The sequence below is a fragment of the Triticum aestivum genome, chromosome 2B, assembly GCF_018294505.1.
Source record: "Triticum aestivum cultivar Chinese Spring chromosome 2B, IWGSC CS RefSeq v2.1, whole genome shotgun sequence".
NCBI lineage: Eukaryota > Viridiplantae > Streptophyta > Magnoliopsida > Poales > Poaceae > Triticum > Triticum aestivum.
In genome coordinates, this window is record NC_057798.1 from 12,555,285 (window position 1) to 12,699,463 (window position 144,179).

The 144,179-nt window shown below is 43.0% G+C and overlaps 3 protein-coding genes, 2 long non-coding RNA genes and 3 pseudogenes across 7 annotated transcripts; 5 read left to right on the top strand and 3 right to left on the bottom strand.

Annotated features, from left to right (window-relative positions):
* Nucleotides 1–29,324: 29,324 nt before the first annotated feature.
* LOC123039944 (desmethyl-deoxy-podophyllotoxin synthase-like) lies at nucleotides 29,325–32,070 on the bottom strand (annotated as a pseudogene).
* A 7,777-nt stretch (nucleotides 32,071–39,847) lies between these two features.
* On the top strand, nucleotides 39,848–41,647 carry LOC123039945 (bisdemethoxycurcumin synthase). Its single transcript, XM_044462920.1, has 3 exons — nucleotides 39,848–39,899; nucleotides 40,085–40,311; nucleotides 40,405–41,647. Exons 2-3 carry the CDS (start codon nucleotides 40,119–40,121, stop codon nucleotides 41,412–41,414), a joined length of 1,203 nt encoding a protein of 400 aa, XP_044318855.1. The 5' UTR covers nucleotides 39,848–39,899; nucleotides 40,085–40,118; the 3' UTR covers nucleotides 41,415–41,647.
* A 9,611-nt stretch (nucleotides 41,648–51,258) lies between these two features.
* On the top strand, nucleotides 51,259–52,786 carry LOC123039946 (probable carboxylesterase 5). The gene has a single exon (XM_044462922.1). The coding sequence runs from the start codon at nucleotides 51,347–51,349 to the stop codon at nucleotides 52,688–52,690; it is 1,344 nt and encodes a 447-aa protein (XP_044318857.1). The 5' UTR covers nucleotides 51,259–51,346; the 3' UTR covers nucleotides 52,691–52,786.
* An 8,198-nt stretch (nucleotides 52,787–60,984) lies between these two features.
* LOC123043113 (wax ester synthase/diacylglycerol acyltransferase 11-like) lies at nucleotides 60,985–73,119 on the top strand. 2 transcript variants are annotated; one of them, XM_044465461.1, is made up of 7 exons: nucleotides 60,985–61,278; nucleotides 61,351–61,953; nucleotides 62,076–62,142; nucleotides 62,438–62,505; nucleotides 62,673–62,888; nucleotides 63,023–63,160; nucleotides 72,696–73,119. In XM_044465461.1, the coding sequence occupies exons 1-7, from the start codon at nucleotides 61,009–61,011 to the stop codon at nucleotides 72,861–72,863; spliced, it is 1,530 nt and encodes a 509-aa protein (XP_044321396.1). In that variant the 5' UTR covers nucleotides 60,985–61,008; the 3' UTR covers nucleotides 72,864–73,119. The 2 variants fall into 2 exon arrangements, with proteins under 2 accessions (XP_044321396.1, XP_044321397.1); XM_044465462.1 differs by lacking the exon at nucleotides 63,023–63,160.
* Nucleotides 73,120–80,154: 7,035 nt separating this feature from the next.
* LOC123043114 (uncharacterized) lies at nucleotides 80,155–82,271 on the top strand. The gene is made up of 2 exons (XR_006419026.1): nucleotides 80,155–81,481; nucleotides 82,024–82,271. It is a non-coding gene; the product is annotated as an uncharacterized lncRNA (long non-coding RNA).
* Nucleotides 82,272–124,919: 42,648 nt separating this feature from the next.
* LOC123047796 (uncharacterized) lies at nucleotides 124,920–125,007 on the bottom strand (annotated as a pseudogene).
* A 2,223-nt stretch (nucleotides 125,008–127,230) lies between these two features.
* LOC123038736 (translation initiation factor IF-2-like) lies at nucleotides 127,231–127,881 on the bottom strand (annotated as a pseudogene).
* A 792-nt stretch (nucleotides 127,882–128,673) lies between these two features.
* Nucleotides 128,674–134,831, top strand: LOC123039947 (uncharacterized). 2 transcript variants are annotated; one of them, XR_006418019.1, is made up of 7 exons: nucleotides 128,674–130,362; nucleotides 130,432–131,358; nucleotides 132,409–132,531; nucleotides 132,970–133,127; nucleotides 133,518–133,720; nucleotides 133,860–133,981; nucleotides 134,499–134,831. It is a non-coding gene; the product is annotated as an uncharacterized lncRNA (long non-coding RNA). The 2 variants fall into 2 exon arrangements; XR_006418020.1 differs by adding an exon at nucleotides 131,686–131,804 and having other exon boundaries at nucleotides 128,677–130,550.
* The last annotated feature ends 9,348 nt before the right edge of the window (nucleotides 134,832–144,179 follow it).

Sequence of the window (144,179 nt, forward strand, 5' to 3'; positions counted from 1 at the left end):
TTTGGAGTAGTTTGTCATTTACTCACGTACTTCACGTGTATCCTATGAGTAAATGGTTGAATGAATTGAATATCATAAATCTGAATTTATATATGTTTCATATGCTTATAACAGGGGGAGTAGTGACTTCACACATAATAAGTATAGGTGATAAATTATTGAAAGTTAGCAGACGCAGTATTGGTCACTTGAACAATTCATGAAAGAATATTGAAGGAAGAGAGATTTCACATATAAATATACTATCTTGGACATCTTTTGTAATTGTGAGAACTCATTAAAATATGACATGCTAAAAATTTGATGTTGGACAAGGAAGACAACTTAATGGGTTATGTTTTCCTATATCCTAATAGACGTTATATTGTCTTGGATCATCCAACATGTTGAGCTTGTCTTTCCCTCTCATGCTAACCAAATTCTTTGCACCAAGTAGAAATACTACTTGTGCTTCCAAACATCCCTTAAACCTAGTTTTGCCATGAGAGTCCACCATACCTACCTATGGATTGACTAAGATCCTTCAAGTAACTTGTCATCGGTGCAAGCCATAGAAATTGCTCCTTAAATACGTATGATCTATTAGTGCAAAGAAAATAAGCTTTATACGAACTTGCGATATGGAAGAAATAAAAGCAACGGAATAAAGGTCCTTATCACAAGCGGCAATATAAGGTGATGTTCTTTTGCATTAAGATTTTGTGCATCCAACCATAAAAGCGCATGACAACCTCTGCTTCCCTCTACGAAGGGCCTATCTTTTACTTTTACCCTCTACCCTTATACAAGAGTCATGGTGATTTCCACCTTTCCTTTTTACACTTTTTCCTTTGGCAAGCACTTTGTGTTGGAGCGACCCGGATATATATATATATATATATATATATATATATATATATATATATATATATCCACTTGGATGTAGGTTTCATAAAGTATTATTGTTGACATTACCCTTGAGGTAAAAGGTTCGGAGGCGAAACTATAAGCCCCTATCTTTCTCTGTAATCCGATTAAAACCCATAAATATCACATGAGGGTTAGCAATTGTGAAAGATTAAATGATAGTTGAGTATGTGGAGTTTGTTGAATCAAAGCTCTTACATAGACCCTTCCTAAAAATAAGATGAATTGCAATTTTTTGATGACTAAGAGCATGGTTTGTTAGTTTTCAAGATAGTTTATGATCTATACTTTAACATGTCAATGGCTTGTCACTTGATCATGAGAAGTTTTATGAGTTCAGCTATTGTTATGATATATAATGATGCTAGAAAAAGTGGTTGAAACTATCATTGATCAAACATATGCACTTGCAAGCATTCACACTTCATAAATTATTTCTTTTTATCATTTACCTACTCGGGGACGAGCAGGAATTAAGCTTGGGGATGCTGATACGTCTCCAACGTATCTATAATTTATGAAGTATTCATGCCATGTTTATAATATTTTTACATGATTTTGGTATGATTTGATTAGAACTAACCCGGACTGACACTGTTTTCAGCAGAACTACCGTGGTGTTGTTTTTGTGCAGAAATAGAAGTCCTCCGAATGTGCTGGAAATCAACAGAGAATATTTTTGGAAAATATAAAAATACTGGAACAAAAATCTACCGGAGGGAGTCCCGAGGGCACCACAAGGGTGGAGGGCGCCACCCCCCCCAGGGCGCACCCCCCTGCCTCGTGGACTCCCTATGGCCCCCTTGACGTGAAACCAACGCCAACCCCTCCTATAAATCCAGAAAACCCTAGAACAGAAGGGAGATTGGAAGTTCCGACGCCGCAAGCCTCTATAGCCATGAGAAATCAATCTAGGCCCTCTCTGGCACCCTGTCGGAGGGGGACATCATCACCGGAGGCCATGGGGGAGGATCTCGGAGGGACCATCATCGCCATGGAGGCCAAGGACCAGAGGGAGAACCTCTCCCCATCTAGGGGGCATGGAGGAGGAAGCACAAGGGGGAGAACCTCTCCTCCTCTCTCTCGGTGGCGCCAGAGTGCCATCGGGAGGGGAATCATCACCGCGGTGATCATCTTCATCATCATCACCATCCTCATCTCTTTTACACGGTCCACTCTCCCGCACCCTGCTGTAATCCCTGCTTGAACATGGTGCTTTATGCCACATATTATGATCCAATGATGTGTTGTCATCCTATGATGTTTTTTGAGTATATATCCTTTGTCTTTGGGTTGATTGATGATCTAGATTGGTATGAGTTGTATGTTTTATTTTGGTGTTGTCCTATTGTGCCCTCTGAGTCGTGGAAGCGTGAGGGATTCGCTTATAGTGGGTTGCTTGAGTGACAGAAGCATAAACCCGAGTAAGGGGGTTGTTGCGTATGGGATAAAGGGGACTTGATATGTTAATGTTGTGGTTGGGTTTTACCTTAATGATCTTTAGTAGTTGCGGATGCTTGCTAGAGTTCCAATCATAAGTGCATATTGAAAGGATCGATATGGTTGACTAGAGGGGGGGTGAATAGGCAACTAACAATTTTAACCTTTTCTTTACCAATTTAAACTTTTCAACAAAATAGGTTGTCTAGATATGCAACTATGTGAGCAACCTATATGATGCAATAACAACTAGCACATAAGCAAGCAAGGGATACAACACAAGTAGGCTTGCAAAAGTAAAGGCATGAAATAACCAAGAGTGGAGCCGGTGGAGACGAGGATGTGTTACCGAAGTTCCTTCCTTTTAAGGGGAAGTACGTCTCCGTTAGAGCGGTGTGGAGGCACAATGCTCCCCAAGAAGCCACTAGGGCCACCGTATTCTCCTCACGCCCTCACACAATGCGAGATGTCATGATTCCACTATTGGTGCCCTTGGAGGCGGCGACCGAACCTTTACAAGCATGGTTGGGGCAATCTCCACAACAATTGGAGGCTCCCAACAACACCACGAAGCTTCACCACAATGAAGTATGGCTTCGAGGTGACCTCAACCTTCTAGGGTGCTCAAACACCCAAGAGTAACAAGATCCGCTAGGGATAAGTGGGGGGAATCGAATATCTCTTGGTGGAAGTGTAGATCGGGCCCTTGTCGCCCAATCCCGAGCAAATCAACAAGTTTGATTGGCTAGGGAGAGAGATCGGGTGAAAATGGAGCTTGGAGCATCAATGGAGTTTAGGGTTAGAAGAGGTGAGTCTTCTTGGAGAAGAAGACCCCCCTTTTATAGTGGGGAACAATTCCAACCATTGCCCACCACTCAGCTCGCGACCCACGGAACTACCGCTCCACAGGCGCGGTACTACCGCACTAGCGTGCGGTACTACCGTGGTGGACCGCGGTACTACCGTGAGCACGGCAAAGACCTGACCATGCAAAAAGGAGCACGGACAGGGTGCGGTAGATCCACAGGAGCGGTACTACCGCGGCCCCATGCGGTACTTCCGCAAGGCAGACACGGGCCAGGCCTGATAGGCACAGATGTAAAAAAAATTACATCCGTGACTACCTCCGCTGAGAAAATGTCGTGCACAAATCCGACACAGAACTACCGCGACCGAGGTTGTGGTACTACCGTGGAGGGTGTGGATGTAAAAATTACATCCGCCCCTACCTCCGCTCCTGCTCCGGAACCTGGCCTAGTGCCATGGTACTACCGCGCCATAGCATGGTGCTACCTCGTGGAGCGCGGATGTAAAAAATTACATCCGCGCCTACCACCCTAGAGAGCGGTGCCAGACCATAGCTCGCGGTACTACCGCTCGGACGAGCGGTACTACCGTGGGAGCCTATGGTACTACCGTGCCGGAGCCCGGTACTACCGCTGGCTCCTGCGGTAGTACCGCTCAAAAGAGCAGTACTACCGCTAGCCTGAGAAGAGCAAGACCGAGGCCTTCATTTCACAGAGACACGGTGAGACGAATGAACACTCCAGGGAGCTCAAGGAAAGGCGGTGCAAAAGGGAATGTGTACGTGAGATTCCACCCAAACCTTTCCAAAGCGGTCCCCCTCTTAATAGTACGGCTCTCCTACGACTCAACTCCACCGAACCGAACCGTAGACAAACGCCGTCTTCATTAATCTTCGAGGGGCATCAAATCGTCTTGTGTTTAGTCGTGATGAATCTGAAAAGCTCAATACACACGATTAGTCTGCAAAGGCATTGTCATCAATCACCAAAACTACTTAGGGGCAAAAGTGCCCTTACAATCTCCCCCTTTTTGGTGGATTGATGACAATACGGGATTTGCACACAGGAGATGAATATAGCACAAGCAAACCCCACATCTCTAAAATATAGAGGAGCTCCCCCTAGATTCGTGATAAAGAGTAAGGTGCTTTGGACTGCACGGCACGAATACTAGGATCACCACTCCCCCTATATTTTAGAAACAAGGCATATCTTGCAATGGAAAGGCTGACACTAAGCAAGATAGTAGACATGAGCATAACATGAATAGCATGATAAAGCAAGGTACGGTAGAGTGCATATGTCTTACACCATATGATAAACATAGTCTCACAAGCACAACCAACTCAAAGCAAGCAAGTTCAACGACGGAAAGCAAGGCAAACGATGAAACACACGACACTCACGCAAATCCTACACTCTCTCCCCCTTTGGCATCGAGACACCAAAAAGGCAGAGAGGTCACCTACAACAACGGTGGTGGCTCCAGCAGAAAAGGATTCCTCGTCTTCAGACTCTGCAGTAGGAACGGACTCCTCCTCTGAATCGGTCCACTTGTAGCCCTGCTTCTGCATCCAGGCAGTCTCTGGGGTGATGTGCTTCTCAGAACCGCTGGCCACATCCTCCCCGCAAGCCCTCAAGATACTGATGTCACAACGGTGACTCTCCTTCTGAGCAACATGGGCCTTGTACTGACCCCAAACCTGCATGCAGAACAGCCTCTTCATCTTGTTCTTCAGCTTCTGTGACCAAGAGGGCTCATCAGAGGGAGGCAAGAAAGCAGAACGGTCAGCAGCAGCTTCATCCCTCTCAAGTTCCTCCTCATCCACAGCCTGCCTGGTAGCCTCAGTAGAAGTGGTGGTGTTAGCCCAATGAGGCTTTATGCTGAGCCTGACGGACTCATGACGAATCCACCCTGGAGCTTCAAACTCATCCTGGGGAAACAGCTTCTCTCAAGTCATGGAGATCAAGTGGAACAGGTAAGGCCCGTAGATGGGGACCTTACGGTTGAACACGGCGAACTGAAGCTCACACCACATGATATGTGAGACATCAAGTGGTTGAGTCTGAGCCTTACGGGCCTCCTCACAGATAAGCATCATGTCAACGAGGTAAGCATGTACCTGGCCCATGTCCCCAATGCGTGGGAAGAGGGTGTGCCGAAAGAGCCGATGCATGATGTCAAGGAAGGGATTAAGCACCCACACAGTCTTCTTGTTGGAAAGAGACTTCGGAAGAAGGAATGGCATGAGCTTGTTCTTGTTGGCAGAGTCAGAGTTGGCATGAGGGCGAACTCCAACTGGCGTGTCGAGCCCTTCATCTGGAACGTTAAGCAACTCCATGAACTCCTTCCAAGTAGCAGACAGACGGCGACCATTAGTCATCCAAGTCATGGTCCTTGCAACATAGTGATTGTCCTACCTCATGTGATGCATGTCAATGTAGTGAACGTCAACATAGTGATCCTGCTTGGCCTTGATCACATCCATGTATATCAGATTCTGCTTCTTGTTCCAGAAAAGTTCATTGCCTCGCGTGCTGCCCCGGGGATTCACATAGGGATTGAGCTTTCTTCGAATGACAAACTCGGCCTGGGGCATCACATCCATGCCCATGACGGGCTCCTTCTGTTTGTTGGCGAAGGTCTTGGTCTAGCATTGGGGAGCAGCAGAGGACCCCTCAGGAACATCATCTAGGTTGCGCAGATGCTTTGACCCTGTGTCTCGGCTGGGATTCGAGCGATGAGCAAAACCGGAGCCACCACCTAGACACAAAGACAGAAAGACACGCACGGGAACAAAACGGATCAAAACCAAACGCAGAGAAACACAAAAACATGCCATTTGGACGACACAAATGAGCGCAGGATGAATCTACGGTGGTACCGGGCAAGGTTGCGGAAGTAATAAATTACATCCGCTCCAGCCGCGGTAGTACCGTGCAAGGATAGCACGGTAGTATCGCGCTTGGGGCGGATGTAATTTTTTACTTCTGAACGCCAAGCGGTAGTACCGCACCGAGGTGCGGAATTACCGCTGAGCGCCAGATCCAAGTGAGGCTGCGGTAGTACCGCTCCAGGAGGAGCGGTAGTACCGCACGGTTTGAAAACCGCCACAGAGGACGCGGGTCTGGATCTGAAACCTCCGCACGACAACTATGGTACCACCGGTGATCAAACGGAACTAATTTGACAATCCAAAGAGCATGGGACAACACTACCACTCTACAACGAATCCCATTTGCACAGATTTAGCCAAAAATCTCACGAACACCACATGCATCTCCCCAAAACCTAGAAGCACAAGGAAGGACAAAAGGAAGAGGCACTTGGGAAAAAACCTGGGTCCATGGCAAGAGGGCGAGGTGGGGAACGATCCCACCGGTCAGAATCCGTAGAGAGCGGCCGGAGACGGAGATCTGGCAAAGGCCTCCGGCGCCGTTCTTGGTCAGGAGAGAGAGAGAGAGACGGGTGGGGAATAGAGATGAATGGGTATGGGGGAGTTAGAACTCCCCCTGTCCCGCTGTTAACCCCCACCCGCTTGCGGGGGCGCAGAAGTACCGCGGGTCATCGCGGTAGTACCGCCGGGGCGGAAGTACCGCACGCTGGGCGGTAGTACTGCTCGTCCAGCGGCAGTAAAAAATTACTGCCGCGGAGGTAGCGGTAGTACCGTGCCCCTGGAAGGCCACGCACAAGACGCAGAGCCACCAACTCCTGCGGTAGTACCGTGGCTCACCATGGTAGTACCGTAAATCCAAGAAAGTGAAGAACACACAAGAGAAAAGAGAGAAAAGGCAAAACAAACTACTCCGGAAGAGACACCAAACAACTAAGAGACGAACACACACGACGAATGAGACCAACCACACGACACAACTTCTCCGTGAGGAGAGCGGTGGCCGGAGCCACCTATGTTTGAGTCAATTGGTATGGCACCGCGAAGAATTATCCTTGGGCCCATGACCAAAACTCGTCTTTGAAGCACAAGTACCATCAAAAAAATGGCTAATGTGAAAGAGTTGATCGTTTTATGCATAATGGGGGGAGGGAGAGTTCATTGAGAGAACAACACTCCCCCTATGTCCATGCCTACATCTAAACCAGACAACAAGTTGAGTGAGGTGGGCGTGCAAGGGTTCAAGTCACATTGCTCGAATCAATGATATTTAGCTCATGCCTTAACTCGCGAAATCTTGCTTCATCCAAGGGCTTCGTCAAGATATCTGCAAGGTTATCATGAGTGTTGACATACTTGAGCTCGATCTCCCCTCGCCTAATGTGATCCCGGATGAAATGATACCGAATCTCAATATGCTTCGTCTTGAAGTGTTGCACCGGGTTGAGAGAAATCTTGATGGCACTTTCATTGTCACACCAAAGAGGCACTTTGTCACAAATGACACCGTGTTCCTTTAAAGTTTGCCTCATCCATAAGAGTTGTGCACAACAACTACCGGCCGCCACATATTCTGCTTCGGTGGACGAGAGAGACACACAACTTTGCTTCTTGGAAGACCAACTCACCAAAGAGCACCCAAGAATCTGGCACCCTCCGGAAGTGGACTTCCTATCCACTTTGTCTCCCGCCTAGTCGGAATTCGTAAATCCTTCAAGCTTGAAGTTTTCTCCTCTTGGGTACCATAAGCCAAAGTTTGGGGTATGAGCCAAATATCGAAAGATTCGCTTGACTGCCACATAGTGACTTTCCTTCGGTGCGGCTTGAAACCGTGCACACAATCCCACACTCAACATGATATCCGGTCTAGATGCACAAAGGTAAAGCAAAGAGCCAATCATGGAGCGATATACCTTTTGATCCACCGCTTTACCATTGGGATCAATGTCAAGTTGGCACTTGGTGGGCATTGGTGTAGTAGCCGGCTTGACATCACTTAGCTTGAATCTTTTTAGCATGTCTTGAGTGTATTTGGCTTGGTTGATGAAAGTACCTTCTCTTCGTTGTTTGATATCAAAACCAAGGAAGAACTTCAACTCTCCCATCGAAGACATCTTGAACTCGGAGGTCATGAGAGCGGCAAATTCCTCATTGAAAGCTTTGTTAGGGGAACCAAAGATAATATGATCAACATATAGTTGGCATACAAACAACTCCCCTTTGACCTTCTTAGTAAAAAGAGTGGGATCGATTTGCCCCACCTCAAATCCACGATCTTGTAACAACTCGGTAAGGTGGTCATACCACGCATGTGGGGCTTGTTTAAGGCCATAGAGTGCCTTATCGAGTTGATACACATGATCCGGGAAGTAGGGATCCTCGAACCCGGGGGGTTGCTTGACATAGACCAACTCATTAATAGGACCATTAAGAAAAGCACTTTTGACATCCATTTGTTGCAACTTAAAGTTGTGATGGGAAGCATAAGCAATCAACAAACGTATGGATTCAAGACGAGCAACGGGAGCAAAGGTTTCACCGTAGTCGATACCCTCGACTTGGGAGTAGCCTTGTGCTACCAATCTTGCCTTGTTGCGAACAATGTTCCCATGAGCATCTTGCTTATTCTTGAAAATCCACTTGGTTCCAATGACGTTGTGGTTCCCCGATGGCCTTGGCACCAATCTCCACACCTTGTTGTACTCGAAGTTGTTGAGTTCTTCATGCATGGCATTGAGCCAATCCGAGTCTTCGAGCGCCTCATAGACCTTTTGGGGTTCAACACAAGAGACAAATGCATGATGTTGACAATAGTTTGCTAATTGTCTATGAGTGCTTACCCCCTTTCTTAGGCTTCCAACCACGTTTTCCATGAGATGGCCTTGGGTGGTGAGCTTGGAAGCAATCTTCGCGGCACGACGCTCTAATCCCTCCTCGGGTGTGGAAGGAGGAGGGTTAACTTGATTATCTTGAGCGTCGTCTTGAGCTTGTTCTTGATCTTGAGCTTGCTCATGATCTTGAACTTGCTCGAGGGGAAGAACTTGACCTTGGGCATCATTTAGAGGTTCACCACCATCTTGAGGTTGATCTTGCCCTTGGTCTTGTTCACGAGGTTGAGGGCCTTCACTTTGTTCTCCGGAAGCATGTGGGTCTTGGGGAGGTGATGGCTCCACTTGAGTGGAGCATTGTCCTTCTCCTTCGGCCACAAGGGGTTCCTAAATGGGTAGAATATGACCAATACCCATTCTTCTTATGGCTTGGGGAGGAATTTCATCGCCTACATCACAAGTACCACTTTGCTCCACTTGGGAGCCGTTATTTTCGTCAAACTCCACGTTACACGTCTCCTCAATGAGTCCGGTGGACTTGTTGAGAACACGGTAAGCATGAGAGTTTGTAGCATAACCAACAAATATGCCCTCATGAGCTCTAGCCTCAAATTTAGACAAATGAACACCTTTCTTGAGAATGAAACACTTACAACCAAATACCCGGAAGTACGTGAGGTTGGGCTTGCTGCCAGTGAGTATCTCATAAGGAGTCTTGTTCAAGCCTTTGCGGAGATAGAGCCGATTGGATGCATGACATGCGGTGTTGATGGCTTCGGCCCAAAAGTTGTATGGAGACTTGAACTCCGCCTTCATGGTCCTTGCCGCATCCATCAACGTCTAGTTCTTCCTCTCCGCTACACCATTCTGTTGAGGGGTATATGGTGCAGCATATTGATGCTTGATCCCCTCATCACTAAGAAACTCGTCCAAGGTGTAGTTCTTGAACTCGGTGCCGTTGTCACTTCTTATTGTCAAGATCTTTGCATTATGTTGACGTTGAGCTTCATTTGCAAAGTCGATGATGGTTTGTTGAGTCTCACTCTTCCTCTTGAAGAAGTATACCCAAGTGTATATTGAATAGTCATCCACAATCACCAAGCAATACTTTCTACCTCCAAGACTATCAAATGATGGAGGCCCGAAGAGATCCATGTGAAGGAGCTCCAAGGGTGTCTTCGAGTAGATAATGGTCGTGGGAGGGTGAGCCTTCTCATGAAGCTTTCCTTCAATACAAGCACTGCAAGCACGATCTTTGGCAAAACTAACATTTGTTAGACCACGAACATGGTCCCCCTTGAGAAGACTTTGCAAAGATCTCATATTGACGTGGGCCAAACGGCGATGCCAAAGCCATCCCACGTCAACTTTAGCCATTAGGCATGCCGCGGTCTTAGTGGGTCGCTTCGAAAAGTTAATCACATAGAGACCATTCTCGACATGCCCAACAAAGGCTACTTTAAGAGTCTTGCTCCACAAGAGGGCCACGGTATCAATGTCAAAGAAAATAGCAAAACCCATGAGTGCAAGTTGGCAAACGGAAAGCAAATTGTATGCAAGGGACTCAACAAGCATGACTTTCTCGATCGTTAGATCATGAGAAATGACAACCTTGCCAAGACCCAATACCTTAGAATGTGAGGCATCACCCCACTCAACATTGGTGGGCATAGATGGAATCTTTTTCACGTCCACCACCAAGTCCTTGCTTCCGGTCATATGATTTGTTGCTCCACTATCGAGCAACCATGATCCCCCACCGGAAGCAAACACCTACAAGAGATCAATGCTTGGTTTTAGGTACCCATTTAGTAATGGGTCCTTTGATGTTAGTAACAAGGGTCTTAGTAACCCAAATAGACCATTCAATGTACTCATAAGGAGAACCAACGAATTTAGCATAAACATGTCCATCACTAGCACGGCACAACACATATGACGGGTTAAAGTCGCCGGCTTTGTTGGAGGAAATGCTTTTGCCCTTTTGGACGTCAACTCCCTTCACTTTTTCCTTCTTCTCCTTAGGAGCACCCTCTCCCTCTTTCACAAAAGTTTGCTTGAGAGGAGGAGGACGTTTGGTCCTGTCGTTCTTCTTCTTGCTCTTGGACTTGGGTGCAAACCCAATTCCTTCCTTGGCCACAACTTCCTTTTGATTGCTCAAATGTTCATGAGGTTCTTCTCACCTTGAATGCATGTCACAAGGCCTTTCTCGAGTTGATCCTTCAATTTGGCATTCTCCTCCACAAGATGCACATGCTCACAAAATGGGTTAGTAGCACATGCATTATCAATTAATACCATATGAGGGAAGGTGGCCTTTTCCTTGGTTAGCTTAACTTGGAGTTGAGCATGAGACTCCTTGAGGTTAGCGTGAGCACCCTTCAAGACCTTGTGGGCCTTGTCAAGTATCTCAAACTCCTCTTTGAGTCTAGCATGATCAACCCCAAGTTTATCCTTCTCGGACGTTAGCACACGAGACACGACAAGAGCATGCTCAAGATCTTTCTTTAGCTTAGCATGGTCATCGTTGTATGACTCCTCAAAAGTCAAACGATGCACACGCTCTTCCTCAAGAGCATTAGAGAGATCCGATATCTCATCGGCATAGTCACGACTATGACCTTCCATCTTAGAGATGGTTTCTTCGTGAGCCTCGATCATGCCATTGGCCTCACCAAGTTGTTCCAAGAGAGCAACAAAATGCTTCTTGGACTTGCCCTTGAGCTTACTCATAAAAGACTCAAATTCATTCACTTCCTCATTAGACCCATCATGTTCATCAATGCAATCCTCCAAGGAGGGATTAGTAATGATGGTGGTTTTGATGTTGGGGGGTTACCTTGTTTGAAGCTTTAGCCGTGAGGCACTTGGCGGTGATGTTCTCGTTGGGTGAATCAAAGAGAGACACCAGTGGAGTAGTAGCAATGGCAACGGACGCCATGGCCATCGCTTCTCCATTTTCATCATCGTCGTCATCCTCTTGGTATTCTTCTTGAACCACCAACCCACGAGTGGGAGTCTTCTTGGTGAAGTTGTTCTTGTTGGGGAAGGACTTGGCTTTGTCCTTTCGGATGAACTTGCCACCATTGTCTTCCTGCTTCTCGTAAGGACAATCCGCAACGAAATGGCTCACATTGCCACAGTTGAAGCAAGTTCTAACTCGTTGCTTGCCCTTGACGCCGCTTGAGTTGTTCTTGTTGAAGTTGGGTCTTGTATTCTTCTTGCTCCAAAATTGTCTTGAAGCAAGGGCCATGTGCTCATGATAATCATATTTGGTGTCTTCGGGGTTGCTCTCCTCATCTTCCACTTCTTCCTCTTCTTCCATAATAACCTTGGCCTTCAAAGCAAGGTTGTGCTTCTTTGCCCTTTGAGAACAGAGCACTGCATTGTCGGCGGTCTTGTCCAAGATGCTCATTGCAACGAACTCATCCAACACTTGACTTGAGGTCATGGAGTGGAAGTATGGTCTTTGACGGATGACGGAGGACATGGCCTTGTTGTAGGGCATCATGGCCTTGAGGAACTTGCGCTTGATCCCATTGTCATGCGTGTCCTTGCTTCCATGATCTCGGAGTGAGACCGCGAGTTTGGTCACTCTTCGAAAGAGCTCACGAGGTTCTTCATCTTCTTTCATTGCAAACTCATCGGCTTCGTCTTGCACCACTTCATAGTTGGAGCGTTGAATGCTAGCACTTCCTCGATAGAGAGACACAACACATTTCCATGCGTCTCTAGCCACGACATGAGGTCGAAGATGAGGAATATTTCGGGAAGGATTGCATCTTGGATGATGAATAGAGCACTCTCATTGAATTGATTATCCACGGCTTCTCGAGGGGTGAAGTTGCTTGGGTCATGAGGATAGAAACCTTCTTCAATGATTCTCCAAAGGTTAGTATTCACATGTTTTAAATGACGCTTGAAGCGATAAACCCAAGAATCAAAATCTTCATTTTTCTCATACTTAGGAGGAGGACCGGCATGATTCAAATGAGTAGAGGGAATCGGTCCTCCATAAATTGGGGGTTCCACATGGGCAAAGATGCCGGTGCCATTTTTACCACTAGACATAGGAGCTTTCTCACTAGTAGCTTCCCCCTTGTCGGGGTTAGCATCCGTCACCGTGTTGGCAGGATCACCCACTTTCACGGGCGCGGTGGAAAGTTTAAGCCCTTCTAAGAAATCCTTAAACATGTCCTTGACCTCGGTCGTCATGGAGGTTTTCAATGTGTCCAACGCCACATTGAATTCCTCACGTGAGATCGAGTTACCCCCATCTCCCGTAGATGATATCGGATTCGCACCGGAGTGCTCTCCCACATCATCTACGACGTCAACCATACTCTTCGGACGGTAAAGTCCTTAAAAAGAGACGAGGCTCTGATACCAATTGAAAGGATCGATATGGTTGACTAGAGGGGGGGGTGAATAGGAACAATTTTTAAGATTTTCTTTACCAATTTAAACTTTGCAACAAAATAGGTTGTCTATATATGCAACTATGTGAGCAACCTATATGATGCAATAACAACTAGCACATAAGCAAGCAAGGGATACAACACAAGTAGGCTTTCAAAAGTAAAGGCACGAAATAACCAAGAGTGGAGCCGGTGGAGACGAGGATGTGTTACCGAAGTTCCTTCCTTTTAAGGGGAAGTACGTCTCTATTAGAGCGGTATGGAGGCACAATGCTCCCCAAGAAGCCACTAGGGCCACTGTATTCTCCGCATGCCCTCACACAATGCGAGATGCCGTGATTCCACTATTGGTGCCCTTGGAGGCGGCGACCGAACCTTTACAAGCAAGGTTGGGGCAATCTCCACAATAATTGGAGGCCCCCAACAACACCATGAAGCTTCACCACAATGGAGTATGGCTTTGAGGTGACCTCAACCGTCTAGGGTGCTCAAACACCCAAGAGTAACAAGATCCGCTAGGGATAAGTGGGGGGAATCGAATATCTCTTTGTGGAAGTGTAGATCGGGCCCTTGTCACCCAATCCCGAGAAAATCAACAAGTTTGATTGGCTAGGGAGAGAGATCGGGCGAAAATGGAGCTTGGAGCATCAATGGAGTTTAGGGTTAGAAGAGGTGAGTCTTCTTGGAGAAGAAGACCCCCCTTTTATAGTGGGGAACAATTCCAACCGTTGCCCACCACTCAGCCCGCGACCCACGGAACTACCGCTCCACAGGCGCGGTACTACCGCACTGGCATGCGGTACTACCGTGAGCATGGCAGAGACCTGACCACGCAAAAAGGAGCACGGACAGGGTGCGGTAGATCCGCAGGAGAGGTACTACCGCGGCCCCATGCGGTACTTCCGCGAGGCAGACACGGGCCAGGCCTGATAGGCACAGATGTAAAAAAGTACATCCGTGACTACCTCCGCTGAGAAAATGTCGTGCACAAATCCGACACGGAACTACCGCGACCGAGGTTGCGGTACTACCGTGGAGGGTGCGGATGTAAAAAATTACATCCACCCCTACCTCCGCTCCTGCTCCGGAACTTGGCCTGGTGCCACGGTACTACCGCGTCATAGCACGGTACTACCGCGTGGAGTGCGGATATAAAAAATTACATCTGCGCCTAGCACAGCTAGAGAGCGGTACCAGACCATAGCTCGCGGTACTACCGCTCGGACCAGCGGTACTACCGTGGGAGCCTACGGTACTACCGTGCCGGAGCCCGGTACTACCGCTGGCTCCTGCGGTAGTACCGCTCAAAAGAGCAGTACTACCGCTAGCCTGAGAAGAGCAAGACCGAGGCCTTCATTTCGCAGAGACACGGTGAGACGGAGGAACACTCCAAGGAGCTCAAGGAAAGGCGGTGCAAAAGGGAATGTGTACGTGAGATTCCACCCAAACCTTTCCAAAGCGGACCCCCTCTTAATAGTACGGCTCTCCTACGACTCAACTCCACCGAACCGAGCCGTAGACAAATGCCGTCTTCATTAATCTTCGAGAGGCATCAAATCGTCTTGTGTTTAGTCGTGATGAATCTGAAAAGCTCAATACACACGATTAGTCCGCAAAGGCATTGTCATCAATTACCAAAACTACTTAGGGGAATAAGTGCCCTTACACATATGATCCAAGAAGAGAAAGTATGTTAGCTTATGCCTCTCCCTCATATGAAATTGCAATAGTGATTATCGGTCTTGTTAACAATTGCCTAGGATAATTCCGCACGCCGACCCAGCATTATTCCACACTCGCTATTTGTAATATTTAGTAATATATTCTAATTTTATGATAACATCACCTACTTTTATATTTTAGATCTTCGATATCATGCAAAGTTATCCTCTTCACACCCACAACGTAGTTTTATTTCTCGTTTCTAGTTGGAAGCAAACGTTCGGTGTACGTAGAGTCGTATGAGTGGCAGATAGGACTTGAGAGAATATTGATCTTACCTTTAGCTCCTTATGGGTTCGACTCTCCATACTTATCACTTCTACCTTTGGAATTGCTATGATGATTCCTTGCACTTGGGGATTACCAGCTATCTTCAGTTTCCTCAGTCTTAGCAATCTTCAGTTTCATCACTATTGATTTCTTCAGCTTTGCTATTGTCAGTTCACTAAGTTTGAGTGTCAGTTTGGTCAGACTTATTTGGTCATTGCTATCTATGTATGTCAGCAGAATGTCATACTATTTTACTATTTATCATTTCCAAATATGCTAATATATGAAAGCTATGTTGTCTCGGTCATATAACTATTATCAGTTAGCTAGATATATAAGCAAATATTGGCTTCACATAATATAGGAAAGTAAAACAGCCTCATCATTCAACCTTCTTAAGTACTTAACTTATCATAGTAGGTCTTAACATAAAAGTCATTACATCATAGATAAAACAACCTAGTTCTTAAACCATAACAGTAGCTCATACTATCTTGATTCAGGTTCTGAAACCACATAACACATTCCCAAAATATACACCTAACATGCAGGACATTTCAAGGCCAGCTATATATATAGGCCTAATAATTACTTAACCAACACAGCAAGCACTTTAGTCATCCATGATTGCCATGATCCTCTCTAGGATATCTTTGATGCCATGCCCAGCATTGAGCAGATCAGCAATCATATACTCTAGCTTCTTCTTCTCTTGCCTAAGTAGATCCCTCTCCCCCTTCACCTTCATGGACTTCCTCATGTTCTGAATGATAGCTGCTTGGCTTTGAAGAATACACATTTGCTCCTTCGCAAGCTTCAGCTTCTCCATCTTTATCTCAATCTTTGCCTGATCCTCAAGTTGTTTCTTCATTTCATTTAGATCATTGATTGCCTAACTGGTATAGTCCATGTCATGAGACATCTTGCCATCTTGATAGTCAAAAAGCTTGGATACATCTTCCACCAACTAGTTGTAGCTGTCTGACAGGAAGTCAATTTCCTTCTTTAGCTTGCCCACCTCTTTCTCATGAGCTTGTTTGTCCTTCACCCTACACAAGTTCTGCTCATGGTATATGTTGCAAATCCTTGCTAGGAACCTTTGTAGGATCTCTAGCCAAGGGGCATCCACCCACTCCACCACCCCACAGTTCACATCTTCATCCTACAGAAGCAATTTTTGAAAAGTAAGCACAAAGCACCTTACTTACTAACTTAATACAGTTAATTGAAGTCATAAACTTAATTCAGTTAAGTGAAACCCTATGTTTATATCAATGCTCTCTAGATTCAGCTAACAAAAGCAATTTTTCAAAAGCAAGCACAAAGCACCTTACACTCAAATTCATTTAACAACACTCAAATGAATTCAGCTTACTGGATTCAGTGCAGGAAACATAAATTTAGTTAACAGTTAACTCAGTTAACAGATATATTCAGTTAACAGTTAACAGGTGTTCTCAGTTTCAGTCAACTGTTTATTGAATTCAGTTAATTCAAGATCTAATTTCATATATATGCTTCCATATGTAAGGCACTTGTCAGTTTGAGTTCAAAACACACCACACATCTCTGCACAACTGAGAACACGTTCACATTGCACATTCTGTTCTACTAGCAAAACAAGTAAGAGTTGAAGATTAAATACCTGCTGCACAGGACAACCGAGGAATCGCCTCCCAGTCAAAGCACCTTCGAAATCTACCATCATGTTTGGCCCCTGATGATGCATCATGCACTTCAGTTCAGATTCAGTGAAAGAACCACAAAAATATGGATCCACCACACTGTCGGGGGTTTCCTGCAAACATTTTAACCAAAAGAAACTTGGAATCAAACATTTAAACAAAAGAAACTTGGAATCTCGAATTTGGATGACCTAACTCTAACCCTAACTCTATTCCACCGTGATGTACTTACAAAGAGCTGAGGATCCATTCAAACCATGCAGATGTCCTCGTCTGAGCTCTCCTCGTCATTCCACAAAGGCATCCTCAAGTTCTACAGGCAGCAATGCCGGCGGCGGCGACGACGATATGCTTAAAGCAGGAGGGAGAGGGAGAGGATGAGGATGAGTGAGCCAAGAGGGAGAGAGTGACTGAGCTCTCACAGTGGGCCACCTTATTTGACCACCGACAGCCGACAAGCAACCGCACCGTTAACGGGTGTTAACGCACGGCCGTCCACGGGGGCACTGATTCGTGGGCCCAACCGGTCAGTTCGGTGCTTAGAGTGGGCGCAGCGAGCGGTTATCCGACATGGTAGTTTTTTGCCACGTGTTAGTAAAAAAGTGGGTTTTTGGCACAAATTTGTAAAGTGGTAGTTTATGGGCACGTTTCCGCGAAATGTGGTAGTTTTTGGTTAAATACTAAATTACACGGCCACGCTGATCATAATACTAATGCCAACCCTGACTTAACTTTGCCATGCATCCAACGTACACGGTACATCCACTAACTCATCTATGCTTGGATTATTCCAACAATCCTTTCCATCCATATCGTCGTTCTTGATTGCAGTCCAACCTGTACTAGTGTACTAGTGTTGACATTGCTAGGTCTGACGGTGGGAGCGTGTGTGGCCGGGAAGTCGCGGCCGTAGCGCAGGAAGTCGGGGTGCACCAGCGTGTGGAGCCGGTTGTTGTTACCGGCGTCCAACACCGAGTCCCTCTTTCTCTAATGTTCATGGATAGTTGTCGAGCACTTTAACGATAGTCATAAGTGTCACTTTGATCAATAAATTACATCGATTTGTTTCATCACAATAATCCTTTGCACCATACGACCATCGATTAGCTGCAGGGCAACATTTGCACCATCCGACCAAGCACAACATAATTTCTCGTGGCATGGGGAAAAAAAGGTGCACCATGCATGATTAAGCTTGCCATGGATGGGGATCAATGGTGATCCTACTTCAACCCGAAATGTTTTTTTCTACAGCATTTTTACAAGCATCTGCCAGAAATGGTGATTCCACGTATATATCAAACAAGCATCAATTTTTTTAGGGGTAAACAAGCATCAACTGAAAATGGTGATTTCACATATGTATCAAACTTTGACAAAAAAAAAACAATTCGGTTTTCGGTTTTTCGGGGTTTCTGCAAGCATCTACACTAGTAATTGCATGGTTACTTGAAGGAAGCCCACGTACATGACTCTTGAAGAGAGTTGACCATACTACTAATTCATCAACTTGTTGCCATCCACCTTACCAACTCTGTGAAGCCCTATAAATTCATAAATAAATGAGTGAATGCATGGCACATAATGTTAATATTTGAAGGGGCAAAGTACTAATTTTTCCACAGTTGCAACAACGTTCTGATCGATGCAACATAAACAACATATTATGCGAGATTTCATGGTTTACCTCCAGTCAGCTAGAGTGTGTAGTGCATGGACGGAGGTGCATGATGAAGGCACATGCTCAAACTAGCCAGAATGGTCTGTGCTATGGTCGACCCGATTTAAAATCATGCGCTTCTCTGAGCGAAATCTGAAAACAAACTGAGCCCGCATGAAGTGTCGTCGATCAAAGTCGGTTGTGAGCGTGAGCATGAAAGCCATTTATAAAAAACACTGCTAGATAATTTGGGCCAGCAAAAACCATATTCCATAGGAAATCAAACGTCCATCCCAATCTCTTTTTAAAGTTTATTTGTTTTTCCCGTGATGCAATCAAACAAACTCAAATCTTGTGGGGTCTGAATGGCCATGTCATTAATTCTGTGTTTTTCATATTCTTGTGTTTTAATAATCATGCGAATCAAAGAGGAAGAATCCAATTCGGCACTTCCAAGCATATGCTCTTGCGCGCCAAAAATCTTTTTTGCAAATGTAATTTTTTTAAGGAAAAGTAGACTTGTTCACTGTCACATCCAAATGCTACCTGCCATTTTTTAGGGACAAAGCGTAAGTGTTTTGACCTGTGCAAAAAAAAAAGTCGAACGCCAAATGTTACACTTCATTTTCTTTTCACGGACGAAGCACTGATACCCTGTTTTGTATGAAAATAACCAGCACGCTTGTTACACTGTGGTGATTTTGGTTTTCTTTTGATTTTGATTTCGTTTTTTTAACTTAAAGTTCATCCGACAGCATATACTACGCGGAGCCAAAACAGTCATCCCATCAAATATACCCTTACTATCTGAACGGAATCTAGCCCTTTACTATTTATAGGTGGGTCTAGTGCAAAAGGTCACTTTGGAGGACGGGTGCATTGGAGCCCTATATTTTGAATAGTGCCAAAATGCTATTTTTGAAGTTTCAAAAAATTATGAAAATAAATTAACAGGTTTATATGGATGTATATTACACATGTGCAAATTTTGATGCTGAAATAAGTAACCATGTGAGCCACACAAAGATGACATCGTGATTTTGGAAAGATGAATAGTGCATGTATTATTCACTATTTGGAAATCACCATTTTGTCATCTTTGTATAGCTCATATGTTTACTTATTTCATCACCAAACTTTACACATATGTAATATACATCCATATGATCACGTAGAATTCTTTTCGGAATTTTTTGAAAATTTAGAAGTGATCTTTAAAGTATTTAAAATAGGGTCCTCCAATACACCCATGTTCCAAAAATCCACTCTCGGTCTTGTGCTATTACTGGCTCAAACACGTGATAAAATCAATCCTCAAAAATAACATGCACTGAGGATATAAGAAAATCATTGCGTGGAAACACATATATATCCTATTCAGTGTGTACCACTCAGGGGACGAACCACTGTGGTGATTTTGGTTTTCTTTTGTTTCCCCTGTGGATTTTGGCCTTTTAAGTCTTTGTTTACCTTTTTACGTGTATATGTTTTATTTAGTTAGTTAATTAATATTGTTTCAAATTTATGGATATTTGAGAATATGATTTTTATTTATTTTAATAATTTGAAAACATTTTAAAATCATTATTATTTTGTTTATTTTGTCAACACAATTAAAATGCATGAACAAGTTTTCTTCAATTCAGAAATATATTTTAAATACATGAACGTGTAATAAATTAGGGTACTTTTTTTTAACTGGACTACCTTTTTACAAATTTCGCTAATCAGTTTTAAATTCTGCAATGTTCATTAAATTGTCAAAAATATACGTCAAATTCATTAATTTGTTTTTACTATTCTGATTTTTTTTATATGCTACCCCTTGCCGGTTAAGAAAAAAATTCTGAAGACCGGTTTTTATTTAGGGGTCGACTGGAAACCGGTTACCCAATCAACTAGCCCTCCCAGGCCAGTTCTTTTCGGTCATTTCTGAAGAATCACGGTTTGAAGAATGAAAATCGCAAAAGAACTCATCTGTGCCCCAAGAATCGTCTAGAATTATGAGAGAATCATAGTGTAACTGAGAATCATCAGAAGTTGGCGATTCTGGCAATTTTGATGTGTCCCTCAAAAGAAAATTGTTCGTTAGGTATACCCCTATTAAACAACATATTTACGATGAATACGCCACTTGGGCCTGAGGAGAGAAGCCCAAAAACGAGCTGAAAATAGCGAACAACCTCACACACGCATCCTGTGTGCTCGAGTTGTCCCCGACAGGAACCGCTCGCTTCAGCCAGGGTTTGTGCTGCCGGTCGGCGACTCCGGCCCGGCATCTTCAGATCCACCGCCAGCAGGAGCCCCACGCCGCCACCCTGTCCCGTCCGTCGTCGCCATCCCAGTTCCTGGCCGCCTCGTCTCCTACGCCCGGCTGCACGATCTCCTCCGCCCCGGCCATCTGATCTCCTTCCGCGCCGGTAGGGTTGCGCCCGGTCTCCTCCACTTTCTCATGCCTCTCCGTCTCCTACGTCCTCTCTGTCTCATCCTCCCACTTCTTCTCTCTGTATACTTTCTTTCTCTGTTTAGGAAATATGTGTTGTAAAAAATAATGCGTACTTGTTTTCCACTGTAAATTGTATGTTGATTTGTATGGTGCAAGTTGACTTAGTATGAATTTTGTATGGTTGATGGCATATAGTGAAAATTTTGTATGTTGGAAGTTCACTTAGTATTAATATAAATGTTGTAATTACAAAGCTTATATACACTTTATGATATTTGCAACTCGCTTTCATGGGCATATGGGACGTGAAACTATCTAAAATAACCTAGTGTGAGCTATACAATACTCAGTTTCAGTTTAGGGGCATTACAGATATTTTAGCACATAACTCATACAACAATCACTGGCTAGGATCACAGAAAAGAACTGGACGGTTGATTCTCTGGGCAGGTAATTATGTGGACAGTTTCCAGAATCAGATTCTCGAGAATCATGAGTCGGAAAGAACTGGCCCTAAGTCGACCGGCTCACTACATTTTTTTTTGAGAAACCGACCAGCTCACTACGTGTTGAGGTGCATGTCTCCTCAAATGTTCCCTTCGGTGGTGCATGGGATAGTCCTATTTGTCCTGTAGGTCACTGAATAGTGACCTAGCACTTACTCCCTCTTAGCCCGGTCCTATGGATTGGCCGGCCCATTCCAGAACATTCCCTGAACTGTTCTTTACTTTTTCCTTTGTTTGTTTGAGGGTTTCCCGCTACATTTCTTCTATTTCCTTTTTGTTTCCCCTTATCCCTTTTAATTATCTTTTCTCTTTTTAAATTTGCAAAAAAATCATGAAAAAAATTAATTCATTGAAATTTTATGAAAATCATGATATTTTCCATATACTGAAATAATTTTATAAAGTTATGCACATTTTTTGAAATCATGCACATTTTCCAAAATTGCTAACCTTGTTTCACATATTCGAGACTATTTCCAGAAACCATGAATATTTATTGATTTCATGGACTTATTGAAAAGAATTCCTGGACATTTTTTCATAAAGCTTACAAAGTTTCTCACATATAATTTTTTTTCAAACTTGTGAATATTTTTAAACTCGACCATTGTTCAAATTCAGAAACAATTTCTGATTCACAAACTTGTGAATATTTTTAAACCCGACCATTGTTCAAACTCGACCATTATTCAAGTATCTCACCTATAAGAAAAATGTATCAAAAAATATGATCATGTCTTTAAAGAATGTTAATCGAGTATTTTAAATATGATACTCAAGCGGTAAAAAAATCTCGGATAATAATAAAATATGTAAGAAAAAATATTCATCATGTATTAAAAATCATGTATTTGCAAAAAATTAATCAATATATAAAAATGTTGAATGTGTATAGAAAAAATCTTTTTCAGGTACACAAAAAATGTAGAAAATAAGAATACAATTTGTATGAAAACATGTTGATCATGTATTCATAAAGTGTTAAACATATTTCATTTTTTAAACGTGTACAAAAAATATTCCTGATGTTAACTAAAAGTGTGCTATGTGTATGCAGAAATTTAGACACCAAAAAATACATATTTAAAAATGTTAATCATGTGTTTTCAAAATCTTAAGTGTGTTTGCCAACAATTACTGATGTATTCAAGAAATTTATAAAATGTCGATTAAAAACATATTTTTAATAAAATTAGAAAAAAATCTTTTATTTGAAAAGAATATTGAATGTGTACACAGAAATGTTTCTTTTATTTAAGTAAAATATAAATGTGTGTAAAAAGATGTTCCTATTCTATATGAAAAGCGATAGAAAAACCAACGAAACCATAAAGCAAATAAAAGAACAAAGAAAACCCAATGAAACCTGGAAAATAGACGGACGAAACGAATTGAAAAAGAATTGAAGAAACCAGGAAAGAAAGAAAAAATTCGAAGTATAACAAAGAGAATAAGGGAAACCAAATATATACAAAGAAAGAATATCTCGCAAAAAAACGAAAGAAACTAATGGAAACCAAGAAAACAAACAAAGAAAGCGAAGAAATCCGAAAAAATGAAAAAAAAACCTAAAAAGTGAGCATAGAAAACAATTGATAAAGCATAGAAAAAAGGAAAAAAAAGGACGAAAAATAAAAGAAAAGGATAAATAAATGAAAAAAGGGGGGAAGGAAACAAGAGAGAACCGTCAACAGCCGACCTCAGCCAACCTCGAAAAAAATATACATTCCTTTTAAAAATAGTAGAAAGGTTTGAGAATTGTTTGTGTAATGTTAAAAAACGTACGGCAGATTTTAAAGAAAATGTGTACAATGTCAACAAGTACATATTCCGTCAATTGAAAATTCATTCCTGGTAATTTAAAAAATGCTTAACAATGTCTTAAAATTTTTCCCATAGGATGCAATTTTTTTGTTTCGAAAAAAATGTTTATAACATTTTCATCAAACATTCAAGTGTTACCAAAAATTATCAATGAAAATCAGAAAAAAATCTTATTACCAATAAAAATGTGCAACTTGTATTTGTAAAATGTTATTATTTGTAAAGAAAGTGTTCGAAACATGTTTTTGAAAACAATGTACTTCTTGTGTTTGAAGAATTGCAAAGTGTATCAGATATTCGTTTGGCATGTGCTCTTAGAATGAAAATTGTATACCGTGAAAAATGTAGACATGAGTTGGAAAACAGATAAAAATCACATAGAAACAAAAAAATAAAAGCATGAAAAGAACTTTTTCTCAAAGAAAACAAACAAAGAAAGAAAAAACAAATATAATGAAAAAAGGAGAACAATGGAAAACCAAAGTAAGAAATGAAGGAAAAAATCCGAACATGAAGAAAACAAATAAAATCAACGAAAATACAAGAAGAACGAAGAAAATCGACCGATCGAACGTACAATGACTACTACTAATGACTGCGACTACCACGCTAAATGGGCTAGCCCGCTCATTTTGTCGCGTGTTGGTGATTTCTATTAAGAATCAATATGGGCCACACATAGCTATCACGCCGTTTTGCTCTCTTTTCAACACGTAGGTCGTTTAATAGGGGCTCCCTAGGGCATGGAGTAGGAGGACTTGGTTTAGTGATACTTATGTCGTCTGACCTATCTACTGCTTCACACGCCGTTTACTGCCTTGTTGGTATGCTGCACCTGCATGAGTTCCTATCGACCGACCGATGTATCCTTCGGTCTTGGGAAGTCTCTATGTGTTTGTTTGGGTTTTTTCATCATTCTTTTTTTTCTTTTTCCTTTTTTCCTTTAACTTTTTTTCTTTACTTAATATTTTTTCAAAAATTCAAGGAGTTTTCAAATTTATCAGAAATTTCAAATGCATGGTTTTTGAAAATATATCAAATCCACAAGCATTTTCAAATCTGTGAATAATAGTATAGTCCATCAAATTCCTAATTTAAAAAATCCATGAATGTTTTGTCAATTCGAGAACTTTTTTGATGTTTTTTTTGCCTATTTAAAATTCCTAAACTTTTTAGAAAAATTGACAGTCAACATCCATGGTCAACATGCGCGACTCATGCGTGAGTGAGCAAGCTAGGACAAGCAAGTATGGCAGCATGCGTGACCGAGCACGATGGGTCACGGTACAACTAGGTTGCGCGTTGGCGCTAGTTGGTAGACCAGCGCCATGACAAGTAGCATTTCCTAGATCACGCCTACTGCTCCCGTAGATTGCAAAATGAAGAAGAAACGGAGCGCACCCTGGTCGCGTGGGGCAACCACAGCGCTGCTAACCACTGCATCATCTTCCAGTTACTGGTTAGTAACAGGATTACAACCTACTAGAGGTGAGCTGAGCCGGTTTTCTTTGATTTTTCTTTGATTTTCATATTCGTTTTCTTTTACTTCTTTTTTCTTCCCCCTTTTCTTCATTTATTTGGATTTTTTATTTTTTCTTTTTTTCCATTCTACATTCTTTTATACAAGATTAACATTTTTTAAATAGTTGCTCAACATTTTCAAAAAACTTCTTCAACATTTTTATATACATGATCAACAATTTTTCAAATACTCAGTCAACTTTTTGTCAAATACTTGTTCAATATTTTATCAAATACCTTTTACAATTTTTTCAAATAGTTCTTCAAAAAAATTTCAAATACCCACTCAACATTTTTGCAAATACTTGTTCAATATTTTTCAAATAGTTGTTCAATATTTTTTTTTAAAACTGGCTCAAAATTGTGAATACCTAATTTACATTTTTCAAATACTGGTTTAACATTTTAAATAATTATTTCAGAATTTTTCTAATTCTTGTTCAACATTTTGTTAAATACTTGTTCAACATTTCTAAAACTCATTCATAGTTTCAAATATTCATTCAAAAAATTTCAAATACTCATTCAACATTTTTCAAATGTGTTTTTTGAAGAGTGTTTTTCCTAATATGTATATATGTAGAATGTTATAAACAAAGTAAAAAAAACCAGGCTGTTGTATCCCACGAGCGTGGGCCCGCCCAAGTGGTGTTTGGCTTCAGCGAGTGGTCACCCCTGTCTCGCTGAATGCGAGGAATAGTCGTGCCCTACTGGGCCGGCACAGCAACTTGCTGAAGAAAAGCAAAAAAAACTTTGACACTCAAACTCATGACGTGACCACCAACAGGCTATCGCTGTTACCACTAGACCCAGCTACCTTCCTTGTCCATTTACTAGAAAAATAGATCTATTTGACCCTTCTTACAGTACTACACAAATATACACTGTATATATGGTATTAATTATCTGAAAATAATTTGACAAAAAAATAAAAACAGTTCAAAAACATGAAAAGGTTCGTCATAACCGAAAGAAGTTTGTCGATTGTGAGAAAAAGTTCACAATTTTTTAAAATGTTAATTGGATTTGAAAAAAAGTTCTTCAAATTTGAAGAAATGTTCATCGAATTTGCCAAAAAGTTCATTGTTTTGAAAAAGGTTCATGAAATATAAATAGTTCGTTGAATTTGAAAAAAATCATCCAAGAAAAAGTTCATCGAATTTGTAAAGAAATCAATGAATTTGAATGCAGTTCATCCCATTTGAAAAAAGTTCAAAAAAGTGAAAACAATTCATCATTTAAAAATAAAAAGAACAAATTCGATGAACAAACATTTAAAAAGGAAAATAAATTAAAAACAAATAAATAAACTGGAATAAAACCACCCCGAAGACCAGCGAGCCTGAAAAAACCGGCTAGGAAGCGTCCCAAAAGCAAAGGATTCCCACGATTGTAGATACGAACAAAAATAAAAAAGCATGTTAGAAAGCACAAGACGTTTGATAGCCTAGAGGTAACTCTGTTGGCGTCACTGCAGTTGTCGCGAGTTCGAACGCACATTTGCGAAATGACCTATAAGGCTATAACGGCCACCTGTAGCGCTAAATAGGAAGCGCCTCTGTTACTTCTATTTCTGTAATCTCGTGAACCCTCCCCCCCCCCCCCCCCCCCCCCCCCTCTCTCTCTTTCCTCGATCTAAATAAAATAGGCCGGCCCAAATGGACACGAAGGAACCCTCTCCTAGTTTTTGGAAGCTCCCAGAAGTTTCCCAACCGTTTATTTTTCTGTTTTTATTTTTGTTTTCTCTGTACAGGTTTTCGTTTCGTTTTCTCTGCCGGTTTTTGTTTTGTTTTTTCTGTACCGGTTTCATTTTCTTTTTCTTTACTTTTCTTCAAAATGCATAATATTTTTAAAACTTGATGCACTATTTTCCAAATCAATGACCTTTTTGTCAAATTCGATTTACTTGTATATCAAATTTGATGAACTTTTTTTAGATACGATGAAGTTTTTAAAAAATCCTATGATTTTTTTTCAAAATGTAAGTACCTCCTTCAAACTTTTTTGAGTTGGTTACTGTCTTGTTGAAAAACGTTTTCCTGGCAATCTCCGCTTATTAGGGTGGCCTCTAACAGGTCGGAAGAGTACTAAAAATCTGGCTCATAGATAATTTGTTTTCTTATTCGTGAATTTTTTTGAAGTTGGTGAGCAATTTTTGCGAAATCCCTCAATATTTGTTTGAATCTGTGTGAAGTCAACGCTTGGCCGGTCAACTGGTCAACTGTGATCTGTCAACTTATCAACCTTCGGCCCACAAATGGGGCAGTGTGACCGCCAGGAACTGTTTGGGCGCTTAAGGTGTATAAAAAAGTTTCATGTGTATATGAAAATTGTACATTGTATGAAAAAAGTATACATTAACCTATAAAAAATGTTTCATATGTATACAATTAATCTAGACGGCTAAGAATCTGGCAGACCCCTTTACAAAAGGGCTATCACAGATGGTGCTAGAAAATACATCGAGGGAGATGGATATGAGACCCACATAAGTTGCCTAACCTAACATATGTGATCGGGGATCCATTAATTATGATATGGGAAAACAATCCAGTGGTCAATTGAGGAGAGTATCCTTGCTAACCCACTACGTTGGAGATGCAATAGTCTCGTAATCTATAAGGTGGGTTGACTTTTGTCTTAATATGTTCCAAAACTTGTGTAAGCAAGATGCTATCATACAGATCATTCTTTGGAGTAACACACGGACCTATATTAGTCCGACTGCTAGTCATAGTCATGATATTGGGTAATCTCTAGGGAGCTCATGAACAGGTCAGGAGTATGACTAATAATTAAGGTCCACCCATGGGTTTAGACTTCGGCAACCACGTACAAGTTAACAATTGGCAAAACTTCTGCAGGCTAAACCGACAATTCAAAAAATAGTTCATTGTTCAGTTATGAAGAAGTAATCCAGTTGCTCTAGGTGGAAGTTCAACTTAGCAGTCTCCACTGAAAATTTTGATATATCAAAACATTGTTTGGAATAGATAACAAAATAACGTGTCTCGAGATCTTGCGGGGAATTGTTGGATTATAGATGGGATTTGGCCCATATAAGACAATAATCCCTGGTTAATCTGCAAGGCCCATTTAGGTGCACTTCAAGAGGTGTGAAGTTTATTACCATACTGCTAGTATAGTAAGAGTGAGACCCCTTTATAAGGGATGCTCTACCACAAGCTATTGGGAACTTGGGAAGCGAGGTCGTACACGTGCGCTCCTCCTCCATCGCCGCCTGCCTAACCTCGACGTGTGCTCATGCCGCGGTTTGCGGGAATGAGCTGAGCCGAGCCTTATTTTTGCCGGTCAGGATGGTTAATTAATTGTGAATTAATTAACGAGTCGCTAACAGAAGTGCCACTGTCCGAGACATTGGCATGTGGGCTGTTCACGGACTCAGTCGTGCGCCTAAGCGAAGGCCCATGTACCCAATGGCCTACCTAAGGAGGCGCTAGCTTGTGGAGTGAACTCTAACACACTAACTAGTAACTCCCTCCTTGCACAACCCTAACCGTCATCTACTATTCCTCTCACTATGCTACTTCGGCCGATGCCATCCCGACTACCAGGTGCATGGTTGGTCGAGAGAGCAGGTGCCTCCAGAACCTCATAGTTCGAGATCCTGCCAGGGAGAATAGAGATAAGGTTTTTGTGGAGCATCTCGGTGTGGCTGCTCCCGATCCGTCCCCGTTTCCGTCCTCCTCTACTTCGACTACTTCCCTTGCATGGACCCCATGGCCGACGATGCCTCTGCCCAGAAGAAGTCCACAGACGACGCCGAACCTGCTGCTGTAGCCGCCACATTGGCATGGCCAGCCGGATGGTATTATTCGTTCAACCCCAGTTTGCTTGTTCATGTGCTAGATGTATACGTTGTGTTCATAGATCTTTTAATTACATGTGTTGTTTGTGCTTACACGATTAGATATCCGTATGAATTGCATAATGTGATTGCCATGTTTATTATCTACTTGTGGATTAGATTAATCGAAAAGGTGTTAATATTTCCTGCACATATGTTATTAATCTATGTTACTACCTCCTTCATATGTGTGGTAACATAACGAATTTCATTTATTATTTTATAGAGTCATTTTACATCGAGAAACGCTATGTGATGTGTGTAACATATTATGTTGCTCTATTTGCCTCTCTCCTCATAAATTATGTGCATTCTGCATATGTGGCATGCATGTTACTACTTAAATTACTCACACTATGAGCAGGCTACTTCATCATGTTCCCTACTATTTTTTTGTGAATCAGGTTATAGCAAAGCATATAAATCGATGGTTCGGATATGTTAACTCTGGATAATGTATATACTCATACGCGTAGTACATAATAAGTAGATAAATATGTTGGTACATAGCCATGAAACTGAACCTTACACGCATAGCACAGATTATTGTATACCCACCCATCTATAGTATTTGCATGGATACTGATCCGACTAAAATTCACTGACTTAAATCACCTGACTTGGTGGACCACAGCAAGCTAGATCACTTGTTAGCCACCCAAGGTAATACTAATAAGATGACTTAAGATAGAAAATCTTGGTCCACCAATAAACATGTTTGATGAGCTCGCTTCTTGGCTGCCATGTGTAGGACACTAGTGTTGCTGTGGACGGCGAGTTGCTGCCTGTAGACACAGGTTGGAGCTGCGATGCACAGTTAACCCAAATACCTCGCCCATGTCCAGCGTCTCCGGGCTTGCCCCACCCGGAATCGCCCAGTCAAATTGGTACAGGAGATTGGCTAGCACGAGCTCAAGCGTCGTTGTCGCCATCAGGGCTCCGGGGCACTGCCTACGGCCAAACCCAAACGGGATGAACTCCATCTGCGCCCCGGGCTGTACTCCACGTTCATGGCGTCGCTTCTCTCGAACCTCTCGGGCCTGAACTCCGCGGCGTCCTCCCCCCAGTGCCTCGGGTCCCTCCCCACTGCGAATAAGTTTATCATCACATGGATGTCTTTGGGTATGTTGTAGCCCATTACCTGGCACCTATCTCGGGCTGCCCTGCGCATCACCGCGGCGGGCGGGTGTAGCCTTAGTGTTTCCTTGATCACCATTCGAAGGTAGTGCAGATTGCCGAGGTCTGCGCTCGTTACCGTGGATAGCCCTTGTGCTAGACCCTGTCGAACTTCGTGTTTCGCCCTTGTCATCAACTCTGGGTTGCGGATTAATTCTGCCATGGCCCATTCTAGCGTGGTGGCAGTGGTGTCAGTTGCAGCTGCAAATATATCCTGGAACCATGTCGCAAATGCATGCACAGGTATATTATTGTGTGCGTGAGCGTCCAAATACACAAAGGGAGCTATATATATATATATATGAAAAATAATGACTTACGAAGATGACTGCGCCTATAATGTCAGACGTGAGTGGGAAACGGAGGGTGTCTTCCTTCTGCAGCCTAAGGAGCACGTCTAGCAGGTCCTCGTTGTCTCGAGTGCCGGCGCTTGCGGAGGCACTTTCTTTCATCTCCTTGCGCCCCAACGATGATGTCCCTCAGGATTTGCTGTGCCCGGGCGTGGCTCCTCCTCAGGTCGCGCGCGGCGCCGCTCAACCACCGTACCAACCGCGATGACGGGAAAAGGTGAACGAGGCTGAACCCTCCCACAAGCACCATCATCCTATCGAGCTCATGGAGGTACTTTTCTTGCTGCTGGCACTTGCCACCGAACACTGCCCTCGCGATGATATTGTTCGTAAGCTTGGCCATCTCCCGGCTGAGGTTGATGGTGGCGGCCGGCGAGGTAGAAGACGCACCGAAAATGGAATCGACGAGGTGCGCGATCTCGTCTTACTTGATGGAGTCCATTCGCCGCACTTGCCTCGCGCTGAGCACCTCGACGATGCACACCTTGCGCATCTGCCGCCAGTGCTCGCCATAGGGCGCAAAGACAAGCGCTTTGCCGCCGCAGCTTACGAGGTCACGCGTGGGCGCGCTCGGACGGGTGGCGAAGACGAGGTCCTTCGTCTTCAGCACCTCCATAGCCGCCTCAGGCGTAGAGACAACGAGGGTGGGCACCTCGCCGAGCCGGAGCAGCATCAGCGGGCCGTACCGGCGCGATAGGCGGAGCAATGCGTGGTGGGGCAGCGTGCCGATGAGGTGATGAAGGCTGCCGATGACTGGAAGGTTCCATGGATCTGGAGGAAGCTTTGATCTGTTTTCCTTAGCGACGAAAGGCAGGCAGAGAACCAACGAGATTAGAATCGTGCCTACAGCGGCTAGACCGAAGCCGTAGGAAAGTTGATCCATCTACAAGTTGTTACCCTAAAATCCGTGATTACTTTAGATTGTGTGCTAATGGGCAGTTATTCTGAATTCTTGGTCGAGCATATGGTCCTATATACGCCCGCGCAATAATCCTAAGACAAGCAAACCAAAACGTACGGACCAACCTATAGGGAGTACGTACTTAAAATAAAAAAAACTATCGGCAACACGTGTACTAATCTAATTAATTAGCACTAATAGTGTCTGTGCCTTGCAAATAGAAAAATAACACATACGTTATAGAATTTTATTTACGAACAATCTACGATTGGATGGTTAATTGGCAGGACAGTGATATCCACGTCCCATGACGGTTCAAGTCCTAGATTTGGCACCCATGCTTGCATTTTCATGGAATTATTTTAGGCCTTCCGGCGATGTGCGTTTAGTGAAAGAAGATGTTCCTGTCAACTATGAAGGCATCTGTGACGACTTCGTAAGTCTCAAGATGATGTGCCGGCTCAATCTCTCGAAGGTGTCCATAGGGTAAGATGTGCATGCGTGTGTTCAAAAGGATGAATGCATATATGTATATATGAGTGTTTACGCCTATACAGTGTTTAACAAGGAAATATTTAACTGCTGCGACACAAGAAATGGATGAAAGATGCGTGTGCCCAAGAGTTCTATTTAACAAACACATGGATGTGTGTTGACAAATGCAGTCGTTTTTTTTTCATCATGTTCCCTCCTGAGTCACTCTTACGTTTTTCTTCTCCGTATGTTGGATTTTGTCATAGGATCGATCACATCAAATAATCGTAAACACACACCATCAAAAAGTTTTAGCCAAGGGTACACCTATCTCGTATCCTAAAATTTATCTTTATTTCTTCTCTATTTTCTTGATACAAACTCACACGCCTAGCTGTATATATATATATAGGATAAATATTTTCTTACCACCCAACCGTAGTTACCCCCATGTGAGTTATGTATGTTGTATGTAGTACGCGTCAAAACTGAGAGTATACATCCTCAAAGTTAGGCATGTGCTTATCAGAAATTTACCTTTTCAAATCAGAGATGTCAACATCTCTCTCTGGAGCTCTCCCTGGTTTACCTCTTGGGAAATGATTTATAATCACCTCATTGTTCAAGCAAGTGATTTTGTATATCCCGCTCTTGTTAAAAATCTTTGGCTTCCAGGTCAGAAAATGTGGAATACTAACCTCATAGATACTCTGTTTGATCCAAAATAGCAAACAATCTTAAACAGGTACCAATCATTCAGGAGGAAGGTGAAGACCTATTATGCTGGAGGCCTACTCCAACAGGGAAATTCACTACAAAAAGTGCATCCAAAACTTGTCTGCAGGCCATGCAAGAAGAAGGAGAGCCAAGGCCCAGAACTTTATCCAACAACACAAAAGAACTCTTAAAACAAGTTTGGAAGGAAAGAGAAATAGCTCCAAGGATACAAACTTTTGCATGGAGGCTAATTAGGAAAGCTTTACCTACAGGAAAAAGAGCACGTGAGTATTCAAAACACATTAGTATGCTTTGTGATAGATGTGGTTTAGAGGAGGATGATTTGCACATCTTTTTTGACTGTGCTTTTGCTAGAGCAGCTTGGTTTGCAAAACCATGGTATATAATATCTGACATGTTGAGCGAGAACTCAGATTCTTTAGTTAACATCATCTTAAATTTAGCTAATTCTAATCATCCACACGCCACTTTAAGAAATATTTTCACCTTTATGTGGTGCCTTTGGAAATTTCGAAATGAAAAACTTTTTCAGAAGAAAGATGCCTGTCCAACACATGTCTTTTCTGCTGCTCAAGCTATAAAAATAGTATGTCTTTGGAACAAAATATAATTGTACAGGAAACAGTAGCTTCTGGAGGAGAAAGAAAATACAAACAGGGAGAAAGAAAGCACACCCAAGGAAGTACAATTGACAACACTGAGCTCTCAACACCAATTAAAGTCTTTACAGATGCGGCGTGGAATGAATAGGAGCAAGCAAACACAACAGGAACAGGGAAAGCAGGTCTAGGGATTTTCATGCAGGTACAATATGGACAATCAACATGGCATGTCAAGACTGCAGCAACAGCCATGAAGGCTCAATCGGCAATTCATGCTGAAGCTCTAGATATCAAATTAGCAACTATAATTTTAAACAGGTTGGGAATACAGGAAGCAACCATTTTAATAGATAATCTCACATTGGCCAAGGTGGCGACAGCAAAGGGAGCCTAACTCGCAGCCCGGACATTCGATTATCAAAGGTCTTCTAACAGATTCTTGTGCCCTCACAGCCTCTAGTAATGTTTAGGTTTTTCATGTCAGTAGAAATCAAAACACTGAGGCTCACGAAGCAGCTAGCCTATTCACAGGAATTTCGTCCAAATCAAAAGGCTATAATTAAATGTAGTGCAGTTGAATATCAGCAATGGCATCATTCCCTGGAACAAATTATTGGAGATGTATTACAGCAGGGGTATGCCATTAATCATGTAAATTGCTGTTATTTTGAATGAATGGCCCCTTGAGCGCCCCTGTGTTGTTAAAAAAAACTGAGAGTATGTAGTACCAGTAGTATGTACTCCCTCCGTTTCTAAATATTTGTGTTTTTAGAGATTTCAATTAGACTACCACATACGGATGTATATAGACATATTTTAGAGTGTGGATTTACTCCGTATGTTGTCACTTGTTGAAATCTTTACAAAACAAATATTTAGGAACAGAGAGAGTAGTATATAAGAGCATTTAAAACCGCAATACCCAACTTTTGGCCCCCAAACGGACAGTGACCGGACAACACATAGAAAGTTAACTCTACAGTCGCAAACACCGTTTCCAAATTACCAAATTACCAAATGCACTATATTAAGGTAGTATGTGTTAGTTTCTGACCTTGAGTGGTGAAGACGAGCGACAGGTAGCGGCCTTGGATATCGCCGCCGAGATGTCACGGTGCTTGGCCGAGAACAACTAGTTGACGAGCGCTCCTTAGGAAGCCTCACAACGATCAACGTCACTTATCGCGCTCTCAGTCGCCCGCCACGTGTTACGCTCTGGGCGTTTCCTCCGGATATTATTTATTTTTATTTTTTCGCATGCGTTTTCTGCTTTTTAAATGTTTTTTCTGGCTTTTTTATGTTTCGGTTTTTCACCGGTCTTTCTTAGTTTTTGGATACATTTTTTAGAATTGCGCGAAAAAACATGTTTTTTTTCTTTTATTTTGCAAGAGTCACGGTTTTACTTCCATGAGAGACATGGTTTTGCTTTCTCGAGAGTCACGGCCCTGCCTGTCGGAAACGGAAAAAAACCCCATTTTCTATTTTTTTTCTTCCGCAAGAGGCACGGTTGTGCTTTCGCGAGAAGCACGGCCGTGTCTCTCGGAAACGAAAAAAACTTGTTTCTGATTTTATTCCTTCCGCGAGAGACGCCATTTTGCTTCCGCGAGAGGCACGGCCGTGCCTCTCGGAAACGGAAAAAGAAATGCGTTTTCTGTTTTTTTTTTCTTTCGCGAGAGGCACGATTTTGCTTCCGTGAGAGGCATGATTACGCTTTGCGATTGGCATGGCCGTGCCTCCTCGGAAACGGAAAAACGCGTTCTCTTTTTTTGCTTCCGCGAGAGGCACAATTTTTTTCGTGAAAAAAAAGTTCGTCAAAACCTATCAACATGGGATCTAGTTTTGAAGATCTCGATGCGAATAATCCAACCGTGAAAACGGTTCGAGATTGGAAAGCACGATTTAAGAGATAAAACGTTTTGAACAAACGGATCTACGAAAAAAGGGAAAACTCCCAGATTGCGACAAGTGGCGCCTATCCAGCACGCCACTTGTCGCAACCCGGAAAGTTAGGAGTGATCTTTGCAATGAATACTTTCTCAATTAGTGATTTGTTGCTTGGCCGGGTTGCGGCCGACGAGGACGAGATTAAGCCCCTTGCATGCTAGTTCCATTGGCCGTGGACCGGCCCATGCCGGATGATGGGCCGGGGATGACGACCGGTCTGCCATAGCGGCGTCGTAGGTCCTTGGGCCGGCATAGGCAGAGGGTGAGGTTGTAAAGGAGCGGAAAGCCAAAGCGGTTACGTGGAGGGCGCCAAGAACCTACGTGGAGTGTGTGTGTTTTGATCAGATCTGGATTGTGTGTGTCCTCAACTCCTTTGTCTCAAAGGGAAACCTGCCTTATACTCAGATGGAAGGTACCACAACCATTTATTAGGTAACCACATGGCATATGTGGTAAGCTATAACAAAAACATATCAAACCCATTTATTAAATCTGTTGATATATAACTAATAACTCCCACCAATAAAGGAGACCTATTAACTTGATGGCTTTCTCAAACGGCATTAATTAAAATTTCTGGTACAACTGGAACTTTATTAAGGTCTTCAATTTTCTTACGGGAGAACAATTGGGTACTTAGATATTAAATCCTGGCCGTTTTGGTAGTTTTGCATCGCTCCCGTTTCTTTTTGAGCAGTGCTAGGCGTACGATGACTTCCTGTACGATGCGGTACGACACTGCTCGGTCACCCTCCGATCAAATCTATGCATCAACGGGAATCGTTGGGTCACTTGGTCGGACGTGAAATCGTCCATTTGAAGTCGTATGCAGAGCAATTTCGTTTCTTTTTCTGGCATGAGCCCATAACCGGGAGTCTAGATGCTTAACAAACGCATACGATATCTAGTGTTAGCGCTAGACGCTTGTACATGCTAACTTGCTTAGGATTTTAAATGCCCATGCATTGGAGATGACCTTACCAGCATACCTTCTGCAAGCCCAATGTTATTGCCCATGAACTGGCTAGTATGACAAAAATTGTGAACCCGAATGTATGGTTAGCTTACCACCCCTATTAACATGATATTTTTAAATGATTTAATTTGGTAAGAACATTGATTTATCAAGGAAACATTTTTTAATTGGTGTCAGTAAGAGGTTGTGTAGTGTGGCGGTTTTTAGGAAAAACTGATAGAGAAAAAAATATTGGAGGAAAAAAAATAAAAACAGAGAGGGAGAGCAGAACGTTGTAAGGCTGGACTTGGGATAAACGGATGACATAACCTTACATCTTCTTTTAAGCAGTAGACAAAAGTCTAGCCCAGTTTATTTCAGTGCGCCGTGCATCCCCCATGTACAGTCCTATGTGGCTACTATGCTCCAAAACATCGAGTCATTGGTCGTTATTTCTTGGAAACCACCATAGATAATTCGAATTTACATAGACCAGGTTCGGCCTCATGTCAGTCAAGCTGTTTTAACATATACGTCTGGGTTCATATTGAATAAAGTCATCAATTCAAGAGGAGAATTCTGTTCCTATGAAGCCGAAGATGGCGACATCACACCAGTAAGGAGAGTCACATGTTATATCTGGACTTACTATAAATTATGTTCCATGTTATGTTGTTGTACTTTGGAAGCATGTTTTGCCCGTCTGTGGTGCATTGATCTATATATACAGAATTATCGTGTGAGACGCTTGCGCATTTAGGCCATGTACTGTCCAGGATGCTTATGCACTGATTGTTGAAGACTGAGAGTATTGTTGTATCTCAAAGGATGAAGGGAGGCAAGGCGATGGGCCCGGATTGTATCCCTATTGAGATGTGAAAAGGTCTCGGGGACATAGCGATAGTATGGCTAACCAAGCTTTTCAACCTCATTTTTCGGGCAAACAAGATGCCAGAAGAATGAAGACGGAATATATTAGTACCAATCTTCAAGAACAAGGGGGATGTTCAGAGTTGTACTAATTACCATGGAATTAAGCTGATGAGCCATACAATGAAGCTATGGGAGAGAGTCATTGAGCACCGCTTAAGAAGAATGACAAGCGTGACCAAAAACCAGTTTGGTTTCATGCCTGGGAGGTCGACCATGAAAGCCATTTTCTTGGTACGACAGCTTATGGAGAGATATAGGGAGCAAAGGAAGGACTTGCATATGGTGTTCATTGACTTGGAGAAGGCCTATGATAAGATACCGCGAAATGTCATGTGGTGGGCCTTGGAGAAACACAAAGTCCCAGCAAAGTACATTACCCTCATCAAGGACATGTACGATAATGTTGTGACAAGTGTTCGAACAAGTGATGTCGATATTGATGACTTCCCGACTAAGATAGGACTGCATCAGGGGTCAGCTTTGAGCCCTTATCTTTTTGCATTGGTGATGGATGAGGCCACAAGGGATATACAAGGAGATATCCCATGGTGTATGCTCTTTGCGGATGATGTGGTGCTAGTTGACGATAGTCAGGCGGGGGTAAATAGGAAGTTAGAGTATGTGATGTGCGGTTTCAGTACTACTAGGTGTGAGGAGGAGGAGGTTAGCCTTGATGGTCAGGTGGTACCTCAGAAGGACACCTTTCGGTATTTGGGGTCAATGCTGCAGGAGGATGGGGGTATTGATGAAGATGTGAACCATCGGATCAAAGCCGGATGGATGAAGTGGCGCCAAGCTTCTGGCATTCTCTGTGACAAGAGAGTGCCACAAAAGCTAAAAGGCAAGTTCTACAGGACGGCGGTTCGACCCGCAATGTTGTATGGCGCTGAGTGTTGGCCGACTAAAAGGCGACACGTTCAACAGTTAGGTGTGGCGGAGACGCATATGTTGAGATGGATGTGTGGCCACACGAGGAAGGATCGAGTCCGGAATGATGATATACGAGATAGAGTTGGGGTAGCACCAATTGAAGAGAAACTTGTCCAACATCGTCTGAGATGGTTTGGGCATATCCAGCGCAGGGCTCCAGAAGCTCCAGTGCATAGCGGCTGGCTAAAGCGTGCGGAGAATGTCAAGAGAGGGCGGGGTAGACCGAATTTGACATGGGAGGAGTCCGTTAAGAGAGACCTGAAGGATTGGGGTATCACCGAAGAGCTAGCTATGGATAGGGGTGCATGGAAGCTTGCTATCCATGTGTCAGAGCAATGAGTTGATTGCGAGATCTTATGGGTTTCACCTCTAGCCTACTCCAACTTGTTTGGGACTAAAGGCTTTGTTGTTGTTGTTGTTGTAATGGTGAGTGCCTCACATATGTGCTGAACCGAAAGCATGCTGGAGATGGCCGATGCTTATTCTAGAGCCGCCAGAGATGGTCGCACCACATCTGGTCGCTGCCACAACGCGTGGCATGCCTGCGACGAGGGCGAAGATGTCCATTGCATGAGATGGCAAGCGGAGATGGCCGCTGCCTCTGCTACCTATTCCTGGCTCACTCCGGTGGGTATCTGGGGGCTGTCCGACGTCGTGGTTCAGACGGGCTTCTTGCTGGCAAGGGGAAGCTGGAGAGCGAGAAAAAGGGAGATGGAGCCGACGGCAGAAAGATAGAGAGGGAGAAGGCGATAAGAGAGAGGGAGAGTGAGGAAGAGGCCACGAGCCGTTCGATCTAGGAGCGGTGGATTCCGCAAATTGATGCGACATCATCGATCCACGCCAGTCACTCCAAACCAATCTTGATGAAGTAGGAGATCACATATTTCTTGGCTTTGCTGAGGGCCTTTCAGAAATAAATCGGCAAACTCCACCGATGGTGAAGGAGGTGTGTCGACCCGTCAGTGTTATCAACATGAGCATCAAGGAGATGTGGGCCGACTCCACCGATGGTGGCCACGCATAGGATGCCAAGGAATCGACGTGAGAATGCCCATCGCCTGAGCATGACGATGACCTGTTGGTGCAGCTGCAAAAGATGTAAGGCAGCTGTGGGAAACAAGTAGGGATAAGGTGAAGTCTTTTTATATACAGGCACAATTGTGGAGGTGCTTAGACTTCACGGGAGCCTTCGAGAGATTTAGGGAATCACGTAGAAATTGTGGCAAAAACCGAGTCCGTGCACGATCGGATCAAATGAAGATGTGTCAACAAAAGAGAGAAACACAAAACCCGAGAGCACTACATATACACATAAACAATGCAACAACCAGATCGCTGGACACAAAAACCATTAACAAACCATCATGTAAAACTATAAATGAACCGAACGTAAAAGGGAACATCTGTCAATCTGTTAGAAATCAAGTAGACACTAAAATTCCTAGGGAGGGGCTATCTTAGCCGGTATACTTATTAAAGGTGGTGTCCATCTGAATGAATAAACATGTTCGATCTAGATGTAAATCGCCCAGGGGGGGAAATGGGAAAAAAGCTGAAGCTAATTTGAGCTCTAATTATTTTTGTTCCACGCATCTCAGATGTTATCTCAGTGTGAGAATTTGCACAAACCTGGAAGGCTCTCTTGTCTTCGATGTGTAAAAATTCTATCTATATTTTTGTTTCTAAAAAAACTCTTCATATATGAAAATAATGTAAATAGGTATTTATTGTATGCACAATTTTTTTTTTTGGTGTTTGCATTTTTCTCCAAACACTGTTGATTCAGAGCGCTGTGCGCACCCATCACATTCAGTTATTGTTCTCCCGCGATTACTGTTCACATAAAATTACCACTTATGATCAATTATTATGGGCACAATTACTTTTCATGAGTATTGTTTACTTGAGGTCACGGGTCAAAGCTACCATGTGTCAACCAGAAATGAGTTGTCCCATAACCCTGCAAATGCATAGCATGGGAGCTAGCTCCGCCGCTTTAATTGTTTCTATATATATATAATACTTGCCCCCTTCTTCTTCTTCATCGGTCCACCCATCTTACAGACCAAAGAATTCCTCCCTCTCCTCCATCTCACGCAGAAGTGAGTACTCGCTCCTCGTTTGTTCTTGCCTGGATCGTTTTAATCTTTTTCTTTGCTTTCTCAAATGATGACAACCTGTATTAGATTTATTATTTGCCGTGCATGACTACTGACTCCGAACAATGCTCATGCTTTTTTTCCGGCAAAGTCATAACAATGCTCATACATGGTGTATTTTCTCCCAGGAAATTCTATTTCTAGCTAGGCTCCTGGACGACCATGGGAAGCACCACCCTACCATCGGTGGGTGAGATCCGGCGTTTGCAGCGCGCGGAGGGGCCTGCAGCCATCCTCGCCGTCGGCACGGCAAACCCGCCCAACTGCGTTTCCCAGGAGGAGTACCCCGACTACTACTTCCGCATCACCAAGAGCCAACACCTCACAGACCTCAAACAAAAACTCAAGTCCTTCTGTAAGCAGAAGGGAAATTATATATAGATGCAAATATTGGGTTCACTTCATACCTGACGATGATGTGGACAAACTTGTTTTCTACGATGATCAGGCCAGATGACCTCAACGGAGAAGCGCTACTTCCACCACACGGAAGAGCTTCTGGAAGACCACCCCAATTTCTTCTGCCGCGGCATACCGTCCCTAGACGCCCGGCTGGAAATCGCTGCTGCTGCTGCCCCGGAGCTGGCGGCGTCAGCAGCAGCCAAGGCCATAGCGAAGTGGGGCCGTCAGGCCACCGACATCACCCACCTCGTCGTCGGCACCAACTCTGGTGCGCAAGCCCCGGCCGTCGACCTCCGCCTGGCCTCTCTACTCGGCCTGCGCGCGTCCGTCTGCAGGACGATGCTCAACCTCAACGGCTGCTCCGCCGGTGCCGCCTCGCTCCGTCTCGCCAAGGACCTGGCCGAGAACAACCGCGGCGCGCGCGTGCTGGTGGCCTGCGTCGAGCTCACCGTCGTCGCCTTCCACGGGCCCGAGGAGGCGTACCCACACAAGCTCATCAGCCAGGCTGTCTTTGGCGACGGTGCGGGCGCGGTCATTGTCGGAGCTGACGCCGTGCACCCCATCGAGCGCCCGCTCTTCGAGATGGTGTCGGCCTCACAGACCACGATACCAGCAACCGACGGCGTGCTCACCATGCAGCTCACGGAAGCCGGCCTCGACGGCCACATCTTCACCAAGGAGCTAATTCCTCTAGCAGCGCAGCACATCGAGCAGTGTCTCATGGACGCGTTCCAGCAGCTTGGAATAATGAACGGGGGCACGAACTGGAACGATCTCTTCTTTGTGGTGCACCCTGGCATCCGTGGAATAATGGACCACATCCAACGGGCTCTCCGGCTAGATCCTGGGAAGCTGGCCGCTAGCCGGACTGTGCTGAGTGAGTACGGGAACATGCTTGGTGCCACACTGATCTTCGTGCTCGACGAGCAACGGCGGCAGATGGAGGAGGACGGAGAGACGGGTGAGTGGGGTGTGATGATGGGATTTGGACCAGGGTTCACAGTTGAGACCATGCTGCTACATGCGGTGGCCAGAAACCTGCACAACAAAAATTGACACTCCATCAATTAATAAGCTACTTCTGTCATACTATATACTTCCAAACTAAAATAAGCAAGTTGAATTGTAAACACTCACATCATAAGACCACGCGCAAGGGAAGATCAGAAAAACTTCCCCACATGCATCCTAGCTACTACTACGGGATACTTACCCCACATGTCTCATATACTAGCATGTGATATTATATATACTACTTTATAATTATAAGTATGTTCACATATTATATAAATCATATGTCAAAGTGAGTTAGAAGAAAAAACTTGCAAGTTGGCCCTTTGTTTTTATTATATTTGTGAAATAAGTATATATTTGTACGTAAAAACAAGCATTTTAAAAAATATGATGCATACTACCTAAACATTCGTATATACTACATATGACGCACAAATACTCTCTGCTACTTGTGAACTGCGTTGGGTTTTTCCCCGAAAAAAGGGAGATGCGGTATAGTGGAGATCAGTATTTCCCTCAGTGGGAACCAAGGTTATCGAACAAATAGGAGAACTAAGCAAATTCTCTTCGATAACACCTACACAGCAAATATTTGCACCAAACGCGAGCAAGAGAGTTGTCAATCCCCTTGAACTCGTTATGTGCAAGGATTAATTCCGATAGTGATAAATAGATAAATTATAAAACAAAATAAAAGTAAATAAATTACAACAAAGTATTTTTGCTTTTACCAATCTGATAAAAGAAGACACGGGGGCCATAACTTTTAGTACAGGTTTCTCTCTCGAACACACAACATACGGTGGGTAAACAGATTATTGTTGGACAATTGATAAAAACACACATAGTAATAACGTTATTCATGGCAATGATCATGTATATAGGCATTATATTATGTCTGAGACAAGTAGACCGACTCCTGCCTGCATCCACTACTATTACTCCACCAGTCGACTGTTATCCAACATGCATCTATGGTATTAAACTCATGACAAACAAAATAACAGTTTAAGTAAGATGACATGATGTAGACAAAGTAAACCCAATCAATATGAATAAACCCCGTCGGTTTATTCTTAATGGCTACAATACAAATACGCGCCTCGCTACCCCTTTTGTCACGAGGTGAAGACACCGCAAGGTTGAACCCATCACAAATCATCACTCCCACTAAAGATTAATCAATCTAGGTGGCCAAACCAACCGGATAGATAGGTGAGAAATACAAAACTATAACAATCAAGCATAATAAAATTCAGAAAAAAACTCAATTACTTTCAATGAATAATCTGATCATAAACCAACAATTTATCCGATCCCAACATACACACCGCAAAATAAGATTATATCGGATAGAACTCCAAGAAGATCAAAGAACATGGAATTGAAGATCAAAACAGAGAAGAAGACATCTAGTTACTAGCTATGAACCCGTATGTCTGTGGTGAACTACTCACACATCATCGGAAGGTAGTAAGAATGATGTAGAAGCCCTCCGTGATTGATTCCCTCTCCAGCAAAATACCGGAAAAAGGCCTTCAGATGGGACCGCAGAAGAAAAGAAGTTTGCGGCAGCGGAAAAAGTGTTTCCGGTGTTTCCTTGTTGGTTTTGGAAGTATTTACGAATTTATAGAGGTGGAATTAGGTCAAACAGAGATATGTGGGAGTCACGAGCTCAGGGTGCGCGTCCGGTGAGGTCGTGGCTCTCCGTAAGTCTTCCGGCCTCCTCCCAAACCTTTTAGGGTCTTTTCAAAAAATAATTTTATAATGGTATCTACGGAATCTAAAATAGTAGTTTGAATATAGTCGAGTCTCCAATTGATACCATTGGTAGAGATTTTGACACTGCCATCTGCGTATATGATGATAAGATTAGGCGGAGATTAATGTTGGTCGCCCCAAAAGGGCGGCGGATGATAGTAGACATTAAAAATTAGTCGGCATAATGATATCTTGGCAATGGTCCGTGCCGATCGATCATCATACAACCAAAAGGAAGGTAGATGCTATTACAAATGCACGGTGTTGTAGTTGTTTGTACTAAGTTCTAATTACTCCTGCTTCGAAAGAGTTTGACGCCATGATGACGTGAGTACATGGATGTAGCAAGCTAGATAGTAGTTCAGTTAGTCAATCGTGCTGCCACACCTTCGATAGCCACCGGACACGTTCAGTTTCAGGCCTTCAGCATCTCCTCCACCGTCGTCGAAATCCTGGCCGGCGCTAGAATCCTGTGCAGAGGCAGATCACGGAGTTCAAATACCAGACAGACATCTGAAAACACGGCATCCACCCAGGGGAACGCTTTGGCAAGAAGTCGTCTCGCATCCTGACGAGGGTCAAAATATCGAAAACATGAGTTGTATCAACCTGCAATTTTATTCACTCTCCCCCAGTAAAAGCTTGTATGGAAACTGTACATAAAAAAGGTACTGGTAGGATTTGTTCAACCTATTTGGTTGCTGGACTACTAGTAGGATTTGTGTTGCATGAGACTCATTTTCCTACGTTTTTTTTGCCCTTGGGGCAGCCATGTGCGGCAGTTATTATGATCAGATGATGAACTGTTATTTATATATTAAACAAATGGCTCTGTTCTTTTTTCCGAAAAATAAATGTATATTACTCCCTTCGCCTGAAAAAGTTTGTCCCAAGTTTGTCTCTCAAATGGATGTATCTAGCACTAATTTTATGCTAGATACACCCGTTTGAGGGAGGGAGTAGTATCTACTGAATCTAAACTAACAGTGTGAATATAGTCGAGTCGCCAATTGATAACATTGGTTGAGATTTTGACACTACCAATTGATAACATCAAAATTAATTGGCATAATGATATCTTGTCAATGCTCCGTACCTATCGATCATCAAACAACCAAAAGGACGGCAGATGATATTAAAAAGGAACGGTGTTGCAGTTGTTTGTTCTAAGTTGTAACAGCTCCAGCTTCGACAGACTTTGACACCATGATGACCTGAGTTCATCGAAGTGGCGAGCTAGATAGTGGTTGAGTTAGTCGGTCATGCTGCCACAGGAGTACACGACAATCCACATGCACATGCACACAAGGACCTACGCTGCTAGCTTGATAGACTCCTGCCCCGTCCGCTCTCAGTACTTGATAGTCTACCTCCGCCGTCGTCAAAATCCTGGCCGGCGCTAGACCCCTTGGTCATCTATCACACTTGAAGCAACGGATCTGGTTTGGCAACTACATGTTCGTGTCTTTATAAGAAATGATATGATATCTACTATTCTTGTAACCATAAAAGGACGGCAGATGATACTACATGTCATAATTAATATCCCTGATATCCCTGAATGCTTGGGCTCAGCTACCGGCGTTCATTCCAATTATTGTAGATTTGTGTTGACAGACACAATGATGTGATTTATTAATTGAGTAAAATACACTGGAGGTCCTAAAGTATTTCAAGTGTATCAAGTAGGTCCTAAAAGTTTGAAATCGTTCACGCGGGTCCTATATATTTATTTTAGCCATGACTATTAGGACCTACTTGATACACTTGGAATACTTTTACGACCCATGATATACTACTTACAAACATTTAGGACCCGTGGTGAATGATATCAAACTTTTAGAACCTACTTCACACGCTTGGAATACTTTTAGGACCCGCGGTAAATTACTTACAAATATTTAGGACCCGCATCGAATGATTTCAAACATTTATGACCTACTTGCCACACTCGGAAGGCTTTTAGGACTCTTACTCTATTGATTCTTATTTATTTTTTGTTACTAGACAGTGGACGGTGCGCCCCATCAGTGTGGCCGAGTAGCGAGTAGTGTCTCATTTTCGCTGTCAGTTCCTTGTATTTGTGTCAAACTTTGACATAAATATAACAAATAAAATTTAATTTATATGTAAAAATATATATTATGGGAATCAGCTTTTGAATACCTCTCCAATGATATACTTTCTTGTAGCATATATAAATCATAGTTTGTTATATAGGTGGTCAAAATTTGACCAAAATATGAGGTGGCTAATAAACTTGGATGCAGGACGTCGATAATTTTTTGTCTCCGTTCAATACAGTAAAAGCTTCGCCCTGCATGGCAGCTGTTGTTTTTTACTATTAACTAGTATAGTGGCCCGCTCGATGCGCGTGCTACGATTTAAAAAATGTAATTTACATAGTCAATATATTAGGTCTCTATGTTAAGAATATGTTCTCTTTTGCCTAAAGAAAAATTGGGGCCAAATCTGGTGACATTTACAAAATGATTCTTTTTCGTCAGCATAACTTCGTCTTAGATATATTCGCTTCTCCGGTTGTAATTTGAATATATATGTTTCACATGAATCATGTACGTACATGTTATGCATATTAAGTATATTTCTTCATTATTGAATCCATTGCGCAATTAATGTTTATTTATTTTTTTGGTCTCTCTAGCATGTTGTTGTATTTTCAGATTTTTTTTTCTTCAAGCACATAATAAGTTTTTGTTATTGTTTTTGTAGGCATAGGTAAATTTCATAGGAAGTATGTAGAATTACACATTTACTTATTAATTATCGATGTGTGTACAATTAATATTGCAAATTTTGTATATAGAGAAATAAAAAATTATGTTTATTGATATGCATTTCAATAATCCATCTGGCCTTAACCTCTACACAACGAGATCTTATGGTAAAACAATTGTTCTAGCAGAAATACAATCAGGGGCACTAAAGTTGTTAAGTTTGTATGGCTCCATCAGATTTTTACTTGTTTTGTCAGTGTTTGAATGCTCATCTTAATTCTTATCTCAAGATATGCCATTTAGATTATTTTTGTGGAAACACATATATGGATTTGTGTTGTATCGGTAACTCATGAGCTTTTCATATTGGCGCACTAGAGAATTTGTGATGGTTGTTTCTATATGCTGTCATCCAAAAGCATTGTAGAATCTCATTCTAGAATACAGAGGTGCCAACAGGTAGACATATTATAATAGAATTTCAGTTTTAAATGAATTTCCAATGTCTTTCAAAGCATTATGAATCTCATAGGATATTTTGAACTATATGAAGATGCCAGCATGTACAGGTATTAGGAAACACTCACATGTTGGCATTCTGAAAGATCATACTATATTCCGATAAGTCTAAACCGTTGAACTTAAGCAAAATATAAGTTGCATATTGTCATTGTTTCAGCATACATGTGCGGAGAGGAACCTAAATCGTAAAAGCAAGAAATATCTGATGACGGTGTCCCGTTCTTTCCACCATCTAATAAGGAAACATAAGGGTCCAAAGACACACATCTAAGGCACTCCATGGATGGAAAAATTGAACTGGCCTCAACATGAGCATAGACAGAAAGCAACAAAGCTGATTAATTGTTCCTATGGAAGGCTAACCACGCTAGCTTGATGATTGATTTACCGCCGGCCGAAAACGCACATATACATAGAACTCAGGCCTGACTCGTATATTAACTCTGCCTACTATAGCACGTCCGTATGTACGTATTAGGAAGCTGACTAATTAATTGCTGGCCGAAAATACATATGGATATGAAACAGCTTGGTCTAGCTAGATGATTGATTGGCCGCCGATCAAAAACAGACATGCACGTAGACATGTCTCACACATGAATTAACTCTTTCATCCTTAGCACATATGTACACGTATGTACGTACTTGTACGCTATAGTTAGCAAGCTAATTGATTTCCTGCCAGCCGGAAGCACACACATGCGAAACTTGATTTCCCTCATGGGATTTCTTCCCGCTCAGAGCATGTTTCGTAGGCAGCTGTCCTTGTACATAATACGTCCGACCAGATGTGCAAGCAATAGACAGAGCTATGATAAGGGTACGGCAATTGATGGGAATACATGTCAGTACCACCGGCAAAGGAAAAACGGAGGCGTGCGCGGCACAGGAAGAGAACTTGATGGTAGATTTCTTTTTGGGAAAGATTGGACAAAGAAAATCTAGGAGAAACTAATGTAGGGCGTATGAGGTTGATGTGTAGTGGACTCTAATTTATTATATATAAAATAAACTAATCTGGGTTTGATGTATCGACGTGGGGTAAGAGAGTTTGAGTTTTTTGAGAGAGACCAGATGAGACATGTTAGCATGTAAAAAAAAAAACTAATGTATGGCACGACTCATGGTAGATTAGGACAATGTTATATATATTACGTATATCATTTTTTATGGAATATGTTACACATATCTAACGGTTATATAATTATAATATTAGAAAAGCCACCGGATCCAGGGCTTGTATTTTCTAATGAACATATAATTTTCTATACTAATCTCTTGCTTCTAAGTAACCCATCAAAAAAAAGTAACCCATCAGTTACTTTTCATATATAAATAGATGTGAGAATATTATTATTAATTAATTTGGATTTTTTTCAAGTTCAGTAAGGTAAAGAAGGGAGCTCTTGTTGACACCTTGTTGTCATATCTATGCAACTTTTTAATTACCTATACTTACACTCATAAGATTCTCTAGAAATTCTAGTGTTAATCCCGCCGTTTATATGATGGGACCGAGTTATAACAATGCAGATCCACCAATATAATCCTTGCAATCTAGGAAAAAAAGAACATGCATAAAAAGCCAACCCAGGGTGCATGCATTCCATCATCATGGTCCTAATAAGTGGGAAAAACCCTTTGCATCACTGAAAATGGTACCAACTTTTACCTAAATATACGAAACCTTCCATCCATCGTACTATATACCCCCCCCCCTCCACACACAATTTCAGTGTGGGCCCGCTGCCACGCTAAGCCCAATTAAACATTGGAACCTTACCCTGTAAGCCTCCTTCCCACGTACTAACTCTTTGTGGATGTAGCAAAACTCTTGCATCATGTGTCCTTTTTTGTGAGTACGTCAATGGCGTACCATATTTTTATAAAAGGCAGAAGACAATTACAAGAAGCTACAACATGCTGCGAACAACAAGTATAGGAACAACACCACATCCAAGCTAATCCGAAGAAAAGCCGCTACACACATTACAAAACAACGCAAAGGAGCTTGTCAGACCCGAGCATCAAAGCCGCGTCTCGACCAACACCGGCCAATACGAAGAGCAACAACTTCGACCAAACTTCCCTTGTAGACGCACCAACCACCCTTGATGCCGAAAAGGAGATGGCAGGTGGGTAGTGGGACTCCGTAAGTTCCGGGAAAGCCACCGTCTTGGACTCACTGACATTGGTATAGATAGCGCCCAAGATCCTCTACTCGGACCAGCGGCACACACCGAAGAACCACATGACCGAACCTCCAGGCCAACTCTCCTTCCATGATGCTCCCAATGGAGGAACGACACCAAGACGCCACCATCACAGGTCCAAGACCTAGGATTTCGCCGGTGACTACAAACCAAAGAAGGAGGGGAGATGCCGACACACCATAGCGACGCCTCCAAGCAGGGGAACGACATCCACAGGCACCGTCATAGCCAGCACCGACCGAAGATGGGCGGGATTTTCATCCGTCGCCCACCTCCCACCCCTTGCAAGGAAAGAGGCCACATGTCTGTGACGGGTAACATCGCTGCCGCCACAGCACCTCGACATCGTGACTAATTTTGCAGAACACCGATGCCCTGCATGGCCAAGTACACGCACTCCATGAACCACCGCCTGCACGACTGATGAAGATCCAATCCAGCAAGGCAGCACCCAACACCAACACAGCCAGAGGCCATCGGAACCGCAGCAGTAACTGCACACGCCCACTCCTGGCGGCAGCCATGCCACGACTGCGGCTCAGGAACCCACGAACAGGGAGCATTTCCACCACATCGACCTCCCCGCAGAGGGCCGCAGGCCCGGCCACCCTGCTCAGATCCGACCTGCGCCAAGCACTCCATCCCACGGCGCCACCACTGGCGCCGGTGACCGCAGGAGGCAAGCCGCGCACCCTGTCCACCACAGCATGTCCCGGCCGCCACTTTCGCAGCCATCCGGCAGAGATCTGTTGCCTCCAACGTCCACCAGGCGCACCTAGGGGGACCGCTGTGCAACACCTCCACCTCACCACGCCGTCGGCCATGCTCCGCCTCATCGTGCGCTGCCCACGACCGCACCGGTAAGATCCACCACGCCGCCCGCTATGCCACTCCCCCGTGCGAAGGAGGCCCGTTGGGGCACGCCGAACTCGCCCGCCTAGGTGCCGCCACCACCGCCGGCGCCGGCGGCAGCAGCGGCCAGCGAGCGCAAGGAGCGGCACTCGCGGGGCTAGGTTTTGGTCTCCGGAGCCGCCCGCGCGAGCCGCTCGAGAGGGAGGGAGTGGAAAAGCTTCCACTGTCGCTCCTGGAAAAAGACTTTCGCCCAATAGTTGCCAAACTCCAACCAAGGGTCGAACCTTGGCAGGGGAGATGGTTGTCCAAGGCCGCGTGAGTGATTTTTATGAATTCCTCCCTCATTAGCCTCTTGATGTACCTCATGGGATTCTATACTCTACACGAATCCCTTCATAAGGAGGTCACCAAGCTCCTCTCCAGATTCTTTTTGGGCTGGAGAGAATAATAAACAAAAGTACCACATGGTGAAGTGGTCTGAGATCTGTAAGCCCAAGGACCAAGGGGGCCTTGGGGTCATCTCATCCAAGCGGATGAACATAGCCCTCCTTTCCGAATGGCTCTGGCGTATCCAGACCTGCGAGGGAGGCTTGTGGTTGGAGATTATTCGCTCAAAATAGCTTCGCGGGCAACCGTTGGCCTTCGCCTCTCGCTCTGGAGGCTCCCAATTCTGGCAAACGGTGGTCCGGTTGATGCCGATCTTGCGTATTGGGACCTCCATTAAAGTGTGCTCCGTATTCGGTACCCTGTTTTGGCTGGATAGGTAGGCTGGGAATCGGCCCTTTGCGGAGCGTTTTCACGCCTTATTCTCGATTTGTGCCCACCCACAGCTCTCTGTGGCCGCTGCTCTAACCGACTTGGGCGCCATTGCCTTCCTCCGTACCTTTGGGGCGACGGAACGCGAGCAATGGGAAGAATTGCTCTCGTGTATCGCCCTTCACCCCCCCTCCCTTGAGCCCGATGTGCTCTCGTGGCACCTAGAACCTAGTGGCCGGTTCTCAACTAGGTCCCTTTACCAGGCGATTGTCCCTTCGCCGGGACCAGTAGAGCTAGCGGTTCTTTGGGAAATCAAACTCCCATTGAAGATCCGCATATTTCTTTGGCAATGGGTACGACGGCGCCTACCTTCGGGTACGGAGGTCCAGAAATGTAACGGACCTGGGAACGTTCTGTGCCCCATCTGTTTGGTCCCGGAAAACTGCAAACACATCTTCTTTCGATGGCCGGTGGCTCAATTCCTTTGGAGTTGTTTCCGGGAGGTGGTTGGTGGCAACTGGTGCCACGACAACCTCCCGGACCTGTTTGAGGAGGTCCTTAGACTACCCGGTCCCAGGCGCCCACCCATCTGGGTGGCGCTGGGTACCCTCGCTTGGATGTTATGGTGTTGGCCCAATAAACTTGTCATCGAACGTGTGATTCCATGCCGTGTGACTGATGCAATCTACAAAATGTGTGGCTTCTTACAGCTTTGGAGACCGCTTAGCAGTCAGCGGGACCGAGACGTCATCAACAACTTCATTGCAGGTCTCCGTTCCTCGGCCTCGGCTTTTGCTCCACCGCCACCACCTCCGCCTCCTCCTCCCGAGCCGGATTAGCCTTTTTTAGCTTTATTTGGGGCTTGTCTTGTTGTGCCCCCAACACGGCTTTTTGACTTGATTGCACTATGTACTAACTTGTTGGATGCTTGGTTCGTTGCTTTATAATATAAAGCGGGGGAAACCCTTTTTCTTAAAGCGTCCAATGCGCCCTTGCAGCACGTGTCAATTGTGGGAATTAAACCGGCTGCCTGACCACTGAGCATCAAGGCTCTCTCTGCACCAAATAGAGCTGCAGGCTTCGCACCAAAGTAATCGACACAACACTGCTGGCAAGCTGAATCAAGCACAATATGCAGGAAAGCAAGAGTTCTCCGGTACTTAGCAAGAAGGATGACGGCGAGGAGGGCATCACCGTCGACCTGTATCCATTCATACGGGAATACAAGGGCGGCCGTGTGGAGCGCTTACTGCACAGCCCATTCGTGGCAGCGTCCAAGGACCCGGCAGCAAACCGTGGAGTTGCGACCAGGGACGTGGTCGTCGACGAGAGCACCGGCGTGTTCGCACGCCTGTTCCTTCCCTCCATTGCAGCCGCCGCTACGGGGATCGGCGGCGAGAGGCTTCCCGTCCTCATGTACGTCCACGGCGGATCCTTCTGCACGGGGAGCGCGTTCTCTCGCACTTACCACAGCTACACCAGGTCTCTGGCGGCCAGCGCCGGGGCGCTCGTCGTGTCCGTGGAGTACCGTCTCGCGCCGGAGCATCCTGTGCCTGCAGCCTATGAAGATGCATGGGCGGCGCTCCAGTGGGTGGTGTCCCTCTCTGATCCGTGGCTGTCAGACTACGCAGACCTCGGGCGCACGTTCCTCGTTGGCGACAGTGCCGGCGGGAATGTTGTCTACAACACGGCGGTGCGTGCGGCCAGTGGCGGTGGCAGCCACATCCACATCGAAGGGCTGGTCATCGTGCACCCATACTTCTGGGGGGTCGAGCGGCTGTCCAGCTCCGAGGCAGTCTGGGACGGCATCGCCATGTTTGCTCCCGAGGACGTCGACAGGCTCTGGCCGTTCATTACGGCCGGCCGGCTGGGAAACGACGATCCCTTGGTCAACCCCGTCGACGAGGAGATCGCCTCGCTGACATGCCGGCGTGTGCTGGTGGCCGTGGCCGAGAAGGACACCTTGCGTGACCGCGGGCGTCGGCTGGCAGCTCGCATGCGCGACTGCTGCTCATGGGCCGATGATGAAAACGCGGTGACATTGATAGAATCAAAGGGAGAAGACCATGGCTTCCACCTGTACAACCCACTGCGTGCGACCAGCAAGATCCTCATGGAGAGCATCGTACGGTTCATCAACCAGCGCACAGCCTTGCCGCTGCCAAAACTTCACGAGCTGCATGCATGCCAAGGTAAGACGAAGGCATCGTCTCCGGGTGACATGGACACAGCCGTCCAGCCTGTTCTAGGCGTGCCAACCAGGCCGTATATAGACGTACATGGCTATGGGACGTCCATGAGAGTCACAGATGTGACACGTAGTAGTTGCTTACGCATTGGAAATGGAAGAAAAGCATCCAAAACAAGTTTTGGGTTGTTTTTGGGGCATGTTATCAGGCCAAACATCACCAACATGAGGTTCTCGTCATCAGCAACAACAGCTCCTGAGACTTGTCTTTTTCACACCTTCATCTAGTGGATGATGATAATCTACATGCATCCAGGCCAGGTGAGATAAAATGGTAGTGCATGCTCCATTATAAGTAATGACACCCTATTTTACCAGCTGCTTGTTCGGGTCAAAAGAAATGACTTTTGGGTGTTTTCTTTCTTATACATGAATGGTGTATTTAAGGTCTTTAGTTATGTACTAACTATTGGTGTATCATGTATTGTCATATATCAAGTTTATACAAAATTTATACACAAGTCGATCGACAACCTACTGTCATCCCCCTTCTCGCCAGCACCCTTAGTCCGACGCCATGAGCGCATGTGTAACTATCACCAGCACCCTTGCACGTAATCTGTGGATGTGCAGCAACTGCACGTGATGCTTTTGAAAAAAGAAATGCACTACCGGAAAAACACACATTGTTGCCTAGTGGTTGAACATAAGACAAGTGTTATTTCTCTGGTAATTGGGTTAGCCCAGTGCAAGCCGAGTACAACGCAAAAAAAAAAACCCGACTACTGCAGGGCCCTCGGCATAGCTCAGAATAAGCTTACTACCGCTCAGAAAACCCTGCCAAGTAACTACAGGACACATACCATAGTTGCTTACATATTGGTGGGCAGGAGAGAAGAGCACCCAAGACTACATAGCTAGAGGAAAGAGATGGCGCACTCGATAATCCACTTCTGAGCCAGGCTCACCTGCACCCATGTTGAGGAAAAAAAATCAAAACAAATACTAGAAAAATACAAAATAATCCAAAAATTTTGCATGCGATATAATTTGATGCGTGAGGGTCGCTCCTATTTTCAAAGCATTTGGACATCTGAGCAGCTCTCGGCAAAAAACAAATTCAGAGTCTGTAAAAAAGTTCACTGTTCATTCACTATTCTGACCTGATTTGTCTTCTTTGTTGAGAGCTTTTGAGATGTCCAAATTATCTGAAAATTGGAGCGAACTTCATGCAACAAATTTTCTACCATATTAACAGAAATTGGAATTTTTTGAAAATTTTAAATTTTTTGTGATTTTTTCTGACCGGGTGCAGATGGGTCTGGGCACCGAAACGCTGCACTCGTTGTACTAGCTATTGTATTGAAGTGATACAGAGATTTACAATATATGGCGAGGCCCCACAACAGCTCCCATCATTGTAGGCGTGCAGGCCATGACCAAGAGAGGGGCGCCAGAGATCCTAGAAACTAGGGAGAATGGTACAACACAGTTACTTACAATCTGAATACTTGTACAACACATTAACAACCCCCCGCAGTCATGTCAAAAAACCCGCAGTCGGAACTCCTCCTGGATAGACGTTCAGCTCTTGTATGAATTTATTGACATAAAACTATATCATGACATGTTACATTAATATTTCAAAAGCGTGCATGCGCCTACTTAGGCAGGACATGTTACATAGTATTGCAAAAGCGTTGTATATTTCTTATTGTCTAAGGAAAGATAACTATGAGGTTTAGATTAAGTTAATTGTGAAAATCAACGGACCATTATATGGTTTTCCATCAGTGTGGTCATATTAGCCCCTTTTAAACAATAAGATAGCATTTTCGTGCAAAATGAGCAAGCTTAAGTGTAAATGATCAATACGCATGTCGAGTACCTAAACAACATCGTTTTCCATATTACCTGACCTTGCGCACAGTTATTTTTAAAGCAGCAATATATTTGAGAATGATCTCAACTACAGCATTTTTTTTATATTATCTAACTAGCAACATAATCATATAACAATACCATACCCATATATATAGCAACTTCAACGTCACATGCGGCTGTTGGGAGAGAGGACTCAAGCTATCGCTCAAAGAACAACAAAAATTAAAGAAGTCATGACATGATCAAGTAAACGTACCAATGATGGTTAGAGCATGTCATGTCGTCGTCCTCGTTGTACTTACTAGCAGGTGCACTTTGACGGATTGATGACAAGTAAGGTGTAGAGTACAGCTCGCTTATTTATTGTATTGATTGTTAGCCTCAAAGTTCTCACCAAAGGTGTGCAAATTGAGAGACAAGACATCTAACCTGTAAGAGCCTATAATTTAGTAATGGGTGCAGTACTTATTTTAACCTACCAAAATGTCTAATAATCAACAATAAAATTTCAAACTATCTAAGTTACAATCTTGAAGTATCAAAACTGGTCAAGCTGAAAACACAATCAGGTGCGGAATCATCCAATATTTTGTTGAATATGTATTGGGCATGTATTTTTTAATGTATATGACAATTTTATTTGAACCTTCCCCACATTGATGAACATCGTACTGTTGAGTTTAAAGAAGTTTTCAAAAAAATTACAGGGCACTTCCATTTTTGATCAAATTTTGACCAAAGATGGTCTTGAATATGTATTTGTCTTGTAGTTTTAAATCTATTTAGAAAATTGTTAAACTTTATTTTTGATGATAATAAAGGGGGAGAGTATGTATCATACTTGTATTTTTTTAATCCGTGTGGCAAACAAGTTTAAACTTTCCCATAATGATCACCATAGTAGTGTTGATTTTGTAGAATATTTTCAATAAAATTACACACTCTCATTGTTAACCAAATTTTCATGAAAAAAGGGTTGAATATGTATTTTTTAATCTATATTCAAAAAGGGTTTCAACTTTCAAAGAATGATCAACATGGTAGTTTTTAGATTTGTATGTACACTTCTTGGGGGTCAAATTTTAACAAAAAAGGGGGTTGAATATGTATTTCTCTTGTATTTAATCCGTTTGGCAATGAGGTTTGAAACTTTTCCATACTGGTCATCATGGTAATATTGAATTTACCAAAGTTTTCTAAATTGTAATGTACACTTTCACTTTTGGTCCAATTTTGAACAAAAAATGGGTGAATTTTTATATTGCATGAACTTTATGATCTAACTAGCGGTGTGACCCACGTAGTTGTGTGCATAGATTCTAAAGATGTATTACTCCTAATATAGAGATTGTCTCAGATACTCCACTTGGAACATTGTTTCTGATATATACACGCTTTTTCCTGTCGAAAACAATACTATGAAAACAAACCATTAATGGAATATTCCTTGATGTCCAAGCTAAAGCGTTACCATATTTATAGTCATTGTAGATATGTTCAATTGTACACATTTTATCGATGGCTTTGATAATTCATTGTCTCTATGTAATAAAAAACCAAAGGAGTAACATGTTGAGATGAACCTTTTCAGATCCTTCTACATAATTCAAAGAATTAAAATCTAACCATTTTCTCATATACATTTTTTTCTCTCCTTATTCACTTCCATAACATTGGTCATATTGCAGTTACTTGGATTTTCTACTGTAATGTGTTGCATTTACGCCCATCATATCACGTACACCATATTTTCGAAGCAATATATTCATATATCAATGCATGATCCTCAAAAAGAAACTAGAAGCTCTCTTTCGCATTACTCTCATAAAAGCATGTCTTTTCCAATCAACATATAGTTTTCATCTAGTAATTAAGTATAAGTAACACGATTTACCGTATATTTGATACCATTATTTGAAATGAATAATGGTGTCCATGATGGCTGTCGCTTGTACTTTTTATATTTTTATACACCTGGCAACGTGGTGGTCCAATATGTTGTTACGTATGCGTTAGCATGTTACGTAAAAACTTTAAATCTTAGCCATTAATTTTCTAATCAGCTGGTGCATATATACCAAATGTGGACGAACGTGATGGCTGTTTGTCTTTCATTTTAATTATATAATAGATTTTAGAAAAAAGTTCAAACTTTCCTAGAATGTTCACCATGGTAGTGTTACTTTTACAAAAAGAAATCCCTTATTTCTGGACACTTTTATATTATGACGTGGTGGCTATAAATGGGCGGTCAACTAAAAACATGCTCAAATAACGAAAAAACGGTTTGAGGAGAGGTCAAAGTTGAAACTTGACTGGTTTTGATAGTTTAGAGTCGTAACAAACTAGATTGTTAGACATTTTTGACAGTTCAGGGTTGAAACATGGACTTCTTTTTTTAGTAATAGGCCACACTGATGGCGGCTACATCGATATTGTAACAAAATAAATCATAGTGTTGGTCACCGTAAAAATTAAAGAGTAGAGTATTCAGTCATAAATATAGAAGTAAAGAGACTGAAATCGCTGTCGGTTGCCCAGCTACGAAGCTTCAAACTGATTTCATGGCCATTAATCATGATATTTAGTATCAACTGCCGTCCTTTTGGACCAAAATAATATATCATATCACTGTCTTATAAAGGCATGAACAAGTAGTTGCTAGATAATATCCGTTGTTTTCAATTGGATAGATATCCAAGGTCTCACGTACGTATGCGGTTGTACAAAGTAATAGGCTCTTGTAGACCACCTTCACGTATACCTAATAAAAGCACGAACATGTAGTTGCTAAATCCCATCCGTTGCTTTCAATTGGGTCCAATATCAATTAAGAAGCTTTTGTATGTGGCCCATTGTCCGTGAGCAGAGGATGCCGAAGCATGTGTTGCCGTCGACGCTGTGGCGGCATCAGCAGCTAACTGACTGAATCGCTAGCTAGCTACTTCGACGTACTCACCTCATCATGGCGTCAAACACATGCCTGAAGTCGAACCAGCTTCCTGTTAGAACAACAAATTGTACTATTCCTTTGTACTCCCACCTGCCGTCCTTTTGGCTTTCGGATGATCGGTACCAGGTATTGAAAATATACTATTACGGAAACTAAATTTGATGGGCCGTGTCCTCTGTTGTCCTTCTGTGGACCTCCCATTGATTAATCTCCTTCTAATCTGATCATTGGATTCTTGAAGTGGCAATGTCAAGCTCTCATCATGTGAGTACTCAGTCGGTGATTCCCTCTACTAGTGGTATTTTATCCCAAAGAATAACACAACGTACTGTGCATCAGGAGCGTCTACAGATATAAGGGGCCCTGGGGCGAGATCAAAATTGAGACTCTTAATTTTGTAAAATTCATATGACATGTCACCTTCATAGTGTATAGTTGATCAAACCCAATAACATCCCCCATTCAATACATAATCAAGAATAATTAGGATTTCCAAAAAAAGAAAAAAATGCAGGGGGCCACTTAGTTTTGCACGAGAGAAAGAAGCGAGGAATCCTCTTTTCGACTTTGACTCCCCCAGTGTAGTCGTTGCTTTTCTTTCTAGTACTTCCATAGTAGCTGCCTCAGTCCCAGCCACAGGAATTCTCAATTGAAATGGATAGGAGCGATCACATGGATGCATATCCCCATGATGACGCGGCAGTGGCAGCCTCCTTTCTGGTGTTAATCAGCTTCCCACCCTTGCACAACTTGCATCCCATGGCAGCACAGTTGAGCTGCAGGGCTGTGCTGGAGTGGTGGTGCAATGACACGGTGGAGCGGCAGAGCACTCCGGTCATAAAGCAGTAGCAAGAGGACGAAGAAGAAGTGGGTGAGGCGAGCGTAATAGGCCTCCCCCACTCCGATTATTTAGGGGAATGGGAGTGTCAGACCAGGGCAGGCAATCCCGGCCGCGTGCGCGTGATATTCATGCGTATGGGAGCACGGGGAGGGAGCAGGCAACCGTAGGATGAAGTAGGAGCACAGATGGGAGCACGGGGAGGGAGCAGGCAAGCCGGATCCCCCCACGACGACGTCCATAGTGCACAGGGATCAAGGGGACTCGCGTTATGTGCGGCCGGGAGACGAGGCACACACTTATGGGGCGTGGCATATGTGGACCCAAACAACAGTCCCGCGCGCCATGTTGACCGTCAGGTCATGTCTGACACGTCCCGTTGGACCAGATGACGAGACCGGCCCGATTAGGCGGAGAGGTAGAATTTGTAAGTACTGAGCGGGAATTCGACTCGCAGGGGCCAGTTGCACGTGAAAGTTTTGGTGGCATAGTTTGGATATCTTCATCGACAATTCAAGACCGAGGTGGTGCATGCCACCTCGGAGGCAGTCTTGCAGGGAGGTCAGTTGCAGGCGGATGATGTTAGGGTATAGCTTCAAAGAACAAGTTTTCAAGCTCAGCAAGACTGAAAGATGGTGTGTAGTTTGGTGTTGGCCGAGCTATAACCCAGGTAGAAGACCAGTTCAGGGCCTACTGACGGTGTCATGGCCAATGGGTAACTCACCATGTCGGTGCTTGGCACCGTGGACCGAACTGAGGACCCCTAGGTCGGTTCTTGGCCCAGTGGGTCAAACAGAGGACTCCTAGGTTGGTGCTATCCTGGGCCTCTTAGGGTGGCCCATGATGCTCTATACATAGGATTTCGATAGGCTTGATGTACAAGACAAGAATACCAAAACCGTGGAGGACTCTACTTCCACCGATGTAGCCGACTAGGATCTACAACACTAGGGCCACCGGTATGCTATATAAGTTGGGGTCCATGCTAGTCGATTGAGACAATACAATCCCTTGGTTTATAATTGTACTTTGTACACCCAAATCACAATATACATGAGTAGAAGTAGGGTATTATCCCTTCTCGAGGGCCCGAAAAAATCGGCATCCTGTTTCCCTCAGACCTAATCGCTCCATCAGGATACCCTACCAAAGAGTCTATCGAATTTAGCTCCGACAAACGGCATGAATGTTGCATGGGAAACTATGCAAACCAAATTAGAGCATCCAAATTACAGACGATGTAGCCTTGTTAATATGCACCATTTTGACCTCCCTCACCTATGAACATGTCCAACTCCAATGGTGGATTCCAATAAAACCTTGTCCAACTCCACCTTGTCCAACTCCAGTGCCTACCAGCGTTGCCGTGTTGCAATTTAGGGCCTAATAGCAGCAATGTCCGCTCACTCACCGAAAATTTGACAAAAAAGTGGCAGCTATGTTGTATCGGCAGAATACACGAGTTGCGATAGAAAGCACAGCAAAGATCATGCGGTACACTTGAGGCGCCGAGCATTCCTAGTATGGAATCTCCCTGGGATACAGTGAGCAGCAGGGCTGAGTTAAGGCGCCAGTTAAGATGGGTTGAAAGATTTTTTCTTTTTTGGAGGGAAAAGGATTTCACTTCAATAACACCATTTGGATCTCTGTTAATCAGGTCTTGAGGTTGATTCTTGAAAACCATCAAAATCTGGGCTATTTCTGTCCCCAGATCAGTGCAAGGAGAGGTCGTCGGCCTTCTTAGTGCATCTGGCAAGATTACTTCAGAAATCGCTGACAATTACCTTGGGCTGAATCCTAGTCTTGCTGCAAATGACTTGTTGGCATTTGATCCGTGGGGTAACCTCAAGATCTCTGATGATGGGAGGGGGCTTCCTCGCGCCTACCAAGAAAAGGGACTCCGGTGACTATTGCTGCGACCAGCCCGATGTCAACGCTCGGCGCTTGATGGTCTCCTCGGGCTCCAGCGGCGCCAGCCCTGAAGACCAAGAAAGCTTCATTGGACATAGCCTGTGAGCAGTAGTATTAACTTTCCTTGCCTCGCCTCTATGTAGTGGGGCTTATGTAATAAAAGTTATTTTCTTTTGTTCCTAGCTTTGGTTTGGTTATTTTGTACTGCTCCTCTCAGTGAGCTGATGTATGAATGACTGTTTTGGTTTCATTCTAGCAATGGAGCCGGGGAGGAGCCTCCCGTTATTCTAAGAAAAGGATTTCACTTGTAACAAGGCTATGAAGACAAGTTCACTGTTTCATTTCGGAAAATTCAGTGGTAGTTTTTTTTTCCTTTTGTGACTGAAAATAAACAAGTAGTGTTTTTTCCTTGGGACTGGAAAATTCAGATTGGTTTGAAGAAAAAACCAGAAATAGTTGCAGAATTCTTGGGGCCTTTATCATTCGTAGGATTTGTAAAATCTAGGAATAGGAAAAATATAGGAATGGAGTGGCATGACATCTTGAATACTACAATATTAGTATGGTGGTTTGATAATGGGTAGGAAAAATGTAGAATTCTTTACATGAGGTTGGAGTGTATGAATTTTTTTCCTATGGAAAGTAGTACAAAAATGAATCCTACGAAAAACTCCTATGAATTGTAATCCTACAAATCAAATATGTTACATAGGAAAAATAGTCCGAACGATTGGAATCCTTCAAAATTCATTTAGGAATTGGGTGTGACTAGGTCTCAGTCGACTAAGATTTAGCCAAGTCTCGGTCAAGTGACATAACATGCAAGAGAGAAAATAAAAAACTGAAATGAAATTATTGCGCAGATCTTAATGTAAGATCTCACGGATATTGCATCAACTGAGACTTAGCAAGACTGATAGGAATTGTGCAAATATCTTTTGCGGTCCTATATATAACACCAAGGGAACAAAGAGCCTTCACGCATACGATCGAATAGCTAGCGTTCATAGGGTAGTAGTAATGGACCCTGGCAGTGGTGGTCCTTGGGCATCAGCTCAAAGAAACCGACTGCTCCCGATCCGCTTGTCAAGAGAACCTGCCAACACTGAGTGGACGCCGCCCGCCGGTTCTCCGGCGGAGGAGCCGGTGAGCCCTACAGCAAGAGCCATGGAAGATATAGGTATTTATATCGTCGTCACGATCGGCCTCGACACGCCGATAAACCTGACCGCCTTCCAAGCCGGCATTGAAGCTATGCTTGCCCGATGCCCGCGCTATGGATGCATTCAAGTACGCGCTCTTGTGACTACAACTGCTTAACCACAACAAGTACATGTATGTACGTATGACACTGGCATGCAGGTGGCGGATGGGTCCAACAATGGCGAGGCGCGATGGGCGCGCACTACTGTGAACGTCCAAGATCACATGATCGTGCCGAGGCTGGACCACGCGACCGACCCAGACAAGGCCGTGGAGGACTACATCGCCTCGCTGTCCACGCTCCCCATGGACCGCTCCCGCCCGCCATGGGAGTTCCACTTCCTCGACTTCCCGACCTCCGAGGCGGCCTCCACGGTGGCGATCCGCGTGCACCACGCCTACGGTGATGGTATGTCCACTATGGCGCTTCTCATGATGTCCACGCGCAGCGCCGCCGCCGACACGAAAAGCCATCCAGCCGCGCCTCCGCATCGTCGTCCTACGCGCACGAGCGCCATATATGCCCCGCAACGCCCCCCACTTTCCGCGGGCGTCCTGGCGTTCGTCGCATGGGTCTGGTCGTATCTTGTGCTCGCGTGGAACACTGCGGCAGATATTGCCTACTTCGCCGCCACGATTATGTTCTTGAGTGACCCGCGCACTCTCTTCAAGCGTGCCGACGACGGGTTCCACGCCAAGCGCTTTGCCCACCGGAGTCTTAGCCTCGATGACGTCAAGTTCCTCAAGAACTCCATGAACTGTGTACGTATAAGCTAGTTTTGTTCACAAAATTCTTTTAAGATCCTTCAACGGAGGGTGCTACTCGTATCTTTTTTTTCCCCACAGCCCGTTAACTTTCTTTCTATTTTTCCCCGGAACCACAGACTGTCAATGATGTGTTGGTTGCACTGACTTCTGCTGCTCTATCACGATATTACTTCCGCAAGTCCGGTAAGTGCGTGAATGGTATCAAGTGTTTAATGCTACAATCTTTTTTTCACCAATACGCCTGGGAGCGTATCAGGAAGGGTGAAAGTACAAGGTGTGAGAGCCTTCGATGGACGCAAGTCAGAGCCTTCGATATAGCCTAGTTTACATTACATCAAGCAGCGCTTGGAGTCCTCTTGCGCCGGCCTTGGCCCAGGCGCGCACGTCGTCTTGGATCGCTGCGTTTAATGCTACAAGCAATTACCGATATTTATTTTTACTACTACGACACTTCCTTCCTTAATTACTTCAATGACAGGTGACACTAGGAAAATCTGTGTGCGATCACTCCTTCCTGTCAACACAAGACCAGCCACTAGCCTACAGGTAAGATGAACTTTCTCAGAAAATATATGGAACGGATGCTAAATGTCATGCATCATCGATTTCACTAACATATACGTATCTCTGCACGAGGTCAGATGATGTCACCATCATATTTTGTAGATTATCAGTATTTTAATTTAATTTGCTGATTTTACCACTATGAACAGACTTATGTTAATGTGATAGAATCTGATAAGAGGAACGAGGTGACATGGGGAAATAAATTGGGCTACATCATTCTTCCATTTTATCTAGCCAGACACGATGATCCACTTGCATACATTCACAAAGCAAAGAAGGTTCTGGATAGGAAAAAGAGGTCCTTAGAAGTGATATTCACATATAAGATTGCTGAGATCTTCATGAATGTTTTTGGTGCCAAGGTATGCTTTGCTGCCCTTTGCTCTATCTATCTAAATTAGATTACACAAACATGAACCTAGCAAAGTAACAGTTCATAATTCTACATCTTCATTTTAATGTTCCAAATTGAATTTCATAGTCATCATTGAACCAGGTAGGAACTTCTATCTTCCGGTGTCTCTTTGCACGTACAACAATTGTTTTCTCAAACATGGTTGGACCAACCGAACAAGTAGAATTATGTGGACACCCAGTGGCTTTCATTGCACCTAGTGTCTATGGGATTCCAGAGGTAGGCAACCCATGATCTTGCATACTTACAAATTTTCCATAAGGTACTCAATTTTGATAAGAATGCAACTGATTCCTTTTGTTAAACACAATCATCCACTGGTACACTGATAACACAAAGATATATTGATAGATGCTCACCGTTGAAACCTTCAAAGGGGTGTATTGTTTTAATTTTGTGTAGACTGTGAACTCTACTATGATGACCCTTCTTCAGTGACATTTTTTTATTAATAGCAAAAATGGCACAATGAATCAAAGATATAAATGACCACCAGTCCAAAACCTACCTCGTGGAATATTTGAGTGCCCTTGACTACTGATACATAGGTGTAACTAGTTAGTGTATAGTTTATTAAGAACATTTGCTGAACTTGAAAGTGTAATGCAAGATCTTGCTGCACACGAACAGACTAATGTAGTTCAACCGATAATATGATTTACGATTGATATGTGTGCACAAAGTAGCTTTCTTGTATCGGATTACTAGAAAGACATGTTGCTTCAGTCAAATACACCACAAAAACCATATATAAATCCCCTACTGTAAACTGGCCCATATGTGAGAAATTGTTAGCTGCGGAAGCCCCCCCCCCCCCCCCCCCCCCCCCGGACACAGACACAGACACAAAAAAGACCGTTCCCTATATAACATGCGCGAAAGGTTAGATTCAGAAGCTTTTGCCGAATAGCAAGTTTCCTTAAAAGTAGAAATTATTTATCTTTGATTTGTTTCATTCAATCCATGTTGAACCGGGTTCCACTATCAGAGGTAAGGGGGCATCGAACAAAAGAACACAAAAATCAACTTGGTGCAAAAGGAGCAAAAACAAAAATCATCTTGGTGCAAAAGGAGCAAAAACAAAAACCAGGGTGGTTCAAACAGCTCAACAATATTTATCTTTGATTAAAAACAAGATGTGGAAGGTTGTCCACTAACCAAAACGGTAGAAACAAGACATAACCAAAAATCTCTACAAAAAAATCTGCTGAGACCAATGATTCTAGGGAGAACACTCAGTGAGTGATTGTACTGATTAAAATCATCAAGAGTAGATACCAAAATATGACATTGAAGAGGAAACCCACAGACCGCAATGGTAGAAACAAAGACATAACCCAAAATCAGTACAAAAAAATCAGCTGATACCAATGAGGCTAAGGACAACACTGAGTAAGTGATTGTACTGAGTAAAATCATTCCAAGATTAGATACCAAGATATGGCATTAAAGAGGAAAATTTCAAAGCGGCTAAAAACATGAGACAAGAGAGGCAAGCTACCCTCAGCATATTTTTATAGGAGCGAGATACACGGTCGAAATATTAGCTCCCTGCGGGTATTGAAGCCGGCAGCCCTGGAACACAAGACAATGTCCCTACCACTAAGATAGTGCTCAGTTCTGTGCAAAATGGGAAAAACAATGGACATTGTGCGCAGGTAGCATAGTCGGCATTTCATCGAAGTTCGCTCTTAGAAAACTGCAAGAGGTTTGCTCGGGTCAGCCCTTGGTACGGCCCACCTCCCATGGCCTAATTATTGCCCACCGTGTACCGCCCGTGTGGCACATAGCACCCACTCACTGCACTTCTCATTTGGAAACTTTTCCTCTTCACTCCCCTCGCCACTACTGCCGCTCACTCCATTCTCTTCATATCGACGGTGTGAACCCCATCCATTACGTCCTCGGCGTGGGGGGGGGGGGGTCATGGTAGCATCTGAGGCCATTGGGCCAAACAGGAAGGCAGTTTGGAAAATATGGAGTGGGGTGAGAGATAGAGGAGTTCTTGTGGTACACTAGTAGAAAACAGGGCATTAGTCCCGGTTCTACAACTGGGACTAAGCAATCGGGACTAAAGGCCCCCACTTTTGTTCCATGTTGCGTTACGAACCGGGACTAAAGGAGCTCCACGTGGCCGCTATGGGGCGCCCAGACAGGAGGACCTTTAGTCCCGGTTGGTAACACCGACCAGGACTAAAAGGCAGCCACGCGTGAGCATCCTGCCAAGCGCAAGAGTTTTTGTTTTTTTAATGAGGGGTTTAGTGTTTTGGAGGGTTTAGGGTTTCATATTGTATTTCCCTCTTTTCTTTTTGTGATTACCATTCAATTCTTTTACATTTGGAGTATCCATTTTTATTTTATTTTTTCCATTCAACTCAACGCTAGCTACTACATATAGCAATGAAGGAACCATTACACAAATCATCATGAATATAGAGACAAATGACCTCTCTTTCTCCGTGCTTGGTCAAACAACAAGTTTTCGTATATCTATTCGACGCTACTATGTATAGTACACGTACATGCATATATACAATGTAACATCTCTTATGATCCCTAATATCTAATTACCAACATTCACTACCCATTCTAGATGGTATTCTCCGGTTTCAGCTATGATCTCTTCAAGGAAGAATCCTACCAAATCCTCTTGAATTGCTCGTATGTGAGCCTTTGGTAGGAGTTCGTCCCGCTTCCATTCGATCTAATTTAAAGAAAGGGATCAATATATATTTGTGATTATTGTTTACGTACATCAAGTTTTTCAAAAAATCTGCCCGTCTCAGAGGTCATCTGGCGAATGAACTCGCAAACATAGTATCCACATAAGTTATTCCCAGATCCCTGCCTCGAGCACTTTATGAGAATAGAGTTCAATCAAAAATAATCAAGCACTTCACCGTACATCCATTGTCGGTTCATCTGCATGTAATTAAGTATATCAAAAACCATTACATAACATCGTGAATAGAGAAATGACTAAATTAATACAAGTTCATCATCATATTAAAACCAAAGTACAGTAGTGATCAAATGTTATTACTGCAAAAATAAATACATAAACTTTATACATAGTTCTCATAAAACAACATACAACTATGTAAAACATTTGAATGCAACAATAAATATGATCAAAGTTACAACTAAGGTAGCAATTAATCCAACAGCATAATGATACCAAGCCTCTTTATCGATGGCATATTTTCTAATCTTTCTAATCTTCAAGCATATTGCATCTATCTAGATCTTCTGTAGATAGATGACATCGGCTACATGCAACTCCAATTTCATCTTCTCTTCTTCATTCTTCTAAATTTTTCTTTCAAATAATTGTTTTCTTTTCAACTAAATTTAACCTCTCGACAAGAGGGTCGGTTGGAATTTCCGGTTCACATACCTCCTAGATAAAGACATCTATGTCAAGTTGGTCGGCATATATAATTGTCATATACACTAAATGAATCAAATAGTTATGAATGATAATATACCACATACAAATCATAGACCAGATGAGAGCTGATGGAGCGGATACCAAAACCATGGTACTATATAATAACAATCAATAATACAAGTAAGAAAATGATACAATTAGCTATCTAAATCATACAAGATTTTTTTTCTTTTAAAAAAGATAAGAACAAGAGGCTCACCACGGTGGTCCCGGCGACGAGATTGGCGCGGCCTATCGACGACGGGGACGGGATGGCACCCTACACATGCGCAAAGTAAGAAGTTAATTTGTGCTCAAATTGTGCATCTAAATCAAATAAATTCCCACATACACTCCTCCACTAAAACACACAAACAACTCTACTTCTAGAGCATATGAAATGCGCTAAACTAGCAGTGAGAGATGAACGGATGAAGTTGCTAACCTTTTAGAACACTTGGATACTTGGTGCACCGTCAAATCTAGACAAATCTTGGGGAAAATGGAGCTTGATGGTCGAGCTTGGAGGAAGAATAGAGGAGAAAGCTCAAGTATGGCTTGGGCATTTCATTGAACACCTCATGTGCATAGCAATTGAGAACAGGGTAGCACACACACCTCCCACCTTCTACGGCCAAAAAACAGAGCAGTGGGTGGGCAGGGGAGAGGATATATATAAGCATCTTTTTAGTCCCAGTTAGTGTCTAGAACCAGGACTAAGGCTGACCTTTAGTCCCGGGGTTGCGCTAGGAGTGAGGCCCTTTAGTCTCGGTTGGTGTCTGGAACCGGGACTAAAGGTCCAAGTCGAACCGGGACTGATGTCTGCCGAGGCCCGGTTGGCATCCTAGCCGATCGAACCAGGACTGATGCTCACATTAGTCCCAGTTCGTAACACGACCGGAGCTATCACTCTGATCTGGCCAGAACCAAAGCCCTGCTTTCTACTAGTGGGTGGCAGAGAGAGTGACAGGGAGTTTTTCTTTAGAACATAGCCACTAGACAAGCCTGATCCTTTTCGAAAACTAGACAAGCCTGATATTGAACTAATGGAGTGATCAACCTGTGAGGAATTACATCCACCAATAAATAAATACAAGAATAGGTAACAGAACCAAAAAAGCAAATACAAAATTGCTACCAAAACAGCTTACAAGCACCATAACAGCTGACAAACATCAAATAAGTAACAAACCACTAGCTTCTTGTAAAAAAGATGACAGGCTTGATGTCGACGAAGCCCTCCAATGCGAACCGAGCACAAGAGCATGACACAACCTGGAAATGACAGAACACACACTCATCTCCATTGGAAGGTGGTCATCATCCTTATACTCACCCTCTCCAATTCCAAAGGGGACCCTTCCCCTTGGATCGAAGGGAGTTGTACCATCCAAAGATAAAGCAGCTCACCCTAGAGCATGGATAGGTGATTCTGAGGCACTAGGGGAGATGCTCAGCCCGACCACCCCACTGCACTAGAATCTCCATGCGAAGAGCCATGTCGGGGCTCACTGATCCACTCATGAATAGATGAAGCTGCTATAGGGCATGGTTGATGAAGAAACACACACATAGAGGAGCTAAAAGCTCTAATGCTAAGCAACAGAGAAGAGCTCGCATGAATCAACATCGTTACCATGCCACCCATGATGTGTTGCTGCAAATGGGGAAGAGGAACTAAATTTGCTCCCATCCATGATGATGACAGGCGAGCAATTAAGCACCTACGCACAAAGCATGCATCGAACAACCACAAAGAACTGCAAAATGACAATAACCCAACAAAATGTGGCACCAAGGCTCGACCTCTATCTATGATGTATTATTTTTTTGAAACAAGGCAAAAGATTTGCAATTTTCATTGATTAAGAAGAAGAGAGTTTCTTGGTTAATCAAAGGAAAACCAGGTGAAAACCTTGATACAAACCACACATAGGGTATACGCGAACGACCTAGCCACAACAACGCCAAACAATCGACCGCCGCATCGAGGACATGGCATCTCTGATTTTGCTGACGAGCATCACAGGACAAAATTGCAAGCCTTGCACTGACCTAGTCCAGTGAACATCCAGAGAGCACCGCCCAGTGAAAACCGCCCTCATGGAGTCATTGTTACCACAATGGCCCCGCCGCCCGCAGCTTCGACTTCTCGTGTCACAGCCAAAAACCAGCATGGGCACGCCCATTGGTGCACCGGACCTTCGACACCAGAAGGACAAGCCGTGACTCGACTCTGCTCACCACCATTGTCGTTGCCACGCGCATTGCAACGCCACACCAACCTCACCGCCGGCCAGGCACTTGGTGACTACGATGTCGTGCACGTCTAGCCTGCAGGAAGCACAAATGGAACAAAGATCACCAAGACGGTGCCCCAAGGAGGGAATACAACGTTGGAGATGCTGCCGCCACCTGATCCAACCAAGATCTTGACTTTTGCCGGAATCTTGACCCGAGAGATGAGGATGCAGAAATCACCATGACGGTGCCTCAATGGAAGAAAGCGACGCCCACGTGCGCTGCCGCCACTGGCCGGCAAGCACCGGCGGAGCTTTCGGCCAGATCAGTAGCACTAGCACTCCCACGCGTTCGACTAATGCCAGCCAGCATCTCCACTGACCCGCGCACCACCGCACAGCAACCGCGCCATCGCCATGCAGGGACTGCCACCATGCCTTGCTGAGAAGAGACAAGCCACCCTCCACCAAGCACGTCGCGGTCGCTGTGTCGCCTGCGAACTCCACGGCCAGGCCACTGACACACCAACCGGGACTAATGAGCACCGCCCGCCTAGCCGTTGGAACCGGCACTAATGGTCACATTAGTGTCGGTTCATTTACAAACCGGGACTAATGAGCTGAACATTAGGCCCTTTTTCTACTAGTGAGAATCCAACCCCTCGAACAGATTTGCAACACCGAGGGCGGCCACAAGAGTTGGCATGGAAGGGCTTCCACCACTCGCCAACCACGACAACAAGATCTGGAGGCCCAGCAGGCAACCGCCACTGCAGCACCTCCAGCCGGACGACCGCCGGAGACGAAGCACCCGGCTAGAGCCGGGACATGCAACACCTAGACGAGAGCAGGGGCTGCCACCCTGCCCAGTCACGCCAGACAAAACTATCGGGCCGGATCCCACACAGCTTGTCGACGCGGCTGCACCAACCTAGCTACCGTTGCCCGAAAGCAAAGCGCCACCACCATTGCGTCGTGGCCGCACGTCGTGTACAACAAACGTGCAAGATCCAATCCACATGCGCACCGCCACCTCTGCCGCGCACCTCCTCATGCCACTCAGACGCCCCATGACCAGCGCTGCACACCATGGAAAGGGAGAGTACCACCACCAACCACTACTTGGGAAAAGCCTAGCAGTAGCGCGGGCAGCTGCGCTACTGCTACAGCGCTACAGTTAACTTTTAGAAGTAGCATGTGTATGATCGTGCTACTGTTATCAGTTGGTAGCAGTAGCGGTTTTACAAAACCGCGCTACTGCTAATAGCTGCAGCGCCTTAATTTAAAGCGTGCTACTGCAATTAATTTTTTGAAAAAAATTGTGCTAGATATTTTCTTTATATTTGTACAGGTTTTATACAATAGTCATTATGTTATGACCATACTTGGACACTAATCATGATGAGCTATTATATCATTCGCTGGAAGAAACACGAATCATACCGTGTTTCTTCCACCCAATGATATAATAGCTCATCATGATCATAATAACTCATCATAATAATAACAACGTATCATCATAGTCATATAGGAACTAGCTAATCATTCTAACACAATGTAGCACATAACTCATCATCATCATCATCATCATCATCATCATCATCATCATCATAACAACTCAGCATCATAGTCATATAGGAACTAGCTGATCATTCTAGCACAATGTAGCACATAACTCATCATCATCATCATGAAAACAATTCATCATCATAGTCATATAGGAACTAGCTCATCATTCTGGCACAATGTAGCACATAACTACCTAAGACGTGCTACTCTTTCGAAGGTAAAATAGCATAAAACAGGCAAACCCCGGATTCTCCATTATGGAGAATACAGATGAACATGTCTCCTATTTGCGGGATGCGCTTAATGTTGCCCCCAAGTAGTTCTCCGCGATCATTCATAACTTTTCTCCAACCTTTGATTGTGAGGACGCCATCACTTTGATGAATCATGTATGCACTGAGGTGAAGCATGGGCCAACTTGGCCGTAAGCTTATAATATTCATGTCACCTTTAATTTCTTTAAGACGTGGTACACAATCCGCCAGGAGTTTCTGTTGAAGAACATCATTATAACATACTTAGCAAAATGTAGTTTAGCTTAAGAAGAATATATGCAAAAAATGCACTGGTGACATAATAGAAAGAATCTTACCATGATATCTTGATGGATGTTAATGTAGTTCAACACGTGAACTAGTGGAACGTATTGACCATAACATGGAGGGATGTGATGACTCGTCTTAAAATTCTCGACATCATTAATCCATGAAACAAAATGATTTATCTCCTCGCAAGTTAGTTCAGACCCATAACTGTAGTAGGTTTTGTCTACTACTTTCCGTATATTTTTAGAAGAATGGAAATAAGCTATCAATGGAAATGACCCACTGTGCTGCTAAGTGGGCCGGGGAGCAGGACCCGTGCTGGCCACAGTAGCAGTGTGGGTCGCCGGACCATGCTACTGCTAAAGGGCTTAGCAGTAGCGCGGTTCGGCGACCCACACTGCTATTGTGGCCAGCCCATGGGGGCACCGCGGAGCCTACTTAGCAGCAACGCGTTTCGTGGCCTCAGCGCTACTGTTAATTAAGTTCTACATGTAGCGCCTGTTCAGCACCGGCGCTACTGATACTTAACTGCAGCGTGTGTTGTCAACCCCGTGCTACTACTAAGAATCTGCCTATAGCGCTTTTCCTACTAGTGAACTCGACCAGGGAGCACCACCGCGTGCAGACGAGCGCCATGAACACCGCCCCAGCAGCACCAGCGGCCCACCGCCGCAACCTTCTAGCCCCCAGGCACTTCCATTGTTGGGCCTGCCACCACCATGGCTGATGCCGACGGCAGTGCCGACAAGGGAGTCGACGGCATGGGGAGATTTGGTGGCGGGGCTAGGGTTTGAATCAGACGTCGCCCTGGGGAGTGACACAGGGCTCTGTTTGTTTTATCTTTTCTCTATATATGATGTCTCTAAACTCCCAACAAGCACAACGGAATGCCATAGCACACCCTCAACTCACCCAAAGCAACACCTTCAAGAAGGTAATGACACAAGCTACGCCGCAACCCCAATCCAGAACAGACAAGGTTTTTCACCCTGGAATGAGAATGGGAGGGAGTGGGAAATGAACGTCAAGGACCCCTCTGAGGAGGAAGACATCACCAGTAACGTCATGGCCGGAGCATCCACCCAAAGATTTCTCCTAGCTAGCTCGATTCCTCATCTCTTGTAGCCCCACCTTCAACAAATTAGGCGCCCAATGGACACCAATGGTCCGATTCATTGGGATGGAGAGGGAGCCGACCTTCAGATTCGACACAATCCCAAGAAGACTTGGCAAACCCCTGCGACCAACGGCCAATACCTGCCGCCAACCTACACAACCAAGGAGGAGCAACACCCATGCGCATTGTTCGCCGAAAAGCCGACACTGCCTCGACCTTTGAGCCCTCCGTTTGAAGTCGGAGCATTTGAAACCTCACCGCTACCACCCTTAGCGGTTGTGGGGGATTCGTTGGGGCCCTCCTTTAGATGCAATGAGGGGAGAAGAGCATGGGAGGGAGTGCGACGGCTAGGGTTTTGTCCCCTCTCAGTCCCCCCAAGCGCAGCCAAGCAGGGGTCTAGCAGAACGTTTTCAGAGGATAAAGATGGATTCACCGGTGGAATGTGTATATTGCAATCCTTTGGCCAAATGTTCCAATCATGTCACTTTGTACATGCTGGCATGCAATCAATCGGTCAACTGTCAGAGTTGCCAAATATGCTAGTCAAGCCACCCGGTGACTATCGAATATAATTTCAAAAGGAATTAATTACCATATATCAAGGGCATTTAAAATCTAAGGACCGATTCCAATATACACTGAATTATGGTGAATATGGGTGTATACCGAAGTAAATAAGGATGGAGACCCGAAAATTAGTCGAAGAGGTATTTCATGTAGAATAATGATTTGAGAGTTTCTTTAGCTCAATTTTTCTTTCCTCGATTTTGTACAGCAATTTTGTAACAACCCAAAGGTATTTCATTTTTTTCTTACCATGACTGGCAATTAATTTCTAGGATTGCTTTTGTAGGCTCTGATTATTCACTACCAAAGTTACAGAAGCACTATCAAGATAATTCTATCAGTAGATGAGGACATGTTTCCAGACTATCATCAACTTCTGGATGACTTTGACGAAACCCTCGCGGCCATGATGAATGCGGCTTCAAGACCTTTAACATTGACCAAGGACGACTAAGCCACATGCAACTAAATCAGGGCCCTACCTCAACTCCTTCGCGTATATGCGCCAAGTAATATATTCTTTTGTGTGTGTCATATGTACAACTAATAGTGTTTACTTAAAATAAATACATAACACCTCTCACTGTTTGCATGCAATGAATAAGGTTAGCGTATATGAAAACAATTCCTGGATAACGGTGAAAATAAATTCTACCGTGGGTGGGACTCAACGCCTGCATTGCATTGAGATTCATTATATTTTTCAGTCCTAGCAAATTTGTCTTGTTTCGGAGTGTTGTAATAGTATTTTTTCTAGCTGCATTTATGTGTTCACACTCACAATAAAACCAGGAGACTCATATGAAAAAAGATTGCGCCAGGCCATAACAAGTTGAAATTCGCATGTTACCTTAGTAGATAAAGCTTGCAATGATCTTCCATTACAAAAAAGTGTGAGAACCCGGAATTAACTTCTAGACCCTCCTGTGTATATTTACCCCAGGATCATTGTTGACAACACAGCGAAATGATATCATTGCACAATGCATAAAATGTATTACAAGTTTAAATATATCTTGCCACAAGGCATACATAGAGAAATGTCTGATGACATTCATTACAACCAGAAAGCAGCGAAAAATACAATGCGCAGCGACTCCATCTCAGCCACAGGCAGTCGATGTAGTCCACATGACCTCACTCCTACGGATCGCCATAGTTTTCATAGTCATCACCTTCCTCTTCATGGAACTCTGTTGTCAACAAAATTATTGCCATGAGTACATTACATACTCAACATGCCTCCCACGGCGAAGGACCTAATATCTACATGTGGCTTCAAAGGAAGGTTGTATGGCTCATTTTCATAAAGCTAATTTTGGTTGACAAATAAAGTAGTTGGATAAAAGAAGTTTAGATGAAAACATGTTTTATCTCCAGAATAACTTTCATCAAGTGAGGATCCTCAATCAACTCACGTCCTTCATAGGTTTCAAGAATAGGGGCAAAGAGGGAATAAGCAAGACAGGTCCTATACTACGTCAAGAAAGATTCATGTGTTGTCCATGACCGTGGACACGGCTATTCGAATAGTTTCACACTCTGCAGAGGTTATACACTTTACCCACACGACACAATCCCGACTTGTTGCCACCAGTGGCCGCTGGCGTAGTACACCATTTGGTATACCGGCAGGGAGATTGTGATGAGGTCTTTCATTAGACCAAACTTACTGTGCCAAGCCCACTAGGATTCAACGCGGAAGTAACCGCAGTTCACAGTCCGGGCCCCCCTTTGTGCCGAGGATACTCCTCGCAAGGCAGCTATCCCATCTGCGGTACGGCGATGACGACAATAAGAATGAATTAACTAACTAACCAAGCCAGTGCCCATATAGCATGTGGCTGTACTGTTATCACAATCTTCAAATCCAAGACTTATTAGGCCTCATGCGGCACGGACGACTGATTACCCCCTTCAACTCGTGAAGGGCAGCCAATCGCTCCTTCAATCCTTGATTCAGCTGTCGCCCGCACCAGTATTCAGATGGTAAGTTTCACCCAGAGTAGAAGAGGATAGAGAAGGTCAACAAGGGCCAACTGGCCTAGCTCAGCGATAAGTTTCAACTGTCAATGATTCAGAGATCATTCAACAATGCACCTATAGGGTGATAAGCATGGCTAAGCATTTCTACTCTACCAGAATACTATAATTCTACTCAGGTGTCAAGTAAATAAGCGACAAGAGGATCAAGGTAATGTGTCAATTGACACGCTAGCTACGAGAATTAAAGTAGCATGCACATAGTAACAATAAAACTCAATGCAATTTTATAAAACATAGGATAAGTATGATCAAAGAAGGAGGCATGCCTTCATTGTTGAGTCCTTTGATAACCTGGTTCTGTTCATGTCTGACATCGTCGTCACTCTCCCTACTCGTCGTAACGATAGCAAATGGAAAACAAATAAATACCATAACAAAAGTAAATCCAAATAACATCCAAAATAAATTAAGGGTGGATAGATATTGATCTGATGGAGATTCCAAAAGGAGATAGAATGATTGAAAGGTAAGTAGAGGACTCGATGAATTGACATGATTTAGGTTGATGATGGATATCAAGGCTTGCCAACAGTACTAACGTTCTAATACGAACTATTGTACTTACCGCTAGTAGTACCCACTACACATCTCACCTAACTATATAAAAAATAATGGCATCAACACACATGAAAGGGAACAGTCCTTTGCACACTACACAATCATAATCATGGCATGATAAAGGTAAAAATTAACCATAATAAATATTTAGATAAAATCTAAATATTTACAATGGTTATTAGCAAGCAAGTATTCTACATGACAACCAAACCAACATTATAAGCCATTCTAATTAAGCAATCAAATATCATTACATAAAATGAATTGAATTGATCTAGGTCTAGACCTAAAACATTATTAAAACAAAATAGGATCCACTCCATTAAATCAAACAAATTCATTTATCCAACAATTAACAAGAAACTATACAACACATGGAACAGATGGATGAACAACTATCAGAAACATGATATGGTTAAGATTAATATTAACCACAAGTAATTATTTGGATGAACCCAAATGATTATAATGGTTAACAACAAGTAAAGACTAAACATCAATCATAACAACTATTAGTAAGCATTTCTATAATAAAAGACAAACCAATACTATGGTAGAAACTAATTAAACAACTTAATATAGTAACACACATCTCACACAAGGCATGTGAGTATAGGATCATACCGATGTCTTAAGTAATAACACAAGCATCACACATAAAATTTATCAAGAGAAGATACTAAATTAGGACATGCTCTTAATAATAATAAAACAACTAATACCAATGAGCACTGGCAATACTATTATCACCAAATGCTTACAATAACAAGGCATGATACACACACTTAGTGTGATCAAAGTACAACTCTACTAACATGACATATGACTCATCCAAAGCATATGATAAGTCATAGCAACAAGTATTCAAACATTCATAATACTAACATTAGACTAAAATAAACATCTACAAAGAAATACAAGGGTCTAAGTACTCAACTATAGCATATGGAACATAATAAGACAAGAAAAATCACTAGCATGACTTGATGCATAGGCTTAAGCATATCACAAACGGAATAGTAAAATAAACCAGACATGATGTGAAGCATGGATGATCATCACACGAGATGTCACAGTATGCTACTAATAGAATACAACTCCTAACTATGAGATTACCTAGTTGATAATAACTAACCTAAAGATCAAACACAATGTTAGCATACAACACTATACCATGCTAGTTATGATAAATAAGCACATGAAAGCATACTAAGCATATGGAAAGTAAACAACTAGATCATCACATCAACCAAATCAACATGCATTATAGAAGCATGAATAAAAAGATGACATGTATTTCTAACTGGTACAACCTACAATTACAAGTACATAAGATGCATCACTACTCATGATCTTCTAATACATGAATTGGTACACACACACACACACACACACTATGTAGTCTAGTTGTACAATCACAACATCATGGCACTATATTGAAGCAAGAAGGAATCCTACTTAATTAAAATATATGAGATCATAAACTACTAACATGTACCTCTACCAATCAAATATTAAGCATATGATTGGTCATACAATATAAAGTAGCACTCATATAACACATACAATCAAAACATGCGTTGGATATTGAGCAAGTCCTAACATGGCATGTTAATAAAAAAATGTAAATGAACACATGATAGTTACCAAGATGAAATAAACTAAATTCTATTTCACAAGAATAAATTATATATAGTAGTACAAAACTAAATGATTTCATGAAGCATCTATCCATGCAATCTTGTATAACACACATTTATAAAATAAAAGGAACAACTAGCCAATAATATTCTATGCTATGAACTACAATGTACTCATATCCAAACAATAAGACATTTCATTTGACATCTAGCATAAAGAATACTATGCAACAACACGTACTAAAAATATATAAACATATTTTGTAGACATGGCATAATTGCAAACAAAACAAACATGCGGCATGGATGAAAATGAATATATAATCAATATCTAAGATATATTCATTCTAAAAAAATGAAAATAATCAAAACATTAGGTATTGCATAATCAAGCAAAGGTTAGAGTCATTCTACATAGACCTACATATGGTAAAAATTTGCAAAAACATGTACATAATCATATCATAACTATATACCGCACGAAAGAAAAATATCTCGTGAAACAATTTGTTCAACAATTAACAAATAACTATAATTGGTAAATAAATCAAGCAAGTGACATGACACACCAAAATTACAAGGCGAATACCCTGCACTCCTAGGCATGTCAAGAACATATGAAAATAACAATATATTAACACAAAAGTTCACCGATGAATCCTACACATAACCATGCAACACTATTTTAAAACTATTGTTTTACTCAACAAGAGCGGCTAGATAAAATCTATATTAAATCTCAATTGACTAAACAAGTAATGTAGTAAATCAAATGAAACTCCTACGATTAAGAAATATTTAGGAGCGACTCCTAGGTATATTTCACACAAGTGAAAATTAAAAAGTGAAAGAAACATACACGTAGTGTAATTCCCATTTAACTAAACGAACGTATAATAGGATATATGCGCAAAATCTAAAACAACAAACGGGTTCCTCTAACCACTTAAAACATTTCATCTATTGGGATCATGACCAAACAGTGAACAAAAACGGTGAAAATAAGCCAATGAACTACGGTCCGTGCGACGGATAGCATCGACGCGCCCAACAACAAAAATAGGAGGAACTATGATGTCTAGGAGATAACATGAGTGATGTTTAGAAGGTGTGCAATAGGAATTCGATGGGATCAATGGTAATTAAGGGAGGGCTGTTTTTGTTTTGTATGTGTACGTGGCTGTTGGCCTTTCTTTTCTGTTGGTTGAGCGTACAGAGGAAGGAGGAGATGAGACGCTCGTTCGGCTGGGTGTTGGGACAGTTTGGCCAGGCCCAAGTGGTAAAATGGGAAGACAGAGGAAAAAATTAAAAGAGGAAAGTATCGTTTTCCCCCTCAAATCCTGTCTGATGGACCGATTTCCCCCCAAAGTCTAAAACCGGATCAATCAGCCCCTAAACTCTCCAAAACCGGATCAATTTTCTCCCATGGTGGTTTTGCACCAGATTTAGGTGGTTTTGACTAGTCTCCTTGCTGACTGGACAGTGCTGACTTGGCAGCGCACGCCCCACGCTCACCCGCTGCCGTGCCCCTGCCCGCCGATGTCCGCTCCTTTGGTCGCCCGTGCGCCGGCCATGCCCTGCCTCACCCTCGCCCAATCGAGCTCCCCGCGCGCGCGTAGGCTCCGGACGTGCCCTGCTTCTTGCTGATGCTGCCTTGCCGCCGTCTCTACTCGACTGTTGCGGCCTTCGCTTGCTGCTTCCCTCTGCTGCTGACTCTACATCGCCCGTCCGCCGCTATATGCTCGGCACCGGCGCCCGCCCTGCCGTCGTGCCTGGTGCTCAGCTCCCGCACGCACCCACGCCGGGGCGCCACTCGCGCCTGCCGCCGTGCGCCCGCTCCTGCCGGAGCTCCCCTATCGCCCCCGCACCCCGCTGTTGGCCGCCGCATTTTCGCCCGCGCCCTGGTGCCGCCCGCCTGCGCCCCCGCGAGCCGCGCCCCGTTGATGGCCCCTCAACGCCTGATGTCGCCAAGCTCCCTGCTCGCCGTGGCGGATGCGCCACCGCCGGAGCTTCCCGCCGTGGCCGCCGGCCCTCCTCTGTGAGGCCGCGTGCGTGCCCGGCCTCTGAGGCCGGCCCCAGTTTTCGCCAAGTCAGCACTGTCCAGTCAGCAAGGAGACTAGTCAAAACCACCTAAATCTGGTACAAAACCACCATGGGGGAGAATTGATCCGGTTTTGGAGAGTTTAGGGGCTGATTGATCCGGTTTTAGACTTTGAGGGGAAATCGGTCCATCAGACAGGATTTGAGGGGGAAAACGATACTTTCCTCAAATTAAAATGATGGACTTGCCACAGGGAGCTCCTATTGGGCGCTACAGGCGCCGCGCAACCTAACGGGCGCTCGAAGCGACGTCTGGGTGGGCCGGCCCAGGACCGCGCACTGCAAAAAAACCCCGCAAAAACTTGCGGTAAAAGAGATTCAAACTCACGACACAGCACTTATATTCAGAACAGCTGACCGCTTGACCAACAAACTACAAGTGACTACTTGCAGTGCGGAAGTTTTAAGAACAACAAGTTAGACGCGCTATATATATTACATAACGTTTAGATGTTTCAATTATTGCAAAACATGTTCATATATTTCAACTGAAGTTCATGAACATGCAAAAAAAGTTCACCAAATAAAAAAATTTCATGTGTTCAAAAAAAGTTCACGAACTCAAAAGAAGTTCATCTTATAAAAAAAAGTTCAATATATTTCAAAAAAATTATCAGATTCAAAAATGGTTTATGAGTTAAAAAAAGTTCATTGATTACGAAGAAAAGTTCATTGAATTTGAAAAAATTTCATTGAATTGGAAACAAGTTCATCGGATTTGAAAAAAAGTTCATCCAATTTGGAAATAGTTCATTCAAATTCATAAAACGTTCATTGAGTTCGAAAAATAGTTCATCGAATTAGAAAAAAAGTTCACGATTTTTAAAAATAGTTCATCAATTGGAAGAAAAAAGTTCATCGAAAAATGAAATAACTTCAGGAATTTGAAGAAAATTCATCAAATAAGGAAGAAAAAAACACAAAAACGAAAAAGAGAAAAAAAAAGAAAAGCGGGACAAAGTAAATAAAGGAAAGGATGGAAACATCCAAAGCTGCCTGTGTGGCCTAGTGGTTAGCGTATTGTTTTAGCAAACAGGAGGTCAGCGGATCGAATCTTTGGAGCCTTTTTAGAAAGACGAAGGGACACAGAGTTGGGCCGGCCCAGCATGGAGGTCTGCAGGCGACAGTTTGCGAAATGCATACAAACTGGCGCCTGCAGCGCTAAATAGGAAGTGCTCTTGCCACAGCACGGTTGGGAGGTAGAAAAAAAAAACAGATAAGGGCCTAGAGGGTTCTGTGCCGAGTTTCATAGAATTGGGAAATTGAAATTGATTTTCCAATTAGGACAATCTAGAAAGGAAATAAAAGCTCAAACAAACATCCAATGTCTGAAAACAAATCCATAAAATGCAGACGCTCATCATTTAATACCCAAAAGGCAAGAAACTTCAAACCCAACTCAAAGCAGAGAACAAATTGAAAAGTTTTAATTTAGGTTATCTTTTAATTAAATTAAATCCTCCAAATTATAAAAGTCTAATTTAAGCTTCGTTGCCAAATAAAACAAACAAAAATTTTCTCGCCCTGATTTTTGAAAAAAAATTTCTTAAACATTCCGAGAATCGGGATGTTACAAAAAGATAGGAGTTTTCTTTTGAAAAAGAAGGTTAAGACCCCGGCCTCTGCATCAATCGATGCATACGGCCATTAAAAAAGATACGGGTATTCAACAAGATTATGGTTCATAATTTCCAATAAGATTTGATCATTGTGCCAACTGCCAACTCGTAGCAAATCAAAGAAAAAGAGAAGCAACTAATGTGCTAGCAGGAAGGTCCGTGCGTTTTTTGATCTGCGCTCTTCGATCCTTAGGTCGGCCGTAAAGTGATTTGCCAGCCCACTCAGGGGATCCTGCAAGGAAATTCATTACGGAATCAATAACTCCCGAACATACCGCATTTTTAGAGCTCATCCCAAACGCCTCTTGCGCCGTCAATCTTTTAGCACGAATCATAGTGCAATGAGGCTATCCACGTCGTCGTTATTTTCATTCAGAGAAACTGCGCGTCGTCGCGGACGTAGCCAGCCACACATCTCTTTCGCCCTTATCCATCCAACCCCTCCTCACTCTGCAGAGCCTCGCCCCACCACTCTCTCTCCCTCTCCTTCTTCCTCCCCACCACTCATGGCGTCGTTGCCGGCGGCGAGGCCGGGCAGCCATGGATCTGGGAACCTCGCGTCGCGGCTACCCCGGTCGTGCTGCGCGTGGAGGTGCTCTGTCGGCCCGCATCAGCGGCGCAAGCATGAGCACCAGGAGGCACCCAGGCCGTGCATCGATGAGAAGCTCGCCGCCGTGGCGGCCCCAGTCGCCTCGTGCTTGGACGGCGGCCCGCGTCAGTCATGCGAACAAGAGCACAGGAGGCCACGATGGCTGCAAATGGTGGGGGCGAGGGTTGGGCTCTCCCGGCGTCGCGCGAGTCGTTGAGGGGAGGCGATGGCTATGGATGGCGTCGAGCAGTGGTGGAAGCCGCTCCAGCTTCCGTGCCGCGGCCTCTCATACTATCAGGTGCAAGTAGGTCGCCGGCAGGGCTTAGCCCCCTCAAGCAGATGCGCTGTTGACGAGAACCGCCACCACGCCGGCGAGAGGAGTCGCGCCCTCCACTGGATCTCGCTGGTGGGAGGAGTCGCGGTGGAGGTGTTGCTCCTGGGGGAAGCGACGACCTGCCTCGCATGAATTTGCCAGAGAGGTAGGCGGGGGCGCGGGGATGGCTGCAGCCACGAGCCGGAGGTGAGCAGTATGCAGTACATGTTTCAGTGATTTTTGCTAGCCTCCTCACTGAAGTTGATGCACGGTTCTGGATTCTTATATATATATAATGCAAATGTGTAAGATTCTACATGTCAATTTTAGTGTGGCAGATGGTAATTTAGATAGTTCAAATTTAAGTATGCAATCAAATTTAGATCATTTTTCACATGACAATTTTTATGTTCATTTTGTGTGAAAGTTGTGTAAGATGGACCCACTCGGATTTTATGTGTCATGGGAACATGACAATTTCGCAGTAGTCTAAATAACAATGCTGAATTCACTTTTTACATGGCAATTTTACTTGTGTTCACTTTGTGCGCAAGCTGTGGATGATGAATCCCTTGTTGCTTACTATGTATCATGGAAATTTAAGTTCACGGAAGAGCAGAATTTTTCTGTTTTTAAAGTAGTGAGGGCATATAGCTTTGAAGATTATCCCAGAAGCTAGACAAGCACGCAAAACATCATGATACTTACACCAACTTTCTTCCTTATATTACATTTTTTTGTATGGACAGGGTTGGCAAATATTGGAGCAGTGAGGTGGTAGTTTAGTGTGGGCAACACGACATTTTTTGGACATGGCAAATTTTGTTTTGGTTCACAAGAAAATTCATGTTTGTTTAATGTCACCACTACTACTTTTGCCATGCCACATTGTTTTACCATGCTAATTTTGCTAAGCTTTTTGCCCTTGCAAAAAAGTTTAGCACTGACTATGGCAACTTTAGTTTACTATTATCAAAACGGATGAAAATTCATAGTTTTTTTTTGTTTTTTCCATCAAACTTTACTTTATAACGATGGCAATTGTGCCTTTGTTTTCAATATAGCAAATTTACCTAACTCCCCATGGCAATATTTAACTTTTATTGCCATGTCAAGTTTTTAATATTTATTTGCCATGGCAAATTTACCTTTATTAACACGGCAAATTACATAAATCCCCATGGCAATATTTAACTTTTATTGTCATGACAAGTTTTACTATTTATTTGCCATGGCTAATTCATTTTTAATAACCTGGTAATATTTAACATTTATTGCCATGGCAAGTTTTTATTATTTCTTTTCCATGGCAAATTTATCTTTATTAACATGGCAAATTTACTTAAATCCCGATGGCAATATTTAACTTTTATTGCCATGACAAGTTTTTACTATTTATTTTTCCATGGAAAATTCACCTTTATGAAAATGGCAAATTTATCTAAATCATTATGGAAATATATGTAAATTTTGTTAAAAATACCATGATCCTTTTTGCTATGAATCTGCTATGGCAAATTATTTTTGTTTGTATGATGAAAATTGCCATGATTTTTTTTCTTTTTTTAGGGTTTTTGTTAAAATATATTCTTTTTTACCGCATGGCAATTTTTCTGTGTTTGAAAGTCGGTGCATATTTTTTACTTAAAAAAAACTGGGATTTTTTTATCACGTGAAAAAATCTGGGCTTTTTCTTCTTTTTTTGCTATTGGGCTTTTTTGTTTCCAAATCTGGGCTGCTGGGGAGGCGTTCGGATTGGAGGGCTTCTCCTCCCGAGGGGATTGAACTACCGCCTCATCAGTACTGCAAGAGATTGGTTACCACTGTACCAATCGCGTGCTAGTGATTGTAAGCAGCGCGCCTACTTAAGGAACTATTGTACACAAATTCACTAATTTGAGAAACAATGCTCACCAATTAAACGGTTTGATCAATTTACCGTTGACTGTTCAAAAAATAGGTATATGTTTTTTAAAAAACCCACAAATTTAAAAAGGCATTCACAAGAAAAAGTGCATAGGTTAAAAAAAGTTGACGAATTTAAAAGAAAAAAACTCACAAAAAATGGGAAAAGTTCATCGATCTTCAAAAAAGGTTCATTGGATTTTAAAATAGTTCATCGTTTTGGAAAAAGTTCGTCGATTTTGAAAAAAGTTCATCAATTTTGAAAAGTTGTTAATTGTTTTGAAAAAAAGTTCATAGATTTCGGAGAAAAGTTCATTGAATTTGAATAAAAGTTCATCATTTTGGAAAAAAATCATCAAATTTGAAAAAAAACATTGGATTTGAAAAAAGTTCATTGAAATTGAAAAAATGTTCATCATTTTTTAAAAGAGTTCATCATTTTGAAAGAAAGTTTGTCGAATTTGAAAAATAGTTCATCTAATTTGTAAAAATGTTCATCACCTAAGACAAAAGGTTCACGAATTTTAGAAAAAACGCGCATGAAAATAGGAAAAAAAAGGATGGGAAAGAAAAATGAAAATGAATGAACTGAACTAAAGAACGAATAAAACAAAGAAACGAAGCATCTGTGCGCCAGCCGCTTGTTGGCCTGGTGGTTAGGGGATTTCCTATTTGGCGTTGCAGGCGCCGGTTATAGTTGTTTCCGCAAACCGGCGCCTGAAGCGTCCCTACTTGGGCTCGGCCCATCTACCATTCCCCCCACTCGCCTCCCCTGTTTTGAAACTCAAAAAAAGATAGCTGCGAAGCTAGAAATCGAACCACAGATCCCTCACTTGACCGCTAACTCTAGCAACCACTACGCAACCGACCTCACTCGTGAATACAAACCTCATTTCTGTTTCTTTATACATACGGGAAATGCCCTTCATGTTCTCTGTGTGTTTGTCCATTTTCTTTTTCTGTTTCCTGTTTTTTCCTTTTTTCTTAAATGCATGAAATGTTCACAAATAGACGATATTTTTTCTAATTCGTGAACTTTTTCTTTAAAATGATGAACTTTTTTCAAACTTGATTAACTTTTTTTGAAATGAATGAACTTTTAACATTTTGATGAACTTATTTTAAAAATCAATGAACTTATTTTCAAATCCGATGAACTTTTTTAAAAAATTTAGATTTATTTGAAAATTCACGATTTTTTTTTGAAATTGAATGAAATTTTTTTAAATTTGATACACTTTTATAAAAATAATGGATGAACTCTTTCAAATCGATGAACCTTTTTCAATTTGGATGAACTTTTTTCAAATTCGATGAACCTTTTTTCAAATCGATGAACTTTTTTTGAAAATCGATGAACTACTTTTGTATTCGTGAACTTTTTTGAATACATGAAATTTTTCAATGTGATGAACTTTTTTCTTTTGAAAGCAAATTCTTAAATTTTCTGAATGTTCGCGAACATTTTTTGAAATAACTCCCGAACTTCGCTACAGGGCGGCTACAGGTTGCTCTTAAGTATTTCCACGCTTCTTATTGTCAGTAGTTGCAGGCTGGTCACGTGTAAAGAATGCAACTGTACAGAGTTCGAATCCTCATCTCAGCAGTTTTTTGGGGTTTTCTTTCCGCGGTAATATCATTCGCTGGCGCTGCTCGTTGTGGGCCGGCCCAATAGCGTTGGCTCGCGGGCGCCAGGGAGCTTCGCTAGCGCCTGAAGCGCCGAGTAGGAGGTCCCGGTGGTTAGAGTACTCCTCTCGTGAGGAAGGACTCGTAATTTTTTAGATGTTCTCTGAATTAGAAAAAAAAGATGGGCCAAGCCCAGTTAACGCGGCTGCAGGCGCCGGTTTGCAAAAACAGTACTAACTGGAGCCAGCGCTATATAGGATTCGCCGAGGTATGGGTACCGAACGAGACGTTCGGGCTGGGATGTTCCTAGACCGAACGGTCGGGAGTTATCGAGGTCCATTCATTATGTTCGTTCAGTGTCACAAAACATGAGTAGCTGGTGGATGGACGAACAATGGAGAATTGATTGTATATATGTACGCAGTGGGTTTAGTTTCCTATCTTAATTTTTGCCTGCCGGTTGTGGCTATCCTGTTATTTTGTTCATGCTCTTTATGAGCCTTTTTCCTTTTTGAGACCTGAAGATTTTTGTTGAACCTTTTGCTTATCAATAATATGGCCGTATGCATCGTTATAATGTAGAGGCTGGGGGATAACCCCTTTTTGAAAAAAAGAAAAAGAAATGTACGCATAGTGAGGAGTCAAGGTCAGGAGGAGCCTGACACTGAGTCTGCATGCGGACGGGAGGCCGGCGGCCGGCGTCTCCGACAGGATGCACGAGCAAAGGTCCCTGTACTGGTCCGCGCCCGGCGCCAGGCCCCGACAGCACTGCGGCAGAACCTCGTCGTCCAGGGCAGCCATGTACCGGGTTGTTGTTGCAGAAACTAGCTAGCTCGTCGACAAAGAGAGGGAGAGCGAGAGGTAGAAGACAATGTTTTGCGCTGTGAGAAAATGGAATTATCTCTGAAATCGTCTATGTTGGTAAATCTTGAAAAAAAAATTGAACAATCACCGGGGGTGAGAGGGTCACCACCTGAATATATTATTCAAAGGCCCAACGGGTAAATCTTCCCATGGCAGACTCTGGCTCCTTGTGGCCGGCTGGCAACACCCATGGCTTTGGTTGGCTGCACCACAAATACCTATAACTTCCAATTTTTGCAGCATAAAAAACGAGATATGAGGATATGAACAGTAAAAAAATCTAGAAATTAACTAAAACATTGAAAATCTAACTAAACTAAATTTCTAAGCATGTCATGTTCTCCAACGAATATTTTAACAGATAATATCAAAAACATATGCATGACCACGTGCACCCAAGAATTAGAGAGATTCAGAATAGGGGCGAGAAACACATCCGGTTAGTTGAATAGTTACCACACAATGAGCACCAACTAAGAGAAGTACCGGAATGAAACATCCTAATTGTGAAGTACTGACAAGATAACCAATTGCCAATAGATATAGTCATGAGATGCAAATCTCATAGACCAACCTTGTGAAGAAACATTAACAACAGAACCAATTTCACAAGAGGTAAAATGCAGACTTATTGTGGTAGTGTTTATCGCATAAGTTTGGCATGCGGGTTCGAGTTGCAGACTTGAAATATGCATAAGTTTGGCAGGCGACCACTCAAACCCGCGTGCCAAAAATATTTTTCAGGATGATCTGCCTCTGCCACCGATGCAACCTTTCTTGCCTAACAATTGCAGGGATGAGACTAACTAGGCAGGAATAAAGGCCCGGTTAAGCACACGGCTCAGATTTTTCCCAAGGAGTAGCTGCCCTTTTTGGACAGAGGGCCTAGTAAATAAAAACTTGTGGTGGAGGTAGGAACAGACAACATATTCTACGGCTGAGATTGCATAAACCACACAAATGGATGGCGAGAAACGTTAAGATCGTGAGAGGGCTGGGTTTTGGCTCAGTTTTACTGTCTAAAATGGATGCATGGATCGCGGCCAAAGGGACGGGGTGGCGGCGCCCTAAACCTAACATGTTTGTTGGTTTCACCATTTTATATCGTGCATGTTGATGATTTTCCTGATTTGTTTAATGAACAAATCGTTATTCTCATCAGGAGTGCGAGTTAATTCGTAGAAAAGTGGGGGGTTTCTGTGAATGATCAAAAATATGTTCTTCCTTATAAATCTCACCCAACAATTTTTATGTTAACAATAAATTAACATATATAAAGGAGTGACTGAAGGAGAACTAAGAAATCTTTCTCCATTAATATTAGGTATAGATATAGAAGGGAAGGAAGAAGAAGAAGGGTGCTCGGGGTAGCTACTCTTAGAACCGTCTTGAGGACTACCTAGTTTCATCGAAAGGGCTCATCCAGACTTTTTAACGCTTGATATTAACTCCCAAAAACACACGTAAAGCAGGAGTGGTGTGTTTCACCTCTAGGATGCATGAATGTGCGTAACTTCTCATGTTCTCATTCTCAGTTAGCTCATTCAAACGGAGTGGTTTCACCACTAGCCGAATCATAAAAGGGGGTGTTGAAGGAAATATGCCCCAGAGGCAATAATAAAGTTATTATTTATTTCCTTATATCATGATAAATGTTTATTATTCATGCTAGAATTGTATTAACTAGAAACATAATACATGTGTGGATACATAGACAAACATAGTGTCACTAGTATGCCTCTACTTGACTAGCTCGTTGATCAAAGATGGTTGTGTTTCCTAGCCATGGACATGAGTTGTCATTTGATTAATGGGATCACATCATTAGGAGAATGATGTGATTGACTTGACCCATTCCGTTAGCTTAGCACTTGATCGTTTAGTATGTTGCTATTGCTTTCTTCATGACTTATACATGTTCCTATGACTATGAGATTATGCAACTCCCGTTTACCGGAGGAACACTTTGTGTGCTACCAAACGTCACAACGTAACTGGGTGATTATAAAGGAGCTCTACAGGTGTCTCCGAAGGTACATGTTGAGTTGGCGTATTTCGAGATTAGGATTTGTCACTCCGATTGTCGGAGAGGTATCTCTGGGCCCTCTCGGTAATGCACATCACTATAAGCCTTGCAATCAATGTAGCTAATGAGTTAGTTGCGGGATGATGCATTACATAACGAGTAAAGAGACTTGCCGGTAACAAGATTGAACTAGGTATTAAGATACCGACAATTGAATCTCGGGCAAGTAACATACCGATGACAAAGGGAACAACGTATGTTGTTATGCGGTTTGACCGATAAAGATCTTCGTAGAATATGTAGGAGCCAATATGAGCATCCAGGTTCCGCTATTGGTTATTGACCGGAGACATGTCTCGGTCATGTCTACATAGTTCTCAAACCCATAGGGTCCGCACGCTTAAAGTTCGGTGACGATCGGTATTATGAGTTTTTGTGTTTTGATGTACCGAAGGTAGTTCGGAGTCCCGGATACGATCACGGACATGACAAGGAGTCTCGAAATGGTCGAGACATAAAGATCGATATATTGGATGACTATGTTCGGACATCGGAATAGTTTTGGGTGGTTTCAGGCATATACCGGAGTACCGGGGGGTTACCGGACCCCCCACCCCCCCCCCCCGGGGGGGGGGGGTTAATGGGCCTCATGGGCCCTAAGTGGAGAAGAGGAGGGGCGGCCAGGGCAGGCCGCACGCCCCCTCCCCCTCTTGTCCGAATAGGACAAGGAGGGGGGCGGCGCCCCCCATTTCCTTCATCTCCTCTCTCCCTTCCTTCCCCCTCCTACTCCAACTAGGAAAGGAGGGAGTCCTACTCCCGGTGGGAGTAGAACTCCTCCCTGGCGTGCCCTCCCTTGGTCGGCCGCCCCCTCCCCCTTGATCCTTTATATACAGGGGCAGGGGGGCACCTCTAGACACAACAATTGATCTCTTGATCTATTAGCCGTGTGCGGTGCCCCCCTCCACCATATTCCACCTCGGTAATATCATAGAGGTGCTTAGGCGAAGTCCTGCGTTGGTAGCATCATCGACACCGTCATCACGCCATCGTGCTGACGGAACTCTCCCGCAAAGCTCTGCTGGCTCGAAGTTCGTGGGACGTCATCGAGCTGAACGTGTACTGAACTCGGAGGTGTCGTACGTTTGGTACTTGATCGGTCGGATCATGAAGACGTACGACTACATCAACCGCGTTGTGCTAACGCTTCCGCTTTCGGTCTACGAGGGTACGTGGACAACACTCTCCCCTCTCGTTGCTATGCATCACCATGATCTTGCGTGGGCGTAGGGAATTTTTTGAAATTATTACGTTCCCCAACAGGTGTACCTAATCTCTCCCTCACCCCCCCCCCGAGCCAGATTAGCCTTTTTGAGGCCCGTGCCACCACTTGTTTGTGTTTGTCCTTCCTTTAGGGCTTGTTGAGTTGTGCCCTCAGCAGAACCCTCTTGTACTACGTTGTGCTACTTCTTGTATGTCTGTGCGGTGAACTTTTGTCGGATATTATGCTCTGGTGGTTTGATTTATATATAAAGCTAGGTGAAAGCCTTTATCAGCAATCTCTGACATCGAGGGTTCTACATTCGAGGTTGTGTAGGACCTTGAAGTATGTCTAGAGGGGGAGGGATGATTAGACTACTTGACCAATTAAAAACTTAACCTTTTCCCAATTTTAGAGTTTGGCAGATTTTAGCTACTTCAGGACAAGTCAAGCAATCATCACACTATTCAAGCAAGCATGCAAAGAGTATATAGGCAGCGGAAATTAAAGCATGCAACTTGCAAGAAAGTAAAGGGAAGGGTTTGGAGGATTCAAACGCAATTGGAGACACGGATGTTTTTGGCGTGGTTCCGATAGGTGGTGCTATTGTACATCCACGTTGATGGAGACTTCAACCCACGAAGGGTAACGGTTGCGCGAGTCCACGGAGGGCTCCACCCATGAAGGGTCCATGAAGAAGCAACCTTGTCTATCCCACCATGGCCGTCGCCCACGAAGGACTTGCCTCACTACCGGTAGATCTTCACGAAGTAGGTGATCTCCTTGCCCTTACAAACTCCTTGGTTCAACTCCACAATCTTGTCGGAGGCTCCCAAGTGACACCTAGCCAATCTAGGAGACACCACTCTCCAAGAAGTAACAAATGGTGCGTTGATGATGAACTCCTTGCTCTTGTGCTTCAAATGATAGTCTCCCCAACATTCAACTCTCTCTCATAGGTTTTGGATCTGGTGGAAAGAAGATTTGAGTGGAAAGCAACCTGGGGAAGGCTAGAGATCAAGATTCATATGGTAGGAACGGAATATCTTGGCCTCAACACATGAGTAGGTGATTCTCTCTCAGAAATGGTAAGTTGGAATTGTAGGTTTGATCTGATGGCTCTCTCCATGAATGAAGAGGAGGTGGAGGGGTATATATAGCCTCCACACAAAATCTAACCATTACACACAATTTACCAAACTCGGTGGGAACGGTTCAACAGACTCGGTCGGACCGATTTAGTAAACCTAGTGATCGTTAGTGATTTTCGATGGGACTGACATGCAACTCGGTGAGACCGATTCGGTTAGTGTTAGGGCATAACATAATCTAGGTAAGACCGATTACACAAACGCGGTGAGACCGATTTGGTAATAAGCTTTCCAAAGAGTTGGTCAGGTAAACTCGGTGGGACCGATTTGCTCTTTTCGGTGAGACCGAAATGTTACAAAAAGGAAACAGAGAGTTTACATTGCAATCTCGGTGGGACCGATCGCTCACTTCGGTTAGACCGAAACGTTACGAAGGGAAATAGAGAGATTCCAATCCCATCTCTGTGAGACCGAGATCCCTATTGGTAAGACCGATTTGCTTAGGGTTTGTGGCAGTGGCTATGACCTTTGGAATCGGTGGCGCCGGATAGGAAGAATCGGTGTGACCGATTTTTGCTTTGGGCTTAGGTCATTTGTGGATGTGGGAAAGTAGCTGAGGGTTTTGGAGCATATCACAAAGCACATGAAGCAAGAGGCTCATTAAGCATCCCTCCTTGATAGTATTGGTTTTTCCTATAGACTCAATGTGATCTTGGATCACTAAAATATAAAATGAAGAGTCTTGAGCTTTTGAGCTTGAGCCAATCCTTTGTCCTTAGTATTTTGAGGGATCCACTTTCATCATCCATGCCATGCCATTCATTGAGCTTTCTTGAAATAATAGTCTTGGAATAGCATTAGCTCAATGAGCTATATGTTGTTATGAATTACCAAAACCACCTAGGGATAGTTGCACTTTCAATCTCCCCCTTTTTGGTATTTGATGACAACATATAGATCAAAGCTTCGACAAATGATAATAAGATTGAATAACATCGTCGCTTTGAGAAGTATGTGATAAGCAAGAGCTCCCCTAAATTTGTGCATAGTTTAAGATTTGCTTTGGACTGCAAATGCACAATGAATTAGGCTCATGGGTTACTCTTCCATGTCACATACATCTTGGTGGAGCGCTCAAAATAATAAATATTGAATACATGCACTCATCACCAAGCAAAGTGAATGATCACATAAGATAGATAGGATAATATCAAACATGCATAAGTGTAGCTTATGATCAAACACATGATCATCAATGTCTCACAAGCATAGTATCTCAAGCAATCAAAAGCAAACAAGTGTTAACCACCAAATAAAGCAAGATAGAACAAAAGCAACACTCTCTCTCTCGAAGCCTATGATCTATACATTTTTCTCCCCCTTTGGCAACAAGTTACCAAAAAGTTCATAGGAAAAGCATAGTGCTAGATCGACTCTCAGGCTTGATCTTCAGGTGGTGGTGTCCAGATAACTCCAAGGACGAAGGCTTCAGTTGAAGTAGAGGGTGCTGGAGTTGATGCTGGAGCTGGTTGCACTGGAGCTGAAGGGGTTGTAGCTGGTGCAGATGATGTTGCTCTAGTGTCTGTCACAGGCACTACAACTAACCTCTGGGCTCTAGGCACTCTGGCAAACACATTTGTTGTAGTCTTGCCCTGCCTCTCCTCCATGTCATCCTACAGCTGCTCTACTACTGACTGAATCTCAATTACTTTGACATCAAGGTCATGGAATTTGAGTTCCATGATTCTTTCCAGGCTCTCCTGATTCTGAGTGAGGGTGGCTAGTCCCTTCTCAATCCTCAGTGTTGATGCTATTAAGTAACCAAGCTGCTCCTGCTTGTTCTTCAAGAAATACTCAGATGCCTCCTCTTGAGTTGGCATCTTGGCAACCTTCTCCTTCCTTGCCTTCTCCTTCTTCTCTTGAGCTTGAACTGATGATGGATCATTCTCATTCATGACAACCTCATTGTCCTCAAAGTCTGTATAAAGTGGAAAATGTTCCTTATCCAATTGATATTTCCCTGTGCCCATCTTTGAGTCAACTCCTGAATCTGAGGGGCATATCCACAGCTCCTCTTCTGATCTGCTGCAGTCCTCTTAATGGTTTCAATCATAAGGCTCATGACTTTGAACTTCTGTGTCACATCAAACAAATGCAACATGTTGATGGCATGCCCTCTGATCATGTTGTGGTCACCAGACTTAGGCAACAGAGTGTGCCTCAGAATCCAATTGATTGTTGGCATCCCTAACAGCAGAAAGTGGATTGATCCAAACTTATGTGTCTCAACAGCCTTGTCTGGGATCTCCTTATACATGTGTGCCATGGAATTGTGATCCATCTTCTTCTTTGCATAAATGTCCAGGTCATCCTCATTTCCCTTTGGGGAATTTATCAGACTTGCCCTTTCTTCAACAGTTGACTGGTATCTGGTGCCTTCTGACATCCACACTGTCCTTCCATCTGGATAGAAATGTGCTGTGGAGTAGAATTGCATGATAAGTTCATCATTCCAGTTGGTGAGCTTTTGCCCAACAAAATCAGCAACTCCACAAGCAACAAAGCTGTCTTGCACTCCAGGATAGTGCTCTTCATTTTCCTTGATGTAGGTCTAGTCGACCCACCTCATATCACAAACTATGGGCTTCTTATCCAACAGAATTGTCTCATAGAAGTCCCGCTGTTCCTTTGTATGGAACCTGTAGTCAACACAGTTCTTCTCCTTGAGGCATATGGATCTTCCATCCTCCATAGCCTCAACCCTGAGTCCTTCCTGATCCTCATGTCATCAGCCACAGGATGGGCATCATTGTGGTCTGGTATCTTGGGCTTGAGCTTCCTTAGGACCTGTCCTTCTTCATCTTCTTCATCAGCAACATTTGGCACTGGGGCCTTGTTCTTCTCAGCAGCTGGAATACTCCTAGTATTCCTCTTTGGTATAAGCTTGGCCTTGGAGGCAGCTTTTGGTGCTTCCTTGGGCTTAGATGTTGCAGCCCCTGATCTTATAGAATCACCCATAAGCTTTGGTGCCTTAGGTGCTGGTGCAACAACCTCTTCTTCCTCTTCAGAATCCCTTCTCATAGAGGGCTTTCCAAGAACCTGGACAGTTGTGGTTCTTGCTCTCTTCTTCTTCTTGTCCTGAGCACCTTCATCCTCTGATTCAATGGTAAACTTCATTGTCTCTCCAGTGGGAACTTTCTTGGGTTTGGAAGATGTGACTTTCTTTTCAGGTGCCTCTTTGGGTTCAGTCTGTTCTGGCACTTGAGTGGACCTTCTGGCCTTGGGCATTGGTGTCCTCTTGGCAGGAACTTTCTTTTTCAGTCCAGGCTTTGTGCTATGTGCTGATCCATATTCCTTCTTGAGCACTACTTTCTTGGAAGTAGCCTCATCTTCTTCAGCTTTGTAGTCCTCATCCTCTGAGTCTGAAGTTCTCTTCCTCCTTTTCCTGGTAGAAGCCTTAGGCAGGTTGCTAGGAGTGCTTCTGCTCCCTTAATCTGTAGAGCTTGAGGGACTAGTGCCCTTGCTCATGTCAATCTGCTCTTCTGACCTGTTCTGGCTGTCACTCTGGTCTGACATGCTGCAAACACTGACTGCTGACCCGTAGCTTGGCGATGAACTCGCTATGGCGGAAACGGTGGGGGCGAAATCCGTTGACGGCGTCGGAGACCAGCTACTGGAGGCGGCTGGCGACAAGGAGACGATCCGGAGACCTTCGATGGCAGAGCGAGCCATTGCGCGGGCAAAAGGGTTCGGAGAAATTTCCAAAATTTTGCCCGTGACTATATATAGCCCGACCCTGTCGGTGTGACCGAGTGGAACAACTCGGTGGCACCGAGATGCATAACTGTGTACAGTTACGGCAACTCGGTGTGACCGAAAAGTTCAAATCGGTTGCACCGAGATTGAAATCTTAGATCAACTTAATGATCTCGGTAGGACCGAAATGGAGGATTCGGTCAGACCGAGAATCACAAAGAGGTTTTGGAAGTTTAAGTCTATGACGAACCGGGGACTCCGAGTGCTCCTCACACAGAGTGGTTCGAATCTGACTTGATCAGATTTTGTGATGTAGCATGAATAGAGTTTGAGATGAGAAAAGCATAGATAGCTAGAGAAAGTTCTTAGGCATTCTTGTCCATCCACTAGGCAAAAAGAAAAGAAGCCAAACAATCAAAACAACAAGTGGATGTCCTTGAATGAGTAAAATATGCACCAACATGCTCACACAATAAGATGGCAAATGAAATATGTGGCAAAGCATGCACAACCAACTTTACCATCTATCAAACAATTGGCGATGACTAGTCATCTATATATGAGTATATTGACTTAGGAATCAAATGAGAACATTTGATCATAGGTCATACTCATAGTTTAAGCTCAAGTGGGGTTACCACTTTTACATAATGCATTGATGTGTTCACATCATTACAGTTGCTTTGACTCAATTCTTAGAGTTAAGCTCCCCCTAGATGTGAGATCCCCCCTTAGAGGGATGAACTAACCTTGGGTTTTGTCGATGATGACTTCATGTAGGTGTTGAAGATGTGGATGCTCAATGTTGATGTAGATCATTTGGAGCAATCCTTTGGAGTGAGTTGCACTTTCAACTTATCTACATGGGTTAGTCCCACAAGGAACAAACAAGAATATCCATAGACATAGAGTGATGCACACACAAGATGATGTCCATGAAATCATTAGGTTACCTTGTCCCTTGCCTTACCAACGTGAGGGTTTGTGACTCCTTGAACTAGTGCAAGATGTGGAAGTTGATTGCACTTGTTCTTGCCATAATGATATGAGTGAAGAATGTTGGCGGAGTCACCCTCAAGAGCTCTCTAGTTCTTCTTCTTCGGGATCCACATCATCTTGATGGGAATCCTTGGAGTTGTAGTTGCACTTGATTAAGTAGAACTTGACGTAGTCTTGGGAACCCACTTGAACGAGGCCTTAGGTGCTTCTTCAAATGCATCAATATCTTCTTGAAGCTTGTCCTTGCCTTTGTTCTTGTGGTCTTGTGGTGGAAGATCATCTTGTGCTAGTGTTCCCTTGAAGGAAGTAGGATCATACTTCTCTGGTTGAGGAACAACCTTCGTCTTGGGGTATTGATCTTCTTCCCACTCAACTCCATTGGCATTCAACTTTCGTTCAAAACCAACACCTTGATTCTTCCGGTGCCTTCCTTGCTTGCGTACAATTTCCTCGAATTGCTTACTCCCGGCAAGGCTCTTGTAAACACCTTTCTCTATAATTCCCTTCAATAAGCTATTTTCTTGCTCAAGTGTAACTTGGCTAAGAGAATCATTAGTGGAATCAAGAGAACTACTAGAAGCAACAATATTAGATTTGACATTATTATTGTTACTACTAGAGGAAGTATCTTTCTTGTACTTGTTACTAGACTTGAGTTGAGGCATGTAAGTAGATAAGAGTAACGCTTGGCAATGTAAGAAGAACTTTTCTTACGGAGATCATCATTGATAGCTTTTAAGAACTCATGCTCTTGCTCAAGATTGAGCTTTTCAAAGAGTAACTTCTCATGAGCCCTTAAAAGTTCTCGATGATCTTCGAAGATAGTTTCATGAGCCAACTTAAGAGTGTTTAGTTCTTTAGTTAGAAGCTCAATCTTCTCCTTATCATTGTCATTCGTTTTATCTTGATTAGCATGATTAATTGACGTTTCATCATAGTATTCATCACTAGAGTTGTCAACAAGTAGATCATCATCCACAAGCAAGTCATCTTCATCACTATTGAAATCAACATACTCAGGATGTGTTACCTTTGGACCTTTGGCCATGAAGCATCTTCCAATTCCTTCATTTGGTGAATCAAATATGTCGTAGGAGTTGGTTGACACAAGTGCTAGACCGGCAACACCTTCATCTTGAGTATATTCGGAGTCAGAGTGATAGCTTCTCTCGGAGTGATTATCGGAGTCGGAGCCGGATACCCATTCACCAACATGAGCTTGATGTCTTCGTTTTGTGTAGCTCCTTGATGACTTGTCCTTCCTTTACGAATCCTTGCTTCTCCGTGAGGGTCTTCGTTCATAACGATCATCTCTACTCCTCCTCTCTCTTGGTGGTGATTCTTCTCTTTTGCTTCTTCTTCTTGGAGAATCTTCTCTTCTTTTGTAGGGTGCCGTACACTCATTGGAATAGTGTCCGGGTCTCCCACAATTGTAGCAATTGCGCTCTCGACTAGAAGATCTTTTGTCATTGTAAGACCTTGACTTGGAGCTTCTTTCTTTGCTTCTACTCTTGTAGAATTTGTTGAAGTTCTTCACCATTAAGCTCAATTCTTCATTGAAGGTTTGTTTCTCACCTGATGATGTGGGGGCTTCACTTGAGGCTTTGTAAGCACCACTTGACTTGTTGTGAAGTTCCTCCTTATCCTTGAGTGACATCTCATGAGCAACAATTCTTCCAATGACTTCCGTTGGCTTGAGATCTTTGTAGTTTGGCATCATTTGAATCAATGTGCACACGGTATCATACTTTCCATCCAATGCTCTTAGGATCTTCTTGATGATGAATTTGTCGGTCATCTCTTCACTCCCTAAGCCGACAATCTCATTTGTGATAAGAGCAAGCCTAGAGTACATTTCAGCGACACCTTCACCATCCTTCATTTTGAACTTGTCAAGCTGACTTTGGAGCACATCCAACTTGGATTCCTTGACGGATTCGGTACCTTCATGCATATCAATCAAAGTATCCCAAATTTCCTCTGCATTCTCAAGACGGCTGACTTTGTTGAATTCTTCGGGGCACAATCCGTTGAAGATGATATCACAAGCTTGAGCGTTGTATTGCAGCATATTCAATTCTTCCGCATTAGCTTCATGGTTCGGTTCTTTCCCAGCAAAGAATTCACCTTGCAAGCCAATACAAATAATTGCCCAAACGGCAGGTTTATGTTCGAGAATATGCATTTTCATCTTATGCTTCCAACTAGCAAAATTAGTACCATCAAAGTAAGGACCTCTACGGTGATAATTTCCCTCGCTAGACGCCATACTCTCCTAGGTTGTGAAACCAAGGCTATGACCACCAAAAGCTATGGAAATCAAAGCAAATGGAAACCAAAGCTCTGATACCACTTTTAGGACCTTGAAGTATGTCTAGAGGGGGGTGATTAGACTACTTGACCAATTAAAAACTTAACCTTTTCCCAATTTTAGAGTTAGGCAGATTTTAGCTACCTTAGGACAAGTCAAGCAATCATCACACTATTCAAGCAAGCATGCAAAGAGTATATAGGCAGCGGAAATTAAAGCATGCAACTTGCAAGAAAGTAAAGGGAAGGGTTTGGAGGATTCAAACGCAACTGGAGACACGGATGTTTTTAGCGTGGTTCCGATAGGTGGTGCTATCGTACATCCACGTTGATGGAGACTTCAACCCACGAAGGGTAACGGTTGCACGAGTCCACGGAGGGATCCACCCACGAAGGGTCCACGAAGAAGCAACCTTGTCTATCCCACCATGGTCGTCGCCCACGAAGGACTTGCCTCACTAGCGGTAGATCTTCACGAAGTAGGCGATCTCCTTGCCCTTAAAAACTCCTTGGTTCAACTCCACAATCTTGTCGGAGGCTCCCAAGTGACACCTAGCCAATCTATGAGACACCACTCTCCAAAAAGTAACAAATGGTGCGTTGATGATGAACTCCTTGCTCTTGTGCTTCAAATGATAGTCTCCCCAACACCCAAATCTCTCTCATAGGTTTTGGATCTGGTGGAAAGAAGATTTGAGTGGAAAGCAACTTGGGGAAGGCTAGAGATCAAGATTCATATGGTAGGAATGGAATATCTTGGCCTCAACACATGAGTAGGTGGTTCTCTCTAAGAAATGGTAAGTTGGAAGTGTAGGTTTGTTCTGATGGCTCTCTCCACGAATGAAGAGGAGGTGGAGGGGTATATATAGCCTCCACACAAAATCTAACCGTTACACACAATTTACCAAACTCGGTGGGACCGATTCAACAGACTCGGTCGGACCGATTTAGTAAACCTAGTGACCGTTAGTGATTTTCGGTGGGACTGACATGCAACTCGGTGAGACCGATTCGGTTAGGGTTAGGACATAACGTAATCTCGGTAAGACCGATTACACAAACTCGGTGAGACCGATTTGGTAATAAGCTTTCCAGAGAGTTGGTTAGGTAAACTCGGTGGGACCGATTTGCTCTTTTCGGTGAGACTGTAATGTTACAAAAAGGAAACAGAGAGTTTACATTGCAATCTTGGTGGGACCGATCGCTCACTTCGGTTAGACCGAAACGTTACGAAGGGAAACAGAGAGATTACAATCCCATCTCGGTGAGACCGAGATCCCTATCGGTAAGACCGATTTGCTTAGGGTTTGTGGCAGTGGCTATGACCTTTGGAATCGGTGGCGCCGGATAGGAAGAATTGGTGTGACCGATTTTGGCTTTGGGCTTAGGTCATTTGTGGATGTGGGAAAGTAGCTGAGGGTTTTGGAGCATATCACAAAGCACATGAAGCAAGAGGCTCATTAAGCAACACCTCATCCCTCCTTGATAGTATTGGTTTTTCCTATAGACTCAATGTGATCTTGGATCACTAAAATATAAAATGAAGAGTCTTGAGCTTTTGAGCTTGAGCCAATCCTTTGTCCTTAGTATTTTGAGGGATCCACTTTCATCATCCATGCCATGCCCTTCATTGAGCATTCCTGAAATAATAGTCTTGGAATAGCATTAGCTCAATGAGCTATATGTTGTTATGAATTACCAAAACCACCTAGGGATAGTTGCACTTTCAGGTTGTAGTTTTGGTACGGAAGAACTTTCAATATATTAATGTGCAATCTAGTAAGTAATGTATGATTCTCTTCTATGTACGGGAACATGCTATGCAACACAGTTTTATGCTACATGATTGCATCCAGAACATTATCAAGATGGTGGGTAATGATCAAACTCACCAATTAGCAGACTAGAGGAAGCAGTGAAGAAGTTGGTGTAGCGTGACAATGACCACAGGTAGGTCATACCTCACAGCCACGAGAATTTCTCTGAAATGATCCACGGATCAAGAGTCGAAGTAGATGACCCCTTTGAGGTACACATACGTTCATTGCATATATAAAAATGTTAATCTGTAAAGCAATCATCTTTTATCAAGGTCTACGTATCTTTTAGGTTACAATGGCCTATAAAAATATTCATATATATGAAAGTAAAATTTATCATATTGAAAAAGTTTTATGTATAATGAAATTTGTATTAATATTAAATAATTTATCATGTATTCTAAAAATACCCATGTTTAAGAAATTACATTCAAAAATATTAAATATAATACTCACTCCATCTCATATTATTTTTTGCCAAAATGCATCTATGTAGACGTATTTCAGTGGTAGATATTACATCTGTCTGAGCGGCAACTAATATGGGATGAAGGTAGTACCTATAAAATCATAAACAAAGAAGGAAAAGGAAGGTAATTTTGGATAAAAATAAATAAATAATATAAGGAAAGAAGAAAGTTGAAAATAATAAATGACTTACAACCAAAAGAAATTCGGAAACGACACAACAAAGCGGATGCCACATATAAGAAAAATATAAATAACAGAAAACCGAAAATAGGCGTGCAACATTTGCTCACTAGTTTTCTAATGTGGGCTCCCCCAGAACATTTTGAGCAACATTTTCTCCAGTTTGCGAAGCCTTCAATAGCCTTTTATTGTCTTCTTCCATCGGTTTTCCGTCTTTCTATTTTTCTTTAAACTTTTAGGTTTTCTCGGCTAGCTTTCTCATTTTATTTATTTTAATTTTAAGTTCTTTTTTTAGTAATGGATCATTCATATTCAAATTCCTCAACATTTTTACAAATTATGAACATTCTTTCAAGGTTTCTTCTTATTTTAATTTTAGTTATTTTTTGTAATTTCTAATTTTTTTTCAAATCCATGAACACTTGTTTAAAAATTTGTGAATTTTTAATGTTGTTAATATTTATTGAAATTCGTAAAAAATCAGAATTAAAATAAATTTATTTATGGAACTTTTTTGTATTACCGAACAATGCTTCAGATTGGTGAATGTCTTTGAAAGTTTTGTGCCCATTTCAAAATTCCAGCATATTTTTTGAATTGACGAAAATTATTTGGATTTATGAACTTTTTTAATTTCATGATTTGTTTTAAAATCCATGAATTTTCTATTTACGACTTTTACATTATATATATATATATATATATATATATATATATGTATGTATATATAGTTTCTAATATATATTAATGGAGAAAACAAAAACGTAAAAAAATTGCAAACATATATTTGAGCGAAACGATACTTTTTTCACTTAACGATTGTGGGAGAAGAGTTATTTAAAGAGAAAACTGAAACATACAAAAACTAGCAAACATGTACATGAGCGAACCGGTAAATTGTTTTAGGACTGAGCAAACCGTTACGTAAGTGATGTGAGCAAGCGCTCATCACTGCCGTTGTCCCATTTTATCTAGATCGTTCTGTACCATCACTCGATCTGGATGGGAACGGCAGCCTGGCCCGTTTATTAAACTCACTAACATCACTCGAATTTCCTTGTTTCTTCTCTTTTTTACTTCAAATTTTGTATTATAACTACATATGTTTCAAAAACATAAATTTAGGAAAGCAGTTTAAAACAATGAATTTGAAAATGTGTTAACATAATACAAGAACTTTGTTAGCGCAGTTTTAAAAAATGCTGCCAACTTTCAAAGAGAATGTTCTTGACAACGAAAAAGTGTATGCGGATTTTAAAAAAAACTGTCTACACAATGTAAAAAATGATTGCGTAATGTAAAAAATATTTGCATGTTTCTAAAAAATGTATATGTGCAATTTAAAGAAATGCTTATTCGCATTAAGAAAATATAAGTGACACTTGAAAGAAATATTCGTGTTTTTCTAAAAAATGCCCTTGAAGTTTTCAAATATGTTTATAGAATGAAAAAAGTGTTGCGTAGTTTTAAAAAAAAATTATTGGAAAAAAATGTACATTGTATATTTGGAAAATGTTACCATCTAATCGAAAAATTGTTTAAAAATGTATGTAAAAAATGTATATCGCGTAATTAAATATGTTCAATGTGTATTCAAAGCATTATTCAATTGTGCCCTAAAAATGTACGTTCTGTACTGAGAAAAAGTGGACATATGTTAAAAAAGAAAAAACATTAAAAACTATTCTAGAAACAAATGGAAAAGCAAAGAAAACCAATAAAGGAACAAGGAAACCAAAGTACAACGAAGAAAGAAAAAGAACCTGAAAAAGCCCATGAGAAAACAAACAGAAAAGCAAAGAAAATCAAGAAAGAAACAAAAAAACAGAAGCATAATGAAGACAGAAAAATAAAAAAAACAATGAGAAAAGGGAAAAAAATAAGTAGAATGATTGTTCACAATCGAAGGATCTACCAAGGATTTATTTATGGAACGTCCGCAAGTGCGATATGTGTACATTTTGTGAACATTCTCATTTTCCATGCACTGCCAGTGGAGCCGTGGTTTTTTTTTCTTTACCAGATTTCAGTTCATTTTTTTTTCAGAAATCAGCTAGCGGCTGAAATTTGTAAAAACATTACAGAATAAAAAAAATAACAAAATTTAGATGTTTTTGGAAAATTTTATGAACATTTTAGAATTGAAAGACTATTCACAAAGTGTTGTAAAAAATGCTAATAAAGTAAAAAATAAGGTTCCCTAATTGATAAAATGTTCATGACTTCTAATAATATTCCCTATTTGTGAAAATGTTTATGAATTTGAAATTGGTAGATGAAATCAAAAAATATCCAGGAGTTTTTCAAAAATGCTCTCAAATTATTAATTATATTGAGGAAAAATCAGGAAAGTTTCTGGGAATTAAGTTGGAATGTGGATGGCTACGAGCAGGAGGAACAAGGTCAGGGATCTATAGTTTCCTCTCGGTATAAAACGAAGAAGGAAAGGCATAGACATTGTACTGTTCACAAATCACTGTGGATTTTTACTATTAATTCACCAGTAATTATTGGTGATAAGTCGCTATGTTATGTTCTTTTCTCCGGTGGCCTTAGTGCCATGGCGGCACGGTGGACTCAGGGCCTTGCCGGATGGAGGGCTTCGTTTTTAGATTTTTTTTTTCAAGTTTTGTTAGGTTTTTATCCTACTCAAGAAGAAGAGACGACGGCGGTCCCTGAAGATGGAATAAAGTTCTCGCCGCCTAGCCCCCGTTCCGATGGTCTAGCATCATCGGTGGGCATGTGGAGGTTTATCTCCGGAGGATCCACCCTTGGTGCATTTTCTCGGATATGGTTGTAGTTCGTCCATGTTTGTGTTTCTTCAGATTAGATCCTTTCGATCTACGCTACTCTTCATCGGAGGCGGTTGCTGTTCTGCTGAGCAGGTCCTATGGTGCATTAGCACGACGACCTCTCGACTGTCTACCACAAAAAGTTTTCCCCGGCTCTGGCGTGGGAGGGACGCTGACGGCGGCGCACTTTCGGCTCACTTCAGTGCTTGTAGTCATTGCTAGGTGGTCTACGGACTTGCATGTAATTTTTAATATTTCCGGTGTTCGTTGTACTGCCATGATTGAAGATGAATAGATTGAAAGTTTTTCTGCAAACAAAAATCATTGTGTTATAACTACATATGTTTCAAAAACATAAATTTGGGTAAGCAGTTTAAAGAACGAATTTGAAAACGTGTTAACATAGTACAAGAATTTTGTTAGCGCAATTATAAAAAATGCTGCCAACTTTCAAAGAGAATGTTCTTCACAATGAAAAATTTAAGCAAATTTTAAAAAACTGTCTATACAATGTAAAAAATGATTGCAGAATGGAAAAAATATATTTGCGTGTTTCTAAACAATGTATATTTGCAATATAAAGAAATGCTTATTCCCATTAAGAAAATATATGCGACACTTGAAAGAAGTATTCACGTTTTTCTAAAAAATGTCCTTGAAGTTTTCAAATATGTTTATACAATGAAGAAAATGCTGGGTAGTTTAAAAAAAATTTATTGGCATAAAAAAAATGTACATTTTGTATTTGGAAAATGTTACCATGTAGTCGGAAAAGTGTTCAAAAATGTATTTAAAAAATTGTATATCACGTATTTAAAACATGTTCAATGTGTATTCAAAGCATATTTAAAGTCTGCTCTAAAAATATACGTTGTGTCCTGAGAAAAAGGGGACATATGTTAAAAAAAGGAAATCCATTAAAACCTAATCTAGAAACAAACTGGAAAGCAAAGAAAACTAATAAAGAAGCAAAGGAAACCGAAGTACAACAAAGAAAAAAAGTACCCAAAAAAGCCAATGAGAAAACAAACAGAAAAGCAAAGAAAATCAAGAAAGGAACAAAGAAAACCAAAGTATAATGAAGAAAGAAAAATAAAAAAACAATGAGATAAAGGAAAAAACAAAGTAGAATGAATGTTCACAATCGAAGGATCTACCAAGCTTTTTTTTATGGAACGTCCGCAGGTGCGATATGTGTACATTTTGTGAATATTCTCATTTTCCATGCACTGCCAATGGAACCGAGGTTTTTTTACCTGATTTCAGTTCATTTCTTTCAGAAATCAGCTAGTGTCTGAATTTGTAAAAATATTACAAATAGAAAAAACAGTAAAAAAATAGATGTTTTTTTGACAATTTAGTGAACATTCTTTGTTGTACGAACCTTCACATGCCCACCGACGATGCTAGAAACACCATCGGAACGGGGATTTGCTCGGATCTGGTTGTAGTTCGTCTACGTTTGTGTTTCTTCATGTTGGATCCAAAAAACATCTATTTTTAACCAAAAAAATAGATCCGCCGGAGACAAACCTTCACATGCCCACCGACGATGCTAGAAACACCATCGGAACGGGGGCTAGGCGGGGAGAACATTATTTAATTTGAAGCGTGCCCAACCGACGATGCTAGAAACACCTTATTTTGGATCTATTTAATGAACAGTAAAAATAGATGTTTTTTGGATCCAACATGAAGAAACACAAACGTAGACGAACTACAACCAGATCCGAGCAAATCCATCAACGGTTGGGCACGCTTTGGGTTATTCCTGTTTTGTGGTTTTCATAATTTTTTACTTCCTCCATTTTAAAATAAGGTGTATAGTTTTCTGTGAAATAAGACTTTCCTTAAGTTTGATCAAATTTGCAGAGAAATATATCAATACACATAACATCAAATCAGTATCATTCGATTCAGATGCTACCTGCAGCGCAACCACCTTCCACCATGACGCCGACCCGCCACTCGCCTGCAGTCTTTGCCGCACTCCTCCCCCCCATCCTGACCACCGTCCAACGGAGCGCCCGGATAAGAGCGACTGCAGCGTCGACCAGACAGCCTTGACCGAGCTCAGTTTTCTCTGAATAAAGTTGAGTCTGGTAGCGTGTACCCTTAGCGTGTACTATCCACGCCCAGATTCAGTAGTTCCTGTTAGGCTGTTAGGGTAGTTTGCCCCTATCCGATGAAGCACCATGGGATGACATGGATCACGCGGCTCATTCTCTTATTTGGGATGGTCCATCGCTAAATCGAGGATGACCATGAGGCGGTGGGGGTATGCATCTTGTTCAAGGCTATTTCAGTAGAAGCTTCCGTAAATTAATAAGTTCAGTGGCAAACTTTCTTGAATCTTAATTAGCATATAGTAGCAGAGTTTAATTCAATGGTTATCTTGCTGCCACACATAAGGATTCTAAATTAGTATTTATAAATTACACAATAATGTTATAATTTTAGTTTAGTTTCCAACGTTAGTACAACAAACGTTTAGCCTTAAGGTCAATTCATCACATGCTACCAATTGCTATATTCAAAAAAACTGGTATGCATTGTAAGTATCAAAGAGGTGTATATCATGTCTGGAAATAAAGCATTCATCATCTTTCATTATTTCACATGGTGATATAACCTGGCACACCCTTACAACTTTATCAGTAACACAAATTATATTTCTCTCAGGATGCGCGGGAAATCTCTACTATCTATAAAGAACCTATGGTTCCTTTTCCTGCCGATGGATCGCGTTCTGCCCACCTTCGTCCATCCACTCCATCTTTTTTCCCCGGTTGGCAAGTGACGATTCGATTCAACCACCATAATTACATGACCCAATGGGCGTCACACCTTCCTTTTAAAAAATTGCAATCATGATAATTATATGCCCCAGGCGTCACACCTTCCCTCAAAAAATCACAATCACCATAATTACAAGATTTGGCTCATGTAGCAACGCACAGGTACATACCTAGTACTATTTACATTCTGTATATATTCATATCTCTACTCCTAATGTCTCAGTTGGTAGGTCGCGTTCCGGATCTCTACTCGTAATGTCTCAGTTGGTAGGTCGCGTTCCGGGTTTTATTTTCGTCCCACCTCACCCGGTCTTTTTTGTACTTCTTTGGTACTTGTTCCCACCTCCCGCTCAGTCGAGACGGTTTATTTTCGTACTCCCTCCCACCTCCCAGGTAGTTCCCTCCACGCAAAAAAAATCGAACCAACCAATCTCTACTCCTAATGGAGCAGTTGGTAGTCTCCGCCGGTCAATTTTCGTCCCACCACTTTCGTCCGGTTTTTTTTCGTAGGTTATCTCTACTCCTAATGTCTCAGTTGGTAGGTCGTGTTCTGGGTTTTATTTTCGTCCCACCTCACATGGTCTTTTTTGGTACTTCTTTGGTACTTGCTCCCACCTCCCGCTCAGCCGAGACGGTTTATTTTCGTACTCCCTCCCACCTCCCAGGTAGTTCCCTCCACGCAAAAAAATCGAACCAACCAATCTCTACTCCTAATGGAGCAGTTGGTACTCTCCGCCGGTCAATTTTCGTCCCACCACTTTCGTCCGGTTTTTTTTGTAGGTTAACCGTCGTAGATTTTTTTCGTCGCCTCCCCCACTTCATCGGTTTATTTTCACTTCACCCTCTCACACAACGAAAAAAACTGAACGGATCAGAACTTTCCATACTGACACAAATTATTTGGTAATGTCTTTATGTAAAAGAATTAATCACAATCAATCTCTAAAGATCAAATCTAAATTAATTAATCTTCATAACGTTTGTTTCCTTTCGAATCACGTCCATAACTTTCCTTCCTTGTTTGGGCAGAAACTGTTTGGTAGCAGAGATTAGGAAGCTTTCTATGAGTGTAGTAATAGGAAGTATTCTTTTTCTTGATGATTCGTTTCCATGCATGATGATAGTAAATTATGCTAACATTCACCACTATTTATCAACGTCATCAATCGTATCCATTTCTACCAGTTTTAAGGCAATCTGCTCGCTATGTCTTTTTTAAGGGGATCCGCTCGCTAAGTCGTCGTGGCACGTTATTTTCACAAACAATCTCTACTCCTATTGGAGCAGTTGGTAGCCTCGTACGGTTTATTTTTGTCCTCCTCCCACCTCCCCTGGTTTTTTTTCATCCTCCCTCCCACCTCCCAATTTTGTTGTTTTTTTCGTCGGTTTTTACTCGCCCCCTCCCACCTCCCAATTTCGTCCGGTTTTTATTCGTCCCACCTCCCACCACCCCCTCGTACTGGTTCTTTTTCTCTCCACTCTTTCCTTGCAAACCAATAATTTCCTAACATACAAAAGATCACGAATCTATCTTTCCTTACCCAAACCAATCGCGCCCTACATCAGTGCATTTCTTTATTAAGAAAACTAACACGTAAATCTTAACGCATTGCAAACAAATCCCGTTATGGACCTAATTAATTCATTATGGAATCTGTACGTGGTCGCATTGGTTCTTTTTCTCTCCACTCTTTCCTTGAAAACCACTAATTTCCTAACATACAAAAGATCACGAATCTATCTTTCCTTACCCGAATAATCGATCCCTACATCAGTGCATTTCTTTAAGAAAACTAACACGTAAATCTTAACGCATTGTAAAGAAATCCCGTTATGGACCTAATTAATTTATTATGGAATCTGTACGTGGTCGCATCTCTCCTCTCGTGAAAAAATCGCATCCATCTCCCGTTAAAAAGGAAAAGAGAACATGAACGATCAATCCCACACCCTGCATCTCAGTAGCAAAAAATCGCCCCCCCTCTGCTACTGCGCCTCGCCGTGTGCCCGGCTCGACCCTTGCCTCGCCTGCATGGCTGGACGCCGCCGTCGCCACCGCCACGTACAAGAAAACGATGGGCAGAACCATCCATTCAAATCGCACACCCCCACCCTCCTCCGCAATCCCTAGCCCCGCATCACCCTATCGCTTTCTTGCCTCTCTTTCCCCTCGATGTAGATGGTGCCGAGCGGCGGCCTCGAGCACCGGCAGTGCCGCCCTCTCTATCTTCGCTGCATCGAGAGATGGGCCGAGGCTATCGTCGGTTCGCCGCCCACGATTGGGCCGCCTCCGGTTGTCGCGCACCACCGGCTCCACCTAACGTGCCCGACCCTCTCTGCTTTCGACCTTCCGGTGACCACATCCCTCCGCGCCTCCATCCATCATCCACAAGGCCACTCCCTGCACCCACCCTCCTAAATTCTCCATACCGGCGGACAATCACCGAAGATCCAAGTTGGCCCGATATCAATTTTCTTACATGCTTTCTTTATCAGTTGGTGATGGGAATGGGTTCCAATTTCTCTCTCTGACTGTGGATTCGCAGGCAAGAAGCGCTTCTACATGCATCCTCCTATCGGTCCCTAAAGTACCAAGGTAAATGGTTGATGTTGCGTTTGTCTAGGATGATATATGTTGGCTCTGTTCCGGTTCATCCGAGCAGTTTGGTGACTAATTTATTGATAATTTAATTATATTAATTAAATGAGTCGGGTGTATCGTCATGCATTTATTCTTGCCAGTAATGTTCTGTGATGCTCTGATGCACTTTGGGAATTGTTTATCTTGTCTTCAGTGCAGAACATTTGTTTATTAATGCATAAGAAGAATCCTTGTTACTACCTTGAACCTGTTTTATAATCCATATTGTTATGCACTAGCGCGTGTGCGTGTGAAATAGATGAATTATGGTCCTGTACCCAATAAGATGGATATGTGTGTGTGTTAGAGAGAGAGAGAGAGGGAGAGGGGGAGAGAGAGTGAGGAGGAGGGAGGGAGAGAGTGTGTGTGAGAATTTGATGGTAAAAAGGTCGCCAATGTCACTTGATATGTATGAGAATATTAAATGTAATATTAACATAATTGATATTGAACTCTTAAAGTTAATGTGGCCCCGTTGCAACGCACGGGTGTTCTTCTAGTTTTACTAGTAGAAGGCCCGTGCGTTGCTACGGGCAAAAGCCGAATAACCACAAGTTATCATTGAATAATAAATATAAGAACAGATTGATCAAATTATTCTTTTTATTTAGAAATACACGTTAAGCACGGTGGCATCCAGTTTTCATCATAAGATGTCATCCACTTTTCATCATACAACGGCAAATACGAACTCTCTTCCACTCAGCCTGTAGGTGGGACAACCTGCAGTTGCCCACTTCCTGCAACATATGTCCACTTATTTAAGTGGGATTAAGTGGGCTGCCCACATACTGTATGTGGTATTATGTGGGCTGCCACATACCCACATAATTCATGAAACATGAAAATACAAAACTTGAGATGTAAGACAACTTAACACAAAGGCACGTAAGTCTAGATTGAAGTAAAGAACATGCCCACATATGATACAACACAAACTACAATCTTCAGCAGTACAAGACTGGAGGTTAACATAGACGGCAAACATTTCCTCAGATTATAAACTATACATGAATGAGCAGGCTAGTACACATGAATCAGCAAGATTGTTTGTTCATATCTTCAGGATTTTTAAATGTCAATCTGTCCATTTCTTCAGGCTTACTTGCTTCTTCAACTCAGCTGACTAAAAACTAACAAAAAAAGAACATGAATAAGCACTCTGAGTCAGAATTCGAAACTTGGCAAATTTTAGAAGTACAATACGGAGAAAAATGAGCTGAGTTAAATAAAAGTACATTACAAAGATGATTTTTTTTACACAATTACAGAACACAAGGATGCATTCAGTAAATCATAGGAGAAAAGAACTTAAGGAAATTTCGGTAACACTTGTAAACTTGTTTTGTTATCTTCTGCACATCATTCAGGTCCTACTGGACTCTCGCAAAAAAAAATTCAGGTCCTACTGGAAGGTGTGCGTGATGCTTGTAGGCAAAAGAAACAACATTGTGTAGTACATGATCCGGATTTGAGAAGGTTAAATGACTGAATTATTTTTTGATTCAGGCCAAAAAATAATACACTGTGTAGTACATGTACGCACAACAGAATAGATGATTCAGGCCAAAAAAGTATAAGAAATTTACCATTGTGTCTATACATACCTTGATCTTCTTCCTCTGGCATGCATAAAATTGGATACATAAATAAGAAAGCCCTCCTGACAAATCTGATCAGTCGAGTCTTTCAGTTACTCTTTGCAGACTCTGCACAAATATGCACTCTGCTCCATCAGTACAACCAGTAAGTCTTTGTAAACCTGTGGCCAGTGCCCTTGTTATAAATGCATTCTGCTTCCATCTTCCATCGGCCCAACATGCTAATGCATAGCTCGAAAGATGAAACCCTGGAGAGGGATATGATGCCAAAGCACCGTCATCGTCCGATCACATGAATCTAGAGTTTCCTCCGAAGCAGCATAAATTGCGGCTGAGAATACCTCGGCGATGCCCATAGGATGGAAACGACACTCGAAAGCTTCGCCATCACCGGCTCTTGGAAACTCCGGAGACAAGCTTTCGCCCGGATCAACCTCTCGAGCTCCGCACAACATGCACCAGCAAGTCCAACGTCGAGCCACGATGGCCAAATCCGTCCGGATCTAACCACCTGCTCACCAGGGCACCGCACTGGCCACCCCGCGTCCTCTTCACGCACCACCGAAGCACACGCACACACGCAGCCGCCCACACATCCACCTGTCCAGGATGCCACCGAGGAGCACACCAGCCAGAACCGCGCATTGCAGATACACCCAGCCCCTCCCCCCTTCTTGATTAGTCCACCAACGAGCCCTCATGGACAGATGTGGCCCAATCCCGCCCTCCCTCCAACTCCTCGGTAGGCTGCTGCCCAGCCATCCCTCTACCGCCGGACTACCATGCCAGCGCTCCCCATGTTGTTGTTGAACTTGTAACCATACGATTTGTATTGCCTGACAGATGAATATTTACCAGATAAACACGTAAAGAAGATAAGCCGCTCTTCATTCCTATAAGCCCTTAGTAGACCATCAGATCCTTCTTTTTGCACATGCACGCCATATTATTGCAGAGATGATGGGGGAAGCAAAGAAGTTATGCCTCTCTGTGCGTGCATTGCGAGGAACCCCCAACAAGTATTGAACTCTTGATATGAATCCTTGTCGGGAGGGGCAAGCAAGGATGATAAATCATCTAGGGTAACATGAAAAGGTTAAGTGATGTTGCTGCACCTCAAGTGTTCTTAGGAATCCTCGTGGTTCCTCTTGATTATGCATCTTCATGAACAAAACAAAATCTTGAGCTCTTCGTTCCTATAAAATTTCAGTAACAAGATAAATTTTAACATAAGAAAACTGAGTATCTTGACAAAAAAATAGTAAAAGTCAAATTTCACTATAACGAGATATTTTATTAGCTCTAGAAAAATTGAGTGCAAGGGTAAATTTTAGTATCCTGAGAAAAGTTTTAGTATGAATATGAAACAAAAGTAGTCCTAAATAAAGAAAGTTAATGACAAGGTACATCACGTAATAATCCACACTGAAGGTATACAACAAGAAACATGCATTTTATGTCATGATTCAGCAGTAATAAAGAAGTGAAAACTACCCATGTTTATCACCATTTGTAACACTATTTAGTTTATTCAGGAAAAGAATGTACCTTTGCAATCTTATTTTCGTCTATCCTAAACATGATAATATATCACAAGCCATCAAGGCTGAACATCTTTGGTTGCCAGCCCAAATCTCTAGGAAAAATCTGAACAGTAAAATAGGATATACAAGCAGAGAATTTACAAATTAATCCTTTGACTGAAAAATATTTCTTCACACATGGAGATTTGGAATACCAAGATATAAGATACAACGGACTGAAATGAATACCTAATTCGGTTCAGATTATAGAGCTGCAGATCTACATCATTCTTTTTCATATCCAGCTCATCGCACGCAGAAGGATCACAAGTTCCCATTTTCAGAAGGTAAATCATGAGCACATTAATCTTCTCGGAAGGTTTAATTTGGTGTGCACCCATATAGAAACAACACAAGTGGCCCTCAACTATTTCAAATATAAGCCTGCTAAAATACAAGACCCACTCAAGAGGGAAGTTACAACTTGATGATTTGAGATGATGTCATTGAAGCTATTCTTGTCTGTACTAAAATACAAAGATCAAAGCAATTAGACAGGTGACTCGAGGAGTGGAGCGGTGGCATCACATCCCCGCAAAGGGAGTATTCATGACAAATATTAGACAGGTGACTCGGAATAAATATAAAAGGTTCATTGTTTTCAGAATACACTGAATTACAAGAGATTAAAACTGACCTCAACGTGAACCTCAAAGAGCCATGGTATGCAAGATAGCCTTGATGATTTTCTTTTGCATTTATCCTCAGCAACCAAGGTTGAACATTGTATGTCTAATAGCTCCCCAGTGCCTCATCTTCTGCTATCCTTTTAGCTTCTCCTTGTTCCTCCAGCTCTCTCGAGCTTCTCAGCTCTTCCTTTCATCTTGAAATCACCACATCTGGGCTATATGCATATTTTCCTGCTATATATAGATCTCATTTAGCTTTATAAACCTAACATATTGGTGCCAGAAAACACAACCGTGAGCTATTCCTAAAAGAACACCCAGATGAACTGAGATCAACTTACAGAACATACATCTACAGAAAGGTAATAACAGAGATGACTATTGATTGTAATCATTTGTTGCAATCTTGTATCATAAGAAGGCATTGGCACAACTGAAACATGATGGAAGTGGAAAGGATACCATGCGATCCTACCTGTGGTACAGCCAGAACCATGCATGGACCAGCTTGTTCATGCCTTCATTGTGGTGGCGTCTCCCGAGCACCGCACGCCACCCGACGTCATTCGCGTGCAAGCCCAGAAGCACTCTCAAGCCCTGTTTCAGTGAACTCAAATTAATGTATAAAGTTTTGAACATAATTTCTTTCAGTACGTGGTAACTTGATATGTTATCCTCCTATTTAATAACACCAAGAGTTCCCTGTTCAGCATTCTAACAATGGAAAACTGAGAATGGTGGAAACGGCTAGACAATTACCCGAGGAATAATCTCATAGCTCTGCCCCTCACAGTATGTCACATTGCCGGCATGGTCGATGATGACATGGCACGTCTCTCCCAGAGCGTTATGACCTACTGCCTGCTCTACCGAGACGATGGTGGTTGTGTAAGGTCCCTTGGGCTTGTAGGTGTTGAGAGGCGGCTCTTTGGCGCTCTCGGGGGTTGAGTGGCGCGATCCTGCAGGCTAGAAGAGGAACAACAATTAGCTGAATACACATATTTCATGTCACAACACATCAATACCATGCGTCAAAAGAAATCACAAAACACAAAGATGAGAAGAATGAGTGTTCATCAGGTCCGCCAAAGTAACTGCATCAAGGAATTACAATTGTTTGAATAGTTGGGTCAATGTTTTGGCTGTCAGGTTAAATCTCTCTTGTGTTTACTACATGAGACAAATTAAGACACTTGAGTAAATGAACCATGCATTTCTCATCGTGAGAGCATGAGCAAGTATCGCTTCTGATCCATAAAACATACGGTCTCTCATTTTCTAATCATTATATAGCAGTCTATATCTATAAAGGATGTAAAATTTCAACCAAATTACAATCTCAACTCTACATATAAAGTGAAATCAAATCACGATATCTCACTGAATTCAACATTACATATGTTGTCCAACTCGAGTTGAAGACTTCAAGTAGTCACTAAATTCAACAAAACATTTTACCTCTAGATGTAGGCCAAAGAACAACAAATGAGTGGAAAGTTCCGATCCAGAAAGCCATACCGGGGAAATTGTACGGCAATTGGAACTGATTTTTTGTAGAGGGGGAAAGAGAAGAGGAGCACTCACCTGCCTTGTTCCATCATGTTCGTCGAACCAACAGGAAATCTGTAGTACAAATCGTGAAACATCGAGTATCCTGCATACAGAACAAAACCAAGATCAATACATGCTTGTAAAATCGAGAACTACCATAGCACAAACATGAGATGCACCTTTAGACCTACTGCTACACATGTTGAGTCTGATTTTTTTTGTACCACAACACAAGATGAGTAGAGAGGGAGAAGGACGGACCTGAGTTGCTGGTGAAGTGACGAAGCTCGACGATGGCTGCACTTGCTCAACTTGTTCCCCAGAGCCACGACTTGAAATTGCTCGTCACTGCTAGATAGAACAGGACACCGTTAAATTCAGTTCATCATTGGGAAAGCAAGAAGAAATCGACCAATCTGGGACAATTCGAAGCAGCAGACCTTGACGGGGTTGAAGGAAATTAAAGAGGAGAAGAGCAGCAGCGCCCCCCTCGTGTATCTTGCAGGGCATCCAGGTCCCTAGTAACTTAGTTGATCTTAACTTAATTGGAGCAATTTCCAATAGACTCGAAAATCACCTATTCTAATATGTTCGCTCTGTATTAAGAGTCAAACAATTTGCTTGATGGATGCACTTCATCGTAAATTAGGTGCTATACTTGATGGATGCACTTCATCTAAAGGCTACAATAATAATCCAGAATTAGACCGAGAACTTGCATTGGGCGGTAAGGGAACCGCAGTTTTAGCCCCTCACAGATTTTCCTACCAACTATGTATCATCAATTTTTGCACGGAGAGGATTCAGTCATGTGCAAACTAACCGGAAATTTTCTGTGTACACCTACATCCTAGTGTATCATCTTTATCAGATTAAATCATCAAAGCAATGCTATCTAACAAGTAAGCGGAGAGAATGTTGATTGCCTAAGATCAGCAAGACTGTCACTGAAGGCGAGTATATATAGGTCACAAAGAAAAAATTGTGGCGGATGGTTGCATAAGTTTAGTGTCGAGGAAGATGCAATGCTGACCTGGATACGCTGCGACAGAAGGTGGAGGTGACTACCGGCCGACCACCATGCATCAGAGAAAATGGAATCAATAGGGGGCGGTGTTGGAAATATGCCCTAGAGGCAATAATAAAAGTGTTATTATTATATTTCCTTGTTCATGATAATTGTATTTTATTCATGCTATAACTATATTATCCGGAAATCGTAATACACGTGTGAATACATAGACCATAATATGTCCCTAGTGAGCCTCTAGTTGACTAGCTCGTTGTGATCAACAGATAGTCATGGTTTCCTGGCTATGGACATTGGATGTCGTTGATAACGGGATCACATCATTAGGAGAATGATGTGATGGAAAAGACCCAATCCTAAGCCTAGCACAAAGATCGTGTAGTTCGTATGCTAAAGCTTTTCTAATGTCAAGTATCTTTTCCTTAGACCATGAGATTGTGCAACTCCCGGATACCGTAGGAATGCTTTGGGTGTACCAAACGTCACAACGTAACTGGGTGGCTATAAAGGTGCATTACAGGTATCTCCGAAAGTATCTGTTGGGTTGGCACGAATCGAGACTGGGATTTTTCACTCCTTGTAAACGGAGAGGTATCTCTGGGCCCACTCGGTAGGACATCATCATAATGTGCACAATGTGACCAAGGGGTTGATCACGGGATGATGTGTTGCGGAACGAGTAAAGATACTTGCCGGTAACGAGATTGAACAAGGTATCAGTATACCGACGATCGAATCTCGGGCAAGTACAATACCGCTAGACAAAGGGAATTGAATACGGGATCGATTAAGTCCTTGACATCGTGGTTCATCCAATGAGATCATCGTGGAACATGTGGGAGCCAACATGGGTATCCAGATCCCGCTGTTGGTTATTGACCGGAGAATGTCTCGGTCATGTCTGCATGTCTCCCGAACCCGTAGGGTCTACACACTTAAGGTTCGATGACGCTAGGGTTATAAAGGAAGTTTGTATGTGGTTACCGAATGTTGTTCGGAGTCCCGGATGAGATCCCGGACGTCACGAGGAGTTCCGGAATGGTCCAGAGGTAAAGATTTATATATGGGAAGTCCTGTTTTGGTCACCGGAAAAGTTTCGGGTTTTATCGGTAATGTACCGGGACCACCGGGAGGGTCCCGGGGGTCCACCAAGTGGGGCCACCAACCCCGGAGGGCTGCATGGGCCATGTGTGGGAGGGAACCAGCCCCAGGTGGGCTGGTGCGCCCCCCACAAGGGGCCCAAGGCGCAGGGGAGAGTGGGAGGGGGCAAACCCTAGGGCAGATGGGCCCTAAGGCCCATGCTCCCTGCGCCTCCCTCTCCTCCCCCTCTTGGCCGCCACCCAAACCCCATCTTGGGCTGGCCGCACCCCTTAGGGGGGGGGGAAACCCTAGAGGGGGCGCAGCCCCTCCCTCTCCCCTATATATAGTGAGGCCTAGGGCTGCCCATAGGACACGAGAACTTCTCCCTCTTGGTGCAGCCCTGCGTCTCCTCCTCCTCCTCTCTCGTGGCGCTTGGCGAAGCCCTGCTGGATTGCCACGCTCATCCACCACCACCACGCCGTTGTGCTGCTGCTGGATGGAGTCTTCCTCAACCTCTCCCTCTCACCTTGCTGGATCAAGGCATGGGAGACGTCACCGGGCTGTACGTGTGTTGAACGCGGAGGTGCCGTTCATTCGGCACTTGGACATCGGTGATTTGGATCACGACGAGTACGACTCCATCAACCCCGTTCACTTGAATGCTTCCGCTTAGCGATCTACAAGGGTATGTAGATGCACTCTCCTTCCCCTCGTTGTTGGTTTCTCCATAGATAGATCTTGATGACACGTAGGAAAATTTTGAATTTCTGCTACGTTCCCCAACAGTGGTATCAGAGCTAGGTCTATTGCGTAGATTCTTTGCACGAGTAGAACACAAAGTAGTTGTGGGTGTTGATTTTGTTCAATATGCTTACCGTTACTAGTCCAATCTTGTTTTGACAGTATTGTGGGATGAAGCGGCCCGGACCGACCTTACACGTACTCTTACGTGAGACAGGTTCCACCGATTGACATTCACTTGGTGCATAAGGTGGCAAGCGGGTGCCAGTCTCTCCCACTTTAGTCGGAACGGATTCGATGAAAAGGGTCCTTATGAAGGGTAAATAGCAGTTGGCATATCATGTTGTGTTTTGCGTAGGTAAGAAACGTTCTTGCTAGAAACCCATAGCAGCCACGTAAAACATGCAAACAACAATTAAAGGACGTCTAACTTGTTTTTGCAGGGTATGCTTTGTGATGTGATATGGCCAAGAAGAATGTGATGAATGATATGTGATGTATGAGACTGATCATGTTCTTGTAATAGGATTCACGACTTGCATGTCGATGAGTATGACAACCGGCAGGAGCCATAGGAGTTGTCTTAATGTATTGTATGACCTGCGTGTCATTGAACAACGCCATGTAATTACTTTACTTTATTGCTAACTGGTAGCCATAGTAGTAGAAGTAATAAGTTGGCGAGACGACTTCATGGAGATCATGATGATGGAGATCATGGTGTCATGCCGGTGACGATGATGATCATGGAGCCCTGCAGATGGAGATCAAAAGGAGCAAAATGATATTGGCCATATCATGTCACTATTTGATTGCATGTGATGTTTATCATGTTTATGCATCTTGTTTACTTAGGACGACGATAGTAAATAAGATGATCCCTTACAACAATTTCAAGAAGTGTTCTCCCCTAACTGTGCACCGTTGCTACAGTTCGTCGCTTCTAAGCGCCACGTGATGATCGGGTGTGATGGATTCTTACATTCACATACAACGGGTGTAAGACAGATTTACACACGCGAAAACACTTAGGGTTAACTTGACGAGCCTAGCATGTACAGACATGGCCTCGGAACACAGAGACCGAAAGGTCGAGCATGAGTCGTATAGTAGATACGATCAACATGAAGATGTTCACCGATGATGACTAGTCCGTCTCACGTGATGATCGGACACGGCCTAGTTGACTCGGATCATGTAATCACTTAGATGACCAGAGGGATGTCTATCTGAGTGGGAGTTCATAAGATGAACTTAATTATCCTGAACATAGTCAAAAGACCTTTGCAAATTATGTCGTAAGCTCGCGCTTTAGTTCCACTGTTTAGATATGTTCCTAGAGAAAATATAGTTGAAAGTTGATAGTAGCAATTATGCGGACAGTAGAAAGCTTATGTCCTTAATGCACTGCTCAGTGTGCTGAACCCCAAACGTCGTTTGTGGATGTTGCGAACATCGGACATACACGTTTTGATAACTACGTGATAGTTCAGTTAAAAGGTTTAGAGTTGAGGCACCAAAGACGTTTTCGAAACGTCACAGAACATATGAGATGTTTCGAGGGCTGAAATTGAGATTTTAGGCTCGTGCCCACGTCAAAAGGTATGAGACCTCCGACAATTTTCTTAGCCTGCAAACTAAGGAGAAAAGCTCAATTATTGTGCTTGTGCTCAGATTGTCTGAGTGCAACAATCACTTAAATCGAGTGGGAGTTGATCTTCCAGATGGATAGTGATGTTTCTCCAAAGTCATTGCCACCAAGCTGCTAGAGCTTCGTGATGAACTATAACATATCAGGGATAGATATGATGATCCTTGAGGTATTCACGATGTTTGACACCGCGAAAGTAGAAATCAAGAAGGAGCATCAATTGTTGATGGTTGGTGAAACCACTAGTTTCAAGAAGGGCAAGGGCAAGAAGGGATACTTCATGAAATGGCAAATCAGATGCTGCTCTAGTGAAGAAACCCAAGGTTGAACCCAAACCCGAGACTAAGTGCTCCTATAATAAGGGGAACAACCACTGGAGCAGAATTACCCTAGATACTTGGTAGATGAGAAGGCTGGCAAGGTCGATAGAAGTATATTGGATATACATTATGTTAATGTGTACTTTACTAGTACTCCTAGTAGCACCAGGGTATTAGATACCGGTTCGGTTGCTAAGTGTTAGTAACTCGAAATAAAAGAGCTACGGAATAAATGGAGACTAGCTAAAGGTGAGCTGACGATATGTGTTGGAAGTATTTCCAAGGTTGATGTGATCAAGCATCGCACGCTCCCTCTACCATCGAGATTTGGTGTTTGCGTTGAGCATAGACATGATTGGATTATGTCTATCGCAATACGGTTATTCATTTAAGGAGAATAATGGTTACTCTGTTTATTTGAATAATACCTTCAGTGGTCTTGCACCTAAATGAATGGTTTATTGAATCTCGATCGTAGTGATACACATTTTCATGCCAAAAGATAGAAGATAATAATGATAGTACCACTTACTTGTGGCACTGCCATGTAAGTCATATTGGTATAAAACGCATGAAGAAGCTCCATGTTGATGGATCTTTGGACTCACTCATTTTTGAAAAGTTTGAGACATGCGAGCCATGTCTATTGGTGTATACACATGAAGAAACTCCATGCAGATGGATCGTTTGGACTCACTTGATTTTGAATCACTTGAGATATGCAAATCATACCACATAGGCAAGATGACTGAAAAGCCTCGGTTTCAGTAAAGTGGAACAAGATAGCAACTTGTTGGAAGCAACACATTTTGATGTGTGCAGTCCAATGAGTGCTGAGGCATGCAATGAATATCGTTATGTTCTTACTTCACAGATGATTCAAGTAGATGTTGAGTATATTTACTTGATGAAACACGAGTCTGAATTATTGAATGGTTCAAGTATTTTCAGAGTGAAGTAGAAGATCATTGTGACAGGAGGATAAAATGTCTATGATATGATCATAGAGATGAATATCTGAGTTACGAGTTTTGGCACACAATTAAGACATTGTGGAAATTGTTTCGCAATTAATAGCGCCTGGAACACCATGGTGTGTCCGAACATCATAGTTGCACCCTATTGGATATGGTGCGTACCATGATGTCTCTTATCGAATTACCACTATCGTTCATGGGTTAGGCATTAGAGACAACCACATTCACTTTAAATAGGGCACCACGTAATTCCGTTGAGATGACACCGTATGAATTATGGTTTAGAGAAACCTAAGTTGTCATTTCTTAAAGGTTTGGGGCTACGACGCTTATGTGAAAAAGTTTCAGAATTGATAAGCTCGAACCCAAAGCGGATAAAATGCATCTTCATAGGACACCCAAAACAGTTGGGTATACCTCCTAATTCAGATCCGAAAGCAATATGGATTGTTTCTTGAATCGGGTCCTTTCTCGAGGAAAGGTTTCTCTCGAAAGAGTTGAGTGGGAGGATGGTGGAGACTTGATGAGATTATTGAACCGTCATTTCAACTAGTGTATAGCAGGACACAAAGAGTTGTTCCTGTGGCACCTACACCAATTGAAGTGGAAGCTTATGATATTGATCATGAAACTTCGGATCAAGTCACTACCAAACCTCGTGGGATGACAAGGATGCGTACTACTTCAGAGTGGTACGGTGATCCTGTCTTAAAGGTCATGTTGCTAGACAACAATGAACCTACGAGCTATGGAGAAGCGATGGTGGGCCCAAATTCCGACAAATGGTTAGAAGCCATGAAATCCGAGATAGGATCCATGTATTAGGACAAAGCATGGACTTTGGTGGACTTGCCCAATGATCGGCAAGCCATTGAGATAAATGGATCTTTGAGAAGAAGACGGACGTGGACGGTAATGTCACCGTCTATGAAGCACGACTTGTGGCGAAGAGTTTTTCACAAGTTCAAGGAGTTGACTACGATGAGATTTTCTCATCCGTAGCGATGCTTAAGTCCGTCGGAATCATGCTAGCATTAGCTGCATTTATGAAATCTGGCAGATGGATGTCAAAACGAGTTTCCTTACCAGTTTTTGTAAGGAAAGGTTGTATGTGATACAATCCAAAAGTTTTTGTCGATCCTAAGGATGCTAAAAGGTATGCTGGCTCCAGCGATCCTTCTAAGGACTGGAGTAAGCATCTCGGGGTTGGAATGTACGTTTTTGATGAGATGATCAAAGATTTTGGGTTTATACAAAAGTTTATGAGAAACTTGTATTTCCAAAGAAGTGAGTGGGAGCACTATAGAATTTCTGATGAGTATATGTTGTTGACATATTGTTGATCAGAAATGACGTAGAATTTCTGGAAAGCATATAGGGTTATTTGGAAAGTGTTTTTCAATGGGAAGCCTGGATTAAGCTACTTGAGCATTGAGCATCAAGATCTATAAGGATAGATCAAAACGCTTAATGGTACTTTCAAATGAGCACATTCCTTGACATGATCTTGAAGGTGTTCAAGATGGATCAGTCAAAGAAGGAGTTCTTGCCTGAGTTGTGAGGTATGAAGTTAAGACTTAAAAGCTCGACCACGGCAGAATAGAGAGAAAGGACGAAGGTCGTCCCCTATGCTTAAGACGTAGGCTCTACAGTATGCTATGCTGTGTACCGCACCTGAAGTGTGCCTTGCCATGAGTCAGTCAAGGGGTACAAGAGTGATTCAAGAATGGATCACAGGACAGCGGTCAAAGCTATCCTTAGTAACTAGTGGACTAAGGAATTTTCTCGATTATGGAGGTGGTAAAAGAGTTCGTCGTAAAGGGTTACGCCGATGCAAGCTTAACACCTATCCGGATAGCTCTAATTAGAGATACCGGATACGTATAATGGAGCAACAATTTAGAATAGCTCCAGGTAGAACAATTATTTGGAATAGCTCCAAATAGAGCGTGGTAGCTACATCTAGGAGATGACATAGAGATTTGTAAAGCACACACGGATCTGAAAGGTTCAGACCCGTTGACTATAACCTCTCTCACAAGCATAACATGATCAAACCCAGAACTCATCGAGTGTTAATCACATGGTAAATGTGAACTAGATTATTGACTCTAGTAAAACTCTTTGGGTGTTAGTCACATGGGGATGTGACCTTGAGTGTTAATCACATATCGATGTGAACTAGATTATTGACTCTAGTGCAAGTGGGAGACTGTTGGAAATATGCCCTAGAGGCAATAATAAAAGTGTTACTATTATATTTCCTTGTTCATGATAATTGTCTTTTATTCATGCTATAACTGTATTATCCGGAAATCGTAATACACGTGTGAATACATAGACCACAATATGTCCCTAGTGAGCCTCTAGTTGACTAGCTCGTTGTGATCAACAGATAGTTATGGTTTCCTGGCTATGGACATTGGATGTCGTTGATAACGGGATCACATCATTAGGAGAATGATGTGATGGACAAGACCCAATCCTAAGCCTAGCACAAAGATCGTGTAGTTCGTATGCTAAAGCTTTTCTAATGTCAAGTATCTTTTCCTTAGACCATGAGATTGTGCAACTCCCGGATACCGTAGGAATGCTACACCCAAACGTCACAACGTAACTGGGTGGCTATAAAGGTGCATTACAGTATCTCCGAAAGTATCTGTTGGGTTGGCACGAATCGAGACTGGGATTTGTCACTCCGTGTAAACGGAGAGGTATCTCTGGGCCCGCTCGGTAGGACATCATCATAATGTGCACAATGTGACCAAGGGGTTGATCACGGGATGATGTGTTGCGGAACGAGTAAAGAGACTTGCCGGTAACGAGATTGAACAAGGTATCGGTATACCGACGATCGAATCTCGGGCAAGTACAATACCGCTAGACAAAGGGAATTGAATACGGGATCGATTGAGTCCTTGACATCGTGGTTCATCCGATGAGATCATCGTGGAACATGTGGGAGCCAACATGGGTATCCAGATCCCGCTGTTGGTTATTGACCGGAGAATGTCTCGGTCATGTCTGCATGTCTCCCGAACCCGTAGGGTCTACACACTTAAGGTTCGATGACGCTAGGGTTATAAAGGAAGTTTGTATGTGGTTACCGAATGTTGTTCGGAGTCCCGGATGAGATCTCGGACGTCACGAGGAGTTCCGGAATGGTCCGGAGGTAAAGATTTATATATGGGAAGTCCTGTTTTGGTCACCGGAAAAGTTTCGGGTTTTATCGGTAATGTACCGGGACCACCGGGAGGGTCCCGGGGGTCCACCAAGTGGGGCCACCAACCCCGGAGGGCTGCATGGGCCATGTGTGGGAGGGAACCAGCCCCAGGTGGGCTGGTGCGCCCCCCACAAGGGGCCCAAGGCGCAGGGGAGAGTGGGAGGGGGCAAACCCTAGGGCAGATGGGCCCTAAGGCCCATGCTCCCTGCGCCTCCCTCTCCTCCCCCTCTTGGCCGCCACCCAAACCCCATCTAGGGCTGGCCGCACCCCTTGGGGGGGGGGGGGAAACCCTAGAGGGGGCGCAGCCCCTCCCTCTCCCCTATATATAGTGAGGCCTAGGGCTGCCCATAGGACACGAGAACTTCTCCCTCTTGGTGCAGCCCTGCGTCTCCTCCTCCTCTCCCATGGCGCTTGGCGAAGCCCTGCTGGATTGCCACGCTCATCCACCACCACCACGCCGTTGTGCTGCTGCTGGATGGAGTCTTCCTCAACCTCTCCCTCTCACCTTGCTGGATCAAGGCATGGGAGACGTCATCGGGCTGTACGTGTGTTGAACGCGGAGGTGCCGTCCGTTCGGCACTTGGTCATCGGTGATTTGGATCACGACGAGTACGACTCCATCAACCCCGTTCACTTGAACGCTTCCGCTTAGCGATCTACAAGGGTATGTAGATGCACTCTCCTTCCCCTCGTTGCTGGTTTCTCCATAGATAGATCTTGGTGACACGTAGGAAAATTTTGAATTTCTGCTACGTTCCCCAACAGGCGGCTGCACTAAACTTGACCAAGCACATCAGACTCCTGAAAAATAACATTTTATTAGAAATTCATCAGAAGTAGCATAAACCTATGGTTATGAAATACAGACCACTATTGAGACTGGACACCTTAAATATTACTAATTCATGAAATGGACTATCAAACATGGCGTCTGTTATCTATGAAATAGTGCTTATTCACATCAAAAATTGAAAGCATGACAGACTATCTAGCAAGGATTGAAGAGTTAGCAGCTTATAAGAACATTTTTTTCTGAAGTTTTGATGGTCCATTGACATCTACCAGCAAATACTAATTGCACAGAATAGTAGTTGGTGCATGAATCAGAACCAGTGGAGATCCCACTTGTGTTCGTGAATGAATTGCATTGCATAAGGACAGCTGCAATAGCATCGGGGCATCAACGACAGAAGGGCCAAGATCAGAGAGAGACCGGAGCGCTACCAAGGTCAAAATCATATATGTGCACGCACAGCGGTGAAGAGGACGGCGGCAACAGCAAGCCTACAAAGCCCTCGGGCTGGAGCGGCACGAATCCTGAAGGTGTGGCCGGAGGAAAAGACGCGGGCGGGCGACGCGCCGAGCGGCGCAAGCCTCCGAAGTGCGTACTGAAGCCGGAGTTGCCGGAGTTGGAGGCGACCGAAGCCCTTGCCACCGAGGAGCGGCGAATCCAACCCGATGGGTGGACGCAGCGGCGCGAGGCAAGCACAGGAGGCAAGCCGGAAGAATTAGTCAAACTGAATAATATTTGGAGGTGATCAGGTGAACTAAAATAAATGAAATTCGGACTCCAGATTCAGGAAAAATATACAACTTATAAATTATCTAGAAAATTCTATGCAAATTATATTCAATGCAAGTGTTGCTCGAAAAGTCAAAATCATTTGTATCATGCATCTATTGGAAATCCTATATGAAAGAACAACCATATTGGTTAGTATGGACAAGACAACAACGATCTTTGTATGTCAGATTGCTTGGAAACATCAATGAAGAAGATTTCAACAAGGAATAACTTAAGTATATGATAACAATATAATGTGGTACCACTCTCAACTTTCCATGGCAGAACAATGTCAAAAGTTTCAGATCACACCATTCAATATCGTGAAGGATAGAAAGAGGGGGAAACAACAGCAATGCAGTCTGCTATTTTTCAAGTTTCATTGAACAAAAAGAAAACTATTTTGTTTTACACCAAAAGAAAGAAGCTCCAAGTAATGAACAAACTGAACTGAAGATTACCTTGTGACCCTTCCAAAATTCTTCACGTCCCAAACCATGAAGATTACCTTGTGATCCTTCAAAAGTTCTTCACGTCCCAAACCATGAATATAAGTGCTTCCTAACTCCTTCAAAGAATCATATGATGGACCATTGCTTGTGTCCATATATTCCACCACTTGCAATAAATTGCAACCAACTACAAATATGCTAGCAAAATAATACTCCCTCCGTCCGGAAATATTTGTCATTGAAATGGATGTATCTAGATGTATTTTAGTTCTAGATACATCCATTTTCATCCATTTTGATGACAAATAATTCTGGACGGAGGGAGTAGTAAGATGGTGTCATGGCAATACCAGACTGTGCAAAAAAAATTATATATGAAAATCATTACCATAAATCATTGTTGGGTTCACTGTTATATATGACTTCACTGTTATAGTCAACGTAGTTCAGTTTTTTTAAATCATTGTTGGACTTTCCGGGAATGGAAATGAATATATAGAGCTCAACTAAACTGAACTCAACTGAAACAAATCCTCAAAAAAAAACTCAACTGAAACAAAATCAAGATCGAAGCCTCTATATGCATGGCAGTGGATATTCCTATACATCTGGAGTAGCTGAAACAAAGCTGAACTAAACTAAACAGAAAAATTAATATCTGAACAACAATAAAAAGGTTGTACATGCCACAAACTATTAACATTGTTTGAGCCGCAGTCATTGCAATTTTTTCACTAACTAAAGTATTTGTCAAACAATGTAGGTAATGAAGTTGCAACTCATCATTTGCAGAAACAATACGTGGGTTATGGAACGATGATTTTGCATCTATAATAAAAAATATGAAGAGAAGAGGAATTATATGTAGTGATAAGTAGCAAAATGTTCGACATGGGATTGACAAATCATGTGGAAGGAGACTGGTTGTAACCAAATAACTACTTATGTGCGCCTAAATATGAAATTTTACCTGCTCGCAGCAAAGAAAGAAGAGACGGGTTTCCTTGGTTCTAGTGGTATCATGGCCCTTACATCCATTGCATATGACATACGCATCTGAAAGGTTTACGAAATGCAAAAGGTCACAGACAGCCTGCCGAATTCAGGAAAACATTTGTTCTAGGAAGGGCACCCTTCAATCATGAAAGCAATGGAATTGGATGAGGACACTTACTGATGTATCTCCTAAGGATTGACTCAAAGGATTTCAGAGCAAATCTTCCTTTGCTCACCAAACTGTGTTGCCCACCAAGTGAACCGCCGGTTGCCATTTCAAAGAGGAAAAAATCCATCACATGATTAGGTTCCCTATGCAATCTGGAGACGTAATTTGCAGATGGTTAGCTCATAATAACATTTGTGGTAAAAGTGCATTCCAGATAAAATCAAGGTTTCTTATTCTCACGCAAGTGACAAGTGTGACTAAGTTTCTAAGAAGGTTTGGCTTCAGAACCAAAAAAGGGTACAGTTCCATCACTACTTCAGCTGCTCTCTGATCTCAATAGAAAACATGGAGATCATATCCCTGTCCATGTCTGCCTCAAGGACAGGGTGCGCTTAGATCCGATAACGTCAAGGAACAATGCGAGAGGATCAGGTCAAGCACAATGGCAAGGAATGACCTATAATGTGACAGGAGTAGCAAAGCATGTCAAGATAATTCAAGCTATAGTTGAAAATGATCCTGTATGTAGTGAAAACATCATGCATGCCAAAGTAAAAGAAACAATTACATTGACAATCCCTTACAAGTGTACAACAGAAGGCGATAGGGTGCATCTAATAAGTAATGACTATTCGTAAGCAGATCATGAATCTTATAAGCCTGATAAAATATCCATGTTTTCTATCCTCCGCAGTGTTTGCCTTATACACAATTCTACCTGAATAACACTACTAATCAGTTAATCGTAGGATAATTTGGCATATGCTATTGCCCAAATATGAGACACACCCTTGTCGAAAAGTAAACTTGTTGCACACCTGTGGTCGATAACAAAGCGCATTGTACCCTTATATTGTTCCAAATTTTTTCTTCTCCCCTGTTTCACATTGTTACTGAGCCATTAATAAGTAATACTCCTTGCCATAAGAATGCGAACAAAATAAATAATTAAGTGTGAGAAAAACCTTATGGCATGCATTCATGTGTACATTGCAGATAGAACCGCTTCTCTTACGACTACTAAAGCCATATCGATCTCGGCCACCGTGGACTTACTTTTCCATCCAGTAGGCTCGGACCTTGACACCTTGTACTCTTGTGAAATCAGAGTAGGTTCCAAATGATGTGTACGTGCCAACATCGACATCTCCACATGCACTTGTTGTGGTATCTTCCCTGATGGTGGGAGGACGAGGAGGCCCTAAAGAGGCGTCTCCTATATACAACCATGCTGCATGACATCAACACTGAAACCTCGCAAATTGAACGAAAATATGGTATCAATGTGTTTTTTGACAATAAACAATATCAGTGTATTTTGACAAACTGATATTCAGTTACAGTCAAGCTAAATGAGGTGAACCGATTTGAAATTATACACAAAAGTAGAAAGCTAGTAAGCTACAGCCTTAATCCTTGTCAAACTAAAAAATACACCTCAAACCATAGCAATCCTAACTCCTGTATCTGAGCATAAGAGCAAGAATTTTTAAAAGGGTTTTTCAGTCACTCATGTGAGGCCTTATCCCGTTGTAGAAGCTATTGCATGTTGAAAGGTATCCATGGACAAATATAGGAAATAAACAAAATTCATGACATGTTTTTAAGATAAGCATCGACAGGCGGATGGGACCTTTTTTATTTTGTTCCTAGGGGGCTTCCAGTTTTCTGTCGCGGCAGCCTGCAACCATGAATCATATTAGCACGATTGGACTAAAATATTGGACTAAAAGATGACAGAAATTGCAACACATGATTGGACACTGAAAATTCTAGTGTTTATAAGTAGCTGACAGTTCTGAACAAGCACAAATTGCAAGCATACTGCATAAATGATTAGATAAGCAAACCATCAGGATTCAGGAAGCAAGAACTCACCGGTGGTCGGAGTCACCCAGGCGCACCGGCTCCTCCCTCGGACGGCCTCTGGCGTCACCGGAGCGGCAACCTCCGCGACATCGGCGTGCTTCTCCACCACCTTAGACGCAGCCTTCCCACGCTTGGGCGCGGTCGGCCAGGACTAGCCCCTCTCCGTCCTTCCGCCTGGGGCCTGGCCGCGGAGCGACTCCACGGAGGCCTCCGAGGAGCAGAACGCGTTGAGGTTCACCGCCGGCGCATCTTGCAGCTTCCTCGGCGGCGGCAATGGGGACGAGTTCCCCTTCCTAGCGCCGTCGTCGCCAACAGCAGTGGCGGCCCCCGCGTCCTTCTTCGCGCCCTGCAACTCATCCTCTTTGGCCGGGTCAGCGGCCAGAGGCTTCTCTGGCGCCTTCCGCAGCGGCTTGGGAGAAGGTTTCCACGCAGCCGCCGGGGCCTTGTTGCCCCCCGGCACCAGCACCGGCCTTGCGTCCGCCTCCGATGCCGCGATGTTGAGGGACCTGACCCGCCGATAGGAGGAAGGAAGAACAGGGGCAGCGGCACGTCCTCCTGGAGAAGGGAGGAGCAGGGGCGGTGGCACGCCGAGAGGAGGTCGGGAGTGTGTGGGAGGGGCGCGGATAGGTGGCATGGGCGGGCGGGTGCGAGGGAGGAGGTGGGGGCGGGGCGGCCGGGATCCAGGGAGGTTGGGGGTCGGGCGGCGCCGGAGTGAGGGAGAAGGTGGGGGCAGGGCGACCACCGAATCGGGGGAGGAGATGTGGGGGGCGGGCGGAGCCGGGAGCCGGGGAGGAGGTTCGGGGGCTGGCGGCGCTGGGCGGAGGCGAAGGGATCTGGAGGGTAGCGAAGGGACGAAGAGCGGCGGCGGGCGAACGAGGGCAGAGAGTCGGGCGACTGTTTCTCGCTCGAGGGCACGATACCTCGGTCGTACGTGCGGGAGTCTGGTCAGCGATTTTTTTTCGTTGGTTAATCTTCGCCGGTTTGTTTTCGCCGGTTTGTCTTCGTTCGTGATAGATGGGTTCTACGGGAGGTTAGGCTTGTGGGGGCGGGTGGGGTACTCGATCGCGGGGTTTTCATTGGTTTTTCGCGGCTAAGAGGGAGGTGGGAGGAAGTACCAAAGAAGTACCAAAAAAGACCGGGTGAGGTAGGACGAAAATAAAACCCGAAACGCGACCTACCAACTGAGACATTAGGAGTAGAGATTTTCGTCCCACCTCACCCGGTTTTTTTTCGTCCCACCTACCATGATTTTTTTGATACCTGCTCCCACCTCACTGTTAGCCGCGTCAAACCAAAAAAAACCCACGTCGCGATGCCCCCACGCAGTCCTGGGCCGCACCTCCCGTCGCACCCATCTACAAGCGACGGAAAAAAACCTCCGAAAATTAACCAACGAAAATTAACCACCGAAAAAAAACCTAAACCACTCGCACACACGACTCTCCTGCCCTCCACTCTCGATCCCCTCCCATCGCCGCCGCCCTCGGCTCTCGATCCCCTCGAGTAAGCTGCGTCGCCGTGGTCTCTCGATTCCCTCGAGATCGTTGCGCCGCCATCCCCTCGAGATCCCCAGATCTCACACCGCCACCGCCGGTGCCTCCTCCTCTGGCGACGCAGCGAACGAGAGCAGGGCCGCAGTACACGGGTGGCTGCCTCGTGCCCCCGATGTCCAGGAGTACGTCTAAGATCGTCATGTGTTCTTCCCCATCAAGTTCGCCTGTTGACTGGTTCGCGAAGGTTTCGGCAGATCCGTTTTCGCCCTGGATGTGAGTCGCATACCGGCGACTTTGGCGGTCCGACCTCGTGCGCGTCGTCCTCACCATCAACCCCAAGTCCCTCCTCCAGTGGACCATTGAACTCCACAACCAATTTCTTCGACGCTGTCATGCAGGTTCGAGTCCAAACAGTGAGGAGATTGATTCATGCGTGCTTGTTTCAGTCCAGATCTCTAAATAAATGTTCCGAACGAGGAAGGTATGGGAGATTGGCAGTGTCAAGCATATGTTTCCTTACGTCTCCTTCTGTACTCCAGCTGGTACAACTTCCTGTACTTTCTCATATTTTTTTGGTTAATTGTGATATGTATTTATTTCAGCTCACACCTCGGTTCCAGTAAGACTTCTGTTCTCTTATTGCATATTAGGGTTGTAGTTTTTGATACTACTCCTACAGGGAATACTTTAGGGTTGCTGCAGTTCCGATCAACACTTGAGAAGAAAAATGATGCGAGTAAAGAATAGCTTCAGTGGTCTATTGAATCAGGTGTTCCTTAATCTTGATAAATTCCAATCTATTGGGAAGCTACGATTGTTTTCATGTGTATGCCCACCGCCGTGTTGCTTTTATTCTGATTTTAACTCTGAAGAACTAACATATTATGCATCTGTTCATTCCAACATGACAATACACTGTATAATTTACGAAAGAAGATGGGCATGATAGTCTGTTCTTGGTTCCTTAGAACATGGCCTACCAATATGTTGAGGAATTAACTGCATCCTGAATAAAAGATGATTCCTTAATTGTTTGATTTGTTGAGTCTTACATATAAATAGATACTGTGATCCATGGAATTCTTCCATTGTTTGTATTGAAGTTAAATGACAATATGCTCTTCATATATACTTTCAATATAGTAGAATATTCATTTGGGATAAACTGACTTGTTCTATTTGAAAGTGCTGCACCGGCACTAATAAACAAATCCAATCTCATGTCATCTATTTATTCTGACAATGGTGCCATGTAGACTAGGAATTAGAAAAAAAAACAAGTACTAGGATACATTGCAAACTATGGAACGAAAGAAACCTACCTGAAAAGGCCTCAGCAGTTCTACTTATGAGCCGGATAATGCAGCATTATAGGATGATCCATTCATATGCATACAAAGGCTTCAATTTTGATTTACATTCAATTTCGTCCGAATATTGATTTTTCTTTAGTTTAGATCAGCTATGATTTAGGTACTACAGTTGTATAGGATGATCCACTGCCATTCATACAGAGGTTCCAGTCTTGATTATGTTTCGGTTGAATTCAGTTTTTCGAGTCAGCCCATCTCAGCTCTATGTGTGACATTCATAAGATGACCCCATAAAATTAGCAAAAGACGGTACTTTTTTCCCATCTCAGCCCCAACTGTTGCTTTCTTTGAGGTTTGGTCGTCTAAGTAGCTTTGCAGTGTTTTGGCCGGTGCAGGCTGGAGGACCCTGACTTGGAGGAGACGACAGAGTTCATGGCGAGCAAGGCGGACTTGGCCGAGTCCATGCTTTCCTGGTTAGGGAGAGCCTCCAACACAAGGTCATGTGTTGCTTCTCTCCTCTATTTGGATTTTATTAATTGGTGTCTTTTTTACTGATTCCTTCGCTATTGCTGTGCGCTCCTAGGTTTAGTCCATGTCTCTCTAGATTACTTCTATTTCGTACGGATGGTCTTGAGTTTGCACAATTCCAGGATGTCAGCTCGCCGCACATGTGATACTTATTGTTAATAGTTATAGAATTCCCTGGGTGTTCTTTGTTATTTTTGTGCACAGAAGTTGTTTGTGTCTTCGTCCGAGCCAATTTCAGTTACAAATCCCCGAGTTAAGCTACATGTGGCTAACAACATTGCATATGAAGCTCTCGTCTTTGACTATAAGTTTGACATGTGGTAAGAGTTTTTCGGTGGTTGATATCCTGCACCTTAGACATGTTTATAGACTTATAGATAGAATATTCTTTCTTATTTATAGTGGATCTGTTGTTGGTGCCTTACTACAAAGTACTGGTGTTTTGTGGCCACTACTAATGATAATAGTATTCTTTATGCTAAGGTGCAGATAAAATATTGAAGGGTGGAAGTCTGTTAATCATTCGATTAGCCAATTTTTGTTATTTAGCAACCAGTTTGACTCATACAATTAAAGTCTGATTGTTGTAGTAAATAATGTTGCTAAGAACTTCAAGGTACCGCGTTTTTCCAATTGTTGCCACTTGGCAAAAATTATTGTTTTTAGAAGTAACAAGTAGTTTAAAAATTGTGGTAGCCCGTAGCAACGCACGGGCGTTCTCCTCTTGATTCTCCGTTGTGCGACGTCGCAACTTCTTCTCCAACTCTGCGGGTGTAGGTAAGCCACCGCCTTCCTCTCCTGAGCTTTCTCTTGTGCTCTTTGTGTCCACGCCATGGCCATCTTGCCATGCTAGGTTCTACCCTGTCCATGGAAATTTCTATGATTGGGCTTGTGGTGATGGTCTGCTATGTCACTGTTTCACACAATGCACGGGCATAATGTATGTGTAGAATTGTAAATGTAACATCTCAATGTCACCACACTATGTTTTTGTATCGATTCTGTACATCAATATTTGTGTGTTTGTTTATTTGTTTTCTATGTGCTTCTATTCTGAATAATGCTACTTGCCTGACTGTCTATTTTTCTATTCTGAATGCACAGAGAGAGAGAGAGAGAGCATCATGACTTCCATGGCTTGAACTATTTTGCTGATATCCTGGAAAAATTGATGGTATAATTCTGTTAATTGGGAACCTTGGAATTGATTTTCACCTGAAAAGGTTGGCTATCTCAACCTTCTTAAACCATTCTGTAGCACGTATTTCTCATATGCATGAAACTTAGTTAGATTTTCTTTTTTTTAAATCATGGGCCATCGACTGAGTATTATGTTATTCATTCTGTAGGTGTTTTAATTTAAAAAATCAGCTCTGCACAAGTAACAACATGGCTGAAAGCCTGTTGCTTTTACTTGCGTTGAGGACAATCTGATGGACAACCTCCGACCTACTCGCGCCCCATAGTTAGTGTATAACGGCTGGAGAGAAATTATTATTTTCTTCATTAGGACTATTCGATAGATGCAACAGTTATAAAAAGAAGAATTTTGTAAATCAAAGAGAGATATGCTCTCATCAATTGCTCACCTCTGAAGGTTGAAAACATATGGGCCTGATGAGGCCGTTTTCTTTACAATTTCCTCTAGCAACAACTCCGAGTATAATCCAGAAATGGATCGTTGCTTATTTGTTTTTGAAAGTGTACAATTTCCTTTATGAAAGTGTAATGTTCTCATCTCTATCATGATGTTTCAAGTATACTACTTCTCTCAAGATGGTTGGAGTCAACGAGGCAGCACATAACTGTGTTTGATGCATTCTTCAGGTTGATCGAGGGTCGAATAATGGACGTAACACAGCTGCTAGAGAAGAGATTATAATATGGAAAACAGCAGATGAGGAGGAAGCTGAAGTTGGTACATCAAGTGAGCAAGAGTTCCAGACCCAGGTGCATTTATAATTGAGCTGTTTGTATGAGCAGTGCTACATGCTTCCACTCTGCATCTCTGTAGTTATTTGGCTGAAGGTGTGCAAGAGTTTGAGCTATTAATTATTGTGTAGTTCTTAAGTTTTAACTTTAGAACTATGTACGTTATTCCCTTCTTTATAAATAACTTCATGTGGAAAAGTATTCTTTGAGGGAAACAAGGCCGAGAGGTTGACAGTGATAATATAATAACTTTGCATTTTATACCATCTAGCAGGACATCACGGAAGTTTGTTAGAGGAATTGCAATAGCCATGATCAAATATTATATTTCTTATTCCTTTTTGGTTTTAGACAAGAAAAGTAGCTCAAACCTTCTACTGTCGCAGTCGCTGTAGTAGAGCAATCGCTGCCTCAAACTTCAGAGAAGATGGGCATGAATGGATGTTTTGGTTGCAGGTTACACCAAGAACAAGTGCCTCAGATCATTCATTTTTCAGGCAGCGGAAGGATCACTCCCACTCCCCTCGCGTCGCCCACCTGAGGGCGACTCGAGGGTACCCTCGCCCCATCCGCCGTGACCACCCCTCTAAGGATCTCACCGCCTCGACCAAAATGTAAGTGTTGTACTTTTGTAGAACAACATTAAGAGGATGTGATATTAGCTAGCTGAATTTTTTCCAACTCTTGCACTAAAAGGATGTAAGTCGCCATCCAAACGATCGGAACACACATGAGCTTGTAATATCGTAAGCAATTTGTCTCTCCGGTACATGGTTATCGACGTGTAGATTTCGGTAAGCTTATACTGTCGATCTTCTGGTAAGGTGACCCTTTCATACCAGTTTTGTGAGTGCATGCATGTTCTTGTCATCTCAACTAAATCTGGATGGCCAAGTTTCCACAGAATGGCTCAAGATTTTCAGTCATACACTAGCTGTCACACACCCAGACTTTATGAACATGTGATTTGTCATCTCATTTAATCGATGGTTTTTGCTTGATAGGTGATTTGAGGCAAAGTCTGCGTTTGAGGCAAGGACAATAAAAATGATGGAGCTTTTGGTCTTCAGCACCTTGAAATGGAGGATGCAAGCTGTTACTGCTTGCTCGTTTATTGACTACTTCCTTTGCAAATTCAATGATCATGACACACCCTCCATGCTCGCATTCTCCTGCTCAACTGACCTCATCCTGAGCACAGCTAAGTGTATGAAAGTTAAATCAGATCCCCTTTTTTAGTATTCATCGACCAATGTGTTAAATTAGATCTCACTTTTAGTATCCATGGATCAATGTGTATAATTTGGTGGCGATCAATTATTAAAGTTTCAGAATTTCGATTGCAGGAGCTGATTTTTTGGTGTTCAGACATTCAGAGATTGCTGGAAGTGTTGCACTTCCTTCATTTGGGGAGCACAAGACTTCAGTTGTCGAAATGGCTACAACTAATTGCAAGTATATAAACAAGGTAGTGATCAGCTCTGTGTTCTCGTTAACTAAATCATTTGCCCGCATCACATGGTTACCTTTAAATGCAATGGTGCCTCTGTGTACAAGAAGAACGAGTTATTTGATTAAATTGTAAGGAGGCTTCAGATGTATCTGAGAAAAAGCATAGCACCAACTTTTATAATGGTCCTATGCTTCTATCAGAGCAATGCCATTATCCTGCATACATTTTAAAATGCGTTTGAGTTCTAATACATATTGTACATGTACCAACATTCTTTCCTCTGTTTTCGTTTTTTTGTTGTCCTTAAATGGCATCTCATTTTTTACTTTCATTTAGAAAGTGAAGTAACATTAATAACTAATAAGTTCTCGCATGTTAGGTTTTCTTGGATGTTGTTGAGAGTGTAAACCTTCTTATGTCTTCTAAAGGGAATTTGTGTACCATCAAATTTTACCTGTCTATTCTGAGGTTTCTGGTGTCTTCCTATTCAACTATTTGATGTTCATTGTGTATATTTCTTACATTTCTGCAGGGAGCGTTCTATGATGTGACGTGATAAGAAAGATCCTGATGAAGTGCTTCCTTTATGGAATGCCTATCTGAAGTTTGGACTAAGAGACTTGCTAAAGAGAAATAAGATTCAAAGTAGATGTTTTTATTGTAGATTAGGATATGTGTGTTCCACCACCGGTTTGACTTCTCATATTAGAAGGCAAGCAGTTAGTTCATATCTTACTACTTTGCACTATTGTAGAGGGATAGTGAGGGATTGAGATGCTACTACTATTTGTATTGCTGTCGATGCTTGCACAATGCTACTGCTTATTATACTTGTGTATTTATCTTTGGAATAAAAAACAATCATTTTCTCCCTTCAATCAAATAGTCATGACTTAGTTTTAATTACTAACCTCTCTTCATAATTATTTTTGGATTAAATTTAGCTTTTTATAAAGTTGCAAACAATAGTTCTGACTTTTGTGGGTAGTCAACCAAATTCTGGTTCTTGGTTGAAAGCCCCTTGTCATCGTAGTTTACTCGAAGGCAGCTTCAGATTGATTCTCATACCAAGGGTGCCATCTTTGGAAGCAATAGTTCTAAGTTTTATAAAGAACCATGTTATATTTGCTTGCTTTTTCTTGTATAACCAACAAATATTTCAAATATTTGTTGTGATTAGAATTATGACAACATCGGTGTTCATCACTATTCTTTTTGGACTTGAATAGATATGTCTAAATTACACATAATGTGTATGAATAATGTGTATGAGCAAAATATTATAGTTTGACTTTCATGTCTTTCTTGGTAGTCACCTTAGTACTATGTTGCTGTCTTCATGTCTTTCTCATGGCCTTATTAAAGATCTCTGGTTGATATTTTTGTAGCACATTTCTTACTAGATATCCTGTAAGGCTATAATTTTAATTCAAAAAGCATTTTTAGTTGGGATAAGGAAGAAAGAAAGAAAAGGATAGCGCTTTAACGGTAAGTCGCCGATATAGCCCGTGGCAATACACGGGCGTTTTACTAGTAACTATACAATAATTAAATAGGATGCATCATGTCTATTTTAAACTTCATCAAAAGAGTGCAAATAATCTCCGCAGCAACGGGCGAGGTATCATCTAGTATTTTCCATTAAAGAGACATGTACCCTCTGTAGGATTTAAAGTTTACTAATGATTATAAATGTGGGAAAGGTAGAGTTCTCTAATTTTAGTTCATCTAGAGTATGCTATTAATAGCTCGTGTACCCTCCCCGTAGAAAAGTAGCTCAATGTACTAGTAGTGCTGTTGCTAGTCGGTAGCATGATAGACCAGCACTACTCGTACTTGTAGTAGCTATCAATGGCGAAAACCGGAAGACTTAACAATGACACAATCCTACCAAAAGTGTATCTTAGTAGAATATATTTTCCAATTTTTCTGAATGCTAGTTTATTTTCAGTTTAAGAGACCTGAACGATCCCTGCAAACACGGGAATGCTAAACTTCCGTAAATTTAGTTTATCTAACATATGATATCAGTCGCTCAATATACGACCCCCACAAAAGTAGCCCAATGCATGAGGAATACCATTGCTAGTTGGTAGCATGACAGGCCAGCACTGCTCGAATGTGTAGTGCTATTTAGGCTGGTCATAATGGGAGCAACTTATAGACAAGTAACATGTTACTAGTCTATGTTGGCTAGTCGTAATGGAAGTATCATAGGTAGTATCATGCACGCCAACTAAGCAATTTTGATAAGGTGGCACATAATTAAATAAAGAAAGAGAGGCTTGAGGATCGTATCATGATACCGTATCATATTAAATGATGTGCTACTTTGTGTCATGCATGGCAATAAATGTAGTCATATATGATACCAACATATGATACCATCCATTACGGATGTAGTACCATACACTAGTATCATATGCATGATACTAGTATATGATACTCCCCATTACAACCAACCTTAGCTTCATAGTGGGTATTGCTATAGATGTGATAACATAGAGAGCTTCATTTATTATTTTGTAAAGTCATTTTACATTGCAAACCGCTGTGTGATGATTACATATTATGCTATTACATTTACATCTCTTCTCATTAATTATTTGTCACGTCATATTTTTTTACCTATGTGGCATGCATGTTACTATTTGTATTACTCCCACTATGGACAACCTTAATGGTGAAACCCCAAACGATTTAAGAGCAAGTACAATAGGATGATGTAAGCAGGCTATAAGAATTTAAAATATTATATTTTTTCTTAGTTAGAATGAGAAAAGAGGAGAGAGAAGAGAAATAGGTTGTAAACTAGTAGCCAGCTGCAGCACACGCTCCAAGAAGCATTGTGAGAGAAGAAGGTGGACCATGTAGTGATAAAGTAGTAAAATCTTATATCCAACTATTATATGAGTTGGCTCTTAGATTGACTATAGATGACACGGCTATTACATATACTCCCTCTGTCCCAAAATTGTTGTCATAGATTTGTCTACATATGGATGTATCAATTCATAGTTTACTGTCAAATACTTCCGTATGTAGATAAATCTAAGACAAGAATTTTGGGACGGAGGTAATAGTAATAGTTGGCTCTATTTTTAACAATGCTGTAATGTCCACATGATCCTACTAAATGTACGGCTCTTTTCTTGATCATAGTACTATATTTTTCATTCAAGACGCCCATACGGTCCGTAGAATATAGATCCGAGGTTATTTAATGATGATAAACATGGGAAAGCTAAACTTCTCCGATTTTAGTTAATCTAAACATATAATTTCGGTAGCTCAATGATACCTGAAAAAAGGGACTGTAGCTGAATGTATGAGGAGTACTGTTGGTAGTCGGTAGCATGACATGCCAGCATTGCTCGTACATGTACTAGGTATTAATGGGGAAGGCGGGTACACTTGGTGACTCGGGTGAACGTACGTGTACCGTTGCTAGTCTGTGGTCTGTGGTCGGCAGCAGGGCCTTTCTTCCGGCAAGGACGTGCTGCTCAATTGGGTTTGGCGGAGGCGATGCGTGTCAGCCCCAAACTACTATGTGTGCTAGGGCTTGAGTCGTGAGTGTTAGGGGCGCAGTGAGCAGAGTGTATTGACACACACACGTACAAGTTGTACGTGGCCCTTTGAAGCTCAATGCTTTTGCTTTGAATTGGTTCATGTTTTTACAAGTGATAGTACATGCCCTTATAGGGCATACAACCGACTAGAGAGCCGCACAAACGTGCACAACTACTCCCAGCTCTACCTAGTATATGAACCTGTCACGAAAATTCCCAGCCGCACTGCTCTGAATTCTGTCCTATCCCATTGTATCCTGATACTCATTAAGTGCACGCCATCTTATTCTGCCATGCACAGGGTATCGTATCTTGGCAGGCTGCAGTTTTATCCCTTTGACTCTGTTACTGCTGCTTTTTCACATTAGCAGTACCACAGACAGGGATTTAGTCCAGAATGCGCGCCGCTGGGTCGATAACACTCGCGGACGGCGGAGTTGCCGCGACTGGACAGTTCTCTAGCTGCATAGAAGCGGTGACCCCGAGCTGGTCTGGTGCGGCACGCGTCCCTCGGGCCGGCGGCAGAGAGGTCCTGGGCTTTCGTAGTGGCAACGGGTTGTGCGGCGGGCGAGTGTGACAGAGCTTCTCTACGCGTGGTGCCTTGCTGGTGGTGCCTTGGGGTGGTGAGGGTGAGTTCACAAGCGGATACCTAGCTCTTTCATGCCTACAACGGCGCTGGTGCCTCTGCCTCTTGAGGATGCCGCCGAGGGTTTCTCTTCTGAATGCCTGGCCCCTGATAAAAGCCGTGTCCGTTTGGTCATGATAGCGGCGTCGCTTTGCGCTGCTACCCTCATGGGCATTGTCGTGGAGCTCAGCCGTTGTCACTCAACTGCAACGGTGTGTTCGAGCCGCCATTTTCTCTTGTCGGCAACATCTTCGTGTCGCCTGTGTGCATCTTATTTTTGTGCGATTTCTATTGTCAGGGTGTCCTTGTATATGCTTTGTATGAGCCTCACTACCTTGTGTTGTTCCACCGTGTATTCTACTCCCTCCGTTCCTAAATATTTGTCTTTCTAGGCATTTTAATGAGTGGCTACATACGGAGCAAAAAGAGTGAATCTACACTTTAGAATATGTCTACATACATCCGTATGTGGTAGTCTATTTGAAATGTCTAGAAAGACAAATATTTAGGAACGAAGGGTGTAGATGTTACTTTATATATAAAGGTAAATGCTTGCGTACGCCGAACGCTTCGGCTGGTTCCGCCCATGCGCACAGCCCCCAGCGATATAAATCGCGACACGTTAGGTGCGAGGGCCCACCTCAGCGTCATCCTCCTCCCTTATCTTCGTGCTCGCGCCCAGCCCAGCTTCTTCTCCGCCGAAACCTAGTCTCCCAAACATGGCAGCAAACTCGCCGGAGATGAACTGCCACCACCGCACATTGGCGACCTGGCAGCAATCTCGCCCAGGCATGGCAGCAAACTTGCCGGAGATGAACTGCCACCACCGCACGTTGGCGACCTGGCAGCAATCTTGCCCAGACATGACAACAATCCCCGCTGTCATCTTCCTTCTCCCTACTGCTTGGGAGGGACAAGCCACCGCAAGGGACCTGCTGGTTGGGACCCAGCAGCACGAAGGACCTGCTGAGGACGCAACCTGCTGCCGCTCAGTGGAGGTTGCTTCGAGCTGCCGGTGCTCAGAGGTTGCCTCACGACCTGGCTGACAACGGCATCAATGCTAACCATGTATCAAAAAGCTACAACCACCCTGCAATGATGCTACAACGCGTGCACACCGGAGCTGCAACCGGCGAGGTGTGTCGACAAAGCTACAACCGTTCACCTAAAAAGCTACAACCACATTCTCTAGATTTGCTACCCGATTTCATCGGAGTTGTGGTCAGACGACGTTGTCATCAGTGAAAATGCTACAACCGTGTGTCATAGGAGCTACAACCAATCTGCGGATATGCTACAACCACGTATAACGGAGATGCAACCGGTAAAGCGTCGCCGACTAATGCTACAACTGTTCACCATGGTGATGCGGCCCCGACGGCGACGATGATGTATGTTTTTGCTGCAACTGGCGTTTGTGAAAGCTACAACTGGTGTTGGTGGAAGCTACAACCGGCCATGACGAGCTGCAAACGGCAGGCGCCGATGCTACAACCGGGTATGATTTTTGAGTAACAACTGACACGGGGATGCTACGACCTAGGAGCTAATTTGCTGGAACCAGCACCACGTTTTGCTGCATCGGGGGTAGAACCGCACGGGGGCACCAACACGGTAATCTCTGAGCCGACGAGCTACGCAGGAGAGCGGCGACGATAACGGCGAGCTGGGCACGCGGAGCTGCAAGCAGGAGGCTGGGGGAGGAGGCGACGAGGGGCTGCAGGAAATTGCATCTGGTGATGGCGGAATCGCGTTGACTTAGATTGAAGACGAGGGGGCAAAAGAAGAAGATGATGCTCGGTCCAATCAGACCGCTATACGTGCCTGTATCGGGCGACTGGGGGCCGACCGGCCGAAACTTTCGGCCACCGCGCCGACGCCTAGTACTGCCCACATATAAAGAGCGGTGAAACTCTAGTTTAAGTATTTCCTAGGAAATATAGTTCAAAGCCGGTTTTTAGAAAATATTCCTCAATCCTAGAAAACAAATAAACCCTAGTAATTCAAATCTTCCACACATCAAAGGAAAATATGTTGAATTAGGTAGACCCTCAAACTAAACAGGATACACCTACCTATCTTGCACCATAGGAATTTAAAACACACAAATAATTTCTAAATTATGTTGTTTGGTTCTAAAAAATTGATTATAACATATGATATGTTCTTGTAGATTTAAATCCAACAAAATAGACGTCTTGCCAAGGAACTAGACAATGTCCCTCACAAATGCAAGGAAATCATCTTTAGTGTGGGTAGATCATTCAAGGAGTGATAATCCTAACTTCATATATTCCCTTAAATAAATAGTACTCGTGGCATCAAAATCATCAATTATATTAAATATAAATATACCACAATATAGCACCGCTAATAGCATGCTTTATCGTGCCGAGTAATAGCTGACTATATAAATAAGTGTATAATGTCTCGCTAATGGCACGCTATAGCACGATATAGCATGCTAGTGTATTTAAGGGCTAGAGCTATTTTGCTATAGTACACTATTTTTTCAGTAATTCTATTTCATGTGGGGCCAAATGATTATTATGACATGTCAAAAAGGAAATACACCATATATATTGGTGACCATATATGTCCTTCTCATGCAAGAAAAATATTTTGACTCTACTTTGTCATATGGCAACAAGTACAATTTAGAAGAATAATTAAATATACCATTGTTGCTAAATCTTTATAGTTGCATATAAATCTATCAAGAGTATCACGAGATGGAGCTTGATTATTAGTTGGACTACAAAAAAAGTTCTCCTGATTTGAAGATGTTATATTGGTAAACAGACCTATCAAAATAGTGTGAACTCTATGGGTACACAAATTGGAAGCGTGCATGAGGAGCGTTGGTTGCTAAAATTTAATTGTTGGAGTACAACAAATAGCTGGTACAATTAGGCACATTGATAAAATCTATTGATTGTGATATGTTTAGGTACAACATAGGTGACATACTTCTTTCATAGAAGGAGGATAAACCCCGGCCTTTGCATCAAGTGATGTACATACAATGACTTATTTAAAGAACATGAACAGTTGGTGCTCATGTTTTTTCTTGAATGTCATTCTAATTTGAAAGTATTTTGTTTATTGTATTAGTATGGAAATTCAAGCATTGCATATGATAACAATAATATTTGAAGACGGCAGGGGGGGGGTGTCTCCTAAAACAAAAGATCGGGCATCCATAAAAGCTCCATGGTGGCATGAAGATCTTTGTCAAGATCTTCATGAACACCTAGCTTTGAAGCTTTCCATAAGTCAGAGACGCAACTCAGTGGAAGGCTCTAACTCCTGCATGGGGGTGGAAGAGCCCGGCTCCGACGGAGGAACGGAGAGGAATGGTTGGGGCGATGTGGAGCAGCCCGGCAGCACACCATTGATGCATTCCCAGCGGGCCACTTGCAGAGGATCCTGCGATTTTGCCTCGAGCCACGCCCAACGAAGAATCTCCCAAGAAGGAACAGGCTGCAGCAACCCCATCCGAGCGCGCTCGTCCAGAGTAGCCTCAGCAATGATCCGCAACCCCAGAAGCTTCAACTCAATCTCAACCCTCCTTTCAAAAGCATTGATCTCATTCCTTAGCAGGTTACCCAGCCCTGGATGGCCACGAATCAGAGTGCGCGCCATCTCTAGCTCATGTGATGCCCTACTCCAGGAGTACACCGCATCACGGATCCGAACTGCTCGGGAAAGTCGCAGTGAATCTAGCCATTCCTTCGCTTCCCTTGGAACGTCCGGGTAAACCGGCAGTAGGTTGAGCGGTTGGACATGCGGTGGGGAGGGAAGTGGAGGCGAAAGCTTGGGTGGAAAGTTTTGGCGGGCGCTGGAGCGGCGTGAAGCCATGGTGGAATAATCAAGTGGCAATGAGGCAAGAGGATGGAGATATGAGAACTAATACTTGGTAGCAAGACATCTTTTATAGCCAGTGAGGAAGGCGTTGCCCATATGAGTCAAGAAACAGGGCACAAGTCCCGTTGGATGGGGATGTGGAGGCTTCATTGCGAAACCCAGAGCGGCCCCTTTGCTTCCACCACAATAAACAGACGATGCATGCTAGCCATCAGTTTTACTTTGGAGACGAAGAACACAAAGCAGTGGCAAAAAGGAAATGTGAACGAAGGTGATGGGATGTGGGGGAATAAAAGCCAAGATTTTATCGTCCCGGGTGGCTGCGAAGGAAGGTAATGTTGAGGTACGTCTGCCACGGTCGTGTGGTATACCCACCTTGCACGAAATTGGAAGAGACCACTGATACGTCTCAAACGTATATATAACTAGATGATGCCCTTTGCGCTGTGGCAGGACATTAGTGGTGTAAGAATTATGGAAGCGTTCCTACTCCCTCGTAAGGGAGCCGCATCGGTTTATATTGATCGAGACAGAAGCCCTGCCGTGGCGTACAAGGTGAGAACTTGAGTACAGGAAGAGATTTAAACTACTAAGGAGGAGAGAGATAGAATCCGGTTGAGATTACATGAAGAGATAAACATAAACTCTAACACCCTCCCTTAATCTCAACTATCCTACATTCAAATTCCTCTTGAACTCTTCAAATGGTTTTGCTGGAAGTGCTTTAGTGAATCCATCTGCCACTTGATCTTTGGAAGGAATGAACCGTATCTCAAGTTTTTTTGCTGCCACCCTTTCTCGCACAAAATGAAAGTCAATCTCTATATGCTTAGTCCTTGCATGAAACACAGGGTTGGCAGACAAATAAGTTGCTCCCAAGTTGTCACACCATAAACATGATATACGGTTCTGTTAACTCCCATCTCATCCAGTAATGACTCAATCCAAATAATCTCTGCAGTGGCATTGGCCAATGACTTGTACTCAGCTTCTGTACTTGACCTAGACACAGTAGCCTGTTTCCTGGCACTCCATGACACAAGGTTAGAACCAAAAAATACTGCAAAGCCTCCAGTTGATTTTCTGTCATCACTGCAACCTGCCCAGTCAGCATCAGAGAAAGCACTAACAAGAGCAGAATTAGAACGTCTGAAATGAAGTCCTAACCCCATAGTATGCTTGACATATCTTACAATTCTCTTGACAGCTGACCAATGTGCAGTAGTGGGAGCATGAAGGTATTGGCAAACCTTGTTAACCGCAAAAGAGATATCTGGACGAGTGAGTGTCAGATATTGTAATGCACCAACAGTACTTCTATACCTTGTACTATCTTCCTCCTGAAGTAACTTCCCTTCATATGCTGACAATTTCTCTGAAGAAGACAAAGGTGTGGGCACAGGCTTGCAATTTGTCATCCCCATGCGAGATAGAAGCTCATTCACATATTTCTCTTGACTTAACACTATGCCATCTTGAGTCTTCTTGACTTCAATGCCTAGAAAGAAGTGCAAGTCTCCCAGATCCTTCAAAGCAAACTCTGAGCTCAAATCATGCAGGAGAGCATTAGTAGCACTTTGTGATGAACTTGCCACTATAATATCATCTACATAAATGAGCACAAAGATTGCTACTTTTGCCTTGTTATAAATAAACAGAGATGTATCAGCTTTGTAAGCAATAAAGCCAAGACATTTTAATTGTGAGCTCAACCTGGAATACCATGCTCTGGGTGCTTGTTTCAAGCCATAGAGTGCCTTGTCAAGTTTACACACATAATGTGGTGTTTTCTTATTTTCATACCCAGGTGGTTGTCTCATGAACACCTCCTCTTCAAGAACACCATGCAAAAACGCGTTCTGTACATCTAGCTGTCTTAGGCTCCATCCTCTAGACACAACAATAGCCAACACAAGTCTTATAGTTGCAGCTTTGACAACAGGACTGAACGTATCCTCATAATCTATGCCATACCGTTGTTTAAACCCCTTTGCAACTAGACGTGCCTTATACCTGTCAATGGAGCCATCTGCCTTTTTTTTGATCCTGTACACCCATTTACAATCAATAATATTTTTACCTCTTAGATCAGGCACAAGACGCCAAGTCTTATTTCTCATCAGTGCAGAATACTCCTCATCCATTGCTTTTC

Bases quoted from the DNA above. Each gene is read 5' to 3' on its own strand.
- LOC123039945 (XM_044462920.1), top strand. From the start codon at position 40,119: ATGGGAAGCACCACCCTACCATCGGTGGGTGAGATCCGGCGTTTGCAG. The intron at 40,312-40,404 runs GTAAGCAGAAGG...TACGATGATCAG, and splicing joins ACAAAAACTCAAGTCCTTCT to GCCAGATGACCTCAACGGAG.
- LOC123039946 (XM_044462922.1), top strand. From the start codon at position 51,347: ATGCAGGAAAGCAAGAGTTCTCCGGTACTTAGCAAGAAGGATGACGGC.
- LOC123043113 (XM_044465461.1), top strand. From the start codon at position 61,009: ATGGACCCTGGCAGTGGTGGTCCTTGGGCATCAGCTCAAAGAAACCGA. The intron at 61,954-62,075 runs GTACGTATAAGC...CCGGAACCACAG, and splicing joins TCAAGAACTCCATGAACTGT to ACTGTCAATGATGTGTTGGT. The intron at 62,889-63,022 runs GTATGCTTTGCT...TCATTGAACCAG, and splicing joins TGAATGTTTTTGGTGCCAAG to GTAGGAACTTCTATCTTCCG.